Raw genomic sequence first — 144,179 nt, forward strand, 5'->3', positions numbered from 1 at the left:
TCGGTGAATCGTGATTTTTGATCCGTTTTGGGTTGTGTTTTTTGTGTTCAGGTTGGGGTGAATTTTGATAATGAGTGTAATTGTACTGTAGAAATAAAATAACAATTTGAGAGTAACACATAGCAGTTTGGGAATAACATATAGCCGTTTAAAAATCACGGTGGGAATATAGCATTTCAGTTTTGGCAGAATAACACAGTTATCAGTATCATCTGTAATTTTTTGTTAATTGACAATGCTTCATTTCACCTGTTGATCTCAAATGTGTTTTTTCAATTTTAAAGCAATTGATAAAGACATGGAATGGAGAATCTGTTAAATCTCGCATTGCAAATGGAATTTTGTGAATGTCACAGTTGAAAATATTGTCTAGATGCTCACCTTTCGACACTTTAATTGCATTGGTGACTTGATTACAGCTTCAGGTAATTGGAATTTTGTCAAATGACAAAAATCTGTTTCGAAAACGCTCAGAGAGAGAAAATTTTTCTGCAAGTAAAATATCGGTAGTTTCATCATGATACAAGAGAAAATTGAAGTTTAAATGAATGAAATGTTATGCAGATAATTGGATAAGCTAGTTAATTAAGTGTTAAATAAATTTGGAAAGGTCTCATTAAGTAAACTATTAGTATGTTCTGAAGAAGAAAATGCCTATCTACTTGATTATGGTTGAATAAATAGGTGAAAATTCGACATTTAATAACTGGTTATGGAAATGGTTATTTTCAAATACCTAGTTCAAGAATTTTTGTGGATAAAAAAAGAAGGAAACTGAAAGAATGTATTTTTCTCATATAAACCTCATTTCTTTATATCAATGAAAATATCCTGAAAACTTGATATCTGTTATGAATATTATCATTTTTCAATTCCAGGAGAACGCTAGTTGTATCTGGGCCCATAACATATGATTATTTTCGAACAATAAATAACTTACGTTTTATTTAATTGTAAAGAGTTTTCCAATGAGAAATTTCATTTTATATTGAAAAAAAGGAGTACCTATATTTCAAGAGAAAATCATTGGATGTTTATTTTCTGTAAAGAGGAAGGTATAACATTAACGATAGCAAACGATATCAGTCGAATGACCGCCAAGGCTACATGTGCACTATAACATTTTCCATGATCTTCGCATATTTACGGATGTATGTCCTCGATAACTTCACGTATTCCATCTTCAAGGTCCTGAATTGATTGTGGAGCATTGGTATAAAGCTTATCTTTCACGTGGACCCCAAGAAAAAAGTCTAAAGATGTCGGTTGTCAATTGTGATCACCTCTTCGAGAAGTAACACTTCCAAGAAAGTTTTCTTGCACAATATTGCTATTGTTTCGTTACTTTTAATACGTAGCGCCGTCTGGTTGACAAAAAACCTTATCCATCTCAATATCTTCCAATTTCGATCATGAAAATCATTGAAGCATTCAACATAACAGTTGCACCAGCCCCATTTTTGAATAAGGAAGGTCCAATCACACCACCAGCCCTATATTTTGAATTACTTTTGGGCGATACACTTGCTTCCGATTCTTCACATCACTAACTTATCCCAACAGCTCAAATTTTTCCACCAGTTTCACTATTGCCTAGAAGGTGTTTCACGACGATCGAAAAGTTTCGAACTGTTGCTGGGAAATTTTCACTATTTTTGTACAATTTCTATGCATTGTCGAAGTGTCTGTCGTTCTATTTTGAATGATGGCGTAGTTTTTACTTGTCGAATGTCAAAAGATAATAATTTCAATTGTCACAGCTGCCAAGATAGCCAAGCAATTCAAAATGAAATTTTTTATTTGGGAAACTTTTATATTTGACAATTGGATATTTCAACAAACATGATCACATTTCTTTATGGTTATGAATTCTCTTTGGGACAAATAAGTAGTGCATAAGACCACAAATCTATATCATCCTAAAACATTTCTACTCTAGCTTACACAAATTTGTTCATATTTTCCTGGAATGTATATATTTCGAATAACTGGAATGTTTCACTCTAACATTTCTTCTGATGAACACTTGAACTAAAGATAGTCTTCACTTCAAATATGGCACAGTTTCTTCAAACTACTCAAGAAAAAATCACGAAAATTTATGAAACAACCTTCATTCTTCAACAGATTCCAGCACCCGTCGATTATTTCACATACAAAAGAGACGAGGGTCTTTAATTAACTTTTCCTATCTTTTTAATATACGGAACCCCAACCAGAACACTGCGACATCCCGCACCTCCATCCCCCCCTTCCATTCAGATTCTTTGATCTCCAACGTTAGGCGAGGTCCCCACGAACGGTTTCAGCCTCATACTCGATTTTTTCAATTTAATCCTTCCTAAGTACTTCACGCATTTCCTTGATGATGCAGGAAGCAGGAAAGATAGGAAAGAGGGGGGCGGGGGCTGGAACACAAATGCCAAGATAATGGACTGGCAGCGCCTCATTAACCTAATAACGTTCATTGTTTCCATCGTTCAATCTTGCAGAGAAATCACTGCTGGGGTCACACGCTACTCGTTGTCAAAGAAGAAACGTCCATATGGGAGTAGTGTGATGTGTGGGAAAGGAGATGAGAGGATGATTTATGGGAGGTGATAGCGTTTACCGAATCTCTTGCTTGGTCCGCGATAGTGGCCGAAAAATGTTTTGTGGGAAAAAAAATTGGGAAGTTGGAGAAAGAATTGATTTTGCGATGATAAGACAGACGGATTGTTGCGATAACGTATGTCTCGAAAGTTTTGGTACAAATTCGAACTGTATGCAAGAATTGTGAAAATTCATTAATTCGAGTTGGTTTTGAATAGAACTGTCATTCAATGGTTTGTCATTTTAATGACAGCTCAGTTCACGAATTCGATTAAAAATTGAAGCTTAAAAAACGTGTTTATAATTTAGTTGCATAGATGCCTAAAGATCGAATAATTCGACTTTCTGAAAATCGAAACAATTTGCGGAAATTTTTTTGACCGTTTTAACAACCTATAATTTTGTGTCTTATGAAACAATTTTACCTAATCAAGAGTTTGACAAGTTCATTCCGAATAAATATCAAAACGTCACGTTTTTCAATGCTTATTAGACCAATTGAAAAGTTTTCGGTCTGAGGCACAGATGGCGGTGCTAGTATTTACTTCATATGCTTTTTAGTTAGTACCAACATTCAAACCACCAACCAGTGGACGCCCAAAAGAGGCTCTCACTGACGAAAAATCAAAAAAATTGACGAAATAATTTTGAATGACCGTGAAGTGAAGTTGTTCGAGATAGCAGACATTGTGAAGATATCATCTGAACGTGAACATCATATCATTCAAGAATATTTGTACTTGAGAAAGCTGTGTGCAAAAGAGGTGCCGCGCGAGCCCACAATCGATCAACGAGTTGATGATTCTGAGCAGTGTTTGAAGCTGTTTAAGTGCAATAAACCTGAATTTTTGCGTCGATATGTGACAATGGATGAAACATGGCTCCATCATTTCACTCCGGAGTCCAATCGATAGTCAGCTTAGTGGATTGCACACGATGAACCGAATCCAAAGCGGGAAAAACACAACAGTCAGCTGGCAAGGTTATGGCATCGGTATTCTGGGATTCGAAAGGTATAATATTTATTGATTACCTCCAAAACGGCCAGACCATCAACAGCGAATATTATGTAGCGTTATTGGATCTTTTAAAGAATGAAATAGCTGAAAAATAGCCACATTTGAAGAAAAAAGGTGCTGTTTTATCAAAACAATGCGCCGTGTCACAAATCGATAAAAGCAATGACAAAATTGCATGAATTGGGCTTCGAATTGCTTCTGCATCCACCATATTCGCCAGATCTGACCCCCAGCCACTTTTTCCTCTTCTCAGATCTCTAAAGAATGCTCGCTGGAAAGAAATTTAGCGCCAATGAACAAGTAATCGCTGAAACTGAGGCCCATTTTGAAGTGAAAGATAAATCGTTCTACAAAAATGGTATCGAAATGTTGCTATAATCGCTGTATCGCCCTCGGAGGCAACTATGTATATGAATAATAAAATCGAATTTTGCCAAAAAAATGTGTTTTACTATGGGAGATGGGGGACCCAAAAGCTAATATTTCAAATATCCATCATCAAAAAAAAATAAACGTGCGTCCGTATATTAATGCCACCTAGTATTATATACAAAGGTATATTCTATAGACCGTTCCACGTCCCCTCAGAGATACAACCGAAGCTTTCCGCGATAATAATTCATAGAGCATTTCACCTGATAATAACCATAGTTCAACCAGATCAAACAAGCTAATAAATTATTCATATACATCAATTCGCGACGTCCGGAAAGAAGGCACAAAATGTGCTCAACATTTACGTAATAAACGAACGTACGAGAAAACGTACGACGTCCCGCGATCTACGTACATTTTACCAGTCGGATTTTTACCAATCCCTAATTATACCCTTCAATCTGAATTATTCAAACAAGACTCTATTGGATAATTGTGAATAATTTCTCTAGGTAATAAATGCGTGGTATGAATCATAATTGAAGTAGAGCATGGGGCTTTTTTTTCAGGTTGTCCAGGAGTATCGGAATCACCTGGAGAAATTGCGCGGGTAATTCATAGAGTACTCCACTATCCGGCAGGTCTGTGAACGGTTAAATGGCCTGCCGAGAGGGCTATCAGCGGCGTGCGGGAGGTTTGGGAATCATAAGGAAAAAACCTACCTAACTACATGTAAGAAGCTTGAAAGCATTGCAAAGAGATGTTTCTAGAAGATTATCAATGAGAAGAACTTTTTCCTTGAGACTACATAAGAGTTGGAAACCTGGTGGCAGTGGAAGAGAGAAGGTTTTCGAAGATGCAGAATTAGAGGCATTACTTGATCAAGACTCATGTGAAACGCAACAAGAATAGGCAGAATCATTGGGAGTGACTCAACAAGCCATTTCAAAACGCCTGAAAGTCACGGGAATTATTCAAAAACAAGGAAATTGGGTTCCGTACGAGATGAAGCTGAGAGATGTTGAACGGCGTTTGTTTGCTTGCGAACATCTTCTTGCAAGGCAAAGACGGAGGGGATTTCTGCATCACTTTGTAACTGGAGACGAAAAATGGGTTTATTACAAAAGTCTCAAGCGCAGAGTATCATGGTGATATCCCGGACATTCTTCCACGTCGACGACCAAACCGAATATTCACTGTTTTAAGGTCATTCTCAGTATTTGGTGGGACCAGCTTGGCGTAGTTTATTATAAGTAGTTAAAACCGACTGAAAAAATCACAGGTGATCGTTGTCGAACACAATTAATGCGTTTGAACCGAGCATTGAGAGATAAACGGCCGCAATACAACGAGAGACATGATAAAGTGATTTTACAGCATCACAATGTTCGACCCCATGTTGCGAAAGTGGTCAAGACATACTTGGAAACGTTTTACCCCACCTGCCGTATTCTCAGATGTTGCTAGCTCGGACTATCACTCTTTTCGATCAATGACACATGGCCAGGCTGACCAGCACTTCCGGTCTTATGAAAAAGTAAAAATTGAATCGATTCGTGCATCGTTCAGTTTTTTCAATGCGGGATTCGTAAGTTACCCGGAAGATAGAAGAAGTAGTGTTCAGTGAAAAATACTTGAATCGTAAGTTTTTCACAATAAAGCCTCCAATTTCGGAAAAAAATGGCGGAAGCATGTAATTCAGTATCTAAACATTCTTCAACCTCCGATTCAAAATTGTCAAAACCAAAATCGGAAGTATAATTTTAATAGGAAGTTCCGACTTCTCGGAATCGAAATTAAAGTTCCGTAACATCTTTAAAAAGATATAAGTTATTTTATAGTCAAATGGTCAGAGTAATAAACATAGATAGAGGGAGCATATGTCATTTTCAGTAACCAAATTTTGTCCCCAACATGAATTATCAAATTTGACATGAAGCGCGCAAAAATGAAAACATATCAGTGATACGATATTTCACACAATTCGCAAGTTTCTCTACAAAGAACGCACTTCTTATGTCCCTTAGTGGATCAACGTTCCATATCAGCTTACAATATATTGAAATAAATACCTAAATATATAAGAAATTCAGAAAACAAACTTCAAGCGCGCCAAACGACGTGAAATAACCAATGACAATAGGAGAGCATAAGTTGCGAAACCTTGGATTTCAACAAGTAGATACAGAAAATAATAAATATTCTACTTATAATAAATTCGACAATTAGGACAATATCGGATTCCAAATATTCAAATTTGGATAGTAAATCGGGAATCACTCAAATAAATATATTTCATTCAATATAATATACATTCATAACGATATAGTAAAATTATGGATTTGAAAATATATCACAATCCGACAACGTAATCAAACAATGTTGGGGACATGTAAAAATTACGTAAACTCCCTCTATCTATGTTAATTACCCTAAGGATTTTACTGACACTTCGAAAACCTTAATTTTTGACCATATAATTCTATGGTCCCTTCAATTATACAATCAAAAATGCCGCTCATTCCGAGTGATTTCATACCACTGTTTACTGCTCTACAAGCTGACAATAACGAATATCCTCGACACGACCCATAACCACCCAAACCAACCAAGATAAACTAATCGACATCAGAATCAATTCCCAATAAACCAACCACGCCACTGCCTCAACTACAATGCTCAGGGGGTCCGTCCAGCGCTAAGGCTGCCACCATCCTTCATTTCACATGTCAATGATCGGCTATCACATGTGCAAATACGAGAGCGAGCCGGTTAATTGCAAGAATACCGCATACCTAATTAATGCCCTTGTAAATTTGTCCGACCCACAAACTGAACCTTGCGGCATATCGGGGGTCTTAATTTCGTTTACTGTTCGGCATAAAAAGAAAATTTACGCGAGCCGTTCTCCGACTCCGATGTCATTGTTTATTCGATATGGGTCGGGTACGAAATCGAAAGGAATGATGAACACATCAAGGGAAATAATTCGAGAGAAGGCCGTAAAGTTGAGCGTGGATCGAAGGAGTGACAGGTATGAAGATTGGACGGTGGGCAAAAATGAGAGTGGACGTGGAGAGATTATATTGCCTCGGATATAATGAATGTTTAATTCTTGTTAATTTGAAGGATTGAAGTGTGTGGTGGGATTGGTTAGATTATTATTGGTATGGAATGTAACCCTGTAGTTTGCGTATGGTGTGTTTGAATTGCTCTGAACTCACTTTTTGATTATATTTTGATATGAATTAGTGAAAAAGGGCACTGCCATCAGGTTAGGTTAGGTCTTCTCCCGAGGTCAGCTCCTTGCCCTGGCGGAAGGGGTTGCAGTAACTGCCTGTTGTTAAGTAGACAGTGACACTAGGACTGACCAGAAAATGTGGCGTGGCAAATCCCAGCCTACTACATTCCCCATATCTCAACAATCCCATGTTCCCCCAAACAACATATTCCTGTCAATACCTCGCCCACTCCTAAAAACCTCTTCGATCTCTACTCCTTCAAGCGACAGATTCTAGCAGAACGAGCAACAGGAGAAGAGCAGCCAACCAGCCAGCTGGCTGCATCAACTAAGGAGCTAGACGAGGAGCAGAACCGACCAGATAGAGACAACAAAGATGGATGGAAATCATTGACAGGTCTAGCAGAATGAGGCGCAAGAGACCGAGAAGGACTCAAGAAGATGCCAACATTTGGCTTTGAGTATGTGGTAGAATAGGGGCTACCTATATTTCCGCGGGCGTTAAAGATCTAGAGTTTAATTCTCGGTATACTATTCGAGGAGAAACTATGGCTTTTATGCCCTCGAATCTTAGGAAACGAGGATAACAAAAGGTATGTTAGCAATGCTCAACCCCACTGCTCACAGTCAAAACTACTGAACTTCCTTCAAAAAACCCTCATCCTCTTAACTTTCCTGCACAAACTAAGGTTGATCCTATGCTGTGATGACTTAGGGTTTGCGTTAGTTGTGCCAGTTCGCGAAGGTCGCAAGACCAGGATCAAGAGGCGTCTCCTCGAAGGTGATAAGTTCTAAGGGAGGAAGCTTGCCGACCAGGCTTGAGTTCCGTAATCAGAACTATGGGAGAAACCAGAACTATCTGAGAAACCACAGAACGAAGGAGATCATTGATGGGTAGTTGCTTCATGCTTTTTAGGCTACCTGTTGAATGACTCTACCACCTTCAACAAATTGTTCCTGCCCTATTCCACACTCCAGTGGGCAGGACAAGGTGTAACAAAAAGGACATTCCACTGCGTAAGAGGAAGTTTGGCTTCCCTCGTACCTTTCTCTACGGGTTGGGCGGAGGTGTAATGGAGGTTTTTAGTGAGTATTCTCTTGAAGTGAGGTTAGGTTAGGTTCATTCCCTAAGTAAGCACCTTGACGAGGTGAGAGGGCATGTAATAACTACCTACTGTAAAGTAAACAGTGTCCCCATAACTCGACAGTCCTATGTTCTCCTGAACACCACTTTCTTGCCAATAATTCGCTCACCAATAAAAACATTCTCGAATCTTTACCCCTCCAAGTGACAGGTTCCGGCAGAACAAGCTACACGAAGGGAGAAGCAGACCAGCCAGGCTGGCTGCTTCCACCTAAGTGAAATATAATATAATAAGAAGCAAATGATAACACAAAAAAATTCTACTGAAAATAGTTCCTTCAAAATGTTTTGTCTCCCGTTTATTACATCAGTAATGTAGAATTCACGAGAACTTTCCATTTCACGCTATTTTCCAATTTATAGCTTTCATAGTTTGAAAACAGTTGAATTCATGAGCTTGCGGTTGTCACCAATTTAATTCTCTCAAAAAACGAGCTCGAAAATGTGCCATTCATCTTCTTCTACCTCAAAGGAATTCTGAGACCTCCTCACTAGATAACGAATTTGAGATATCACATACATGACACTTATAGTTGGGAAAACAAGCATAAATGTTTATTTCAGTTCTCCCAGAAGAGAGTGAGTTTTTCAATATAGAAGCTTCTGTTCCTCAAAATGAAGATTCCCTTAGAAACTGATATTTTGACGTATTCAGCCAGTAAAAGGTGTTTTCTACTCATCCACACTTGGCACTTATGGTTGGAACATTCGAATTTATCGGAAAAGATCCAACAGTTAGACGCGACATCCAATAACATCTAACGTAAAACACCCCGTCATTGCTGAAACAGAAATCTTCATAGTACATACTTCCACCAAAGATTAATACAGGATATTCCCCATTTTCGGCACAAATCTGACCCCCGCAGAACTCCACTCGGAACCCACTAATTCAAAGACGTTTCCATCTTACAATATACGCCCATAAATTATAATCCTGCTCGAACAGTGTCGAATAGACCCTGACTTGCACTAATCCCAACCGTATCGAGCCAAATAATGTATTCTCCATTCACCGAATACACTCATCCTACACCACGTCGTCCGATATGTAAAATTCAGGCATCAGTAAAAGATATCAAAAGCGATAAGCAAATACGAAATTGTGTGTATGTTACCATTAGCGCGAAGGGGGTTCTCACGCATGTCAAAATTACAACGGAGAGATAGAGAGAAGTTTAAAGAGATCCTCCCGGTGTTGAGATTGATAAAGAGGAAGCAAATAATAACCGCAGAGACAATCTAATACGTCGTGCATTGTTCGAAACTGTGTAATTATTTGGAGGGACTGACATTCTGGGGCATTAGCAGAGAATATTCGGGCATATACGTGGAATAATAACGTTTTAAGAGATTCGTTCTTGAGTGCCGTTGTTATCGACGAGTGTGTGGTAAGGTGGAATGGTCCCGTGAGATGTTTCGATCAGATACGACGTTTTACGATGGTTTGTAATGATTGAAGACGGTTGGGATGGAACGGATTCGCTTTGAGAACGTTTAGTCGTGTTACTCTATGGCTTATTTCGATGGTATTTCAGTTTTTTGAGCAGTAGTCTCCGAACCGATCGCTCTATCATTTCGTCAGAATGTCCTTCTCAAACGATAAGATTTTACTCACTGATTAAGAATCAGTCCTCAAATTCGACTCTATAAGTCGATATTTGTAGATCGAAAAGACTTGAAAGCTTGGGATTTGCAGGATAGGTTAGGTTAGGTTACAATTTGCAGGATCGGAGGAAATTGATAAATTCGAATAATGTGATTCGCCATTAGGACCTAGATCCTTACCCTGTAAATTGATCTTCAACATGTTGGCTCTTCTTCTTTTTCCTCTTTTCAATAGGACTGTATCCGGCTTTTTTCTGTCTTTTTCCTGTCATTGTTATTTGTTATGTCTCTTGTGATATCGAGCTCCAGCTTTCTTTCCATCTTTTCGGTGGGCGCCCCAACGGTCTAGGTGTATTTGGGATCTATTTCCGCCAGTCTATCTGCTGGCATCCTCTCTACATAGTCTCTCCAGAACCTCCTGCGTGTTCTGATCCATCTGACCAAATCCTGCGTCTATAGGTCCTTATGTCCACCCACCTCATATGATCTCTGAGTGTTACTCCTTTGATGTATTCTCATTTCTGTTCCTCATGCCATTCTCTTGGTTGTAGATATTTCTGACCACGTTTCGGCGGCGTATGTCAGCACTGGTCTCAGAAATGCTTCATATATTTGAGTTTTCATTTTTTGGCTCATGGTTTTATTGGTCCAGATTACGTCTATCAGACAGCCTCCGACCTTTGCGGCTTGTGCTCGTACCTCTTCTACAACGCATCGTTCACTGGACACTGTTACTCCTAGATAGTTGAATCTTGACACTTTTTTCACATCGGATAGGCTTTTTAGCGATGACTTTGGCCTTAAATTTGTCACAGCTGATACTCATGTTCAATTCTTCTGAGTCCATTTTGAACTCATACACGAGGAGTTGTAGGTCGTCTTCGTCCTCTGCTACCAGGATGGCTTCATATGCAATCTTTAGAGATTTCCCATCTTATAGTCTGCTCTGATCCTTCTGACTCTCTCAATTCATTTGACCCATTACGAGATTAAACACCAATTGACTCAGGCTATCTTCCTCTAGTATGCCGGTGGAAATGCGAACCTCCTCAGATAACCCACAGTTTGTTTTTACCGTTGGGATGCTATCAGTGTAATATTTTTATTATTTTCAATTTTTTTTTACCTATATGCTTACATTGAAGGGAAGCTAGGAATCGCAGAGTCTTATTTGTTTGAAAGCCTTCGGTAAGTCGAGGAAGCAAGTGAACATGGGTTTAGTGAATTCAATATAAATATTTCTTCCTCAATTGCCACAGGATGAAAATTGTGTCCACTGTAGACCTATGACCCTTGAAACCCTGTTAAATGTTAACTTGATTGGAGATTTTAATAGCAAGTATCTTAGTGAATAATTTGCGAGTGGAATTCAGTAGTGTTATATTTCTATAGTTATCAGGGTCATGGACGTGAAAACACCGAATCTATTGACCACTTAATGCTGGTTAGGAGCATCAGATCCTATTTGACAAAAAATATTCAGTATTTAATTAGTATTTGATAATTTTACAGGTAGAAAAATGGAATCACTTTTTTGGTAGTCTCATATTTCATAACTAACATAAGGGGTTAGACTGTGTAGTCGATAGGTACCTACAAGCAAAGCAGCTTGAACCTACAAATTGCTCTCTTCCTCATTCAAATAATGAAGTCACGGTTACGTTCTTTAATTTAGATATCAATCTATAGCTTTCATCAAGATACAAAAAATTAATCACCAAATAGAAGAGAACCTCTTCAATTCACCTGTCAACACAGTGGAACCACTCAATACAACTTACTCAACCTCACCCATCATCGGATAACGTACAAATCACCGTATCTCATCCTCCTTTTATTTGGTTACGATACCGTAACGAAAATATTAATAGATACTCCCAAAAATATGTTCAATCTATCAACTTTCAGACTTAGGAATCGAAATTTCTATCGAGATTAGCGATCTATACGGAATAACCTATTACAATTTTGGTAATTAGAGATAGAACAATGGTGGAACACATCTGAAATTTCCACATCTTCACGTTAAAAGGAAATAGTAACAAAGGGTTCATTTTTCATAGTTATGGCAACGAGAATTCATCTGCGGTAATTTGATTGTAATAGCTTCATAATGTTTTTATTTTGACCCAGATGTGAAATGAGGTTAGGTGCTGATGAAAATAATTTTCGTGATATAATTATTTTCCTTTTATTGTAGCGGCCTTTACCTCGAAATATTTTGTACACTTGGAGAATGAGATGCATGACTCTTCAAAAACGTTATGTCATCGAGTTGAAACATATAACATCGAGTTAATCTCGCATGAAGAAGATGAGTTTTAACTTCAAACGAATTTCTGTGGTCGATTGAATTTGTGATATTAGCGCCATAGCGGCAAATAGGGGAATTATGATCATATGATTCCATTATAGGTATTTGATTTTGGATTATTTACGATTTCCAAGACTGTGGGTTTTGTTTACGTAGGTGAGTGATTTCATCGACATATGAATTATTCATTGACGTCCCAATACTCCCAATACTAAAGCACCCGACTTCAAAAAATTAATAACCAGAAAATATCCGATGTATTTATCCAAAGAATCACTAGGAAAAATTAAAGATAAATCCATAATGTTAACATTTTATTCAATAAGACCCTGAGCTAACCGATACAAACACAATTCTTCTCAAAAATTCATCTTCATATTCTTCATTCGTTAACATGAAATATGTATTAAAACACTTACTCCAACTTTTCAATAATTCATAATTCAAGTTTTTCATGTTATATCAACTTTTGACTTTTCAGTAATTAGGTGATAATATATTTATTTAATTAGAGGAAAAAATGCAATCAGCATTACAAACGTTTGGGACTATTGATTTCAGACAATCATTAAATAATTAGGTAGTGTGTAGTTAATCAATAAGTTCCTCAAGACTGATATTATTTCCTTCAAAATATTTCGAAACAATTATATTTACATCCATTGAAAAATTCTCTTCGATATATACAATATATGCTCACCTTTTTCACTACTCAATATCCTATTGAATCTAATTTTGCTTCGTCAGTTTCATTTATTACCGATTTTTGTAAATCACACAAATTTTAGGAGAAATATTTCCAGTAAACGAAAAAAAACGTTCAGATCTCGATTCTGGATTACTTCCAAATTCAACAATATGAATCTTTAAGATTTACACACTACTGATAAATATAGAGAATTTTTAGGGTGGGGAATTGTTTTTAGAGAGAACGGCGACAAGTAAGGAACATGAATAGCAACACAAATATCATAATCAGATCAAAAAAATTTCCAATAAACGGATTATAGTTCAACAATATGAATATTTAAGACTCACACACTATTGAAGAAAATAAAAAAATATTTAAAGTGGAGAATTGCTACTACAGATGAGAACGGTGACAAATCAGGAACAGAGAGAACGTCTTGTTCTTCTAATCTTTGCAGGAATGAATAGAAACACGAATATCGTAATCAGATTAAGAAAATTTCCGGGTTGCTGTATCGATTCTACATCAGCAAAAAATGTGAATTAAATAGTACCTTACAAATAAACAATATGTCGATTGTTTTATTAGGAAATCTATGAATGTGTTTATACACGAAAATATTGAACGTTACCTGATAACATCCATTATACAGCGATTCAATTACTCAACAATATGTATCTGATAAGCCAAACGCATGGATTATTTTTTTATCATCGGGTTTTTCGTATTGTATTGTTAGTAATATGTACGTAAGTTAATCTATGTCATAACACGCGTTTTTTAACACCTAATTCAATGGATTCTATTGAGTCAATCGATAATAATTATTCACCATGTAGAGAAAGGCGTCGAGAAAATGAGAGTAGGTATTTTATACTTCGAACATACTGATGAAATAATTATTTCAAGAAAATTGTTATTTGTTTTACTTGGCAGCAAAGTAGTAGATTGACTGCCACAGCAGATAGTTCATAGCCGAGCGTAGCGAGGCTAGGAATTCAGCCAAGGCAGTCAATCTACTTTGCCGCCGAGTTAAACATATAATTTTTTTTTATTTTTTATAATGATATACGTAGGATATTGTATATTTGCAAGTTATTACAATGCCTACAATCTTTTCATTTTTCCTGTAGTGATAAATTACAATGAAATTTAATAGAAATCGCAATTTCCATAAAATTATAGTTTGACAACTTATGAAATATCTGACACTTTCTTGGAAAAATATCGGATAAATTCATATTATGGAGAGTGATAGCGACTAAGGAGTACTTATTCCACCAGAGAAATAAGGGAAGTGGCAAAGTTTTATTCTAATTAGAAATAATTATTTTGCTACGTAGGCAGGAAAGTCGTTACTTTGCTTCCTAGTCAGGAAAAGTAATACTTTGCTGATTGATACGATTTTTTGAATATTGGAATTTTTTCTTCCTTTCGTTAAGTATGAGTTCCATCTGACACCCAGTTCATTTAGTGTGCTTCATATTGTAACTCTGTCTCAAGAGTTCATTTTATAACTTTTGCAATAAGAAAAAAAATTAAAGAAATATCGATGAAGTACAATAAAGAATTGTTGGCCAAGAACACTTAAATTCATGCTCTTGTTTTCATCAAATGATGAAAGATATTCAAAAAGAAAATGTTGTATGATTAGCAAAAAGGAGTGTTCTCAAATAAGGAAGTCCCCATAAGGAGCCCTGGGGGACGCCAATATCTCCTGTCCGATTTATTTTTGTTTTTCAACATGTTTTTTTTAACACAAATAGCAGTTTCTTCTTGGTTTTGGTTCTTTGACACTCAGAAACTGATACAACACACAAAAAACGTATTGCTTCTTTTTGTATGAAAATTTTCGTTTTGCCTGAGGAAACCGCTACTTCAGAATGATTGGATGACACAGAAAAACTGACTTAACTTTCCAAATTTATAAAATTCACATAAATTCCTTTGAAATTTAAGCACTAAGTTTGCTATAACAACAAAGAAATATTTAATTTTATTTGGAGTTCATATATTTCCAGAACAAAGGGGAAGCAGTATCAAGAGTAAATCCCCAAAAGAGAGAGGGAGAGAGGAATAACAACAAGCTAGAGCTCTTCAGCTAAAAGAACGAGTACATTTTGGAAGAAAAGGTTCCAATAGTTTTTCTAGAATTCTGACCATTGATAAAAAGCTGTAGCTTAGACTTTTGAAAAGTGAAGGAAAAATATACTCAATTTGAATGTTGAGACTAGTTGTTAGCATTCTACACATTCCCCTCCATTCAGTTTATGAATAAAGAAGGGATACTTAATATCAAAATGAATGTTTTTGAAAATTCTGATATGTTGCACTGCACTTTATCTTCAGATGAAATGACCTGGGACTTTTTACACGAAATTTTTGCAAATTTCCACTTTGGACTCGCCAAATGTAATACGCTACATGAAAAACATTCAAAATAGAAATGTGAGGAATGAAAAGTCCACAAAAAGCCGCAAAGTGGTTAAAAGCAACATGCAAGAGACTCTATCATTGCTCAACCCATAGTTCTGTCCAAGGTTTTCACTTTACATATTTGACAAAATGCGAAGTGAAATGGTGCAGAGTAGGTTGGTGTCCTATTTTTTTTTGTAAATTTAAGTCTTTAAGATCAACACCTCGTTCAAGATTGACAATGAAGCTTGACATCAACATGTTGAACTGATATTAAGTGATCACGATGACTAAAAAGTTATCATGTAAATGTCCTAAACCATGTCAGAGGAAATATGGACAAAATCCTGTTCCCAGAACCGCAGTTCCTAAGTTGAGTTATTACAGACTGCAGTCTGCAGCCAGTCATGCTGTACACGGAGGAAATGAAAACCTGATTATGCAGAAAATGAATAGATAGTTCGCCACAAATGGAACGAAACCCATCTCAGCCATGATGGGTTAAATGTATAATGTGCTAATGCATGTTCACTACACGTGAAATCTTTTTATGGGTGAGAGATATGTAATTATCAGAGAATACATAATTACACGATGCATCTTCACACTTGCCTTTATTTTCCAACCAAGCGACCAACAAAGGGAACCTTCGAGAGAAATAATAATTAGTACCTATTAGGAATTACAACGATTTGTTATGCCTCAAAAGTCATTTCCTGCTAGAGTAAATTCTGTAGTTTCATAATTTTGTATAACCGCGATTTTGTATGAGTACGTGGTATGTGGAGTACGTGGTTGCCACGTTGGTCAAGTTGGGCAGAACATCAAGGAAATTGTCAGTAGAAATATTCCTAGGACATTTATAATAGACGATATAACTTTATGACAAATTTCTCAAGCTCGTTACTTGGTAACAGCCCGAAACCGTAGGCTGAGGATACGAGCTGGAGAAATTTGTCATGAAATTATGATTCATTTGACCAAGGCGGAAATTTTCTTGACGAAAAAATTTATGGATTTATTAAAATTTAAATGAACATTAGATTCGTTGCTGTTCTCTACTATAAATGATGTATTACAATTGCATCGTGGCATCTCAATAGGTACTATATTTTGAAACGAGTCGATCATAATGTTATAGTCATTATAGTACATTTTTGCAAGAGTTTGCACAAAACGTTCCACATTGCCTTCACGTTGCTTCTTTATAATCGGTCTCGTCTTTCTCTCTCATATTGACTGTCCAATCTTTCAGCATCAACGTCAATTTTTCTAATCTGCTGTGTTCATTCAATTCATATTCTCATTCGCAGCAAAAATCCATATTCCCTAAATATATTTGAGTATTTCTGGGAATTTTTCATTTGATAAGCGCATTTATACTTTGTAACACTTTGAACATACGTATTGCCAAAACGTGACGTTTTGAAATTTATTTGGAATGAAGTTGTCAAACTCAATCGTGTTGTCATAGTGTTTGATAATTGCACTGAATGCAATTATCAGTGTCATGTTGACCTGATTGGGTGAAATTGTTTCATATGACACAAAACTTGATTAGTTGTTAGAACTGTCAAAAAATTTTCATCAAGAATGAAAGCTCAATATCGACATTAGTAGATATGAATGAAGGTTTTCTAAAATAATGGAATGAGCTGCTTCAGCATCACTAGGTGAGTTAGATTTATAACAATATACATTATTTCAAGAACTGATTACTTTGGAGATTGACATATGTTGAGAGGAGATATAAAATCAGAACGAATCATGTCACTATCAAGTATAACATCTAGACATAAGTAATATAGGTATAATAATATAATTTTTGTATTTATTCATTTGTTCTCCCGTAGCTAGAGGTTTAGAGGTTGAAAATCAACATCCAGTATATTTTGTTGTCTTTGTTGACTTATTTCATACATCTTAGACAGAAGAAGTTATGGGAAGGTTCACTTGATCATTACACTATTACACCCATTAAAGTTATCGCCCTAGATGACTAGATCCAAATAAGATATCAAAAAGTGCCATAAAACTTGAGTTTATTACTCAAATAAGGATTTTTTTAGGATATTATAGACGTATTCTTTACATTACAAATCTGTTATCAAACTTTTGCTCAAATATTCAGCTATTCAAGGAAAAATGGGTACTGAAGTATTACTTCAAAGTTATATTTCATAGATTAGTAAATGACCATCTACCTCTGAGCTTGAGACACAAAAGAAAATTAATATTGATGCACCTTTTTTGAAGTTTCTTCATTGCTTAGATATATGTTGTGTTAAATAATCTCGAAAACAAGAGAATAGTTCAATTCTGATGATGATTCGAGCTCAGATCAGAAATCATAAGAGAGTGATATCAGGTTTGTGATTCTATCATAAAATTAAAAATGACACAGCATAAGATCAGTCACTTCTTATTCACCTTATAGGTGCCTATTCTTCTTTGTGGGGAAAACACTGCAACTCTTTCAGATTTCTCGGCAACGTCTTCAAAATAGCTTTCGTCAAGGTTATCAATCTGCAAATCCGTTTCTGCTTCGAAGACCAGAGGAAGTTGCTTTTAACCATCGTTAAACATTAACTTTACTGATCAACACGCCGAATAATGATTACTGAACGAATTGATGAAAGTTTCTGTCGTATAAGTGGTAGTTAGGCGTTAAGAAGCTGACCTTTGACATGGTATTTGTGGTTTGAAGAGTGGGTATTTAATTTATTTTTTATGGCATGAAGAGACTCAGGTTAGGTTAGGTTAGCGAATTCGAATTTCGAGATACCAGGAGAGCAGGAAATAACGTGTGATGCCTAATATCCACATTGTTATTGAGTAATCCAGAAATTAGTTGAAACCACATATTGAAATTCTGTCAATTTTTATTTAGGGATTCACGGCTTGGCTTAATATTCAAGCTTCTTGGCTCAAGCTCAAACTCAAGTAGCTCGAGCTCGACTTGAAATCAACTTAAGTTCAAGTGAAATAGTAGTTTATGTCAAGTATTTATTACTTAAATTTAAGTACTTGACTTAACATTGAAAAACTATCACTTGACTTGAACTTTGAGTCGAATTCAAACTTGAGCTTGAGCCAAGTAGCTTGAATATCAAGACAAGTAGTGAATCCCTATTCTTATTATGTGGAATCTTTTTTCATATAGCTGTGAAAGCTTTTAGAATGGTGAAAGAGGTACGAAAACGTTTTTCTAAACTTAGCTAAAATGGCCAAAGATTTTTTATCAACGTCAGCATCTTCAGCTCCTAATGAACGTCAATTTTTTTAGAATGGTCTGTGGATGTTGGTGGATGTTGATCTTGAAACCATCGTTCTTCTGAAGGGTGTTTTTTTTAGAGCTATAGAACTTTAAATTGCAATAAAACAACGATGGATCATTCGATTAACATGAATTTTATATATCTGGAAGATAATTTTGTGGCAATACATTTTATTGATTTCTGCCATATGACCGCCCTGCTGACTCGGATGTAGTCCAATCTGGACGTCCAATTTTCGATGACTTTTTCCAACATTTGTGGCCGTATATCGGCAATAACACGGCGAATGTTGTCTACCAAATGCTCAAGAGTTTGTGGCTTATCCGCATAGACCAATGACTTTACATAGCCTCACAGAAAGTAGTCTAGCGGTGTTAAATCACAAGATCTTGGAGGCCAATTCACAGGTCCAAACTTTAAATTAGGCGGTCACCAAACGTGTCTTTCAATAAATCGATTGTGGCACGAGCTGTGTGACATGTTGCGCCGTCTTGTTGAAACCACAGCTCCGGGACATCATGGTTGTTCAATTCAGGAATGAAAAAGTTAGTAATCATGGCTCTATACCGATCACCATTGACTGTAACGTTCTGGCCATCATCATTTTTGAAGAAGTACGGACCAATGATTCCACCAGCCCATAAAGCGCACCAAACAGTCAGTTTTTCTGGATGTAACGGTGTTTCGACATACACTTAAGGATTAGCTTCACTCCAAATGCGGCAGTTTTGTTTGTTGACGTAGCCATTCAACCAGAAGTGCGCTTCATCGCTAAACAAAATTCGCTTATGAAAATCGGGAACAACGGCATTCTCATTTTGGACCCATTCGACCAATCTACGCCTTACTTACTACGTGAGTTTATTCATGATGAATTGCCAAACCAAACTGAGAATAAATCACTTGACAGCTGTTAAATCGGTAGTTATCTTGAACAGTAATGCCAACTTAAAGTTATATACCTCGAAAAAAGCACCCTTCATCTTACAGCAGCTAATTCGACTGTTTTTGTAAGGTAAGACAGAAGAGATAAGAGCTATTGCTGCTCTTAGTGAAGTACCTTAACTTCCTAACTTCATCAAAATTGCATGGACCAGACACAACCACAAGTCGAAAACATGCACCACATCCTCATCATCTCGAAAGTACCGATAATCCCCCTCTGATGCCAAACCAATTGGTACCCAACGAAAGGTCAGCTCTTTACAAGTATATTAAAATGATACAGCACCTGGTCCGGCCGGGTTTTTATTTAATTCCTTGCCTCTATTGATATATCGCGCGGAGAGCGCCCTCTTTGATAGAGGACCGGTTTTTTTCTCCCATCGGCTTATCTAGATCTTGTAAACAGTTCGTAATAACGTTACAATGGTCTCAACGGGTCAGAAATTAAATCGAGGTGTTGGATCAGCGTTGGCCGGCTTTGTTGCCGGTGATTGATTTGGGCGATGTGTGTGCTTGATGCTAATTGTGTATCACTTGATAGTGTCAATTCTGGGATTGACTAGGCCTCGGGTCGTTTCTGGATCCCGTTGCTAGGGTTCGTAGGAGTCATGGTGAAGATGGTAATTTCTGGCGAGAGTGAAGGTTTGGAGTTCTTCGGTTGAGTCATTCGGAATTTTGGTTATGTTTATTGTCTACCGAAGGTAGCGGAAGCGTTGTGGTCGCTTTTGCGATGAAATATTAGATACAAAAAGAAAGAGTTTTTTTTGAGGTTTATATCCTTTTTTTGCAAGACCTGACTTCATAAGCGATTCAAATTAAAAAATATAAGAAGAAATAAACCAATTGCCTAATGATATTTCAATATACGAACTAAAAATCTGGATGGCATACAAATTTAATTACCATGCTGACTGATGAATAAGGGTAGCCATATTTTTCAGTGAAAATCGAGTATGCTTGAATTTACTTAACAGTTTTTTCGAATTAATAATGCAAAAATGTTAAACAACTCTGCTGCAAAATAGTGTTGGAATTATTAGCACAAAATTCAAGAAGAGTCCTTACATAGGAAAGTGTGTTATAAGTATATTGTGCAGAGAAAGCGAACCATTTCGATGATTCCACACATTATTCCATCATGAAAGCTACCCTTGCGGTAAAAATTATGTTGACATCAGAAATTATTCAAAATTATAAGCATGTTCTCGAGGACAAAAGGTTAGATACTAGCTAAAAAGCTCCAGATGAAAAGTTCCTTATAGTTAAGGTAGTTGAGAAAAAAAGTGATTTAGATTGAAAAATTAATCCTTACTTTTTCAGGAAGCAACCATTATAGCCATGCTGGGACGTCAAGGTCGAATGAACTGATAATGCAAACTATGTAGGTATGATGCACAAGATTTGGGATCAACCATTTCAGTGCCCGAAGATAATACAAAAAATTACGTGAAAAATTAGTATTTATCATAGACTCCAATGGAAGATGTTAGATTGATTTTGTTGTCATTTGTAAAAAGTACATGCTTCTGTGTGAAAAAAAAACTCGAAGAAAAGATGCGGTTTGGCCGTCGACGTGGAAGCATGGCTGGGAAATCCCCATGATTTTCTGCGCTTGGGATTATCGTTATGAACCCATTTTTCATCTCCAGTCACAATGCGATGCAGAAATCCCTTCTGACTTTGTCTTGCAAGCAGCAATTCACTAGCAAACAAACGCCGTTCAACATATCTCGGCTTCAAATCCATTTCCCCCAATTTCCATGTTATTGAATAATTCCCATGACTTTCAGGGGTTTTGAAATGGCTTTTTGCATCACTCCCAATGATCCTGCCAATTGTTGATGCGTTTGATATTCCTGATCAAGTAATGCCTCCAATTCTGCATCTTCGAAAACCTTTTCTCTTCAATCGCCATGCTGATTTTCGACGTCAAAATCACTGTTCTTAAAGTGTGAAAACCACTCTCGGCACGTTCTTCCACTCATAGCGGCTTCATTATATGTATTTGAGAGTATACGATGAGCCACAGCCGAAGATTTCTTTATATTAGAGGAGATAATTAAAACCTCTCACAAATGACGAGAAGTTGGCTGGTAAGCTGACATTTTTAATCGAGAATAACTTTATGAGGCAGACACAAATCAACTTATATGTCGATTTGACATCTACGATCTATTTATTTCGACTACCACTTACCGCTACAGTCATCTATTGCAAAAACGGCGGAAGCAAAGTTGTACACCTAATAAAAGACTCACTTCACTACCGTTTATAAGGGAGTAAAGTAATTTTTTATATATGGGTGGTGAAAAAAATTTAGGTTTCCAATTTTGAAAGTTTTACTCACAAAACGACTTTCAATTTCTGTCACATCTGCTATTTAATATCTTCAACCGGCTTTGGTGGAACGTATGAAGAAAGAATAGTCGTCCTCAAAAAAAAACTGTGACATGACTGCGTCTATAAAAAATGGTCAAAAATCAGGAATTTTTTCAATATCTTGGAATTCAACAAAATTAATTTTTTCATTGAATATATTTTGAACATTGTTATTTCTCCTGCTTGTAACCACTGCTTCATAGGTAACTCCAAGTGCGAATCCACTCTTCTCCCTCTTCAAACTAAAATGGATACTGCAAAATACAATATATGGATAGGTCAATCAGATGCCATAGGTCAAACCCGCCCTACGGCTGATTTCATTCCGTATCGAGATCAATCCTAGCTAGAGCTCGGCCGATCATAAGACTGACACATCAGAAAGGCAACGAAAGCCAAACAACATCAAACAGAGTTCCATCCATTACTGCCAAATCGCTCATCCCTCCATATACCTGCACCTGAAAACGACAGTTCGCAAATTCAATCACATGAGAAAGGGAACCCCCCGACTCCCGAACTATCAGGAGCCAGTGGCGGCTCGTTGATATTTAGCAGGGGTTTATGGATACTTTCTAAAAGAGATTTTCAGTGCACTCTGTTGGGAAAATATTCGCCATGATGCAAATGATGATGTTGGTTTATTCTAATTTAGACCATCTTCGATATTTACCATCCTATTATATAAAGTCATAACTCTTCACACGATAAGTCTATCTAGTGAAACCAGATTTTTTCTTAAAAATTCGATTTTTTTCGTGAACGAAGTGACCTCTTTATGAACGATAGATTGACACCCACGTTTTCTAACTTTTCTGTTGAAAGATTCGTTTTTGCTTCCGAAATCGGCAATAACTTCTTTGTTAGAGCCAGATTTCTTTTCCTGTAGAATTTTTTTGAGGTCCGCAATGAGCCAGTGAATCCCAGGAGGACACATTTGGATGATAAGCTGGATAGTCAAACAGTTGGAAGCACAATTTCTTCAATTTGATCTTGATTTCTATTGATATGCGACAAGGAGCATTGTCTTGATGAAAGAAATTTTTTCTTTCACATTTGAAGATATTTTTTCTTAATTTCTTCACGCAAACGATCCAATGACGTAATGTAATATTCACTGTTGATGTTTTTACCTTTGCCAAAATAGCCAATGAACTGAACAATATACAACGCACGTCTCGAAACACGGATCCATAAACTTGCCAGCTGATGTTTGAGATTTTGTTCGCTTTGGACGAACCGAATACATTGTATTCAGCTGACACCCTTTTTGACTCAGGAGTGAGGATTCCATGTTTCTTCTATATTCTTCTATATTCTGAATCATGAGTGGTTCTTCGACCTCTTTCAAAGTCAGCTGTGGTAAAGGTAAAGGTGGTATCTTCAATCCGTTGTTTTTGATGGAGCAGAGTCTGAATAACCTTCATCAAGCCTCTGACTTGCTTGCCCAGTATTTTGTCCCATGGAAAACCGTATTTTATCAATACGCGAAACTTGGTCCAATCATTTCGAATAGATAGTATAACCAGAACTATATTGAATTTAGGATGAATTTCAAAAACAATTACCCAATATTCTCGTGACCATCGAATCGAACAGTTGAGACTTTTGGAGTATTCGATTAGGTTTAAGATTTTGCGTCTATTGATAGAATAATATTGGTGTACAACTTTGCTTCCGCCGTTTTGCAATAGATAGCTGTAGCAGAAAGTGGTAGTCGGAGAAAAAAGATCATAGATGTCATACAATAAACATAGATATTTGCAAATCCTCGTCATTTGCGGAAGGTTTTAATTTTCTGCTTTAATATGAAGGAATCTGCAGCTGAGGCTCATCGAATGCTCTCAAATACCTATGGTGAGGTCGCTATTAGTCAAAGAACGCGCCGAGAGTGGTTTCAACGCTTCAAAAACGGTGATTCTGAAGTCGAAGATCAGCATGGCTGTGAAAGAGAGAAGGTTTTCGAAAATGCAGAATTGGAGGCATTACTTGATCCAGACTCGTGTCAAACGCAACAAAAATTGACGGGATCATTGGGGGTGATGAACCAAGCCATTTCAAAACGTCTGAAAGTAATAGGAATGATTCCGAAACAAGGAAATTGGGTGCCGTACGAGTTGAAGCCGAGAGATGTTGAACGGCGTCTGTTCGCTTGTGAATAGCTGCTTGCAAGGCAAAGACGGAATGGATTTCTACCCCGAATTTCGGAAAAAGCGGCGAAATCAAAGTTGTACGCCTATGTAATTTCAAGCTAAGTGCGAAATTTTCAATTTATATGTCGTGACGTCTAAAAAAATTGAAGGAGAATAAATGAAAAAATTATATGTTGTTGCTTCAGCTTCATGCAAAATTTCTTGTTGATCACGTCATCGGAATCATAGAAAATTCGAACAGAATTGAGCACTCGTTCATTCAGGCACCAATAGCACCCTAGGAGTCCACACATGTACTACATGTAGTCATTCATGTATTCTCCAAGGGTGGAATCGGCGCATCAATAAAAAAGTGCTTAAAGTTCCCGATGTCAAGTCAGTATTTTCGTAATTTTTCGGAATCTACATTATTCAAAAAGTGGCTATAATTCACCACTAAATCATTACAAAAATAAAAAACACCGGAACATGTGACCAATTTATAACAAAATATGCTAAAAGCCGACCAGAATCGACGAACAATCGCGTAAACCAAAAAGGCCGAAAACGTATAAATCCACCTGCTGGCGCATTTGCGCGACTCTCTCTGTGCCCGTACAATACCTGGCGGTCGGCGAGGCGTTCCGTGGCGCGCTGCGATATTACAAATGTGAATTACGCCAGATTTCCGGCTTTTGCGTTTGACATTCGTTATTAAATGCCCACATGTGGTCAGATAGTTGTTTTAGATTGCGCGACTAAATGTAAATTCTCGACGCCGACGATCCCGAAGCCGACTCGCCGAGTTATTGCGGATAGGTATCCGGCTTTCGGAAAGCCCGCCGTTATTGCCTTCGAATAGGCCCATTGATTCGGCCGAACGTGTGCTCGAGTCGGGATCCCTACGGGGCTATGGTCGTCAGGGTCGGCGCTGCGGACAAACGGGTAGAGGTTGACGCGCATTTTGCCGATTTTAGCCCATTAGGATTATCACCACGTGGTTTTTCGCGTAGCAGTCAAACTTTGGTACCCATTCGTTTCCCTTATGGTGGTCCTGCGATGACCAAACTTTGTACGGTGTTGGAAGTTGTACATTCACATTATCTTCTTTATTTTTTCGAAGCAAATAAGTAGAGGGCAGCAATGTACGACGTCATCTACGAAATTATAGTTTTACCTCTTTTGTCATGTTTTTGTAATGGCTTTTTTCACGAATATTTTAAAATTATATCAGTATACTTTGTACAAAGTACATGTCATCAATTTTGTTTGCGAAAAACGAAAAGTTATTAAGAGTACAACTTTGATTTCGCCGTTTTGTAATAGATGGCTGTAGCGGTAAATGGTAGTCGATATAAATTGATCGTAGATGTCATAAAATAAGGTTAGGTATTTGTAAAGATAACGCCATCGAAATATTAGTCGATTTGTCTCTGAATCATAAAGATATTCTCGATTGAACATGTCAGCTTAAGCGCCAAATTCTCGTCATTTGCGGGAGGTTTCAATTTTCTGCCTTAATATGAAGAGATCTGCGGCTCAGGCTCATCGAATGCTCTCAAATACCTATAGTGAGGCCGCTATCAGTGAAAGAACGTGCCGAGAGTGGTTTCAACACTCGACAAGAGGTATTACTTGATCAAGACTCGTGTCATTTCATAAGTCCTGAAAGTTATGGGAATGATTCAGAAACAAGAAAATTGGGTGTCGTAGGAGTTGAAGCTGAGAGATATTGAACGGCGTTGTTTGCTTGTGAACAGCTGCTTGCAAGGCAAAAACGGAAGGGATTCATGCATCGCATTGTGACTGGAGGCGATAAATGGATTCATTACGATAATCCCAAGCGCAGAAAATCATGGGGATATCCCGATCAAACCGAATATCCATGGTTCCAAGATCATGCTCAGAATTTGGTGGGACCTGCTCGGCGTAGTGTATTATGAGTTGTTGTAAGGTTTTCTTATTGAAAGCAAATTTTCATTACTTTGGCAATATAATAAATTTGCTTCAGAAGGAACTATTTTAATTTAACTATCGGCATCGTTTTTCAAAGTTTGTTGACTAATAAATTCAGAAATGCAGAATGTTCAAAGGGATTTGAGTCCTGATTCAGAACCAATGAACTAGAGGATAAGTTTATGCATTGTCCGTGAAGAATGAACAGTGGTTCTTATCAAGAAACAAAATTATCAATACAATTAAACCTTCAGTTCTTCGTAAAAGTCTAAGGTATATATAAGGTATATTATATGTATTCAATTTCTCAACTTAGTCTATTTTGTAGTCATAGAAATATCGGGTATGATTTTTAGATATTCTTTTTGAATAATCTTCTCTTCTCGTAACGCGATCAGCATTAAATTCAACTCGGCCGTTCAAATTACTATTTCTCATCTTAATAGTTTTCATCTCGATCGTCCTGGCCAAATTATGCGAGGCATTTTAAATCCGAACCTTCCTTGGAAATGTCATGTTTCTAGATCCTTACATTTGAGTGAGTCATCAGTCAACCGAACATTATCGTTTGAAAATTATCTTGACTCAACATTCGAAAATTACATACATTGTGAAGGAACGATAGAGCGACATGTTAAGGGAACGAGCGCTCCGAAACGATACACCTCGTCGATAAAATTCTGAAAACACATCCACATGGGCCGCACGAACCGATTCCAACTCGAAGGACCAATTACCGAATTATCCGGCTCGAAACGGATTCACAAAGGGACAAAAACCCATCGCGATACACACGAACACGACACGGGAGATCCGCAACGTTTTCCTCTCCTCTTGCTGCTGTACGTGTCAGGGCACCGGATCCTCCGAAGCAGGAAGCAGAAAGCTGAAAGTTGAATGTGTGTGTGTGTGTGTTCTGAATGAAGTTTGAACGCGCTATCAACAGGTTGTCGGGCGACACAGGGGCGTGTCGTCGCTCACAAAAGGACGCTTTGTGTCATTCAGTCATCAAATTAATCCGCAAAGTGTGTAGTAGAAGCTGCGGTATTCCGTAGACACCTCGTTGATAAGCGAGGTGCAAGAAGAGGTTTCAGCGTCTGTTGCGTTGCTCATATGAGCGCTGATAGAGTGGCTGGCGCGATTGTTGTGGAATTGGCATGGTTGAGGGATAATGCGGAGTTTGTTGTTAAATCGCGGTTTGTTTTTAGTCATAAAAATTAAGAGGCTAACTATATAAATGAGAAAATTTTCAGTCACCAAAATCAGGAGACGAACTGTATTAAAGGAAGAATTTTCAGTGACCTGAATTGAGGGACAAACTGTATCAATGAAAGTAACTTCAGTCACCAAAATTAAGAAACGAACTAGATTAAAAGAATAATTTTTAGTTACCTGAATTGGGAGACAAACTCTATGAATGGAGAAATTTTCAGTCACAAAATGGAGGAAACAAAAATTAAGAGACAAATTCTAAATGAAAGAATTTTCAGTTACAAAAAGAAAGAGGAAGAAATAAAGAGACAAACTCTAATAATGGGAGGATTTTCGGTCACAAAAAGGAAGAGACAAAATTTAAAACACAAATTCTAAATGGAAGAATTTGCTGTTACTGACAGAATGAAAAAGAAATTATGAGACAAACTCTATTATTGAGAGAATTTGTTGCCGCAAAAAGAAAGGGACAAAAATTAAGAGGCTAGCTCTGTCAATGGAAGAATTATTGCGCATTCGTCCTAATATGCCTATCGTTTGTTGCGTTGCTCATATGAGCGCTAATAGACTGCCTGACACGATTATTGTTGAATCGCAGTTTGTTTTTAGTCACAAAAATTAAAAGACTAACTATATCAATCAGAAAATTTTCAGTCACCAAAATTAAGAGACGAACTCTATTAAAAGGATAATTTTCAGTGAACTGAAATGAATGACAAACCCTATTAGTGGAAGAATTTTCAGTCACAAAAAAGAAGAAAAATAAATTAAGAGATAAACTCTTTTAATATAAACATTTCATGTCGTGAAAGGAAGAGACAAGAATTAAGAGACAAATTCTAAATGGAAGAATTTTCAGTTAAGAAAAGGAAGAAAGAGAAATTAAGAGATAAATTCTTTTAATATAAAAATTTTATGTCGTAAAAGGAAGAGACAAAATTGAGAGACATACTCTGTTAAAGAAGAATTATTGTGCGTTCTTCCTAATACGCCATCATTTGTTGCGTTGCTCATATAAGCGCTAATAGACCGGCTGACACGATTGTTGTGGTACATTGTGGAATTGTTATGGTTGGGGAATAATGTAGAGTTTGATGTTGAATCGCGGTTTGTCTTTAGTCACAAAAAAAATAAGAGAATCATTGAAAGAATCGCCAATTCAGTCACCAAAATTAAGGGATGAATTATATCTAAAGGACAATTTTCAGTGACCTGCGTTGAAAGACAAACTCTAATCATAGGAGAATATTCAGTCACAAAAAAGAGACAAAAATTTAGGGACGAATTCTAAATAGAAGAATTTTCAGTTACCAAATGGAAGAGAAAGAAATTAAGAGACATACTCAATTATTAAGATAATCTTCTGTCGCAAAAAGAAGGGAAAAGGTATTCTTCTTGACAATGATATTAGTCTTCAACACCGAAATTCCCACCCATTTTAAAGATATACACAAAAAATTTCAACCTGATCCAATCTGTAATGACTGAGATGGGTATTCGGTGTTTCTTCTTCTTGAGATTTTCAAAGTTCTGATGATGTGATCACCTTGAAATTTCACATAGAGCTCGGAATTGTTAATTATTACAAGCATCCAAAATCTCGACCCTGTCGGTTTTGTTATGAAGAAAATATTGGGTAATTTTTTTATATTCTTGAAATTTCCAAGTCTCTGTTAACGCGATAACATAAAATTTTGCACAAGGCTTGCAATCTCCATTTTACATCCAATGTGCAGTCTTGAAATCAACAGAAATATAAAGATTTCGAATGGCTATATTCACGAACCCCTATTTGGATTTTAACCATTAAAGCCCTCAAACTGGCCATTTGAGATCTGAACCTACAATTCTAGGTCCTTCCTTTGGCTATCTATTTTGTATAAGGCCTGACAGAAACAAATTTTGAGGACGGATTCGTTATCAACTAGTCATCCTTATCATTTCAGACCATCCCCGGCCAAAAATTCCAAAACCACACCAATTTCTACGCAATAACGTGCGCTCAAAAATCCCTCGAATACGAAACTAAAAACCTCAAACGCGATACACACATCCAGATTTTTGACCCCGTCTCTTCCGTGACTACCGACACATCAATATTTATCCAACATTCCCCGGCCGCAGGAACTACCTGCCCATAACGCAGGTGAACCGACCATAGTAATGTGATAATTATAGCAAGTCTCACTCCGCACACCTAACACCCTTTATAATTACGTATGATTTAATGCCCACAAACATAGCAGGTACGCCTAATCAACGGTAATAAAGCACATTATCGCTTAATAGGAGATAATGTGATAGTTTCTTAGCGGTTTTTTTCTCGTTCGAACGAGCTCTCGGATACGAGGGACAGCCCGCGATACATTTTCGATACGGTACCGCTAGGATGTTGGCTGAGACACGCTGTGGCCGATCGGCTTGATGCACGCTAGATGAGGTGCACGTCGACACGGCGATGGCTAGTCGCAAATTGGGACACGATGCAGCGACACGACAGGGGGCGATAGCGTCGTCGTTTGATCCGGCTCGATGGACCACTTGTGGTACCCTTTGCGTGTAGGATTGGGTGGTTCGAGTTGAGTGTTTGATGTTGAGATATCTTTTTCAAGAAACGGAAGGAATGTACAATCGTATGTTGATTCTTCCTTTCATTTTCAAAAATTGGAGATTCTATTCGATATAGAGGGTGTTTCTTGTAGTACCATTTTTTGTGATGATTAAACCACTTTATCGAATCTTCATTAATATTTTGTATATATTGAGTAAATAACTATCAAAGCCAAAAATTGATAGGGATGTTGCGTCATATGATAAAATCAAATGAATTTAGGTCGTTTTTGAAATACTAAAATAGCATTTTCATTATCTTATTTCTCGAATTCGATTCAATAAAATTGATTCAAAATGTGTTAATTCTTATCGACTAGCACGTGACTGCAAACGCGAATCAGGGAAATTTGACGTCATAGCACTGAAACTTTTAGAACATAGACAAACTAATCTTATCTAGAACAAGTTTATCTATGGTTTAGAACGTCAGATGATATAATCAAACCGACTTGACAGTTGGAATGACCGTTAGCACGTGGTGACCATATATAAACTAGTTTGTCTATGATGGTGACTCTATTATGCAGTGACGTCACCATAATACCGTGACAGAATGGAGCGTTTCAGCAGGTACTATCTATATTTGTCCATGAAATTTTTTTTTTCGGTTTTTATATAGGGCTTATTCACAAATTAAAAGCAATTCCAAAATATAGGCAACATCCCTATTCATTCATTCATCATAGCTTGCTAACTGGATCTTTATAACAATTTGAATTTATCCTGAGGATTACTAGAGGATTGTTTGAAATTTTTTCTGAAAATTGGTAGCAGATACGACAATATTACAACAAAATAAAAGTGTTGTACTTGCCAAAGATCATTCTTACATTTTCCAAAACTACCAGTGGTCCATTAATAAATATGAGAAGAAATGTACTCAAAACCAGACTGAAGGAATTACTCCAAAGGAAGGCCTACTATAGCATAGATGAATATCTTCAAGAGAGGTGGTGATTTTTGAATAACTATTTAATGTGGAACTGTTTGTTATAAGTGTATTTCTTATTGTGTTTTATTTCATCTTATCATATGACACCCCATGTAATTTTGATGGGAAATAATAATCCCCAAATTTTATTTCTTGGTGGATAAATAAATAAATTTATTAGCATTGATGTTGACAAAGTACCAACGCCAATTAAAAGATTCCTCACATCTTTCGAGTATGTCATAATTCAATATCACCATAGAGTAATAAACATAGATCGAGGAGGTATAAGGTATTTTTACATGTCCTCAACATGGTTAGATTACGTTGTCGGATTGTGATATATTTTCAAATCCACAATTTCACCGTGTTGTTATGAATATATATTATATTGAATGAAATATATTTATTTGAGTGATTCCCGATTAAATATGCAAATTTGAATCTTTGGAATCCGATATTTTTCCTAATTGTCGAATTCATAATAAACAGAATATTTATTATCTTCTGTATCTACCTGCTGAAATCCAAGGTTTCGCAACTTTTGCTCCCCTAGTGTCATCGGTCGTTTCACGTCGTTTGGTGCGCTTGAAGTTTGTTTTCTGAATTTCTTATATATTTAGGTATTTATTTCAATAGATCTTGAGTTGATATAAAACGTTGATTCACTATGGGACATATGAAGTGCTTTCTTTGTGGAGAAACTCGCGAATTGAGTGAAATATCGTATCATTTATATGTTTTCATTTCTGCGCGCTTCATGTCAAATTTGATAGTTCATGTTGGGAACAAAATTTGCTCACTGAAAATGACATATGCTTCCTCTATTTATGTTTATTACTCTGAGGAAAAATCAGAATATTGGCTACCATATTGCTGCAATATTTCCAAGGTTAAACCAAAAAAAAAAAGAGACAAAAAGCGAAAACGACGGGTCGAAGGCGATAATCACATTCAGCATAACATAAATACATGCAGACGACACTAAATCTTCGAACAAAACACAACCCATTTGACAAAATAACGAATAGCATGCATAGCCGGAACGGTCTAATTGATACCGTCGAAAATCAATGAAATATTTCAGTAGGAAACGTAGGAAAACACTATCATCCCGCGACAAGTGTAATAAATCCACCCTATGATTAAAGCTACGGAAAACGGAACCCCCCGTGCAATTGTTCGCATGTTGCGAAGAGTCGGGACATGAATTAAAAAGAATACGGCAACAGAAGAACGACACAGACAGTTTAATATAATGGATTATGGGAAAGTAACATATGTGCGAAACCTCTGTGAAATTATAAGAGGTGAATAATGAATATGTACAGGTTTTATACTGGTGGAAAATGCGCGCCAATATTATGAGGATTTTATCGACCACCCTTTAGAAAGGGTAGAGAAAGTTCATTCATTGAAATTTTTTGCATTGCCGTTCGAATTTTTCAGCATGGTGTATTCAAAGTCACTTGGAGGAAACCAGAATATTTTGATCACACATGGATTTCCAAGTTTCCAGAAATTCATTTTCAAATAAACCCCGGTATTTAGCGAATCGTCACTAGAATCTCAATGTGTCGATTTGGTTATTTCTATTGGCTAAAATACTCCACGTTCAGTCCGGGTGCCGATTTGGTTACTTTCATTGAGTGCAGCTACGGACATCTATCACTTGTAAATTATCTATCTTATGATTCGTATAAATCCGTAGGTGGATTTAATACATTGAGCATTTTTTCTCGGTTTCATTTAGTTGGGTGACTGATTTTTCTCTTTATTTGGATGACGTATATTCAGTTACTTGGAGTATGCCAAAATATTTCTGATCATAGGCGTACAACTTTGCTTCCGCCGTTTTTTCTCGAAATTCGAGGCTTTATTGTCAAAAACTGGTTAAACATTTATGATTCAAAGTGTTGTCCATCGCTGGCCACTACTTTTTTTCATCTTTCGGGCAGTGTACAAATCCCGCGTTGAAAAAACTGGTCATCTTTTGAAGCGATCTACTAATCGATTGAAGTTTTTACTTCTTTATAAGACCAGAAGTGCTGGTCAGCCAGGCCGACTGCCATTGAGCGAAACAAGTGATAGTCCGAGGGAGCAACATCTGGAGAATACGGCGGGTGGAGTAGGACTTCTAATTTTAACGATTCCAAGTATATTTGACCACTATCGCAACATGGGGTTGAGCATTGTCATGCTGTAAAATCACTTCATCATGTCTCTCTTTGTATTGCGGCCATTTGTCTTTCAATGCTCGGCTCGAACGCATCAATTGCGTTCGATAACGATCGCCTGTGATTATTTCAGTCGCTTTTAACAACTCATAATACACTACGCCGATCTGGTTCCACTAAAAACTGAGCATGACCTTGAATCCGTGAATATTCGGTTTGGCCGTCGACGTGGAAGCATGGCCAGGATATCCTTATGATTTTAAGCGCTTGGGATTATCTCCAGTCACAATGCGATGTAGAAATCTCTTCCGTCTTTGCCTTGCAAACAGCTGTTCACAAGCAAACAAACGCCGTTCAATATCTCTCTGCTTCAACTCGCATGGCACCCTTAATCCTTGTTTCTGATTCATTCCCATGACTTTCAGGCATTTTGAAATGGCTTGTTGCATCACACCTGATAATTCTACCAATTATTGTTGCGTTTGACACGAGTATTGATAAAGTAATGCCTCTAATTCTGCATCTTCGAGAACCTTCTCTCTTCCACCGCCATTCTGGTCTTCGAAGTCAAAATCACCGTTCTTGAAGCACTGAATTTACTAATAGCGGCCTCATCATAAGTATTTGATAGCATTCGATGAGGCACATCAGCAGAATTCTTCATATTGAAGCAGACAATTAAAACCTCCCGCAAATGACGAGAATTTGGCTCGTAAGCTGACACGTTTAATCGAAAATAACTTTATTATGCAGACACGAATCGACTTATATTTCAATGTTTACAAATACCTTAACCTATCGTATGACATCTACGATCTGTGTATTTCGTCTACCACTTAACGCTACAGCCATCTATTGCAAAACGGCGGAAGCAAAGTTGTACAGCTTATATGTTACAGTTCGATAATGTAAAATAATCAAATTATAACACAGTAGAATATAGAGTAACATTAATGATGTGACAACAACAGCTATTGACGTTGTGTTCGCTACAATAACATAAATATTGTTTTCAACTCTTGGGTTCAAAAAGCGTGCACCCATGGTTGTAGTATTTTATTTGGATGTAATAAACAAGTGATTCTGAGGCTGAAACCTTTTTCGGAAGCGAAGAGGAATATTTCTACAGAAAAGGTATTAGAAAAGTCGTTGGAGTAGATATATCATTCTTGGAGTTGACTGTGTTGACGAATGAAGTCAAATTTCTAAGAAAAAATGAATTTTTACAGGCTAGGCCCGGGACTCATCTAGTGTTAGTGTTAAATGAGAAGAAACACTAAATACTGAGTACCTAACCCTTTATATAACCAATGCGAACATCGGAGAAATCCATTGCCCACAATCTAAAACCAGAAATGATGGCCAGGAGAAATAGAAACTCAGTTTTATCAATTAGCACGGCCATGCCATTATTTACGATCTCTCAATTGATTTCCAACAAGTGAAAAATGAACGCATAGACAATAGAGCTATGTGTCTTTGTGGGCTTCAAATAATATCATCACTTAACGGAAGGAGTGGTCAAACATATGTAGCCGTTGCCATAATAACACAGATAAAGCAACATAATAATAATGTATCGATATTTTATTGAAGTAGGCGTGATTTGCATGTATTGATTGTTCATTTGTTTTCTCGTTGCCATCGCTTTATCTATATGTATTGGAGAAACAATACTTCCTAGATAGGTATACTATATGGCCTTTCAACTTATACTTAAGTGCCTCGTAGATGTAAAAAATTAGCTGAAGGAAATCGGTTCATGTAAAGTCGATTAGTCTGGATATATATTGTCTTGTAGTTGTTGTTTAGAACCATTCATCAGTATGGCTGAGAGCGGACAATAATTCATGTAGACATATTCTGGGATATCAGATGAAAAGCTTAGAGCGGATAGAATAAAAAAAAAGATTTGCATAATAGGTCTCCACCATTATTTACATTTGAAATTCTTTAGGTTTATTGGCGCTTGTTCATTCATATGACTATTTCGAATTTGAATACCATATAAACCTAAAAATCCTGTGATTCAAAAGCTCCTGATACTAATCTTATAACTTTTTAACTTTATTTATTCACTTTTGACATATTAATACGCACAGTACAAAAGAATTATATCAAAACATTGAAAATACGTCAGGGCTTTTCCATTTTTTGTTTGTTTATTATTTTCTTTATCTTAGTAGAATGTTTCTCATACTACCCTCCGGCGAATTTTAGAACGGATTCACCATCAGTGATCGGACCTTATCGTTTGAGACCATTCCTGACTGAAGTTAAAAATTACAGATATTGTGACAAACTGATTGAGCGATCGGTTCAGGCAAAGAACGCTTAAAAAAGGTAAGACACAATTTCGATAACGTTCTATTATAGTGAAAGTTTTATGTGTATCGAAATGTTGATGGATATATCGGCAATCTCTATAAACCTAGATTACTGATGAATCAAATATTATCGTTGTGATTCCCATAATTGACAGAGATGTGCAAATAGAAGAATTGTATTTCGAATAAACCTTCAGTTATTGAAGCAACTGCGACCAATTTGGTTATTAAATTTGAATATGGAATCAACGCTATTAAAATTTCAGTATTTTGAAAAATCGAAGTTATGGAATTCGCTAGAATATGCATTGGCAATTAGAGAATTTTAATATAGTTATAAAGAAACTATAGAGATTTTTTTGAGGTTACTTTATTGTTAGGATTTTTAGTATGACAATTTGAAAACGCGGTATAATTGAATAATTCTTAATTTCAATATTTCTTTTAACCACAATTCGGTTTTCAACTTCAAATATAAGCACCACAAGGCTGAATTCTTCATAACATTTTTTTCTCGAAAATACACTAGCTGAACTTCAAGAGACATTTCTTGTTAGTAAAACTCAGTTGAATTCAGAAATGGAGTAATTTTCTCGAAAAAAAAAAGAGTGGGTTAGATTTTCAATAGGAAAAAAATCATCGCATTCCTGTATCTATACACCACTGGATACTTTGGGCAGCAGTTTTTTATTACCTTACTCGATACACTTCATTATCTAGACTCCAATAACTAAAAATTAAAACTATGCATGTAATAATACTAGAGTTATAAGTAAAAAAACTGATATTTTTTCAAAATTTAACAATCTGTATCTCGAAAACGAAACATATTAGGATAAAAGTTTGTATGAACTTTGTTTCATGAAAGATGTTGTTCTTTCTGACGTCAAAGTGTTTGAACTAAAATCTGAACCATCCTGTATTGATATATTTTATTGTATAGTTTTTTTCAATGTCAAGATATTCAGTTGCGAAAGAGAATAAAATGAAAAATTTTAATTGAACCATTGATATTTCCAGTGTATTCAATTTAAAATTGGCTGCCGAGGGTATCACAGAAAAAAATTAAATAATATCACAGTCACAAAGTAGCTTGAAATTTTAATCAACTATTTCACTTGAAAATCAAGCTCGTGAAAAGTTATAACTTGAGCTTGACTTGATTTCAGATATTTATTGCTTGACTTGATAGCAAGCTATTTGATTTTACTTGAGCTTGATATGCACGCGTCGCACGGCATATTTATACACTCTCGTGTGCGCTTGAACTACAGAAGGGGGTTCCTCGAGCACCGAGAGACTGAAGCATACGCCAGTTTGACTTTATTAGTATTTTTCTCACATTTCTATGGAATCTATTGGTAGAGTTTGATAGTTTCAGAAATATCTTTTCAAACTTGGCCAGCCAAAATGGTCTAGGATTTTTCATTACGCCAGCATCTTCAGCTCCTGTTGAGAGACAACTTTCCAGAGCTTCTCTTAAAGTTAAAAAAACCCGCAATAGGTTAGGCGACAAATCTATGAAATGCATCATGTGTCTTGAATCCTGGATGGAAAATTATGAAATCAAAGAAGAAATCCTGAGATTTCTCATTATTGAGAAACTTTATTCTTTTATTATTTTTCATTTTGTTATGATTAATAGTGATAAAATTTATGTTTTTATTTCAAAAAAGTTGATATTTTCGGTTCTTCTAAACAATAAGTTTAAATAAATAAAAGTAGCTTGAGAATCAAGCAAAGCCGTGAATCCCTAAGTGTGGCCCGCGTTTCCGTTCACACTTCCCGAACAGAACCTCAAACAGAAGTTGTCGGTTACCTCAAAAGCTTCGCCAACTCGACACCCAATCTAAATAATTAGAAAATAATTAAATTACACCTATCCCCGACATTAGAAGCGCTAATTAATCGATGTTAATTCGTTACGAGAAATTAAATTTACAATTGTATTACCCACCTTATCTGCGATCTTATACGTGGATATGATGATTCTTTGATTTTGTGGCCGTTACGGGCACCGTGTGAGTCCTTCCTCGAGGCATTTATTCAACGCACTGACATATATAATTTTTCATTTCGATGCTAATAAATCTAATTTTAGTGGGAAAGCTGTCGGTATTATGATTGTGGGTGAGCGAATTGGTAATGATAACTCATTCACAACTTCATACTGCTCCTTGTTCTGTTTGTTCACAAGTTTTGTTCTCTATTAATGATTAAACTAGGAGCTATAATTATTACGGTTTTAGTTATGTGATAGCTGGTTGATATCCGAGTATTCTTTCTACAAGAGTGCTGTGTAGAGCGTAGAGCAGTTAATTAAATGACATTGATTTCTACTTAAGTTATCATATAGTTCTTTTTAACACTTCATTTAGTAATTAAAGCTTTAATAGTTATATGAGATAATATGATAGCTACCCATTACAAGATGCTAGTGAGTCCACACATCATTAGGTAATTGTCAAATTGTATAAGGAAGACATCTTCAACATTCAAATTTGAATAAGTTTTCTGGCTCACAGGACTCTATGAGACCTCCCAGAAACTTAAAGATTGTACGACTTGTGATAGGAAGTTTTGCATCGCTTAGTGATATTCTTTCTTCAACTTCTACATCTTCTTTTCAATCTTCTAGATATTATTATGGCGTTCACTGTGTTTTCTTTTAAAATAATTCTCAATTTTTTGAGCCATATTGTTATAATCAAATCAATTAGAGTTCAAGTTCTGATAAGGTCGAAAAAATGGTAGTATCACTTGAGAACGTTACTCTGGTTGTATGTTTTAGAATACGATGCATAAGGTGGAACTCTAAGGCTTCCAAGAAGGCTACCTTTTGGAACTCTTGTAATTATTGAATCATTAAAGGATATTTAACCATTTCGATGGTGTTAAATCTACTCGATTTTATTTTTAAAGCTATCATTAAAGTCGAGCAAATTGGTATAGGCAACTCAATCACAACTTCATGCTCCTCCTTGTTGTGTTTGTTCACATGTTATGTTTCGTTTTAACGCTTCCACGATATGCGATGAGCTGTAATTATAAAAGTTGATGATGGTTTTGTTGGTTGATATCCAAGTTCCCTTTCATTCAGGTATACAAGGTTAACGTCAAATATGATAAAGAGGTTACAATGATGATGAAGTCAGCATTTGGTTTTTCTTCATATTTTATGTAATAATAAAATCTAGAGCTTTAACTAAATGAGCAGTTATGACAAGGTACTTCATCGAAAAATTGGCCAAATTGCAAGTGAAAAAACATATACAAAATTCAAATCTGAATAAGTTAAACTTTTTAGTATGATTTGAATATGTTAATTTTAAAGGATATTGCGTCGTTTTCTGTTCTTGTTTTTACTTTCACATATTCTTGTCTTTATTCAAACCATAATCCAATTAGAGTATAAGGTTGAGAATAAGAAATGGTTGTATTATCTGGCAACGTTCCTCTGGTTTTATATTTTTTCAATACATTAAATTCCCACTATTTTATTTTATACTACACTGATTTTGAGCTGGCATCTAGTCTATTCACAAGTAATGGTTTTACATCTAATTATTTTTTCTTGAGATGGAAGTCACCATGAAACTTCCATTTGTTTTTTATCGTTGACGAATTGTCATCAAGCTTGAAAAACGATTATATGGCTAATTCAATCTTGTCTAAATCACACAAAATATCACATATACATAAAGGATTGAAGAATATTCGCCGATGAAAAGATTTCAATAAATGAAAATCATGGATAATCTACTAGGTACACAAATTTATGGTCAAAAGCTCAAAAATCTAATTGAATATCCAACAAAATCTACAGATTTTCTTCCTGAACTAAAATTAATACGTTGACACAACCGTCTTAAGTCTGAAAAATACATAAGAAAAAATATGGTAGTGTGTCCTGAAACTGCGTTGACAACATTGACGATTGGAATATTCTCTGGTGTTAGTACATATTATTATTCCAGAAGGGACTCGCCTTGAAGGATATGCAAAAAAAAATTCCATTTACCAATTATCGGTATTTTTTAAACTCTCTTCATGAACTGAGATTCTCTTCATTCAAACTGAATTCAGCTTTTCAAGGATATACATACATGCATTGCTTGCATGAGAATATACGAAAAAAAATGAAACAAATTAACACGAAACAAAAAGTGCTTTCAAGAGAATAATTGAAATATTGTCAAGATGAAATGAATGTATGTATAAGTAAAACTAAATAAATCAAAATGAACAACAATGAAAGCGGATACAATCCTAAAATACCTCAAGAATATTCCATTCTTGATAAAATTGATATCTGATGAATATTTTTCATCAAAGAAAAAATATTCACGATTTTTAAAGTAACTTTCGTAGTAAAAATGAGCATATCTAGAATGAAGTGCGATAACGATAAATACAGAACAAACATAACTTTTTGTGTATCAAAAATTTTAAACATCATTTCAGAAAAACTGGATGGAATTTAAAAATTTCAATTCGATTCTATAATAATTATTCAGTTTCTCAAGAGATATTCATACATTGAGAATTATATACCTACAGCAGTCAGAACAAATGTTAAATTGAGGTTTGAATAATCAACATGTTATGAATCATGATAGCTTTCAGCCAGTGTCTTCAAGTTTTCATACTTCCTACTTTCAAGCCATGGAGGTTTTTTCCTGATTGAATTATTAATGATGGAAAAAATAGTAAACATTCAATTTCACTACTTCTATCCTTATATTGGACGAATTCATCTTCGCAAATTACATAATATTCTACTCACTTTAATCCAGTCCTTAAATTTCCAAAAAACAAGAAAGTAATCTATCTTCTTAAAGATGTGAACCTCACAGGTTTTCTAGCTAGTCCACCACTGGAAAAGTTTTTCCGACCGATTAGAATAAATAGTTCTGAAACACTCAAAATCCTCCCTTGAATATCTTGTCCCTTTTAATACACCTGTCAAAATCGAGTTCCGAACTCCGAACCATAGACCACTAAGCACAAGATTCTCTGACGTTTCCGCAAATCACCTGCGAGAGTCGCGCACTGAATCGGATTAAGTCAATGATTGTTTAAGTCATCGATGCGCCAAAGTGACTGAACCGCGTAGAGAGTAGTGGGCTTAGCACACACTTGAGAAACACGCCTCAAAACATTCTTCTTAACAGTATTGGTTAACGAGTTTCTACTTCCACCGTCTAGAGTTCTATGTCCCTATACTCTCATGCTTGTATTATCCTAATATTCACTGCCTACTTTGACGGTGTTCTCGTCTTACGTCGCGTTGACACTTTCGTGAAGGGGTTCTGTCACATATGTGACGGAAATGGGAGGAGCTTACGATCTTGGGATTTTTATTGGGAAATGGTGCTCTTGCTTTGGGTGGATGTCATAGAATTCTCTTCGAAAATGATTTTTGGTCTTGATCTTTGAAAATGAGAATTATTATTTTAAGATAGTCAAAGAAGAGTATGTAGTACCTACTTGTGGAGTTATATGTATAACCCAATTTAGTGAAGTGAATAAAAATTGTTGATAAACAGTAGAAACCTAGGTAACTAATTATTTTTCAGAGGAATCTACAACCTAACCCAATATAAAAATATTCAAGAGATCTATCTCTGGCTTATTGAGTGATCATCTGTTTCCTATTTTTATATAATCCGCATCAATTTCTTTCCTCATCTCAATAATTTTGAGTGCATGAACATTTTTTGACTATCTTTTGAACGGTGTTATTTGAAGAATTGACATTGACATACTAGCTGTCACGATTAAATCGGTTAAACGTTTCAGTTTTTATAGAAAAATATCGGTCTCGACCTCAGAGTAATAAACATAGATACCGGGAGCATGTCATTTTCAGTAAGCAAATTTTGTCCCCAACATGAACTATCAAATTAGACATGAAGCGCGCGAAAATGGAAATATTTACGATATTTAACTCAATTCGCGAGTTTCTCCACAAAGAACGCACTTCTCATGCCCCATTGTGAATCAATGTTTGATATTAACTCAAAATATATTGAAATAAATACCTTAATATATCAGAAATTCAGAAAACAAACTTCAAGCGCGCCAAACGACGTGAAACAACCAAAGACACTAGGAGAGCAAAAGTTGCCAAAACTTGGATTTCAGCAGGTAGATATAACACATAATAAATATTCAAAACCCCACCACAAACACTAGATCAATTCTTTCGAGAGTCAATGTGTTTACGGGTGGAAAACCAAAAGTATTTTGAGTTTTTTCACAGTAACCGATTATGCATCATATTGAATCATGGAAAACTTGGATATTACAAGTAAAAATCAATTCACTAGCCATATCATAGTAATTTTTCTGAAAAACATTGAAATATGTCACCAAAGGTTGCCTGTTTCCCTGTTGTCTAAACGAAAAAGGAAATGTTCGGCTAAACCACGACATGTATTATTAGCACAAAAAACAACTGGGAACAACCACAGACAAGGTAAATAACACAGATCGTTCGTTGGACATTATTTAGCAAACCCTCTTCACCGAACCCATGTTTGGATAGACGTTGCAAGCCACACACGTTGGCAGTGGCGTTGACTTTAGCAGTCACTTCAATATTGGTTCACGTAGTTTCAAAAATTATTCCCTTGCTGAAGTCCTTACTGGAAAATTTGGAATATATTCAAATTTTGTTTTGTGAGTTTGAAAGAATAAAAAGTTTTCAATAAAAATTTTTTTTTCAAGGGTTTCAAGTTCGACTGCCTATTAGACGTTTCTGAAGGTCGGTGCCTATTTGAAATCTAAAAATTCAGAATATGACAATGTTCCTATTCTGCTAAAATATTTTTGAAGCTCCAGCACTTCCGATTATACAAGAAATGAAGAAAAAATTATCAAAAAAAAAACATCTGACTGTGGAAGGCCGAATAATATGTTAGTTTTGCAGTTTTCACACTTGAAATCTGTTTTATTCTTCTTATCATAAATATCACCGTCGAGAGCCGTCCACATAATTCTTCAATATATTTGTTTCAGACGAATGAATACTGAAAAGTTATCCCTACCTACCTATAGCAGCAGATTTTGTCAGCTTCTACGTTCACATAAAAATCATTTGTGAATAAAATTAACAAAATAGGTCCTAATATAGAACCTTGTGGTACTCCGGTATACCTGTCCTAAAACATCTGCATTGACCGTTACCACAACGTGTTGTGCTTAGTGATTGTAATATGAAGTCGCATAGAACTGCTTGACCACCTAATTTATTCTCCAGATATAACCACCAGTGATAACTGGCTTTTTGACGACTTCAAAGAAATGTTTCAGGGAATGAAATTCAATGAAGAAGTGATTGCCGAGGTTGAAGCCTATTTCGAAAGCAAAGATGAATCTTGAAAATGTTAATTCAACGAGTCGCCTATGGTTTTCCCTCATCCGCCAATTCTCCTCTCGTTAACCCCTATCTTTGTTCATCCCTGTGATGTGGGGTACGAACGGACGAAGAGAAAAATACGTAACTGATCGGACATGTGAAATTCCTACTGCTTAAGGGAGCAAACAACCCTGAAAGTTCCGATGTATACGTAGCAGGAAATGTGGTTAACCGTTAATTACAACTGTGTCAAGACAGAGCTATAGGTTAATGTTTTGTCGGATTGGTTGAACGAAGAATAGACATGGGCAAGGGTGAAAACAGAAAACATCCCGAATTCCTCGATAACATGAGTTTATAGAACTTTTTCTTCTTAGAATGATTTCTATGCTAAAAGAATACCGGCTGACTCCAAAACGACTAGGTACTTTTGATTTTGAATTTTTTGAGTATAAAATGAAGCAAATTTTAGTACAGTATTTATTACTCTGGATATGTGAAATATTATGACGGCAAGATATAACATATTCTAGAGAAATTTACACTGTTACTCCTGTAATGAATCAAAACATTGAACTTCTTTGTAAGTTATCACAGGACCACAGGTATTCTGATACCCGCGATTCTTCCTAGTTATTATTTAGATGTAGAATCCAAAATAGTCCTTAATTTATGAGATATTTAGCATATTTCATTTTCAACTTGTGTATTTTTGAAGTTGTTATTACTATTGCCAGTTCGAAAAGAAAAACACATGGCTTCAAGGATTACTAAAAAAAATAACATCCATTAGTCGAGTAAAACTTAAGAATTTGCTTTTATATAACGACCCATAGAGTCGTTTTTCTGAGGCTCCAACGTATGAAAAAATGAAAAAAATATAATGAAATGTGGTATGAAGTGAAAAACTTCTTATATTTCTTAAGAAGGATAAGTTGAAAATGATGAAATGGAATCGTTTCTCGTATATTTTGAATTTCATTCAGTAGACTCAACATTCAGATTGGACAATTGAAAAGAAAAATAATCCAGAAGCCAGTCCAAGTGACAATAAAATTCGGGAACGTTTATCAAAGCGAACGCCGACAAGCCAAGCCTGATGAGTGCATGTGTTTTTTAGCAACGATAACTTGTAAACAGCACCATGAGGGGATCACGTGACATCTGGTATTTATGACTATAATGCATAATGCGGCACCTTTGATGTATTTTGATGTTAATCAAATTTGTGTTCCTTCCTGTTATTGCTGACAGAATTAAATCTTATTCGGTAATTTAAATTTTTGCACATGTGAATTTTGTTGCTCAAGGTTGAAATGCAGCTTTTGAATTTTGGCGCCCTAGGCGGCCACCTACCCTGCCTCCCCCTAGCGACGGCCCTGGTTACGACCTCAGAGAAATTAATATAGATAGAGGGAGCATATGTCATTGTCAGTTAGCAAATTTTATCCCCAACATGAACTATCAAATTTGACATAAAGCGCGCGGAAATGAAAATATATCAGTGATACGGTAATTCACTCAATTCGTGTTTCTCCAAAGAGAACGCACTTTTTATATCCCATAGTGAATCAACATTTCATATTAACTCAAAATATATTGAAAATAACTAAATATATCAGAAATTCAGACAAACTTCAAGCGCGCCAAACGTCGTGAAACAACCGATGACACTAGGAGAGCAAAAGTTGCCAAACCTTGGATTTAAGCAGGTAGATACAGAAAATAATAAATATTCTGTCTATTATAAATTCGACAATTAGAAAAAATATGGGATTACAAATATTCAACTTTGCATATTTAATCGGGAATTACTGAAATAAATATATTTCATTCAATATAATATACATTCATAATGATATAGTCAAATTGTGGATTTGAAAACATATCACAATCCGACAACGTAATATAATCATGTTGGGGACATGTGAAAATTGCGTATACTTCCTCCATCTATGTTTATTACTCTACGATACGACCCATATAAAAAAGGAATACATATTAGAAATACGAAATTTTCCGGTTACAATGAATAATACATCCAAGGTTGAAACCGAGACCTTACCCAACCGAAAAAACCCAAAACATCCATGATCGATCAAATAACCCATTCCGTTATCTCCCATCCCATCGGACAAACTCTCCCGCTCACAAAAAAAACAAGCCGAAGAAGTTCCCGCAACGTTACGAACACGCCATAAAAATGTCGGCCTCAACCCGGTAGTCCAGGAAAGTGAGATATGTTCGGGACTGATAGTAAATTCGGGCGTTTATCAGAGACCTGGTTCGCGTGAATAGAAATTGTTAAACATGCAAATACCGGCCGGGCAAACCGCCTGGTCCTTCTCTCCACGCTAGACAGTAGTCCCGACTTGCACTCGCAGATTTATTGCACTGCACCAGTTCTGTCGCACGGTATAGAAGGCCACAGTATGTTATATTGTGGAATATTGCCCTTAATGACGCGGTGAAGACGTTTGGAATGTGTGTTAAGGATTGGTGTGGATGTGGAAAGACATTGGTATGGAGGTAGATAAAATACAGAGGATATAGGTTGAAGAATCTTCTTATGGAAGACATATTTCAAGAGACGAATCAGAAAAACTGCTCAGACAGTGCCAACCTACCCGCATAGGATCATCATTGACGCCAAAGACCAAGACGGTGAAAAGCAGAAGACGAGAATCGTCGAAAATGACTACTCTTCCTGCAAAATATTTCAAGTCGCACAAAATGATTCTCCAAAGAGTGTAAAACGTGGGCCTCGCCGAGTACATGAAAAAGTCGGCTAAAACTCAAACGTTATACAAAATCTGAAGATCGTCTTATCGATAGAATTATCAAAGAAACAAAGGAATCAGACTAGAGAAGAGGACTCAAAAGTGTAGTGGTAGACTATAAGAAAACTTATCTCACTTTCCTATGTACTGATAAAATTTCTATCAATAATTTCTCTTTAAAATTTTATGCTTTGGGCTGGGTTCATAGTCACAAATTGTATATTTCGAAATTCAAAATGAATAACTATACAATTTGTGACTATGAACCAGACCAAATCATAAAAAAAAAAAAATATATTGATAGAAATCATATCAATTGGCGCCCAACGAGGGGCACCAACTGATATGATTTTTTTATATCACAAATTTTACGCGAAGGAATCGAACGGTATCTGTAACACCCCTTCGAAGGCATTTTTTGAAAACCTATAAAAAAAATATATTGATAGAAATCATATCAATTGGCGCCCAACGAGGGGCACCAACTGATATGATTTTTTTATATCACAAATTTTACGCGAAGGAATCGAACGGCATCTGTAACACCCCTTCGAAGGCATTTTTTGAAAACCTATAAAAAAATACATTGATAGAAATCATATCAATTGGCGCCCAACGAGGGGCACCAACTGATATGATTTTTTTATATCACAAATTTTACGCGAAGGAATCGAACGGTATCTGTAACACCCCTTCGAAGGCATTTTTTGAAAACCTATAAAAAAAATATATTGATAGAAATCATATCAATTGGCGCCCAACCAGGGGCACCAACTGATATGATTTTTTTATATCACAAATTTTACGCGAAGGAATCGAACGGTATCTGTAACACCCCTTCGAAGGCATTTTTTGAAAACCTATAGACCTATAGTAGTCGTAATCGTTACCCTAAGGAGACGGTTGCATTCCTCAAATTTAAGGGCCAGAAGAACTTTAAGAGTACCTCGCCTATCATCTGGACATAGAGCTACCCGTCGGCAATGAGCAGAACATCACCAAGACTGGCTTTTACCACAATGGTGCAACGTCCTTATTTCCGGACGAGTCACGATTAGGTTTACAAAGTTATAGTCGACGAGAAAGGGTTTTGAGAGGTCCAGGCAGACTAGAGTGACTCAATTTCGTCCGGGAAGTTATTTTCTTTCAAGGCGGATAAATAATGTGGTATAATGTTCGGTGGCCGTACCCCTCTTATTATCGTTGAAAGAACAATGACTGGTGCCATCTATGTAGAAAACATTATTGTTCCGCTGCAAAACGAATTTGGGGATATTTTTTCAGGAATTGAGTTTAGCCCTTCAGGAAGAACGATATGCCATCAAATTTCATTATTGACTTGATTCGTGGGATGCCTATGCTTATTGGGCCGTTGATTGAAAGAAGAGGTGATAATGAGGACTATCAAATATTGCAGTTGCAATAGAGGAAAATATTCATGTCATTTTCAGAACATAGATTGTTCATTTCTTGAGAAACCTAGAAGGGCCAAGACTTTTGACGATGTCTGTATATGCTAAAACATTTGTTACTTGGAGACTTCTCATGTGGAGGAAATTTTTGCATTCCACCACATGATAATTCTTAGAAATGAAAGAAAACCTTTCCAGCCAACAGTTATTGATCTAATCAAGCACACTGCTGGCAGAAATGATTGAGAAAAAGAACATGTTGTCAGAAACACTCCGATATTTAATGGGAACCTCGATTTAAAATTACGAGTGATTTGAGTGATAATGAAAATTATACAAGGGAGGGGAACGAAGTATTCCCAAGATGCAGGAAACAGACCAACACACCAACCGTTCTCATTCTGAAAGTATGAAACGGAATTCCAAGTCGATGGACTCAAAACGCGGAAAAAATAAAAATAACCCCTGTTTTTTTTGTGGCGCTATATGGAAGTTCATATATTATGCAAATATAAATAGGGACGTGAATTATATCCACGTTCAAAACTGTTTGGAGTTTTAGCCGGGGGCAAGAAGGCAATTATTTTTGCCCGTTTCGAGGTGCATTCTCATTTTCGAAATGTACAGCCGATTTGTTACCATTCGACTATGAAATGTTGCCGTTCTTAACGATAATGTCTCAATGAACGTGTGTGAGACGAAGCAATTTCTTCTTCGTGGTAGATCATCAGTTTGAACGGTGTATTCTACCTTGGTAAATTGACTGGTTTCGATAATTTTCTGTGAATAAACTTACTTAATTTCAAGCAATTAACTATTAAAAGTTCATAGTTCGTTGATATAAGTAGAAGTTGCTGACATGAACTTTTCTTGTTTTAAAATTTGATCTAAATGATCTAGAGTACAGATAACACTACACCCAATAAATCCCTGGCTAACCAGTAAAAACACATTTTTTCTTGAGAATTTTTGGTAACCTTCAAGAGTTATACATGTACTCCAACGCTCTTCAAAGTTTTCAATAACTTTTCTGTAGAAAAATCCATCTTTGCTCTCGAAAAAGGCTAAAACCTTTAAGACCAATTTCCTGGAGCATTCTTTTGAGGTCTGCAAAAAGCCAGTAATAACTAGGGCCAAATCTGAAGATGAAGTTTGGTGGTCGAACTGTTAGAAGCTCAGTTCGTTAAATTTGAGCATGGTTTTCAAAGAAACAAGGAGCATTATATTTGTGATAGAGATTTCTTTTCTAATTTTCCCTTATTTTTCTTCACTATATCGATCACATCACGTTAGGTATTATTGATAGTGATTCAGGACTTGCCTTGATATTCAAGCTACTTGGCTCAAGCTCAAGATCAAGTAGCTTGAGCTTGATATGAAATCTACTCAAGTTCAAGTCAAGTAGTAGTTTTTCAATATTAAGTCAAGTACTTAATAAATACATACTTGGCTTCACATTGAAAAACTATTACTTGCCTTGAACTTGAGTAGATTTCAAATCAAGCTCAAGCTACTTGAGCTTGAGTCAAGTAGCTTGAATTTCAAGCCAAGCCGTGAACCCCCCAATTATACACTTTGATGGTTTAACTTTATCAAGACAGTAAATGAACAATACGGATGTCATAACCATTCCAACTGATGTTTGAGATTTAGTGGGCTTTGGACGTCTTCCACCAACTGTTTTCCACTCAGCTGAAGCTTTATTTGATTCGAAAATGATGTTGCATCCGCTTTAACATATCGACGTAAAAAATCTTATTTAGTTCGCTCAAACAGCTTTTGATTTCAAATAACTAGTAAAAATTTATTTTTTCCTTGAAGAATTGACTTCATTCGTCAACAATATCGCTTTCAAGAGTTACAGATGTATTGCAATACTCCCCTATCTTCTCGATTTCTCTTCTGTAGGAAGATTCGTCTCTTTCTCGGAATAGGCTCTAACCTCTGCAACAACTTGTTTGTTACAGCTGAATTTCTTTTGCTTCAATTCGTAGTTTTGAAATTATAAAGGAGACAATATTTTGAACTTCCATATTTACAGAACCTCGAGTCAGATTTCGTTCATTGTACTGGCATTTGAGATATTTCAAGTTTCTAGTTCTCATGAAGTATTAATTGAAAAAAAATGTCAATTTAATTCGAAGTAGACAAATTTGAATACAGAAGGTTTTTTTTCATTATTTGGTGCTGATCTAGAATGACAGAGAAGTTTTGTCTTCATAGTAATGTGAATAATTAATCCAAAATAAAGTAGTTCTGAAATCCTATTATCACAAGCGAAACTAAGTATGATCAAATCAGTTGCAAAACCTTAACTGAGATATGAACCAGCAGCATTGGCTATGCAGATAAAAGCCATATGAAGAAGATGAAAGTGAAAGAAAATAAACTGGTAAGAGCTGAAATGTTCTAGATAAAACAACAAATTCACAGAGACTTAGAATGGGAAACTGTCAAAGAATCCTTGAAGAGAAAGTTTGAGAAAAGCAAGTCAGCAGCCAAATGATGAGCTGAAAACTCGAATTGACTAAAACTACTACAAACCTGTCGAAGGAGTGCTAAGGATGCCAACCTATCACTAAAAATCAACTACGAAAGAACAGAAATTGAATACAACCCAATTTCAAATATCAAAAAGAAAAGACTCTCCTTGGAAGACATAGATATACAGAAAATCCACAAGACAGAGATCTTTAAAGAGTTACGAAAAGGAATTAAAAGGTTAATAGACAAATAGTTGCCAAGAACCAAAAGCAGCAGGTTAGGTCAAGTGGGTAGGCATTAATTGAATACAAGGTCTCAGACTGTTCGACGCTGTATAAGGGCATTTCTTTTTTGAGCATTCCCCAAAGAAAAAAGAATAGTCAATCATCATAATCATTTCAATGTTTAAATGTTGTACATAGTACAACAAAACGAAACTGTGAATGATCAAGTCGATGTGAGATCTCAACTAGGGTAATAGATCGGCATAACCATATCAAGAAGATATAAGTTACAGATAATAGACTTTCATGAGATGCAATGATTATGCCGTGGTTCGTAAAAAAACAAAAATCTACAGAGACTTAGAATAGTAAACTGTAACAGATTTCCTGAAGAAAAATAGGCCAACAAGGTTCTCAATATAGCAAGTCAACATGCAAAGAAATCGTGAAAGAGTTACAAACAAAAAAGAGTAAAATGTTAATAGCCAAATATGTAGAAACCCGGATCGTTAAAAACAGCAGTTTATGTTTAGTGACCTTTTGCAAAGATCCGCTGCTTAGCTAAAAAATGAGAGCATAGGTAAATGAGAATAATTATTCCGCAACTCCTGTCAAACATGTAGTACTCTCTACGATAAATCTAGTCTAGCCGATACCTCATCAACAACAATATACCCAACGACTTAAAACCCCGATCATCCTATCAGCGAAAAAACAACCGTTAAAAAAACTTCTCCTTTGAACTCTTTATAATAAGTTCATTAACTCAATGATACCGAACGCCTGATAGAATCTAGGCAGCACCTCTCAATTAATCCAAAATAAATATCTTCGAGAGCAGCGATCTGGCTCCGATAAGACCCAAGCAACGTACAACACTCTGTATTACTCGATCTTCGCATCTGGATAACTATTCGGGCAGTGCTCCAAGTATTGGCGAAATTACAGTGCTTAGTGAACCGTTTCTATATAAAGGTGGTCCAATTGAAGGTTGGATTTCGCGTACGTAATTATGCGAGTGGCCGCCATCAAGTTGTAGTGTTTTATTACAAGAAAGGCAGATAGCTGGAAACGAATGGCTTCATTTACCTTTCTCCTCGTTTGGCAGTCGGAAAAGTATGGGAATGTAGATGAGAATGGAGATTTTGTAAAAATTGTCTGGTTAGATAGTTGGCCGTTGTTGATTTACGATTGATTATACATGGAGCGATGTGGGATATATAAGTTACAATCGGATTGATAGGATGGGTGCCCTAGAAATTAGTTTAGTTTTATTAGAGTCGACGTGGTTATTGCTTCCTTCTTCCCACTGATCGCTTGTTTTAAAGGGACCAATTTAATTTTTACCCTAGAAAAAGTAACTGAATATTAAGTTGAAATAAATTAAAACTGGGCCGTTGAAAATTGTAATTCTCATATTGTTAATATCCAATGTTATTGCTAGTGAGAGAATAAAAAGTATAAAACTTGATTCAATCTAGAAAAAGTATTTTCTCTATTTCAGTATCGTGATGAGTTCATTACAGTTCTAAAAAACAGTGCTGTCTGTAATGAACTCATTACAGCATTGTTTTCAGTCATATTTTTCGTTTTGTGGTTGTCTGCACAGACGTCAGACTTCCAATCCTATCAAAATTCAACACACGTCAATTATTGTCAATGAAATATAATTTGGATTTAGTGAAATGATTTGCGACATTATTCGCAGTTTCTCTTGATTCTGTTGGTGTTAAATCGATTTCGTCACACATAATTCACGAATTAAATGCGTACTTATAAATTATTTCAAAATTCAAAACAAACTTAACAGGCCAATCGAAAAGTCTCCGGTCTACCATAGTGAGACACATTTTTTTGGCAAAATTCGATTTTATCATTCAACATAGTTGCCTTCGAGGGCAACTATAGCGATTTTCCAACTTTTCGATATCTACCGTTTTTGTCGTACGATTTGTCTTTCGCTCAAAAATGGGCCTCAGTTTCGGCGATTACTTCTTCATTGGCGCTAAATTTCTTTCCAGGGAGCATTCTTTTGAGGTCTGAGAACAGGAAAAAGTCGCTGGGGGCCAGATATGGCGAATACGGTGGATGCAGAAGCAATTCGAAGCCCCAATCCACTGTGTTCGCCGTCTTCGGTGCTCATTCACCACGTTTAAGCTTAACATACCAAGCCATGATGATTGATTTTCCTGGTGCAGACCCCGGAAACTCTACATCGAGCCAAGATTTTGCTTCAACTGTATTTTTCCCCTTCAGAAAGCAGTATTTTATCAGCACACGAAATTCTTTTTTCAAATAACAAAAGAAGCTACACTCACAATGCAATATCTCACAAACTGATGGTCAGACTGCAGTCAAATTTTGACACGTATCAGCGCCAGTGCTATACCACCTTTTTCTCGTTAGTACCAAGATTCAAAAGATTCATATCAAAATTTCGAAATATTGAGTATGAATGGCGACATAAGATAGGTCGAAATGGAGGAGTTTGAAGGAAGCCTACGTCCAGGATTGGATTAATTTTGCTGAGAAAGAGAAAGGAGAGTGTGAAACGAGATATAAAATGGTAAGTGACGCTACATTTGTAGTTGTTCGAAGGATAAAATTTAAAAATGAGTTTGGTATATTGATAAAACACTGCTTTGATGGGAAAAAAATCTATGGAACCAAAGCGATGATGGCATGATGAGTATTATTCATTGTCAATTTGGCTCTAATGAAGAAGTTGAAGCCCAAACGTACAGAAAAGTTATGAAAAAGTTGTAGGAGCGTTGGAGTACTTGTAGCACTCAAAGATTTTTCAAGGAGAAATGTATTTTTTGGTTGGGCCCATAACTAATTGTCTTTATAGTTCTAAATACAAATCTAACGATTTGAATTTCAAATCAATATTTATAGCGTCTATATTTAAAGCAAATAAACCCAAGCGTATCATTCTTTTTCTCCAGCTATCTCCGTATTACGCGCTCCTGCTCGTACGGAAAAAACGTACGAGATCAACAGTTGCGAATACCCTTCTTTTTATTTTCGATGCCCCATCGTCGTCCGGTCCTCGGCCTGTGATCCGATGGCCTACCTGTCCTACCCCAAGGGTTGACGACTTGCGAGCGGTCAGCGGAAATCAGATCGTAAAAAACGAAAGTTAACCTGGTTCCGAAAGGCCAGAGGCGCTTTTTACGGCTGCCTTGTCGGGTCGATCACGGTCAAGGGACCGCCACTTGGAGCCGAAAGACGGGGTGGACGGGGAAAAAACCGTATGCCGAAAGATCGGAGGAATTCCGTTCCGTAATCTAGTTTGTTATTTTTGGTTGGAATATTGACGATTTTGGGACGTACGGCACTGGTTTGGCGCTTTTGATAGAAGGAAAATTTATGTTGTCTATATATGCTTGAATTTTATACTAAAATACAAAAATTATGATAGGGATTTATGTAGGCATCAATCTACGATCCAACTTAAAAATTAGGATAAATGCATTTCCGTTGAAACAGTTAAATTTTTTTTTCCTACAACAGCTATGAAAAGAAGCGTATTCTTTATAGCTTACTCAATTTCAAAACTATGTATTGCTCATACTGTGGGAAATATTATTTCTCACGGCACTTTGCCCACACCTCGCTTGGTAGACCAATGAAATTGGGCTGTCAACGAAGGCCATTTTGATTTGAATCAAGTCCATTTCTTGAATTATTGAAATGTGTGCAGTTGAAGGAAAAGTATAGTGTGCAACATGTGGAGAATAGTATATTGTGCAACAAGTGGGGAAAGTCCAACTTTTCGCGCGAGTATGGAAATTTGTGGCACGGGCCTGAAAGGCGAGTGCCGCAAACACACGAGCGAGAAAAGGACTTTCACCATTCACATGTTGCACACTATACTTTTCCTACAACTGCAAAGATTTCAATAATTCAAGTAATGGACTTGAATCGAACTAAAATAGCCTTCGTTGACAGTATGTACTAATTTATTGTGTTTCCATAGAAACGACTCAAAAGCCTAATTTCATTGGTCTACCAAGCGAGGTGTGGGCAAAGTGCAGTGAGAAATAATATTTCCCACAGTATGAGCAATACATAGTTTTGAAATTGAGTAAGCTATGACGAATACGCTACTTTTCATAGCAGTTATAGGAAAAGTTCTCTTCTCCCTCATGTGTTTGCGGCACTCGCCTTTCAGGCTCGTGCCAGAAACTTCCACACTCGCTAGAAAAGTTGGACTTTCCCCACTTGTTGCACAATATACTATTATCATTCGACTCTACTCCAAAGCTCCTATAACTTTTCTGTAGAAATATTCGTCTTTGCTTTCGAAATAGGATTCAACCTCAACAATCACTTCTTCATAAGAGCCAAATTTCTTTCCCTGGTGCACCTTGAAGCTATTCAGTCAGGAGAGTGATGAAAATTTCGGTCATTCAATAATATTGCATAACGAGATTGTACAAATTACTGTTTTTGCTGAGTTGAGACAACTGTCCTCCAACTCGATGATTTTTTCTTGAATATTTGACTTTATTTGCCAATCTAGGCACATTCTAGAGTGATAATAGGATTCATCTCCGGCAATCACTTCTTTATTAGAGAGACATTTGTTTCTCTGGTGCACCTTGAAGAGTCAAGAGAATGATGACAATTGATCACTTAATGATATTGCGTACCGAGATTTTGCAAATTAATGTTGTTGCTTAGTTGACACAACTGATCTACAACAATTCATTCTTTTTCTCGAAAATTTGACTTTATTTGTCAACTTAGGCACATTATAAAGTGTAGTTACTCCAAAGTTCCTCTAACTTCTTAATACCATTTCTGTAGAAAGACTTCATTGTTCTGATGCTCTTATTGGGTAAATTAATACAAAAATACAAATGTAATGAGGTTCAAATGTAGTTATTTTTGTGATGATAACATTATCTTCCTATTTTCGTATTTCACCATGACGTCAACAATATAGGTACTCACCAAATTTTCAACGAATCATACACGTAAGATTCTGGTGCATAATCCACCATTATTGATTACGCAACTAGAAAATGAGTTCATCAAGAATCATAGAAACAACTGCATTGTCCTCCTATCATTATTTCTCTCCACTTGGACCATTGTTCTTGCAACTGTCAGCGCAATCATGTTTATCAGCTATACGTATCTAAAAATAGAACATTTAACACCAGAAAATCACGGGGTTTTCTGGGAACTAGAATAGGGGTGGGTGTTTCGGGGTTTTGTTAGTCGTTCTGAACCAGCCGAGCAATTAGAGCGATGCAGCAAAACATGCACGCCACGCTATAGTTTATGTGCATGCAAATGCCAGTTTCAGCAATTCGTATAGATGGGTGCGTATATTGGTGGTTTTCACAAAATCAAACCTGGAATAGGTAGGTTATTCCAAAGGTGGAAGGACAGTGGTGTCGAGTGGTGAAATCGTTTGAAGTTACCCTTGAAAAGTTTCAGTTCGACTTCTGTTGTATGTTGCCTTTTTTTCTAAAAGGTTTTCCAATAGTAATGAAACATTGTGAAACGGTTATAATAATAACAAGATCGTGTATTGTTTGTTGACATATCTTATGTTATCTGTGGTTTTCACAAAATCAAACCAGGAATAGGTAGACTATTATGAAGTTGGAAGCACAGTGGCGTCGAGTGGTGAAATCGTGTGAAGTTACCCTTGAAAAGCTTCATTTCGACTTGTCTTCAAAGTTGTCTTTTTTCTATAGGGTTTTCCAATAGGAATGAAACATTGTGAAACGGTTATAATGACTGCAACATCAGATGTGACTTTTTGACATATCTTATGTCATTTGTGTACAAGGTGTCCCAAATACGATGCTCACTGAAAGCATATCGATAACTACGATCTTCAAAGACCCCCCCAAAGATATCAGAAAGGTGACCATAAATATCCTTATTCGTTCTCGAGTAACAGGGCTTTTCTGAAAAATGACTGATTGAAATATTTCGCTCTATCTTGGTTTCTGTTCGAGATATTCAAAAAATTCTATAACGTTTTTTTTCACTGATTTTTATGGAGAAAGTTCCAGGTTTTGATCTACCAAGGAAAGTTTAGTGTACTTTGAATTAACTTAGGCGTGGTCATAGGAATTTATCACTCTTTTCTATTTCTTTTTTTTTTGTTTCCAGATTTTATTGAAAAATACGAGTCGTCTACTTTTGATGAAAAGGAAGCATGGCAAAGATTATGTTTGGATAAAGAAGAAGGCCAATATAGATATGTCAGTTCATTCTATAAATTAAAACATAAACTAATCACTACAACTATACGGGGAGAAAGAGATTTTACTGAGGTTTTTATCTGTGCTCTTGTATCAAACGTTGAAATGTATGATGCTCCATTCACATTTCCTCTGCTAATACGGAAATTCATCTAAACATGCGTTATTATTTAAGTTTTCATACTGCTCATCCTCAAGAGAATATATGTACCTATATATTAGAAGATGCGGAATAGGAGGCATAACTTGATCAAAACAGGTGTCAAACGCAACAAGAATTGACAGGATCATTGGAAGTGACGCAACAAATCATTTCAAAACGCCTGAAAATTATAGGAATGTTGCAGAAACAAGAAAATTGGGTGACGTAAGAGTTGAAGCTGAGATATGTTGAACGGAGTTTGTTTGCTTGTGAATAGCTGCATCGCATTGTGACTGGAGACGAAAAATAGATTCATTACGATAATCCCAAGCGAAGATATTAATAGGGATATCCCGGCCATGCTCCCACCTCGACGGCTAAACCGAATATTCATGGTTCCAAGGTCCTGCTCAGTATTTGGTGGGACCAGCTCGGCTTACTATATTATGGGTTGTTAAAGCCATCTGAACCAATATCCGGCAATCATTTTCGACTGCCATTGATGCATTTGAGCCGAGCATTGAAAGTCAAACGGCCGCAATATATCGAGAGACATGATAAAGTGATTTTATAGCATGACAAAACTCGACCCCATGTTGCGAAAGTTGTCAAGACATACTTGGAAACGTTGAAATGGGAAGTACTACCCCACCCTCCGTATTTGAATCATAAATGTAAAACCAGTTTTTCACAATAGAGCCTCGAATTCCGGAAAGAAACGGCGTTGACTAGTTGAACACCTATGTATCATCTAGGTAGAGCAGTTCCTTTCTAGTAGTGTACTTCAACAACGTTTCAAAAAGATACTTTCCACATGAACAAGACGAACTAATAGACTGAATCGAAGACGAAGCACACAAGTCGAGCAAAAATGCGAAGAAGTTATCAAATGATAGACTTTAAACGACTGCAATTTTTTAACCAGTTCTCATTGAAAAACTGCTAAAATGATCACATAACTGATTAAATCGATCACAAAGCTTCCTCAGGAAAAGACTGAGAAAGACTCACTACAAACCCATCTCGTCTCTCATCAAATTGTAAATCCGAAGTAAAATAAATATGAAAACCTATCGAAGTGCAGTCTACGCCAATGTTCGTCCAGTCTACTACACAATTCGCTATTTGGGAAGGTAGGTATCCATTCGAGGCGATTAGAGAAATTAGCGTGTAGTTAGAGAAACGGCGGCTAGCACAAGAGGTGTTACTGTCGAAGCATGCATGCGAATCGTTCTTCGATAGATCATAATTTCGATTTAACTACGAATTGGTTTTGTCCGGACACGAATGCACAGTTTGTCTGGAACGGAACCCACCGGGACGTTTTCTTTGTTTGTCATGTTTGGATTTCTGGAAAATCGGAATGGATTATTGGCTCTCTGCACTCTTTGAACCTCATCGGAGTGATGTCAGTTTATGGAGTTTCCGGTTCTTCTCTGGTTTTGGACGAGAGGTGTCTTTTTGGGTAGGTTGTGGTGAAGGGATGCAGAGCTAGGTTCAGTTAGGTGTTGAAATTGTTGTGTTATGATGGTCGTTGGTGTTTCCGTTTCTGTGAACGCTACAATAAACAGTCTCCTAGAATGCATATCTGCCTCTATTTCATCGATTTATTTGTAGAACTTGTACTGGAAATTGTGCTCTTTTCTTTTCTGCAATTGCAACGGAAAAATGTGTGCGTTGGGAGTCAATTTTATTGAAGTTTAACTACATAGGCGTACAACTTCGCTTCTGCCGTGTTATTTCGGAATTCGAGACTTTATTTTGAAAAACTGGTTATACATTTATGATTCAAAGTATTGTCCATCGCTGGCCACTACATTCTCACATATTTTAGGCAGCGTACGAATCCCGCGTTGAAAAAACTGGTCATCTTTCGAAAATATTAAATTTTTACTTCTTCATAAGACCGGAAGTGTTGGTCAGCCAGGCCGTGTGCCATTAATCGAAAGAAGTGATAGTCCGAAGTGGATAATAAGGCGAGTCGGGCAGGACTTCCCATTTCAACGCTTCCAAGTATGTGTTGACCACTTTCGCAACATAGGGTCGAGCATTGTCATGCTGTAAAGTCACCTTATCATGTCTCTCGTTATCTTGCGGTCGTTGTTCTTTCAATGCTCGGCCCAAACGCATTTATTGCATTCGATAACGATCGCCTGTGCTTTTTCAGTCGGTTTTAACAACTCATAATACACTACGCCGTAGACGTGGAAGCATTATCATTATCGTAATGAACCGATTTTTCGTCTCCAGTCACAATTCGATGCAGAAATCCCTTTCGTCTTTGCCATGCAAGGAGCTGTTCACAAACAAACAAACGCCGTTCAACATCTCTCGGCTTCAACTCGTACGGCACCAAATTTCCTCGTTTCTGCAACATTCCCATGACTTTCAGTCGTTTTGAAATAGCTTTTTCCTTCACTACCAATGATCTTGCCAATTCTTATTGCGTTTGACACGAGTCTTGATCAAGTAATGCGTCCAATTCTATATCTTCGAAATTCTTCTTTCTTTCACCGCCATGCTGGTCTTCGACGTCGAAATCACCGTTTTGAAGCGTCGAAACCACTCTCGGCACGTTCTTTCACTAATAGCGGCCTCGCCATAGGTATTTGAGAGCATTCGATGAGCTCCAGCCGCAGATTTCTTCATATTAAAGTAGAAAATTGAAACCTCCCACAAATGACGAGAATTTGGATCGTAAGCTGATATGTTCAATCCAGATTAACTTCATGATGCAGCAACAAATCGACTAATATTTCGATAGCGTTTTGTTCACAAATACCTAAGCTTCTTGTATGACATCTTTGGTCTATTTTTTTTTCATTACCATTTACCGCTGCAGTTATCTATTGCAAAACGGCGGAAACAAAGTAGTACACTTATAATTGTACCAAATTTGCAAAATACGGAAAAGAAATATCTCGATAAAATTATCTGAATTTGAATTATCCCTCTTCTCATTCTTGATGTTTTAATTAGAAGAGACTCATTTTTTTTAATTCTTCTAACATATATTATGCTCTAAGATCATTAATAATTTATTTCTTCAATAGTGTCATCTAACCTATTCACTTCGATCGGTAAAACATAATTGCCGTTCTTGGTACTTAATATAATCCACCTACAAAAGATCGATGGCGAATGGTTTTATACAGGGTGTTTCCTAAACATGCGGCAAAAATTCAGGGGGTTGTTCCTTGGACTATTTTAAGCATGTTTTGTCCTTGGATGATTTTTGAAAAACCTCTTTGTTTCGAAGATACAGGGCGAACAACATTTTTCATATTTTTAAAATTAATAATAGTTTAAATAAAAATGCGTACCGCACTGTGTTTACTAAGTAGGTACAATTTATTTTTAAATTTGTTTAACAACATTCCAATTACTAAAAACGGCCAGTTTTTTGACTAAAAATTAATAAGTGCAGATGGTAAAGGAATAAAGATTAAACACGGTTTTCATTTGAATTCGTTTTGTGATGTATTAGCAATTTTTAGTCAAAAAACTGGCCGTTTTTAGTAATTGGAATGTTGTTAAACAAATTTAAAAATAAATTGTACCTACTTAGTAAACACAGTGCGGTACGCATTTTTATTAAAACTATTATTAATTTTAAAAATATGAAAAATGTTGTTCGCCCTGTATCTTCGAAACAAAGAGGTTTTTCAAAAATCATCAAATGACAAAATATTCTTAGAATAGTCCAAGGAACAACCCCCCGAATTTTTGCCGCATGTTTAGGAAACACCCTGTAGAGTACCAATAATTTAAATGTCGAAATCATTCTTAATCTTCATCCTAACGCCTCCTTTGCATTCTTCACCGCATTGAGCCATCAACTTAATTTCACCGAAATAAAAAAAGTGATAGTTCAGTTTGCTCCAGAGCGAGGAAGTCATGGAACATTGACTCATGATGTGGTCTTGCGGAGTTCCGTTCAGGTACTCACACATACCTATATATAAGTGATTTACTTGATTATTGGATCGGATCCAAGAGAGCCTCGGTATTGTTTGTTAAATGCACTTCCCACGGTCATTTGTTTTGCATGTCGTGCTAATACGATCGAGAGCCGAGAGAGGTGAGTGCAGCGTTGCCAAGCTCAAAAAAATATTTTTTAGAGAATGTTTTTTAAACGTTGCCAAATTTGAAGTAAACCAGGCTAGATAACAACGTTAAACATCCCAAGAACTATAGTCTTACAGAATACTATATGTATATTTAAAAAATTCTTAAAATTACTCCATTCAAATTCAAACATTGAGATTGATAAGAAATGAGATTTCTAATTAAAACAAAGTATGGAATACTAAACAAAACAATCAGCTATGTTATCTGAAACACATAAGAGACAATGAAGTCATATTTTAGTTTAACCCATACATACATGTAGTGTAATGCCCATGAGACTCTAAGACTGATTTCTAGGGGTGGTTTGACTTATTTGGCAACAAAACTCCTACCCAGGTTTTTACAAATTTAATAAAATTAAACAAATAATCTAGAAATAAAAACTCAAATCGGTTTTTAATGAAGTACTGTGCTATTAGGATGGCACCTCTTCTGCAGATTATTTTCTGTCTTCTCAGTTTCGTTAACTAAAGTGGTTTAACGTACGTAGGTACTATTCCAACTTCTGTATCTCAAGGAAGTACTTCTTGATATTTTTCAATTCCAAGAGAGGTTTCTGTTGTTCCAATCCCATGGGAGGTAATTTAGGAAAATGAACAACGATATTAGAATATGTTAACCTGAATTTACAAGTTTTTTTCGGATTTCTAACCAAAAAATTATAAAAAACTGATTACATTTTTAATAAAATAAACCTGAGAAGGAGTTTCGCTGAAATTGTTTGACACAAAAAGAATTCAACCAAACCTGAAATACGTTTCCACAAGATGGATGACTCTAAATAAACTACTGTTTAAATTCAATCAATTCGTCCTGGTGAGATCAATATTTGTTGAATGCTAATATTCATGTCAACACTAACCAAGAATCCTGACACAATTTAATTTTTAATCTCCAATTGAACTAATAATCTCTCCTAAAATTTCGATAATTATGGAAAATCTTCCAGAATATTCTCTCTGTTTCCTTCTCTAGATACGCGCATCCGCATCCCGACCAATTGCATTACGATGAATTGACAAATTACCGCATCTTTGAAAATTCCAGTAGAGTAACATAAATTGAAGCGTGCAAAATCGGTGCAAAGTTAGTCTCCAAATGGCATTTCCCAAGTTCTAAGACAAATAACCACACTTGGCACCGCTGGATGAGCGTGGTCAATCGTACGGACTGGATTACTACAGGTATACTGGTGTAGTACTGTTCTTGTTTGAACTGGAGGATAATTAGACGTCTTCCACTTTTGGTCGTAATGTTCGACGAGGATGGAGTGGTCTGTTCAAGGGTGTTTTGACAGTATGACACGAGGTATTAGGTTGAATTGGAGTAATTGATCACTTGTAATTAGTGCAGGGGCGTAGCAGTCCGTTCAGAAGGCTTAGTTCCGGTTATTCTGAAGATATTTAGATGATACTCGTAAATGGTACTAGCGATGTATCGAATTATAATCGAAGTTGTATTGTTAACATAATCAGACAATAGGTACAATTTTTAGTGGATAAAATGAAATAAGAGATGTGGAGATGAGAAAGGATACATTCCCTTGATTTGCTGGAACATACTTTGAATCAAAGAGAGCTGTTAGGTAAGCTTGAATATCTCCGTTTCTCGTTGACTTCTATGATGGTATTTTGTATCCAAATCACCTAAATGCATACTTTATCTCATAACTTAGGTCGATCATATGTTTTTTTTTCAGTTCAGTTCGTCATCAATCTACTCGACTAAGAATCTGCTGCTCTTTGATGTTCTATATTTGCAACAATTCAGAGTTATACACACATCGTCAAAAGTCTTGGCTTCCCTCCCTATCAACTCTCAACTTGTTGAATGATAATTTTTAGTGTGTGGAATCTTCATTATCTTATCAATTAAGTGAAAACAATAAATCAGCAAAAATGTATCTTGTTCAGGAGAATACAGGTGTATTCGAAGTTCATCAGTTTTCAGAGAGTTGTTATATTGAGAATAGCAGCACTACATCTACTTCAGTAAGGCGCATAGTCGCCCTTTTTCTTGAAACCTGCAGCGTTGTCCGGAGACCGGTACCGTGTCGACCCAGAGTAACATGTGTAAGGGGAAGACCATTATACCGCAAATTTTACTCAAAGGAATCTATCGGTATCTGTAACAGCCCTTCGAAGTCATTTTGTTGTGGACCTATAGACGGGTGGTCTCAACCAGTACCATAAGGAGTATATTTTGAAATTCAGAATTCAGAACCATACACTTTGTGACCCAGCCCAAATTGAACAATTGAAATAAAAAAAAAATTACCCCACGTTGGGCGCCAATTGATGTGATGTCAACCAATAATTTTTTATATCGCAAATTCTACTTGAAGGAATCGAATGGTATCTGTAACACCTCTTTGAAGTCATTTTTTGAAAAGCTATAAAAAGGTTGTCTCCACCAGTACCACAAGAAGATGGTTGCATTCCTCAAATTTAAGGGCAAGAATGAAGAGTACCTCGGCTAACACCTGGAAATAGAGGTACCCGTCGGTATTGGGCAGAACACCACCAAAACTGGCTTCTATCACAATGGCGCAATGTATTTTTTTCAAACGAGTCACGATTCGGTTTACAAAGTTATAGCCGACGAGAAAAGGTTTGGAGAGGTCCAGACAGACTAGAGCGACTCAATTTCCCAGGAAGTTGTGCCCTTTCAAGGCGGATCAATAATGTGCTAGGGGTTAAATGTTCAGTCGCCTACCCATCTTACTATAGTTGAACGAACAATGACTGGTGCCATCTACGTAGAGCACATTATTGAACCAATCATCGTTCCTTTGCGCAACGAATTTGGGGATAATTTCATTTATGACTGCGCACATAAAGGGTGCAAAACATTCTCCAAGAGGACAATATCCTGAGGATGAACTGGCCAGCAAACTAACCAGACATAAATCCAATTGAGCAGGTATGAGATTACTTAGGGAGAGCAATATCGAATCGCCAAACTCTTTAGGATTTGAGTTTAGACCTTCAGGCAGAAAGGAAAGGTATGCCTGAAAATTTCATGAATGACTTGATTCGTGGCATGCCTAGGTGTATTGGGTAGTTGATTGAAAGAGGAGGTGGTACTATGGACTATTGAATTTGGATTCAGTTGTGGAACTATAAATAATCGATAAATTCAGACTTTTTCTCATCTTTCCTATTTTGTCCCATCCTGCATAAAGCAGAGAGTAACAAACAGAAATTTTTTATCAAATATATTGCAGATGAAATAGAGGAAAATATTCATCTCATTTCCAGAACATATATTGTTTATTTCTTGAGAAACCTAGGGGGGCAAGACTTTTGACGTTATGTGTATATTCCGGACTTTGAACGGTGAAATACGATTGAGTTGATTTTGTTATTATTCTGAATCATGTTATTTTCAGCAATGCCAAGCTTCGGTATATTGGAGAACTTCTCCAACCAATATATTGAGATCCGACTACAAGGATTCTACAAACAAAAGATACTTGCCTTCAGCATAATCCTCAACATCCACTCTATCCTCACTCCAATGAAAACTCAAACCGTAGTAATTTATGTATATACACTATGAAAAATAGGGGTCCGCTTAGTCTCCCTTGTGGCACTCAATTTTTTCAATTCTTCTGTAGCTGATCTTTTTTAACATCCATTTGAATATATCTCTTCTAGCTGAGTACATTTTCTGAAGTATGATCTTATCAAATCGTGTGCAGTTCCTATGATTGCATAATATATGCTCTATGCAGTAACTTCTTTAGATCGAGACAATCACCATACAGTTCGAATTGGTCAAATAAAGTTTATTTTTGTTAACTTATATTGTGCACTTGTGAATTATATTCTATTCTAATATAGCAAAACACGGAAACTCCCGCATGAGAATTCCAGCCAGGCCTACTACAACCCAGATGCTGTATCTGGATTCCATCAGTGTCCCTCGTTCGGTACCTACATCATCTCCCATATCACCGAGATATGCAATTAGCCGAATAGATTAATTTTACAAGGACAGAGGATGGCCAAATTCTCCTTGTTTCTAATCAATACTGGATATCGTGAGGGCCCACTATCTCACATCCACACACGTATCATACATTACGATATTCCAGAACCGCCAAAAGGGATCACCGGACCCTTTCCCATCCAGAGACCCAGAAACTGGGGTCAGAAGGGAAGGGGTAGATTTATTGTACGGACCCTTTGTTCTATTCTAATCATTAAGACATTGTGTTTGGGTTAGTTTCAAGGAGTAGAATGGCTCACATGATTCGATATGTAGTAGGGCATCTTGGAGAAAGTGGAATTGGTGTGTTCATCTATTGAATTTAATTGGTTTGGGATGTGTAGAGATTGAAAGGCGTATATCTAAAATTTGAGAGAAGTCTACACCTTTGAGGTGGCTTTTCAACTCCCAATCCACATTTAACACAAACACTTACTTGAAAGAGATACATATGCACCTGTGAATAATAAAACTATCACCTATACTATAATACCGACCAGTTCAAAGCTGAATTTTAAAGATATGGAAAGTGGTTTATCATGCTAAAAAAAAACAACACTAGGCTCTACTATATCTTTTTTCCGTAAACGTCGGAAATTATTCTTTTTCGGAAAAAGATCCAGAATGCTGACGGTTTGGAGAAAATTCATATCATAAAATACAGTGCAGTATTCTGATCAATTTTTATGCAATGAGCTTTTTTGGACTGTTTTCCACGCGGAAAAGTTTCTTTTCATTCCTTCAGGTTTTTGAAATCTTGGTTTGTTCATTATAGTATTGGGTATTTGGATCACTCACATTCATTTAAGATAATTGCTCACTGTAGCATATTTCGGCAACATCAAATATTGAGGCAGTCTTAAAAGAGGAAACACTATATAAATATCAAGGTGACTCTGAAATTCTCATATTCAAAACATATTTTTCCTACAACTGCTATGAAAAGTAGCGTATTCTCCACAGCTTACTCAATTCCAAAACTATGTATTGCTCATACTGTGGGAAATATTATTCCCCACGGCACTTAGCCCACACCTCGCTTGGTAGACTAATGAAATTGGGCATTTGAGTCGTTTCTATAGAAACGCAATAAATTAGCACATAATGTCATTTTGATTTGAATCAAGTCCATTACTTGAATTATTGAAATTTGTGCAGTTGTAGGAAAAGTATAGTGTGCAACATGTGGAGAAAGTCCTTTTCTCGCTCGTGTGTTTGCGGCTCTCGCCTTTCAGGCTCGTGCCACAAACTTCCACACTCGCGAGAAAAGTTGGAATTTCCCCACTTGTTGCACCATATACTATTATTCATTAAGTATATGTGATAGGGTGCTTGCACAATAAATAGATAGATTTCTCTATTTGTTGTTTTTTTTATATCTACATATTTATCATTTCAGCTTATCAAAAAAGCACTCCTATTAAAACCCACTATACTTCAGTTTAGCATGATTATTTGAAATTTAAATCTAAATAGGTTGATGTATTTATTCTTGCGCTATAGAGCAATACAAAAAATCATTAATTTCGATCAACAAAGCATGTGTAGATGTAATCTCAGTATTAGCAGAGGAAATGTAAACGAGGCATCCTACATTTCAACGTAAGATACAAAAGTCTAAGAATATGAGGCGGAAGTATATGTGATAGCAATGGTAACCAAAGTAAAGGTGGTTGATAATGTGACCAAAACACAAGGTTTTGCTCTATCCTTTAACAAGTTACTGTAGCTAATATTTTTCATTAGATTTCTTCCATCACCGTATTCAAATTTGATTAATTTTATTCCCGAGCAAGTTTGAAGAAGGAAATTTAACAGTAGGCATCATTGAAAAACTGCAATTCATAACTTCAGCACCACTTAAACTTCCTATCGAATACAGTAATAGAAATAAGTCTGTATGTGAAACACACCGTGAAATTATATCGTATTGATCAATATATGCGGGTACATTCATCCTAAACAAACAATAACTCGAATTTTCGCGAAACATAACGAACATTCAGACCCGGAATAATTTAATTGTACGGTGGAAAGAAATGCCAAATCAGACGATCTCAGAGGAGCTAGAAGGAGCATTTCGTTTTGCCCTTTCGCTCGTGAAAATAAATGGTCAGCATACATTCCTTAAAATACGAAAAACAAATAGCAAACTGGCAATCAAACAGATTCGGGTTATCCAAATATCTCTTTGCAGATCCCCATCCTCAGGGTGCTCCCATATAATAAATAATGAACAGTATTGGACCCAAAACCGTTCCCTGAGGTCCGCCTTGAATAACTTTTCCATCCTGAATTATCGCTCCATTAAAATTGACAACTGTGCAGAATTTTGCATGTGTAGAAGGCGACAAATTAGGATATTCATTTGAAAACCTTTCGTTTCGAAAGAATTTCCCAATTTGAAGCTATCATTCTTTTATTAGAACAACTCGAACGTATTTGAATTTCTTGAATGGCTTTAATCTACTCATTTCAAAAAGTAAGGACCATTTTTCTATCTGAAAGGTTAACTACATACATAGGCGTACAACTTTGCTTCAGCCGTTTTTTTCCGAAATTCGAGGCTTTATTGTGAAAAACCGGTACATTTATGATTCAAATTAGCGTCCATCTCTCCAGTACTTTTTCCCATCTTTCGAGCAGCGTACGAATCAGGCGTTGAAAAAAGAGGTCATCTTTTGAATGAATTCTATTTTTTACCTCTTCATAAGACCGGAAGTGCTGGTCAGCCAGGCTGTGTGCCATTGATCGAAACAAGTGGTAGTTCAAGGGAGCAACACCTGGAGAATACGTCGGGTGGGGAAGGACTTTCCATTTCAATGTTTCCAAGTATGTCTTGACTACTTCCGCAACATGGGGTCGAGCATTGTCAAGCTGTAAATCACTTATCATGTCCTTAGTTGCATTGCGGCCATTTGCCTTTCAATTCTGGGCTCAAACGCATTAATTACGTTCGATAACGATAACTTTTAATTGTTTCAATTGGTGTTAATAACTCATAATACATTACGCCGAGCTGGTCCCACCAAATACTAAGCATGACTTTGGAACCGTGAATATTCGGTCAGGCCGTCGACGTGGAAGCAAGACCGTGATATCCCCATGATTTTCTGCTTGGGAATATCGTAATGAACCCCTTTTTCGTCTCCAGTCACAATGCGATGCAGAAATCCCTTCCGTCTTTGCCTTGCAAGCAGATGGTCACAAGCAAACAACGCCGTTCAACATCTCTCGGCTTCAACTCGTACGGCACCCAATTTCCTTGTTTCTGAATCATTCCCATGACTTTCAGGCGTTTTTGAAATGGCTTTTTCCGTCACTACCGATGATCTTGGCCGTTCTTATTTGACCGTCGACGTGGAAACATGGCAGGGATATCTCCATGAATTTCTGCGCTTGGGATAATCGTAATGAACCCATTTTTCGTATCCATCCACAATGCGATGCAGAAATCCCTTCCGTTTTTGCCTTGCAAGCAGCTGTTCACAAGCAAACAACGCCGTTAAACATCTCTCGGCTTCAACTCGTACGGCACCCAATTTCCTTGTTTCTGAATCATTCCTCCCTGACTTTCAGGCTTTTTGAAAAGGCTTGTTGTGTCACTCCCAATGATCCTGCCAATTCTTGATGCGTTTGACACTAGTCTTGATCAAGTAATGCCTCCAATTCTGCATCTTCGAAAACCTTCTCTCTTCCACGTCTTCGACGTCAAAATCACCGTTCTTGTTTAGGTTTGTTTCGGTCACTGATAAAGAATTCCTACTGAAGTTCAAATTCGTCTGTGTTACTGGTTGTAGAGAACCATATGAAATGCAATGAGGATGATATTCCTAGATCTAATATACTGAATTGTTGACTGATGGCATTATCGATACCATAATAGAAATTGTTGAGAGTGTGTCTGACTGTCAGTATGTGCTGTGACATCTGTTTGTGAAATCCTAAAATTTGTTTTATTAGCTTATATATGTGAATTAGTAGTGAGTGTACTGTGTCTAAATTGCTATACGACAAATAAATAAAATAGAAATCGTTTAGAGAAACTCAAAACTTCAACACACAAAAACTAGTCGCTTCATTTACGAAATAATATTAACACAACCAAAAGTATATAACGCCAAAACAAAATCACTATTGAGTTAAAACAGTTTGTTTGCCTTATGTCTAAGATTACTGCTGGGATTATCTATTATATATAAATGAATAAATAATAAACTTTATTTAGCACTCGGCTATTGAAAACAATACAAATGTAATCCACTAACTTAATTAAATTCTTCATAAATATAACTCATTAAACATTTTTTGAATTCTCTATAATTATTACAATATTTGATCTTTTCAGGTAGTTTATTGAAGATAACTAATCCCCTGCTAAATGTGGATTTATTCATTAATGTAGTATTAATTTTTTCTATGTAAAAATCATCTCGACGTCGTGTATTATAATTATGTATCTCATTAGCAAATTTTAGGTTTTCACTCAAATATTCAGGTAACATTTCATTCCTTGCTTTGAATAATGAATCTAATGTTCTATAAATAATCCTTTGATTGACACTCATCAATTTAAAACAATTTAACATATTTCTTATGGGAGTTCTTTTATTACATTTCAAAATAATTCTCATACCTCTATTTTGTACTTTTTGTAACTTATCTATGCTACCTTTATTTAAATTGAACATAACTGACGAGCAATAATCCACATGAGGAAGTACCAATGATCTAAACAACATCAGTGACGTATTCATATCAATTTTATTGACTAACAGCGAATACTTATTTTCGCACCTAATAAAATATTTCTCGGGAATAATAGCTATATTGGCACTTGATATAATCTACTACTATTTTGATATATTATTAAGCAGGTCTTATAATCGTAAATGAATAAAGAAATACAAATAAAACATCACAACTACAAATTACAACATCAAACAAGATAACAATTCAGAACAGCGCAACTTTCACATAATGATAATAATACAAAAGCGACTCCAGCTGCAGTTGAAATCCTTCTTCAACTACCCGCTAATCGTACGACTACAAACAAAGAATCCCAAAAAAATTAATGAACGTTCTTCAACTGGATCTGCTCTAGCAAGATATGCCAGATATCATCAATCAATGGTCTCGTTTAACATATTCAAGTACCTTACTCTCGACCGCTTATGCATGCTCATAATCAAAGGAATAGTTAAACAATTAACAGGTTTTAAGCGCCAAAACAAAATCACTTAATATGTTTTAAAACAGTTTGTTTACCTTATGTCTGAGCTTACTGCTGGAAACATCTATTGACAAAGAGCGGGCACTTAATTGTGAACCTAAATAATTTTCTGGGGAATAATAGCTATATTGGCACCTGCTTTAATCTATTATTATTTCAATATATTGTTAAGCACGTCTTATAATCGTAAATGAATAAAGATATACAAATAAAACATCACAAGTACAAATTACAACATCAAACAAGATAACAATTCAGAACAGCACAACTTTCACATAATAATAATAATACAAGCGACTACAGCTGCAGTTGAAATCCTTCTTCAACTACCCGCTAATCGTACGACTACAAACAAAGAATCCCAAAAAAATTAATGAACGTTCTTCAACTGAATCTCCTCCAGCAAGATATGCCAGATATCATTAATCGATGGTCTCGTTTAACATATTCAAGTACCATACTCTCGACCGCTTATGCATGCTTATAATCAAAAGAATAGTTAACCAATTAACAGATCTTAAGCGCCAAAACAAAACCATTTATGTTTTAAAACAGTTTGTTTACCTTATGTCTGAGCTTACTGCTGGAAACATCTATTGACAAAGAGCAGGCACTTAACAGCGAACCTAAATAATTTTTCTCGGGAATAATAGCCATATTGGCACCTGATTTAATCTATTATTATTTCAATATATTGTTGAGCACGTCTTATAATCGTAAATGAATAAAGAAATACAAATAAAACATAACAACTACAAATTACAACATCAAACAAGATTACAATTCAGAACAGCACAACTTTCACATAATGATAATAATACAAAAGCGACTCCAGCTGCAGTTGAAATCCTTCTTCAACTACCCGCTAATCTTACGACTACAAACAAAGAATCCCAAAAAAAATTAATGAACGTTCTTCAACTGGATCTGCTCCAGCAAGATATGCCAGATATCATTAATCAATGGTCTCGTTTAACATATTCAAGTACCATACTCTCGACCGCTTATGCATGCTAATAATCAAAGGAATAGTTAAACAATTAACAGGTCTTAAGCTCGCTAAACTATTAGCACGTGTATAACAGAGTCTAATCTATTTAATAAGCACTGTTCGTAGTGTTCTATGCATCAGAGAGAGCGGTGCAAGGCGCCGTTAAAAGCCACTCTCGGTGTGATCTTTAACAGTTTTCAACTAGGGAAAATTACATACTGGATGGGCAGAGATGGCTGAGGTTGGATGAAATTCGCGAATATAGCGTTTGCGATTTTATTTGGGAAAGTGAATTTGTATAATCGTTTTGTTTCAAGTGAGATTTGAATTGGGGGAATTAAATGCGTTCTGTGTTCTATGTACACGTCAATTGTTTTTTTTCGCCTCAATTTTTCTTTAGAAATTTTGAAATAGTCAACTTCTTTAAATAAATAGCAAATAACAGTTATCAAATGACAATTGTCAAATAGCAATAACACTTATCGAATAACAATTATCGAATAGCAATAACAATAAATAAATAACAAATAACAGTTATGAAATAGCAAATAACAAGTATTTGTTGAATGGCCTGTAGGGAATCTATCGATTTCCTCGAAAATATTCGGAAAGTTGTATTACGAACGGAAATCCTATCAACGGAAAAATTCGGCGTACAAACTTAGAATGATCTAAACCACACCCCTAAAGGATCTTTAGGAAGGCTTTGCTAACGGTCGAATGGAAAACGGCCTGAATGCCGATAAAAATCGGTATTTCAAGGCGAAGAATTCAATTGAATTCATTACAGTCCACAACTACAACATATGTGCAACACTTGCACCGACAACGAGAAGAGTAAAGATTTTCACATCTGTTCCCGAGACTGACGAAAAAGTACCAACGGGCAACGACCCAAGTGTCCAGCGACCCTTAAAAAACGATTAGATCTAAAAATCATCTTCTTCACACATTTTTAGTGGGTTGGAAATAAATTGAATTCCCCTAATTTGTCCTTGGCCGTGGACTACTTTAGTCACAGTATAAGGACCACAACCCACAGACCCATTTTTCAATGGCAGTATTTATGCAACCAAACAAAAAATGGAGCTATCCAACCTTCAGCGTTAACGCTATTTTCTCATTATGTTGTAAGAGCATAACACCTCTCAGTGATGAAACATAACCGAACTTCTCTCGAAATCGTTCACGAATATTCACTACAGTATATCATTAATTTGAAGAAGTAATTTGTTTTTATGAATGGAGTATTTGTATGATTTTGAAGAGAAACTTGGTGTTACTATCCTCGTGAAACCTATTCGTTAATTCTCTAATTTTTTTAATAAAATATGAATATCATAGAATTGACATGAAACTGAATATCGCAATAGCGTTATTCCTTTCTTTAGTCTGAATAAAACTTAGTGTTTTCGTTACTTGTTACCTGATAAGTGTTATTCGGTATCTGTTATTGTTATAAATTGTTTGCTATTATTTATTCGTTATATGATATTTGGTATTCATATTTTATTCTCATTTCCTTAACATATGGACCTAATTACTGTTTTGTCTGCATAAAAGTTGATATTTTGCGCATTTGTTACATGATAATTGGGAGACGATATAGGTTATTTGATTCTGCGTAAATGCACACTGAGATTTTATTCTCTGAATTCAAGATATAAAAAATATCCATAATTTTCCTTTTCAAAAGTGGTATATGAGAAGTAATATTCCGTGAGAAGAAAAAAAAATTGGGATGTCTTAGATCAGGAAAATTCTCTCTTAATTCTGAAGCTCATATATTTCACTTATAAATTGTTTTTGAGAAATTTCTCAAAAACAATTACTAATTAATAATTATTAATTATAACAAGAAAAAACCTAATAAGGATATTGGAGAAAAACCTGATACATAAACTGTTACCCAAATTTCTTTGAAACCCAATTTTGAGATGATTTTTAATTTTTTTTTCTAAAGTTCCTTCAGGAGAATGAAACTAAATTTTTTGCAGAAAAAAATTGTTCCGGTCCACCTGTTGGCCTCAGTTCCTCCCTGGATTCTCACATACTTGTGCCAGATTAACTATAGGGGCATTATGGAGGTAGATACTTGATTATTTTCGATTTACCTCTTTTCTAACGAAAAGTATAATAATACAACAGTTGAGTGGCTTGATAATGTGCCAATAGTTTTCAGCGATTTTTGCTTTTGTGGTCGAAGCCTGTATTCATTCTATCACCTCTATTAAAGTGTAAGGGGTATTCATTAAAATAAATGAAGTTTCGCTGTTGTCGAACAATAAGGAAGGTTAGAATAGCGTTCACTGTGCTAAGTATATGGTTGTTTACATTGTATATGTGTGGGAACTTGAATTAGATGTTTGTGTCGTGATTATAACATGTTCGTTTTATCGATAAGATCATTTACAGTTCTTTTTGGGATTATGGAGGCAACATTATGTCTGTTCATATTTAGTTTCGGTGGAATTCAGGGACTAGTGAATGAGGTAAGAAGTAGATGAGTCACAAATTGTTTTATGAAATGAAACCTTCATTTGATGCTATCGCATAAGTGAACTTTACACGTTCTAGATCAATCGTTTCAGGTTGAAATAAAAATATTGTACCAAACAACAATACATACATCAGTGTAGACATCTATAGTGTTTTCTATAATAGGTTTGTTACTTAAATATTGTAGCTGTTCGAGGAGATCCAAAGTCGATGTTTAGTTGATGTTAAAATGCCTAGAGCACGTGTACGCGGAATTTATCGCCAGCTAAGTAAATTTGAAAAAGGTCGAATTATTGGTCTACTGGTGGCGGGGTTGTCATTTCGAGAAATTGCTAACCGTCCGAAGAGAACTCCGACTACTGTTTTTAGATGTTGTCACGCGTGGTTTGATAATGCCCAAAATGAAGTGCAAGATCAATGCCTAAGACTTATGGCCATTAGGAACCGATTTGCGACGACTCGATATTTGGCTGATGAGTGGTTAAGAGAACAAGGCCATCCTGTAACTGTTCCAACGGTTTACCATCGGATAAAGTCTTTTGGACTGCAGCATTATCGACCCCATAGACCTCGGACGGTTGAGCATCGCCGGCAACGGAGTATGCAATATTGGAATATGGAATGGCATCAGGTTATCTTTTCTGATTAATCTCGATTCTCTTTGGGTGCACATGATGGCCGAAGAAGGGTTAGACGACGTCGGGGAAAAAGACGTGAACCTCAGTTTGATGTTGAGCGTCATGTACACCGGACAGTAGGCGTTATGGTATGAGGTGCTATTGCACATGCAAGTAGTCTTTATCCGAGCTAACATGGCAGCGCTGCGTTATTTTCAAGAAATAGTGGAGTCATATGATCATCCTTACCCAAACCGGCTCGAGAATCCAATACTTCGTCAAGATAATGCCTAACCTCATGTTGCCAGAGTTAGTTTAAACTTTTTCAAAGCGACCCATGTGAATATTTTGCCATGGTCGCCCAGATCCCCCGATCTTTTGCTAAAAGAACATCATGGTTAGGAGGCTTGGAAATTTACCCCAGCCCCCACGGACCTTGGCAGCTCTGAGACAAGTACAGGTCCTTTGGGAGAGTATCCCTCAAGAAGATATAGACCATCTTAATGCATTAATGCCGAGATGTGTTGGGGAGTTTATAGATAATCGAGGTGGAAAAACACATTATTAACCATTTCATTAAAAAAATTGTAAACCCTTCGTTTTTATTCTAAATTTCAATCATTTACTTCTTGCTATACTATCAATGTTTCAGCAAAAAAAATCAATTCAAACAGCTCCTTCTGGGTGTTTTAGTTTCTTCGTCAGTTGCTATATAACAGAGCTAACAAACAATATAGGCAGGTTACATAAATCTTCAATCGGCCGATCAGCTCATTGATTTAAGTTTAGATTCTATTCTGGATGCAAAAAAGAACTGTAATCAAACATAGAACGTACGAAACATTGCAATATATTGGCCTTTACATCCTAAAAAATCAACAAGAGATCTAATCGAGACAACAAGAACGAATACATTTCCTTATCCTATCGAACTTCATAAACCCACTTCAAGTTATCAAGATATCACCTCCCCAAACTATTTGCACCATATCGGAGAGAGTATATAAATCGAGTATTCATCGGTATCGATCTGTATGGACCAGAGAAACCGGCACATATCGTCCGTAAAAGACCCTAGGGACTGGGGTGTGTTTGGAGAGGGGGCTAAGGCAGAATGAACGGACATATAGACAAAGCGTATGCCTTGTGCATATTCAAGAGAAGTCGACTTGGCATACAATCAGCTCCTTCGAACGCCTACGACTGCAGGGTCGAATCTTAGGGGCAGTCCGATGAATTTGGAGGAGGTAGATTTTGATATGATAAGAGTTTTGAGCAATGAAATATTCTCGTTTTGGACGGGGAGGCAGAAAAAAGTTGCAGCTAAAGTAAAGGCTTATTTATAGATGCAGGGTTTTTATAAACGATATCGTGTTGGCCTTTGACAATGTCTTTACAGCTTTTTACTAATATTTGTTATTATTCGATATAATAACATTTTGAAGTTGACTATTATAAATTGCATATTGTCAATACTTATTCAAATTTGGAACTAATTCATGAACCAATACATTTCTTGCTATAGGAATTCATATTTTATCGAAGCTTGAATTCTAGCACAGTTGTCAACACTTGACAGTAGGATATGTGGCGACAAAAATGAATTAGACATAATGTCTGGGTCTAGCCGAAATTGTCCACACAATACTCAATATAAATTTACCTGCATTAGTGTAACAATTGTCTTTCGTGGTACTTATGCATACAACTTTCTCATTCATAGGGTTCAACAATAGAGAATATCTTTCCACTACCCTAATTAGTGTGCAGGCACCATAATACCATTGCGCAGGTATGCAACTCAGAGAATAAGAAAAAGAAGAAGAAATTCACGGTGTACAATATGATTTTATGATTGTAAACCTGGTATTAAACTGGAAAAAGAAGAGTTCAGGGTGTAAGTTACGAGGTGCTATACCACAATAAAGTTCTCGTCTGTCGTCCATCAGTGTTTTAATAAACCCGATACCCCAAAGATGCTTTGAAGTTCGATAGCCCATTTAAAAACTTTTCCGGTTTAAGTCCTAGTGTTAACTTGTAAATGAAGCATGCTACTTAAATTAGCTCTGGGTCCAATTTCAGTAGACCTCAGCAATAGAAATCAAACCCATTCTCAAGAACTCATAATTGACACTTACGGCTGTTGTCCATTCAAAATGAAGCGTTTTCCACTAAGAGGCTTCTTTTTTAATGACCTGCCCTTTGGGCAGCTGTCGCTTATGAAGCTGTCATCCTTTGACAGTTGACAAGTAAAAACTACGCCATTGCAGAAAATGAATACTTGATTCAACAACGTAATAAAATTGTTAAAAATCACTACACTACACTGGAAAAAATGTCATGAATAGCAAAACCAAAGCACTTTCTTGGCAGGCAGTAGGGAAACTAGAGGTGTTGGGACAAGTTAATAATGTGAAGAATAAAAATCTTGTACGTTGCTTAAGATCAACTGAGAATATTGCTGCTTTAACTAGTAGTTCTCACGAAAACCGAGGATTGTCGATTGACAGCTTTCTTGGGAATTAATCATCACAAACAACATTACACCATATTATGCATAAACATGTATGCTTTGAAAGTTCAGTTAACTTGAGCAATGTCATATCTTTGCTCATTGGGTCTTTGAAATGCATCAAAATGATCCGGATTTTCATCGAAAAATCATATTCAGTGATGAGACTCATATTCACCTCGGAGGCTATATTGATGAGCATAATTGTCGCATTTGGGGCTCGGAAAATCAAAGAATGATTGAAGGAAAACCTCTACATCTTCAACTTGTCACTGTTCTGTGCGATTTTTGGGCTAGTGATATAATTGGACCTTTCTTATTCGCAATAAGGCTAGTGCAACTGTTAGGGTGCTACCGGTTGTCAATTTTATTGAGGTCGTTGACGACCTCCCTGGGTTTCTATAAATGAGTAGGGTAGTAAACAAAAGATCTGCATGGTCGCAGTTCCCGGAAGGCTTACCGAACCAAAACGACCCCAGTCAAATAATAATAATAATAGGGTGCTACCGAACAAAGATTAATTAATTTTTTATGACTGAAATTGAAAGATATCGATTTGGAAGACTTTTATTCTCAACAAGAATAACTGTTACTGTGGGTAATAAGAAACCACAGCTCATTTCATGTTTACTTGAAATTATATAGTAATTGATGTGGGATGAATCTTTTAATTAGGAGAAGATATGAACTGTGTAGATTTGTAGGTAAGATATAATTGTGGCCTAGGTAGATCAGCATGCAAGTTAGATTCGTTGACTTACTACTCTCGAAGGCTATAAAGACTAAAAAAAAATGCAATATACTATCCGAAATTGATCATTTTTCATCCCCCAAGAATTTGAACTATCGATTTTGCAGTTCGAAAAACAGTAACCAATTTCTGCTTTACTTAACATTCATATCTTTTGTCTTGAAATTCCTCCTTATTCCGACTCTGCATTTCCTCGCCAGCTTCTTCCACATCCGGAATCCTTCGGGGTCCAGCCTGGTCCCTCCTTCGGGCTTGGTGTATATGTAGATATCTCCGTATATGTGGGGATTACATAGCTCTGTATGGATCTATTGATTACATCAGCTTCCGGCAAGATGAGTGGCCATCTTCCCTAGCATGTTCAGCTTCGTTAATTGCCTACCCCATGATACGTCAAGACGATGTAAGGGATTCGAACGTAAATATGATATATGTATGTATATTGAACCGGGTTTATAAAGGGTGGTACGATAAGGCTGTAGTATATTCGAGTTTAAATTTTGTTAGTGTTTTGGTTGAAAATTTCTTTCCATGAATTGTGTGCTTTCATGTCCTTAAATCCATATTACTGGGTTAGAACCAATTTGGATCAAGCCAGCATTTCGTATATATATTTATACTTATCAAGACTGCAGAGAAAACAAACGGAATATCTATAAATTGAATTAACAAATATTAGTAGTGTCAATTTCTGCACCGAAAAAATTCATATTTATTCGATTAAATCAACTTGATAAACAAATATTTCAAACTTTGACTGTTCAACCTTTTATTTATTCTTATATTTATATATTTTTCAATTATATTCAATTCATACCTATATTATTTTCTCTGTATCTTTGATAAAGTCCAAATATATTTACGAAGAGTTGCCTCAGTCCAAATTGGTAGTATGATTTCATGGATCCTATGCTATCATTTGAACTACAACAGTAAATATTTTGATTCTTTATGTTTTTACCTCGTCAACCTCTTTGAAACCTTTTAGAGCTTATGGAATCGTTCTATGTACCTACTTGTATATATCTCTTCAATTTCAGGTACATCAGAGGTGTTCCATAAGGATCTGTAATTGGTCCCATACTGCGTAATATTCCATTTGGGTATCCTCGAAACGATGAGCAGGATAGCCTAGTTCAAAGATGTGTACAAACTATTTCGCTAACGCCCAAGCCATGATAAGAGAAATCTAACAAGATATTACCTAGTTTTGAAATTGTGAATTAATTTGATGAAGAATGAATATAGATTCTAAGGAGATTAAAGCAATTTATTTTGGCGTAAACAAAAAGATGAACATGGAAATAATTATACAATTCATAATGAAGAAAAAAAAACTTGATTTCTAGATATAATTCTTGATGAGAACTATTAAAAATAATTGGAGGAAGAAACCATGAATACGAAACAATTGCAGGGTTACCTTTAAAGGTTAAAGGTAATGATAAATCCGACGAGCTGATGATATTCTGAGAACTGTTAAAGACAGTGGTATTTCCGTAAATTTTCCGATAATATTTTCTGATTTTATGATGGCGTGATCAGCTTAAAATTTTCCACGAAGCTACGAAGCTCCAAATTGTTATTTTTTCAGTAGTAGGTTGTGTGTTCACGGAAATATTTACGCTAATTTGTCGATATTCTCCTTGAATTTCTCTGGTTCTGATGATGCTATCATCATCATTCTGATTTGACTAAATAAATATATTTGAAATTATTACAAAAACAATATCCCGAATGCCTATACTTACAGAATCTCTGATCGGATTGTGGGCAGTGGTCATTAACGAAGTCAACCATGGCATTAAGATCCAAACCTATCAGGAATATTTCAAGAGAGATTTATCATATTTACGGACGGACTCACATTTTTATGAAATCTATTGGTAGATTTTGGTAGTTTCAGAAATATCTTTCCAAACTTTGCCAAAATCGCCAAGGATTTTTTATCAACACCAGTATATTCAGCTCTAGTTGAAAGATAACTTTCTAGAGCTGCTCTCACAGTTAAAAAAATCTGCAATAGGTTAGGCGACAAATCTATAATATGTGTCTTAGATCCTGGATGGAAAATTATGAAATCAAACAGTTTTTTCAATATAGAGAAACTTTATTTTATTTTTTTTTCTTTGTTATGATTCATTGATTTATGTTTCTATTTCAAAAGAGTTGATATTTACGGTTCTTTTATACAATAAGTTTAATAAATAAAAGCGTTTTCTGCAAGGTTACTTCTCATTTCATCATTTAGCTTTTATTGATGTGACACTACACAATAAAACTGCTAAAAATCAAGTAGCTTGATATGATTCAAGTACTTGATAAATAAGTACTTGACTTGAGATTGAAACACTACTTGACTTGAGCTTGACTTCAAATCAAGTCAAGCTCAAGCCAAGCCATGAATTTGTTTACATAATAGGCTTCTGTCAGATACAATTATAGTGTTACACGATAGAGAATTATACCAAAACAAAGCAATATTTTCAACCCTGAATCTTATATAGTCCTTTAGTCAATCTCAAATTACGATCTTCTCACGATCTAATCCTTGTACAAATTTGAGCTGCCTAATCCATTTCGCTTCAACACCCATACATCAAATGTGCCTTGATTGACGGATAAAATTGGAAAATCGAGAGCCTACATCAAATGGCCTACTAGATTGCTGACACTTCAGTAGGTTTCAATCTTATACATGGGATGTTAGTTAGAGGATCCTGTAAGAAATATCTTGGCATAGTTAGTAGCATTGACCTCATGCGGATATTACGGTCTAATCTGTAGTGGAGATTCTGGGGTTCGAACATGGGTTGAAAACAGGGGCGGCGACGATAATTTCTGGTAGGACATTATCAGAAAAAACCCTGATGGTCAATACCTGGATTCAGCAATGGAAGTAACTCTGAAGGTGACTCTTTTCTACAAGAATTTCTCTTGAAATGGCTGAACCTCTATCTGTACTCACGCGGTGAGTTAGTGTTAGTATCTGTTGTTTCCTAGTTTGTTTACAAAACTTCGTTGTTAATATATCTAGGGATCTTTTAATCTGTTTTGAATTTTCATTGAGAGTTGATACTGAATTGATGAAAATGTTACTCAAACATCGAATAAATCCAAATTTGTATAGAGAAAACTCATTGATTTTGCACCACAAAGGGATTCATCAAGCCAAGTATGTAGCTTGATATTTTAACCAACTACTTGACTCGAAAATGGAGCTCGTGAAAAATTACATACTTAAGCTTGACTTGATTGATTTGAGATATTTATTGCTTGACTTGATATCAAGCAACTTGATATTACTTGAGCTTGATATGCACGCGACGCACGGCATATATTTCTGATTTTTTAATCAATTACTTGACTTGAAAATCAAGCTCGTGAAAAATTACATACTAAAAATTAACTTGCATTCAGATATTTATTGCTTGACTTGATATCAAGCTACTTGATATTACTTGAGCTTAATATGCACGCGTCGCACGGCATTTATTTCTGCAATCTCGTGCGCGCTTAGACTAAATAAGGAGATTCCTCGAGCGCCGAGAGAGTGAAGCATTCGCCAGTGTGATATTATTAGTAGTTTTCTCACATTTCTATGAAATATATTGGTAGATTTTGGTAGTTTCGGAAATATCTTTCCAACCTTGGCCAAAATAGTCAAGGATTTTTTATCAATGCCAGCATCTTCCGCTCCTGTTTGAAAACTATTTTGCCGAGCTGCTCTAACAGTCACAAATACCCGCAATAGGTTAGGCGACAAATCTACAAGATGCCGCATGGGCCTTAGATCCTGTATGGAAGATTATGAAATCAAACAAAGCCTGGAGGTTTCTCAATATTAAGAAACTTTATTTTTTACTTATTTTTTATTTTGTTATGATTAAAGTAATTAAATTTTTGTTTCTATTTAGAAAAAGTTGATATTTTCGGTCCCTTTGTAAAATAAGTTTAATAAATAAAAGTGTTTTCTGCAAGATTCTTTCTCATTTCATCATTTTTTCATTGATATGACACTACACAGTAAAACTGCTAAAAATCAAGTAGCTTGATATGATTCAAGTACTTGATGAATAAATACTTGTCTTGCGATTGGAAAACTACTACTTGACTTGGGCTTGACTTGAAATCAAGCCAGGACGTAATCGCTAACCACAATAATGAATTTCTGACCATAAACTGAACAAATTTTTCCAGACAACCACTGCTATTTCTCTGAGATGATCAAGACTTTTTCCTCTATTCATGACTCGAATTACAAGCTTGAGAAAACTTTCTGCAAAAACAATTGACTATCAATGAGAATTCTCAGCAAATATGGAGTAGTTTTCATACTCGATCTCAATACCTTAGGTTCTACTCTCCTCAACAGTCCCTTATTTATATATTTTCCTAACATTGAATTTTTTTATTGATCTTTTCCTCTGATATGCTTGATATGAAAAAAGAAACGAAAAAAACACAATGCTGAAATTCGTTAATCACCATTTTCTTTAAATATACCTCATTTAATAATAGATTTGTAACTGGAATAAGTAATGATAGCTATAATTATCTAGGAATAGTTAAGAACACAGACTCTAACGTGGAAAAAAACCAAACGTTTGCGAGTCCAAGTTTATAACACATTTTTCTTAAATTTATCCAAGAAATCTCTTATTGTCTTTTTTTCTTACCTCCAATTTTGGCAACAATGTTCAAAAACCACAAATGAGATACTTAAATTAAATATTATTCTCAGATGAAAAGCCAAAACTTATATCATCCGTTAATTTCACCGATCGATAAAGCTGAACTCTATGACTCATTCAAAAAGTTGCCCCAAATTCAGACCTCAAATAAAAGTGAGTCCATCATAAACACCCTGATTTTTCTTCACTGCTCCCAAACAGAGATTTTTTCCAATTGCTCATTGAATTCCTCCCTCCGCCATTGTCTTTAAGGGTCGAGCAGCGATATATAATGATTCCGTTCCAACGTTGGTGACATTAGCAAGCTAAGACAGTGGTTGGCAGGCCTGCCTAGTAAGACATCGAGACTGGAAGGGCGGACGCCCCATGGACCATAGACAATTTGCAATCTTACCACCCTACGGATAATTAATCATACGTTGTAATTAGTTCTATGCCAGGCCAGTGTATACATATCGCATCCCTTGACCTGAAAACGCTGCTCAGAAGACGTTTTAATAATGATTGAGGAGTGGATATGCAGCCTAATACTCTTCGTTTTACTAGAGTGACGTTACTGTCATATTGATGATTTACTTTGGAGCACATTTGGGATTTGATTTTCTTTCAAGTTTTTTTATGTAAAGGATTGATTACTGCGAGATCTCATAATTTTTAAATAGAAAAGAAAGTTTTATCCATAGCCTCAGTAATATTGAAAATCTCTATTGAAATAAATTGTACATCTTAATATTGTAGGAGTATGGTGAGATTGAATGTTCTACAAAAAGTATTATCGAATATGTAAGTATTATTCTTCAAATTCAATATACTAATTTTTTTTGTGAACGTTCAAGCAATTACTTGATATGGAGTAAAAATATGGGCGAATGTAAAAGTATACACCGTGATTGCGGAGGAGACCGTCACATTTCAGGAGAAGTTTACACTAGTCGAGGCAGTTTTGAAGCAATGTTTGGTTTATGTTCGAAGGCCTTATTTGGGACTCTATAGGGTGATTGGTCCGATTAGCAGAGCCGTTGCCAGGAGCGGCATACCGGACATTATGCCAGGGCGCCAAATTGTAGGGGCGCAAAGTCAAATTATTTTGCCGAGGCGCAAAAATGTTTGGCGGAGGCCCTGCCGATTAGGAAGATTCTACTCCAACTGATAAATCCGGTATGGCTCGTTCATAGAGTAATAACATAGAAAGAGGGACTATACGCCATTTCTACATGTCCCCAACAAGGTAAGATTACGTTGTCGGATTGTGATATATTTTCAAAACCACAATTTTACTATATACTACTACTACTATAAGTGTATTATATTGAATGAAATATATTTATTTGAGTGATTCCCGATTAAATATGCAAATTTAAATATTTTGAATCCGATATTTTTTCTAATTGTCGAATTTATAATAAGCAAAATATTCAATATTTTCTGTATCTACCTTCTGAAATCCAAGGTTTGGCAACTTTTGCTCTCCTAGTGTCATCGGTTGTTTCACGTCGTTTGGCGCGCTTGAAGTTTGTTTTCTAAATTTCTGATATATTCAGGTATTTATTTCGATATATTTTGAGTTAATACGAAACGTTGATTCACTATGTAACATAAGAAGTTCGTTCTTTTTGGAGAAACTCGCAAATTGAGTGAAATATCGTATCACTGATATGTTTTCATTTCCGCGCGTTTCATGTCAAATTTGATAGTTCATGTTGGGGACAAAATTAACACACTGAAAATGACATATGCTCCCTCTATCTATGTTTATTACTCTGAGATTGATATCAATAAATTATATATCTTGATAACATAGGAGTATGGCGGGATTGAATGTTCCAAGAAAAGTACGTATTATTCTTCAAATTCAATATACTATTTTTTTGGCTAACGTTCAAGTAATAACTTGCTATAAAGAAAAAAATAGCCAAATGGAAAAAAATACAGGGTGATTGCATAGAAGACCGTCAGATTTCAGGAGAAGTATACGCTAGTCCAGACAGTTTCGAAACAATGTTTGGTTTATGGTTGAAGGCCTCAATTGAGACTCTACAGGGTGATTTGTCCGATTAGGCAGATTATACTCCAACTGATAACTTTGGTATGGCCCATTCAAAGAGTAATGAACATAGAGAAAGGGAGTATACGCAATTTTTATATGTCCCCAACATTGTTAGATTACGTTGTCAGATTGTGAAATATTTTCAAACCCACAATTTTACTATATCGTTATGAATGTATATTACATTGAATGAAATATATTTACTAGAATGATTCCCGATTAAATATTCAAATTTGAATATTTGGAATCCGAAATTTTTCCTAATTGTCGAATTTATAACAAACAGAATATTCATTATTTTCTGTATCTACCTGCTGAAATCCGAGGTTTGGCAACTTTTGCTCTCCTAGAGTCATCGGTTGTTTCACGTCGTTTGGCGCGCTTGAAGTTCGTTTTCTGAATTTCTGATATATTTAGGTAATTATTTCAATATATTTTGAGTTAATATGGAACGTCGATTCACTATAGGACATAAGAAGTGTGTCCTTTGTGGAGAAACTCGCGAATTGAGTGAAATATCGTATCACTGATGTGTTTTCATTTCCGCGCGCTTTATGTCAAATTTGATAGTTCATGTTAGGGACAAAATTTGGTTACTGAAAATGACATATGCTCTCTCTATCTTTGTTTATTACTCTGAGATTAAAATGAATTTTAAATCCATATTGTAAAAGTAAACAACCAAATGCAAATTTTCAATTCAATTGTTGGTACACTCCAATAAGTTTCTAGGTTTCAACATATTCCAACTCCCAATCAAGAAATAATTCTTGGCCGAGAATCACCAATTACTCCATCGACAGTTTGGTCCTTATTTCTAATTTCTCCATCTTCAACTCCCACATTTCCATCCCCCCCACCCCTACATTTGCAAGACGTTCCTCAGTCGGTCCTAATGATTAATTATACTTTTTCCTTTTCTCTCCAACACACTCGCGACTTATCTTAATTAAAACACATCGTGAAATGGCGCTCTTAAATATAACTTCAAATTATTCGCGAAACAGAAGGAAAGAACAAGACTGGATTTCTATTTTATTATTTCTCAGTTGTTGTTGAAAATAATCCGAGGCAGAGGATTATTTCCAAGGAGTATTAACGAGTTTTCTCGTTTGTTACAGTTTATTTTTCTTTCAGTCTCTTTTTTTTTTGTTTGAATCGTTAACTTTCAAACGGAACGTTTGTGTAGAAGTTGTATATATTTTCCAGTTCAGGTGGATGTTCGAATCTGGATGAGAATTAAAAGATTAAACAAGTCAATTCTGCTTTCGAGGAAGGTACAAAAACAGTATTTGTCATTTAACGCCTTTGCAAATACTGCAATACATTTTGAATAGATAACAAAGTTTTTCTGAAACAAATTTATTTTTCTGAAATCGTTCAAGAATGCCTACTTTCTCGGAACAAATTCAAATTACAACATACGCTCATTCAGTATTATGATCCGTTGATATACAACGAACTTTCCTTTCTATCTGGAAAAGTCACTTTTCCGGTCTAGTTTGTCAAAATTTATCCCTACAGGTTTTATATACAGTCTTTTTTATCATAGGAAATTCTTCATAATATATTCAACTTTGGCATAGATATTCTAATTTGAGGTGTTCATCATATGATATGCTAATTTTGTATATAAATTCACAGGGTGATATTTTTTCTGCAGCTGTGACCCCCTCCTTTTCTCCAGAATATTTTTTTTGGTGGACCACTGGTAGTTTAAAAAAAAATGTACAATAAACTTTGGTATAGCACTACACTTTTTGGTTTCCTATTGTTTCGTCGTATCTGCTACTGATTTCGAAAAAAAAAATTCAAATAATCCTCCCGAAATTTCAAATTATTATAAAAATCCAGTTAGTGAGCTGAGAGGAATAAATCAATTATAAGATTTGGTTATTTGCTAAATTTGTAGCGGAGATCAATGAAGATTCGATAACCTGTATAATCATCATCAAAAAATAGGAATACTATATCGAAAACAAAGCGTTTGCGGCACATGTTTATAGAACTTTTATATCTTAAAATTATCCAAGGAATTTCACATTTTTCTTTGTACTTCCAATTTTGGAGACCCCCTGTATAAGTACCCTTCAGCTGTTAGGTAAATTCACACTTTAATGATAAATTAGGAAAATCTTACTAGTAGAATTTAAGCCAGCGGGCACCAGTGTATAGGCTTTGTGATTGTGCTAACAAAGTTAATATTAGTCTATTGTAGTTGTTTATTTCGTATTTTTTTATACTTCTTCATATCTATCATTTTTTTGGAGTACTTGCCATTTCGTTTATTTTTTTTAGGGAATTCACATGTATTTTCTTTGAGTTGATGTAATTTGTTACCCTGTTACTGGGAACTTTCCTGTTGGGTAAATAAAGTTATTATCATTATTATTATTACTAAGCTCAAAGTTTGCGACTTTTGCCGAATGGGAAGAAGAATGTAGGCTGATATCTACATATATGTATTTTGAGTTATCATTGGAGATAAAACTTGAGTGTTTGGACGCCAGGTATCGCATCCACCTAAACCACTTTGAATTCTAATGTTGACTTTCATTCAAAAAGCCTCTGTTAGGCATTGATTTTGGGTTATGCGATATTCATCCATGAGACTAAAGTGAGACAGTCTATAGATTGCAACGATTTTGCTCGCTTCAATTCATGTTACGCTACTGCAATTCGCAAATACTCGGTAAATTTTCAATTCATCGTACGTGATTGGTCGCCGATGAAGCGGTTACGGGTACGCGTATAAAAAAGGAACAGAGGGAATTTTCAGGAAGATTTTCAATAATTGTTGAGACTTGAGAAAAGATACGTACATTGATTCAGATTTCAGCCATTAAACTAGCTGAATTTGAGATTCGAAATTCAATTTTAGGCGAGAATTATGTTGGAATTCTCTCATTTTCCTTGGGATTTGGAACAACAGAAACCAACATTTTCTTGTGAAAAATGTCGAAATTTTCAAAAAACTCTAAACGAAAAGAATGAAGAGGCAAATAAACGATCAATCCAGTTCATTTCGAATTATATGCAATAAAAATGAATATTATATATATATATTTCTTGCAACTGTATCCTGTTGGTAGATCTACCTAGTAGATATAATGAAATTTGTTTGTGAAATCATCAGTTCTCAGCAAAATGGCCATTCAACGACAATGCCAACATTTCCACCCCTAATCTTTCAACACAAACCAACACCTTCCACCTCAAAACTTCTTCCAACCCCTATCAAAATTTCAACGTCCTCCGAACCTCTTATAATCTGGTAGATCAAACAATCCTTCCCTCGAACATGTTAAACGTTCGAAACATTCCATAATTCAGCACATACATCAATTATCATCTCAGCAGTTTCCATTCGGTGCGGGGTTCGTGCGGTTGGCACAGGCGAAGACACCCTGTGTTGGGTCTGGGGAAACAACGTCTTAACCCTGTGCTCTCATGCATGGACTGTCCGTCCAAGACGAGAATCCGTGATGTGTGGACGTGAATATGCAATAGGGAACGGACAGGGGAAGATTAATGGACCTTCCCAGGGATTGCTTAGCCTAAAACAACCCTTAGTTATGCTGTTGACCACATCTAGTTTGCCGGGAGACCAGGGGTGGCTTTTGAGAATTTGGGAGTTTGGGAAGTGGGTTTGCTTCGTTTTATAATTCATGAATGTTTATTTTCTACTATATTCGTATAGGAAGTTTCAAAATGAAAATGAATTTAAGGTGGTACTAAACGTTTAACACAGAAAAGACGACTATAAGTTGATCAAAATGAAAATCTGGAAATCTGAACAACTTTGCTGTAGCGGTGAGTGGTATTCAAAATAAATAGATCGCAGAAGTCGTAACATAAGCTTAAGTATTTGTAAACATAATGCCATTTGAATATTAGTTGATTTGTGTCTACATCATAAACTTATTCTCGATTAAACATGTCAGCTTACGAGCCAAATTCTCGTCATTTGCGGGAGGTTTCAATTTTCTGCTTGAATATGAAGATATCTGCGGCTGAGGCTCATCGAATGCTCTCAAATACCTTTGGTGAGGCCGCCATTAGTGAAAAAACGTGCCGAGAGTGGTTTTAATGCTTCAAGACTCGTGTCAAACGCAAAAAGAGTTGAGAGGATCATTAGGAGTGACTCAACAAGCCAATTGAAAACGCCTGAAAGTCATATGAATGATTCAGAAACAAAGTTCCGTACGAGTTGAAACCGAGAGATGTTGAACGGCGTTTGTTTGCTTGTGAACAGCTGCTTGCAAGGCAAAGACGGAAGGGATTTCTGCATCGCATTGTGATTGGAGAAAAAAAAATGAGTTCATTAAAATAATCCCAAGCACTGAAAATCATGGCGATATATTGGCTGTGCTTCCACGTCAACGGCAAAACTGAATATTCACGGTTCAGTATTTGGTGGGACCAGCTAGGCGTAGTATATTATGAGTTGTTTAAATCGACTGAAACAATCACAGGCGATCGTTATCGAACGCAATTCCCTTTGAGCCGAGCATTGAGAAAAAACGGCCAAAATACAACGAGATACATGATAAAGTGATTTTACAACATGACAATGCTCGACCTCATGTTGCAAAAGTGGTCAACATATAATCAAAAACGTTGAAATGGAAAGTCCTACCCCACCCGCCTTATTCTCCAGACGTTGCTCCCTCGGACTATCAGTTGTTTCGATCAATGGCACACTGACTGGCTGACCAGCACTTCAGGTCTTATGAAGAGGTAAAAAAATTGGATCGATCCATGGATCGCTCCAAAAGATGACCGGTTTTTTCAACGCGTGATTCGTATAATAACTATGCAGTTACAATAAAGCTTTATCCTTGAAATGTATTCAAATATCCTTATGCCAGTTGGATTCTTCGTTGGATTTAAAATATTATTTTGAGAGGGATGTGATGCTATGCATATCTACTTACAGTTATTTATTAACACACTAATTGAAATCACCTGAAATATGTGAGGTACCTTCAGTCCAAAATACAAATAATCTGGATCATCGAAAATACTTTTCAATTGTTCCTCATTATTATTTTCCCTTTTTCGTTGCCTTTTTCCAAGGAAGCATTTCATGTTTACCACAAATTGAAGACTTTATCATGGAATAATACGACCTTATAGTCAATGATTATCATTTTCTCTCTGTAATAATTGTTTTAGAATATGTTCAGAGCTGATTTTTGTCAAATACTTTCACACTTTTTGAAATGCACTTCCTCGTAAAATGATCATATGTTGTCTTATATTTCTTGCTTGAGTGTGTAGGTTCAAGTAAGGACAGTGTCTTCGGTCGAAGTCTCAATACCTATCGACATGCTCAGTTGCACGAAAAATGTTGCCAATCTAATATAATAAAATATAAGCTCAAAATAGTGCACAGAAATCTTCAATCTCAGAAAATCCCAATTCCCAAATTATCCCTACAAACAAACACCAAACCCCAGTTGTTCCTGTCCAACACCACCCTCCAGCTAACTTCCGTTTCCTCAATTTCCGTTTGACCACTAGTCCGTCACAGGATTTGGGCCTGTGTTGCCTTCCTTACCCCACCGCCCGTCCTTCCTACCAGTAGGGCAGTTTTTACTCCTTATGCAGATGAGGACACGAAAGACGACTTCCTTGTCTTGTATGCTGAAGATCCCTGTATTTACATAGGAGTTCCGCAACGTGCATTGTTGAACAGTTACCCTTTAACGTCTTGGAATGTACCATGGTTTGATATACGCACTTTAGGGTAAAAAGGGGTGGCCGTCCCAAAAATTGGGGACGTCAGATTTGCCGTTTCTTGATGTGCAAGAAATATTGGGGGTTGTAGCTGATTCGATTTGCGTATACTGGGTGTTTGAGAAAGAGAAAGTAGAAACTGTGGGATTAGGGATTCACGACTTGGCTTGATTTTCAAGCTACTTGGCTTGAGCTTGACTTGATTTCAAATAGTTTTTCAATCTCAAATCAAGTATTTATTTATCAAGCTACTTGATTTTTAGCAGTTGTATTGTGTAGTGTCACATCAATAAAAAAAATGATGAAATGAGAAGGAACCTTGCAGTAAACACTTTTATTGTATAAAAGAACCGAAAATATCAACTTTCTTGAAATAGAAACATGAATTAAATCAGTATAAATCATAACAAAATAAAGAATAATAATTCACCCAGGATCTAAGCATCCAGCATCTTATTGATTTGTCGCCTAACCTATTGCGGGTTTTCGTAACTGTAAGAGCATCTCTGGAAAATTGTCTTCAAACAGGAGCCGAAGATGTTGGCGTTGATGAAAATCCTTGGCCAATTTGGCCAAGTTTGGAAAGATACTTCTGAAACTACCAAAAACTACCCAAATCTACCATTAGATTTCATAGAAATGTCAGAAAACTACTAATAAAGTCACACTGGCGATATCTTCAGTCTCTCGGCGCTCGAGGAATCCCCTCAGGATGCTACACTGAGAGTAGTGTGACTTAAGTCTATATCTTTGTATATATGAAAATAATTTTAAATTGTGCTTCTGTCTACGCCATACACATAGTAAAAAAGATTTTCAAATTATTTATATTTTTACCCTCAAAATGAGTACAGCGTCTGTGCCGGGCCACCCGGTATATATGTAGAACAATGCATCTATAAAATCTACTCTATCTATAAAAAAATCTACTGACAACACTCAAAGCTAGTCAAATAATCTTTGCATCAATATCTTCAATCAGCATCAGCTCTCTCCCGTATTGCAAACCACCTCGACCACCAATAGCAGCCTATCATGTCAGTGAGACGTCGGCAGTTTAACCTATGATTCCTCAGCTGACACTTTATGGATTCCGCAGGTGCACAAGCACAGTCTTCCCGCTACAGTAATTATTTTCTCGGCGGCCATTTCCATCGAAGAAAATGCTACAGTTCCTGGTTCAGAGGTTAACAATCCACGAGGAAAAAAAGTCAGTTATCAGTACCATGCATCAGCAGGCAACGTAAGCCTGCTCATAAACGTATTAAATTAACAATTGATGATTTGTGATCGATAAGCATGTATAAAATAATGGCGTTAAAGTTGTTAAATATGTTGTGAAGTATAGTTTATGAACAGGGACTGACTCCGTGATGGGTTTCTCGCGCAAGAACAAATAATAGGTTAGTTCCTACAAAGTCGAGTGAGGTTCACATCAGAAAAGATTTTATGAAGTTGGTAACTGAATTCGTCGAAATTTTTAGAGAGGAGATAGCTTCGTTAATTGGAGTTGAACAGAAAATTATTATTAATCGAAATAATTTGAATGGAATTGCATAGAATTGGATAGAATAAAATGTGAGAATAGAACTGAAGTTCGGAGATTTTGAACACTTGCTCATTCACGTCTCTACTTCAGTGCTTTCCTCATTTTCTTCGATGCTCTGCTAGAATCTTCCAAGGTTTTAGTGAAGCTATTAGTAAGTCTGTTCAAGGAGTTTTCATGCAAATATGGAATGACGTTCACCTTACCCATGAAAAATTTTTATTGAAAATAAAATAATATATAAGAGTACATAAGCGTTCAACTGAGCTATCGCCTTTTTTTCCGAAATTCGAGTTTTTATTGTGAAAAACTGGTTATATTTTTATGATTCGAAGTATTGTCCATCGCTTACCTTCACTTTCTCCCATCTTTCGGGCAGCGTACTAATCTCGCCTTGAAAAAACTGGTCATCTTTTGAAGCGATCCAAGAATCGATACAATTTTTTACTTCTTCATAAGACCGGAAGTGCTGGTCAACCAAGCCGTGTACCAATGATCGAAACAAGTGATATTTCAAGGGAGCAAGGTCTGGAGAATACGACGGTTGAGGTAGGACTTCACATTTCAACGTTTCCAAGGATGTTTTGATCACTTTCGCAACATGAGCATTGTCATGCTGTAAAATCACTTAATCATGTCTCTCGTTGTATTGCGGCTGCTTGTCTTGCAATGCTCGGCACAAACGCATTAATTGCCTTCGATAACGATCACCTGTGATTGTTTCAGTTAATTTTAACACCGTACAGCTACGTCGATTTTACAAAAATAAAGTTTTTTCATCTTTCGCTTGAACCTTTCGTTATGCAATTCATTTATGAATTTCAGTTCGCTAGAATAGAGAAAAATTAATTTCATATGGGTATAACTCTGTAACGATCTAACTGATTTAACAAACTGAACAGAGTTAATCGCTACATGAACGTGTCCTGAAAATTTCAAGTCTTCAGCAAATTCAATTTGAGAGTTTTCAGGCAAATGCTTGCAGGACGGTTAGAATTGAATTCAACCTCGAATTCTTCATCAATAAGTCGAACCAAATCACTCAAGATCACTCTCGGCTCAAAATTATTTACATTTGCCGCACCGTCTTCGCCCAAAAATTACAAATGGCTTACTTGGAAGAAAATGCAAAGAATTGAAATGAAACTTTTTTAATTCACCAATTTTCGATATTTCTCAACAAATCTCATAGTAATAACTTAACTGTAATCAATTCTACATAACACTAAAAAAATATCGTTTTCTTCCAATTCAGCCATAATTTCTAATTGTTAAATGTATGCCATAAAGTCACCTGCAATTATAATTTTAATAACAACTCTCAAAACTTCCAGAATGATGTTGAAAAAATATCCCTTCACTAATTTCCACTGATAACCTTCCTGAATATTTCAGAAGATCCCTGATGTTGCACCTACCCAACTTCTTTACCTACATTGTTATGCTTGAGCTAATCATAGCATAACTCAGAAATTTTAAACGACAGTTATCGAAGCAGTTCTGTATATCATCAGGGATGTAATATTTAGTTTGGAAAATCAGTAGGAGTGTAACAAATTTAGATTTCTCTGAATAAAACTTGGAAGTTCTCTTGATGAGATCGATATCTACTGGCGAACCAGTAAATAACAACATATTGGAGAGTGGTGTTCAGTGGCGTACCATGAAAATGGACCCTATTTATCAGTAGTTATCATCATGATCTTGAATGGGGTTAGTGTACAAGAGTGGGGATTGTATTTGGCTGAAAAATTAGGTGTACAATTTTGCTACTGCCGTTATGCAATAGATGGCTGTAGCGTGTATGATAGTCCAAATAAATAAATCATAGATGTCGTACAATAAGCTTCGTTATTTTTTAACATAACGCCATCGAAATATTAATCGATTTGTGACTGCATCATAAAGTAATTCGCGATTAAAAATGTCAGCTTACGAGCCAATTTCTCGTCATTTGGGGGAGGTTTTAATTTTCTGCTTCAATATGAAGAAATCTGCGGCTGAGGCTCGTCGAATGCTCCCAAGTACATATGATGAGGTCGCTAAGAGTGAAATAACGTACCGAGAGTGCTTTCAAGGCTTCAAGAACGGTGATTTTGACGTCGAAGTTCAGCATGTCGGTGGAAAAGAAAATGTTTTCGAATATGCAGAATTTGAGGCATCACTTGATCAGGACTTATGTCAAACGCAACAATAATTGGCAGGATCATTGGGAGTGACACAACAAGCCATTTCAAAACGCCTGGAACTCATAGCAAGGATTCAGAAACAAGGAAATTGGGTGCCGTACGAGTTGAAGCCGAGAGATGTTGACAGTGTTTGTTTGCTTGTGAACAGCTGCTTGCAAGGCAAAGACGGAAAAGATTTATGAATCACATTTTGGATACGAAAAATGGATTCATTACGATAATCCCAAGCGCAGAAAATTATGGGAATATCGCTTCATGCTTTCACGTCAACGGCCAAACCGAATATTTACTGTTGCAAGGTCATGTTCAGTATTTGGTAGGACCAGCTCAGCGAAGTGTGTTATGAGTTGTTAAAATCGACTGAAACAATTACAGGCGATCGTCATCGAACTCATTTAATGCGTTTGAGCCGAGCATTGAAAGACAAAATGCCACAATAAAAAGAGAGACCAGATGGGAGAAAGTAGTGGCCAGCGGTATGTTACTTAGATGTCTCTTCATTCACTCAATTATTGATCTAGCATATTCTAGCATACAATTACTAGATTTTATTCACCCCTTTCAAGCACTGGCACTCTGGAATCAATGGAGAAATCAAAGACTTCAAGAAAACATCAAAGAGATCTACAATTTCACATCAATGCTACTGTATTATTCATCTGTCAGAAATGTCAAATCCCATACCAAAATAGTGCGAATCAACCGTCACCTCCGCCACTGATCCGGCTAACAGACCGACAAATTCAACATGTCATTAATTCTCAACTGTTGAATATTTTATATGTGTAGAAGATATATAAAGTGTTGCTTTGTTAATTCAAACAGAGGTAATTTCTATAAGTATACCCTACGTGGAATACCGAGCTTCTTCGCCGTCTGGCATTAATAATTCTCTGACAATATGTGCTCTAGGTCGGTCGCATGATAACCTTCAATTAGCGAGTCCTCAAAATCGGAAAATCCACGGCTTCTTTCATTTCGTTTAATGATTCACAGAGAATGAAGATATAGTTTATTCATTTATTGGTTCGCTTGTTCGCTGGGGTTCAAAATTAGTCGGCGAATTAATGGAAAAATGGCGGACATTGTAAACTATTTTACTTAAAATTTTATTGTCGAGTTTTTGATATGAGTACTAATGAACATGAAAACTGTGAAACTTAGATGGCGTAAATTATCAAAACTGATGTATTCTTCCAACACATTCAATTTAGTAAAATGATGTTTTCCTAACAAGAGCAGAACAACGATCTCCATATCAGATAAAAACAAAAATGATAAATTATCAAGATCTACAGTTTGAGTAGTAACAAAATCTTGTGTGGCATAACTCTGAAATTATTGAACATTTTCATCAACAAAATTAATCACAAACAATGCAGGTATTCCATCATTTTTGAATTTCTTCTTCACCTTTTCTGAATTAATCACCCAAAAATACTTCAATATGACCAATAATCGTAACTTCAAAGGTTATACATAACTGACCACGTTCGATAGAATATTGCTCAGAAATGACTTCGCATACGAGATATATGTAATGAGGCAAAAATTATTCTCCTGGTGTCATTTACACGACTATATATTTGTCCAGAAACAGATTCTTTTTCCTCTTTTCAAAAGGGGTGTGTCCTATTTTATTCTGTCTTCTTCCTGTCATTGTTATATTCATTTTGATATAGAACTCTCCAGCTTTCTTTCCATCTCTTCGGTGGGTGCCTCAATAATCTACGTGTATTTGGGATTTGTGTTTCTACCCATTTGGACAGTTTTTCTGCTAACATCCTCTCTACATGGTAACTCCAGAACCTCCTGCGTGCTCTGATTCATCTGATCACATCCTTCGTCTCCAGTTCCTCCCTTATGTCCGCACTTCTACTGTCTCAGTGTTTCTCCTTTGAAGAATCTCAAAATCCCCATTTCTGTTATTCTTGCCATTCTCTTGGTTTTAGATGTTTCTGACCTCTTTCTGACTTCTTCAGACAACCCACAGTGTGTTTTTACTGTTGTAGTGTTATCGGTGTTGATATTTTTTATTATTTTCATTTTTTTCTTCTGTTCTCACATTGAAGGAAGCAAGGACATCGCGAAGTCTTATTCGGTCGAAAGCCTTCGTCAAGTCGAGGCAGCACGTGAACATGGGTCAATTGATTCTCGAGAGAACATGTCAGCTTACGAGCCAAATTCTCGTCATTTGCGGGAGGTTTTAATTTTCTGCTTTAATTTAGGAAATCTGCGGCTAAGGCTCATTGAAAGCTCTCAAATACCTTTGATGAGGCCGCTATTACTGAAAGAACGTACCGAGAGTGGTTTCAAGATCGGCAATTTTGACGTCAAAGACCAGCAGCTGTGGAACAGAGGAGATTTTCGAAGATGCAGAATTGAAGGCATTACTCGATCAAGACTCGTGTCAAATGCAACAAGAATTGGCAAGATCATTGGGAGTGACGCAACAAACCATTTCAAAACGCCTGAAATTCATGGGAATGATTCAGAAACAAGGAAATTGGGTGCCGTACGAGTTGAAGCCGAGAGATGTTGGACCGCTATTGTTTGCTTGTAAACAGCTACTTGCGAGGCAAAGACGGAAGGGATTTCTGCATCGTATTGTATCTGGAGACGAAAAATGGGCTCATTACGATAATCCCAAGCGCAGAAAAATATGGGAATATCCCGACCATGCTTCCAAGTCGATAGCCAAGCCAAGTTCACGGTTCCAAGTTCATACTCAGTATTTGGTGGGATCAGCTCGGCGTAGTGTATAATGTGTTGTTGAAACCGAGTGAAATAATCATAGGCGATCGTCATCGAACGCAAATACTGCGTTTGAGCCAATCATCGAAAGACAAATAGCTGCAATACAAGGAGAGATATAATGAAGTGATTTTACAGCATGACAGTGCTCGAACCTATGCAAAAGTGGTCAAACATACTTGGAAACGTTGAAATGGGAAGTCCTACCCCACCTACGCCTTATTTTCCAGACGTTGCCCCTTCTGACTATCACTTGTTTCGATCAATGACACATGACCTGGCTGACCAGCACTTCCGGTCTTGGATCGCTTCAAAAGATGACCAGTTTGTTCAACGCGGGATTTGTACGCTACCTGAAAGATGGGAAAAAGTAGTGGCCAGCGATGGAGAATACTTTGAATCATAAATGTTCAACCAATTTTTTACAATAAAGCTTCGAATTTCGGAAAAAAAAACGACGAAATCAAAGTTGTACGCTTATGTATATTGTGGAAAAGCTTCGTTATATCATGTTGGAATTCTCTAACACATAGTATAATATTAAAATATAACTATGAAATATGTGTGAAACTTAGATATTCCCGCACGATATTATTCTATAAGAAACGGCTAAATGAACGGATTTGCCACAGAATTGAAGGAAAAACAAATCGCTCATCCATCCATTATTCAACAAACTTGTTGCTCCTCCATGACAACGAAACCGATCAGAACCACTCTCTTCCCCGTTTCTTGACGTTTGAAGTTAGGCCATTCCCACCTAACCTAACCTAATCTTGACGAATTCTTCCGCCGTCACGAAGACCACGTCTCTGCTTATCGAATGCATGCCCCACTTGGGAGAAACACCCCCGAGAATGCTCCATAGCAGCTCCGGGCGTTTACACGATACATTTACGCCGCGAAAGTGACGAAATCTGCGGGATCGGGCGTAAAAGTCCGGGTAATAAGTAGTCGGCTTGTGCCGGAGCTCGCTCTCGGTCCTCCGCAACTATTATAGTTCAGTTTTTCGCAGTGGCGTCGCTAATAGTTGAGGAGAAGGAAACTGCTCCACCTATCATTTTATTAAGTACTTATTATTGACGTATTCAGCTTCTTCTATGACAGAAGCAGCTGGCCTCTTGCCTCTTCTACAGATTTTCAATTTTCATCTTCAAATTGAATAGTATTGGTGCTTGTGAAATGGTCGTCGCAGCAACATGTCTCTCACACTGTGATTTACACTTCATCGAAGTTTCAGATGAAACATATCATTCGAAAGAAATTTCTCAGGATCGCCTTCTACCCGGCTTGGTTTTTTTTTACAATGCCAAACTTCAATCTGAGGCGAAGCTACCAGCTTTAAAGCAATTTCTTCATGGAGCCGGTCTGAACACTATTAGGGAAGCGGAAAACACCTCAATCGATTAGTCGAGAATTCTCCGACTATGAGTAATCTTCCACCAGATACATGCGTCCAAATCTTGTACTACAAATCAAATCTTTCGAAGATCGTCTATTTTGATCAATCCCCCCAAAATGTCAGTTCAGTCACTTTATACTTTCTGAAATCTCTGAAAAGGTGACAGGCATTCCATTTACCGTCTCCAACCCCTTTCAGATCTGTATGAAGGACTCGTATACGGAGTATTGCTAAATTGAAGGTACAAATGAATATGAACATACTCCTCATATTAATTTTAAGAAAGAAATTCCTATAAACATGGATTTGTTTTCGAAGTAAAGGGTTTTCTAGTTTGATTTTTTTTTTGTTTTTTTCTCATAGCGCCTTTCCTCAACAAACTATTCAACTTAAATTTGGCATAAATATTTCAATTTGAAATTTTCATCATGTGCAGGGTAGTATTTTTTCTGGAACAGTGCCCACTTCTTTAGTCCAGAACTTTTTTTTTTGGTAGACCACTGGTAGTTTAGGAAAAGGATCTGTTGGTTCCTTGTAGTTTTTCGTATCTGTTACTGATTTAGAGGAAATGAATTCAAACAATTCTCTAGTAATCCTCAGAATATTAAAATCATTATAAAGAACCAGTTAGTATAAGCTGTGATGAATCAATATATCATAAATTATGGTACTCATCCACCCAATATGTAGGAAAGATTAAAAAAGATTCGATAAACTCACAAAAAAAGTAGGACTATAAGACACACCCTGTATCTCGAAAATTCGTTTATAGAACTTTTTTCATAAAATTTTCCCAAGAAATCTCGGTTCTCACATGCTACAAGGTAGTTCGTCCATGAGGATTCTTTTTGCTCTTCCAAAAAAAAAAGGTTGAAATCTATTTTTTGACTGAATCGATGAAAAATTTGTATCAACTCAATTTGTAACTGTCAAAGTTGCGTTATTCTAGGATGTCTAAAAACCTTGGTATGTGCCATGATTTTGTTTCGTAGTTTTTGGGATAGTTCACCTGTTGCTTTGGCTAAAACCAGAATTCTTTGAGGTGAGCTCTTCAGAATTGTTCGAATTTTCTGTCGAATTCCAAAAATGGAATAATGATTTCATAAATTGCAAAATTTCACTGGAAATTACAATTCATTTCATATCAATTTACAATTATTGATATATAATGGCTATTGGTCTATTCAGAGTAAAGAAAAATAAATCTCAAATATAAACGATGTATGCACCAACTGAAAATCTAGTTTTTTCTCAAAATCAACTAGGCATTAATTTCCAATTTCGTCTGAAACTTTTCCAGGTATGAGTAGACACACCAGGTTTCCTAGGCATCTCACGTTATTCGCAAACGCCATAGCAGACACATACCATTTCTTTGGTGACAATAATATAATAACCATCTATCAGTTGGCAGAGTTGACATTTTCAAAATAGAATACGAGAAAACTGTCTTTCATTATTTTCTCGATTATTTTATTGCTGGTTCTTCGAGATCTAAAATCTTATTCATTTAAAATGCAGGACATCTTTTCTCTCCTCTAGGATCTCTTTTCAATCCTCCAGCGAACCGGTTTGATTGTCCCAAAACAGGATTCCGATCAGCATGAAATGCTGCTAGAACAGCTGACTATACCCCAAGGTATAATATATTGTGCCGGGAAAAAGAAACAATGTTGTCAATTTTTTATATTATTTATATTGAATTACCTTCAACAAGTAGAATCAATTGGCTTTCATAATTTAAAGTGATCATTTATTGATTAAAAGTCAACATCATTCCAAGGATAAATTTAAATTCTCTAAAATTGTACTTCAAGAAAAGAACAAGAATGAAATCTATGAGTACCTGTTGTAATTGATTCCTCTATGAATGCTTCTAGCGAAACCTATTACATACATTTTTTGTTAAGTTTGTTAGAGAAGCTGTACCTCCCTATAGCTTCCTAGTTAGACACGCCACTGATTTGTCGACTTGTGGAAATTCTATGGATGTGATAACAGCGGGATCATGACAGCGGGGTAACGAGCTGTCGTGGATCTGATGGGGTCGAAAAGACCTTTCGGCAGGCTAATTGTTGGTGCATGTGCATGTTACAGTTTGGTGTACGATTTTCTGACCAGATATATTACAAAGCGGTGCATGATCTGACGGGGTCTTTAACCCTCTTGGTCTTGATGGACGTGTTGACTGATGTTGGAAGACGTTGAACCATAAGGTGTTGACGATTAACATTGAAATATTTGATTCAGTGCCTACCTGTGGTGCTTTGCTACAACTTCACTTATGAAGGGTTTTCCAATAAGAGGGTTCATTTTGATCTTAATGAAGAAGAAGTTTATTTCAAGTGAAATCAATGAATGTTAATAAAATTGTTAGGAAGATTGAAGAAGCTATGCCATTATCAATGAAAAACGATATCAGCCAAATGGTCTCTACGGCTTCGGTTGCAGTACCATATTCAGGGATTCATCAAGCCAAGTAGCTTGACATAACTGTGACAATTACTTTCACCCTTTTTGTATTTATATTTGAGCCTTACATACCGTGCTTGAAATGAGCTTGCGTTCAGGCCTAGTTCTAATGCTCAAGTCATCCAAGAAATTCAACTGCAATTTTTTCCTTGAAATTTCAAAATACAGGTCAAAAAATAGTGGATTACGTACCTCCGGAAAAGAAGCAATCCTGAAGGATATGCCTCAACCGAATGGACAAAATCCACTATTTGATTTTTTCCATGGTATCATTCTTCTAGAAATTTTGGATTAGAGATGAAAAGAGAATATACTTACTAGTAATCCCTCCAGAATGCTTCAGGATAATATTGGATTACCTTTAATTACATAACACCAACTCAAACTATTTGAAATGATGTGATAAGTTTCCTTCATGTATTGGCAAGCTCGAACAGAATCAGTGGACAGCCTGTACATTCCTCGAAATCTATCTTCCACCATTATGCCCATTTCTCATTCATCTCAGTTTCACCGATATCTATTATGCATCCGTCTGTACTTCAGATACAAGATCGTTTCGTAATAGGAGAACCCAAAACTTTTGATCTGCCGTGCACAATAACAACACAAGATGCATACATATTCAGGGAACTACATGTCCAAGTGGAGCAAATGACTCGATGTCTATAGGACGAATATCGGATATTGGAAGGTAACATCAGTGGCGTTGAATACCTGCACTGGTAAATTAGAGTGGAACTTTGGAAATTTCAAAGAGGGAGATTTCTTGAGAAAAATGTATCAACTCGAAACTCTCTTTGTGTTTGTCATGTATAGAGTATTCCGCTGGTAAGAGGAAAACCAAGAGTAAGAAAACTTTCATAATCGTGTTTTTCAGTAGCTTTCCTACTATTTTTCTACAAGCATGCGCTTATATCTCTCTTATATGTCTTGGTATTGCATTGTACAATTTAACTTCACGAATTCCATCTTTAAAGAGTTGAATCCATTGTGGAGCATTGGCATAGACCATGACCATCTTTCCATGATCCCAAAGAAAAATTCTAAAGGTATTATATCACAAGATCTCGGTATCCAATTGTGATCACCTCTTGCTTGTGTGGTAGATATAGCGCTATCTTGTTGAAAAAAAGTTATTCACATCAATATCTTCCAATTCCGGCCATAAAGAAATCATAGCTCGGTAGGACAATCCATTCATCCTAGCAGTTGCATCAGCCTCATTTTCGAATAAGTAAGGTCCGATCTCAAAATGAAAGTTCCTTCATGGGAAGTTCATAGCATTCTTTCAATTGATATGGTGACGTAGATAAAAATGCAGGTATTTTTATCTACGTCACCATATCAATTGAATCCAATGACGTAGATAAAAATACCTGCAGTTGGGCGATAAGTCTATTACCTCAGAAATTATTGTTATAAACTGAAATTAAAAAAAAAAAATTGATGATATTTTCGAGGCAGCTGCTTCTCCTGGACGCAAGATATGGACTTGAAACCTCATCATGTTTCAATAAGAGTTTGATCTTTTAAAAACTTTTTTACCTGAGGGGTCTGTGATAGATATTTTAGGAGATATACCGGTTTTTGTATAGAAATTCAATTTTTATGGTTTTTTCCTCAAATTTTGAACTCAGGGTTTTCCTAAACTATGACGTTTACATAAATTGGTGAACAGTGTTAGAATTGGTGAACAGTGTTAGAATTGGCGATCCCTAGATAGAGAAATTTCGTACGTAAAATTTTCATATCGAAAAATGTCAAAAGAAACCTCTTATTGGAAAACCTTGTTTGAGTCGTAGGAAAAATCCAACCCTTCTAAAATGCAGAAAATATGTGACTTTTTCTTCGAATTATAATTCAGAATATTTAATTGTTACCTCAAATTGGATCATATCGTATAATATCCAATATTTGTATTCAATGAGAGAGAAATTATTCAATTGAAGATGTAAACTTAATTGGAAGCAGTAACCTGAAAGAAACAACCAATAAAGACATCAAACAAATGAATTTATTCATTACGAACATCCTCTACAACTACCCCTAATTTTTTCGTCATAATCTCAAAACTAGACGAATCCATGTTTATGATAATTTATACTTCTGGTCGGACCAAAATAAACTTCGAAAAAGTGAGTGAATTCTGTGCTGAATCCCAGCAAATAGCTCCACTCACGTTCTAAACCGATGCTTGGGGCTGATATGATGATGTGGTGCTCCCCCAACCAACTGTTGATTCAACATTTTTATCGTTCCCTTCGATATATCTTCATGTAATTTGTCACGGAATATTTGCTGGATGGAACGCATAACTCCGGATTTTGGTGGATCTGTTGAAATATCATTTTTCCGATGGGAAAATTCTAGGGTGAGTGGCCAATTGAGTGTTTATGGTTGTTGATAGAAACACCATTTTTTTTTAAGTCGGTTCCAACCGTTCTCCAGAAAATACTCAAAAAATGCAACGAATTAACGTCAGGAGCTTTTGAGCTTTACTGAAGACCGAAGAAGTGTACAGGGTTTTTCTGAATTGGATATAAACACAAAACTGAGAGATTCCTGGGATTATTTCAAGAAAAAAAGGCCTATAAACATGCGTGCTTTTATCTCGAAATACAGGGTGGCCAAGTTTGATTTTTTTCCCATAGCATCTGCATTCCACAAGAAATTCGATTGAAATTCAGCATAGATATTTCAATTAAGGGCTCATATCACTTGATATGCCAATTTAAGTTGGAGAGTTACAGGGTGATATTTTTTCGAAACAGTACCTGCTATTTCCCTCCAGAATTTTCTTTTGGTGGACTACTGGTAGTGTTGAAGAATATAAAGAGGAATTTGATCTAGTACTGATCTTATTGATTTCTTGTAGTTTTTTCGTACCTACTACTGATTTCAAGCTAAAAATTTCCAACAATTCGGTCGAAAACTTCAGGAAAATTGAATTATCATAGAAATCTAGTTATCAAGCTATAATGAATAAATTGATTATCAATTTTGGTGCTCATTGCTATGATCTATAGCAAAGATTCAACAAGAAACACCCTGTATCTCGAAGAAGAAGCGTTTGCGTGCCTATGTTTATAGGACTTTTTCTTTCAAAATATATTTAAAATCAACCAAGGAATCTCTTATTTTCCCTGTATATCTAACTATACAGGGTTTTAGTGAATAAGTACGACCAAATTCAGGGGGAGATTCCGTATGAAAAGTAATGATCATTTTCCATAATATGACTTTTTTTCGTAAATTCTTCTCACAAAAAAAAATGTTGCAAGTTTTTTCTTTTTTAATTCTATAGGTATAGAGTTTGCTTGAGTAACCTCCCTCTTTTCATTGGTATAATTGACCGAAATAATAAAAAATATAGATTCTAATTTGAAAATCTTGAGTTTTGATGAATTTGAGTTGTCCAAGTTATTAATCTTCTGATAAAAACCCTGTACATTTCTGTACACAGTTTCATAAAACTAGGTATTTGCGGATCAAAATTCGAAAAGGTTTTGTCGAGAAACACACTGTAGAAATATTCGAAAAAAAGTGAGTCCTCGTCGCCACTATTTTTTCCATAAGAATCCCATTGACTCATGAACCGTTGAGTTTTTTTCCAAAGCATGGCATACTGCTGAAATTGTCATCGAAAAAAAGCTATCTTATAATGCAATAATATACTGGGTGTGCCATTTGAAATAAGAAAGTAGTAGTCCGGTTAAACCGGAAGTTTTAAAGATCTGAAAATATTTTAGGGTAAAAGATCATTGTTTCAAACACCAACATGCAAATTTTCAGCACAAAATTATAGTTAAAATTAGTTTTCCATAAACATTGTATAGGCCATCGCGGTGAATCACCCTGTATTTAGACACACATAAACAAAATTTCTTTCTAGTCGGATCTATTGTTACAGACATATTACGTAATTTTTTTTCGATATTCTGCTTTCATTTTCTGTTGTTCTGATGACGTTATCAACATAAAATTTTGAATGATGTTTGAAAGTGTCATTATTTATGTATACAATACGCACAAAAACTCAACAGGTTATTGAAGTACCTATATTGGGTAATTATTTTCGTTGTTCTAAATCAATTTTGAACAAACCTTGGATTGATGATTTCTCATGTACCCACATCTTCAAAAGTCTTGGCGAATTGTTCCAATTGGAAACTAAGAACAAAATTGTTTGTTAAATTTATAAAATTTGGCAACATAGCATTCTTCCTCTGGTTGCGGAAATAACTTGAAGAGTGGATATAACAATACAATAGAAGGGAGTTGGGTCGTATTACAGGTATAGAACCCTAAAAGTATCCATTGAAAAGGAACTTGAAATCCAGAGGCCGTTGTTTTTCTTTCTATAACACTGCTAATATTTTAATCATCAGAAACCAACTGATAGGTACAGTTACTTTATATTAATTTGAACGAATAATAATAATAGTGATTTGAAGACGATGTGATATTGAAAAACACAAATGATTTTATGACTATAAAAATATAAGATCAAGAAGTTTGAAACTGGAGAAAGGTTAAAATAGATATGTATGAGATTTTATATCAAAATACTTTATATTTTCCTATTTAACCAAATTAAGGCTGATATGATTATGAATATGCCATCTCACATTAACAACAGGTATTCCATAGATAGGTTCAATAAGTTTATTTCACACTTACATAATTAGAGATCACAGAAAAAAACAATGAATAATTACTTGAAACATGAAAATAATTTGCAAATTTATAATAATAAACAGAATTTACAACAAATGATGATATCACTTCGGCACCTTTGGCGTATCACAAGAAAATATAAATAATATTAATTTTTACATAAAAATCTTTTTGAGCAAGATATACATTTCTTGATTCAACTCAAAATTATGGAGATTGTTGGCATCTCCTTGCAGTCTCATCAGCAGTCCTCCAAAAGACAGATAGGCTGCCAGTCTTCTAGATTGATCACTCAAATCATCGTCACCATCCAGCCTATAAACTTTCCCATACATGACGTAATCAAAACTGTCGGCCCTCGAACCTACAGCGTCTACCTCGGAGGGATCCCAATACTGACTGTCGGGATAACCGTCTTCTCTTAGCGTTGTTGCCAGAACGAGTCGAAATTTATCACCTAATTCCATGGGATAAATTAAACTGTTGATGTCCAATATGAGATCCATCTTGAAAGATTCGCTGTCGCAGTGCAAACGTACCACTCTATCGAATTTCTTGCCTTCTCTGTCGATGTCCTTGACATTGAATATGTCCTCGAAAACAACACCTGCCATTTTTGGTTTCACTGTCTAAAGTTCACCCCGAGAGACACAACTGACAACTGTCGAATGCAGCGATTTTGGGAAGAGGGTAACAATTTGTACCTTACTGAAACACAACTGCGCAAGGTCAATATAAGTGACTCTAAATGGATGCTAATTACTTAAGTTTCTTAAATTAATTTTAATAACGTGCTTGGTGACTTACACTCGAGAGTCGTTCATAAATTTTGTTATGATGATTTTAAATATCGGTGAATTACTTTTAATGATTGTTCATTTTATTGTTATCTATTTATTTTCAATTTGTCACGATAACTAAATTTTTCGAGTTTAGTGCCAGAGATAACCGCAAAGAATGCGATTCTTTATAAACTCTGTTTATTACTTTGAATCAGTAAAACATTGCAAATTTCACACAATGACACATTCTTTTCTACTATAATCAGTAGTAATATCCCTAGGACATTGATAATAGACGAGATAATTTTATGACAATCGAAAGCTCGTTCCTCAGCCTTCGGCTTCGAGCTGTTACCAAGATAAGAGAAATTTGTCATAAAATTATGATATATTTGTCAATGCCCGAAAAATAAACAGCTGAAAATTTGTCAACAAAAAATTTATGACTATATTAAAATTTAGATTCGTTGCTTTTCTCTATTATAGATGATCTATTACCATTGCATCTCGGACTGATTTAAATACTATATTGTTAAATGGGTAAATCATATTGTTAGGGTCATTATAGTATTTTTTTGCAAGAGTTTGCACAAAACGTTTCACATTGTCTTCATCATTGCTTCTTTATATTCGGTCCCGTCTTTCTTTCTCATATCGACCGCCCAATATTTTAGTATCAACGTCAATTCTTTTAAGCTCCTGTGTTCATTCAATTCATATTTTCTTTCGCAGCAAAAATTCATAAATATTCCCCAAATATATCAGTGACTGTATGTTGTATTTCTGGCAATTTTTCTTCGATAAGCGCATTTATACTTTGTTATACTTTGAATATACGCATTGCAAAAATGTGACGTTTTGAAATTTATTTGGAATGAAGTTGTCAAACTCAATCGTGTTGTCATAGTGAAAATTGCACTGAATGCAACTATCAGTGTAATGTTGGCATGATTAGGTGAAATTGTTTCATATGACACAAAATCACAAAATTTGATTGCTTGTTAGAACTTTCAAAAAATTTTCAATATAATGTTTAAAACTGAAAGTCAAATCAAATTTCAGAAAGATAAATAACAATAAAAGTCAACATCCTTCAATTTAATTTCTCCATTTGAATTTCAATGACTATGAACGAAATGAAAAAATAAAAAAAATATATGTGGTCTCACTATTGCAGCCTTTAAATTCTTTGACTTCAAATTCAATGACTAGCTGTCATTGAATATAATTAATATCAGAGATAATGTAAAATTTTCAAATAAAAAATTTTTAAATCAATCTCAAGTTATTAAGCATTTTTTTCCTTCATTCATTTCTGCATACGTTGTTTGATAATAATATCATATAACTCGGAGATCCAAGACTTTCAAGTCCCTATAACGTTCCGAAGCGACATGATTTTTGCATGATATCACGTAGACGGAAAGCAATTTTATAAATTTGACACACTTGTATAGATAATGCAGGAGAAACAATCATATATGACTGGTATTCTTTGGATTGTTCTTGTATTATCCCTTCTCTCGATTTCATCCTTGATTATTGTAATGCCATTTTCTAAACGATTTCGTTCTGTTTGAATAGAATTGCTAATATTTCTCACTCAGATTTTCCGCTGAAATATATTGATGACTATATTTTCAAGTTATTTATTTATTTTTTATTTCTTTGATAACTGAACATGAGAGTTCGTATTGTATGCAATATTAAATTCGATATGATTAATTCACTATACATGAAAAGAGTAGTATATTAAGTAGTTATTTTTATTTGATCAGGTACAATTTTATTTACTTCATTTCACAATATTATATGATGGTTGTTTTATAAAAATTCAATTTATGGAATCGTTTAGAAATAATTTGTTATCTATGACAATTGATTGTGAATATTTCAATTAAAATCGAAATGATCTTTAACGATAATTGTTCATGACTAGACAGAAGATAAACATAATTTTGGGAATGTTTAATGACTCAGCTGACACTTGAAATTTTCAATAATTACATCAACTTATTGAAAAAAAAAATCGTTTTGGAATAATTGATAGATAGTCATCGATATATCAATTATATACTCGAAATGTAATTTCTCTTTGACTATTTTACTTTCTTAAATTTTTTTCAATCAATTTCAAACATTATTGTTGTGTTTTGATAACCTTCGGCTTATAAAAATATCAATATCCTGGTTTCTTTTCTCTATGTTATATAGGTACGTTTTTAGGTATTTCTTCTTCTATTTTTTTTTCCTTACTTTGTCTTTTCATTTGTATTCGAAATATTTTCCGGTTTTTTCTTGTGTTTCCACTAATTTTTTGAGATAAATTTGTATCTCATCTTATTTGTGTGTTACTATAATTTTTTTGAATTGTCGTGGTAACTAATAGTGGACAAATTATGAACAATATTCTTACTTTCAGTATATATTTTTTCTGATAAATATGTAAAGATTTGAAAATTTTTCATTGATTAGAAAATTCGGATCAGAGCTGAATGAAATTCACTTGTTGATTGCTGAATAACAAGAAGAATTTTCATGTAGAATTCCTATCCCCAACTAGCATAAAAATTTTGATTTTTGTTGAATTCGTTATCTGATGAAAAATTGATCAAACTGAAAATAAATTAATATTTCATTATTTTGAAGTTGATTTTTATAAGTTTCAATAAACTGATGAATAAGCACGCAGAGCTTTAGATCCTACTTATATGATTTCTGAAATGTTCACACTATCCTCTTCGATCCCCTACAATCAGACGCCACTGGATACTTAATAGACAACAACTTGGAAATAGTTCCTCCAACAACGAGTCCTTCAAGTCGGCAACTTGGGAAGCTGTCGCCAATGTACATATGAATACATTATCATTTCATATTTATTGTCCTTCAAAAATTACGAGAATTGTCAGTATAAAGTGTAAAAGTAATATATCATCGTAATTTCAAACACGAGAGTTAGCATATTCGAAATATATATATATCACATCAGGAAGAAATTTTAAGACAAAGTAAAAATGAGATATGTTGACGTCTATTCGAACTTATACTTCAATTGAAATCGAATTCTTTAAATGACCTAGCAATAAAAAAATTTCCATTTGAAGCTTCGATCAGAAATTAAACAATTTTGATTTTTGGTCTGTATCCACTATTTTGTTTTTCAAATATGCTATTAATTTTGAATACTTGTTAGTGTCAACATTGTTTTTAGCGGACTATCTTTCATATTAGCATAATATGACCAAAGTGTTGAAATATCAAAATAGTTGGCCTTTTCGGCAGATAATAGTAATATACAATTAGATCTACTTTTTTTGATAGTCGTCAACCACAAAATACTCTTCCTTACAATAGATTTTTCTATGCTATCCAGATTTCGTGAATTTGAAATGACATTTAGACAGTTGATTTATTTCTTTTAAGGCTTTTTCAATTAACATATTTGGTACGTAAACAGTGTAGTCGTGCAAAAGAATAATATGCACTAGAAAATTATTTTTACCCTCATTGCTATGTAATGCCATCTAGCTTCTTTCTGGGGCTAAAAACGCACCTCAGCAAAAATCATTCATTTATTCTCTTGGTGTATAATTTTTCAACTTGGCTAGTTCACTAACGCATTCACCAGTTGACGCCATGTTTCCATGATTATAATTCGTGTACAGATGTGGCTGAAATAACATTGTTTGCCCCTAATGTAGATTATTGATTATGTTCCCAAATCTCCAGTTGGTGCGTGTGTGGAACAACTTAAGGGACCAGAGTGTATGGTCACCGCCAATCTGTTCCCTTATCTTACTTGAACGGGCAAGGGATGGAGAAGATTCCACCAAGGTTGATACAAGGAAATTTACAATAAGAGAAAATTACGACAAAATTTGGTATAGAGGCTAATTATTATTTTTTTTTATGTGGAAGAAGCTTAATAATCAGATATGCATATAAAGGATCAGGCCCTGAATGTATGAAAAATGGTTACCGGTCCATTTCAAATGTTAGTACGTATTGTTTTTTGTAGACTTCCTTATCCTTGATAAGAAAAGCTGATCAGGAGACTCTAGTCAACGCTGGTTCTCAAGTCGAAGGTGTTTAAAGTAGAGTAGACATAGCAATAAAAGCTACAAATATAATATTATCATAACTTTTGAACCAAAAAACATATTTGAATAGTTTTTTCGATACTTTGCAGCTAGAAGGGCTATTCTTCAATGATTGCTAAGGTTTTTAAATTTTTAGGAGTATCTATTTTTTGTCTTTACTTTTAATTTCATGACTATGCGAAAAACGTATCTCTTTATTTGTTCTGCTCATACATTGTTTTATGTTTATTATTCGTTTAGTTCGTTGTTTTCATTGGCAATATCGGTGAAGAAATTCTACCGAAGTACTGTTTTTTTTATCGACGCCAGCATCTTCAGCCCCTGTTGAAAGACAATTTTCCAGAGGTGCACTGACTGTTACAAAATAGCGTAATAGATTAGGCGAAAATTCCATAATATGTCTCATGTGTCTAAATTCTAAACTCTGGATGAAAAATTATGTAATCAAATAGTTCTTGGTGGTTTCTCAATATTAGGAAACTAAACATTTATATTTTGTTTTGTTTTATAGTGATTTTATTTGTTCTTCCATTTTAATATTTATTTTTGGTTCTCCTAAACAAAAAGTTTTATGAATAGAACTGTTTTTGGAAGGTTCCTTCTCATTTCATCATGTATTTATTCATTTATGTCCACACTAAATGATGAAACTGCTTAAAATCAAGTAGATAGATAGAATATACTTCAATTTCCATGTGTTCGATAAATGAATACTTGACTTGACATCGAATTTTACTTGAACTTGACTTGGTTTCAAGTCAAGTATTTATTTAACGAGAACATGAAAAATCAAGTAGCTACTTGATTTTAAGCAGTTTTATTGTTTATTGTGGACATCAATACTCGTTAAATAAATACTTGACAGCGAACTTGACTTGAGTTCAAGTCAAGCCAAGTCAAGTCAAGTATTTATTTATCAAGTACTTGAAAAATCAAGTATATTCTATCAAGCTCTTCGATCTTTAGCAACTTTATTGTGTATTGTGCACATCAATAAAAAAAATGATGAAATGAGAAGAAACCTTGAAAAAACACTTTTACTTATGAAACTTATTGTAGGTAAAACATAAAAATATCAACTATTTGAAAATGGAAACACAAAAAAAAACATTATTGAACATACAAAAATTTAAAAAAATATAGTTTGTCAATATTGACTTCTTGACTTGATATTCAAGTTAGTTGACATCGAACTTGACTTGAACTTGACTTGATTTCCAGCACTTGATTTATTGAACGAGTACATGAAAAATCAAGTATATTCTATCTAGCTACTTGATTTTAAGCAGTTTAATTGTTTATTGTGGACATCAATACTCGATAAATAAATACTTGAGATCGAACTTGACTTGATTTCAAGTCAAGCCAAGTCAAGTCAAGTATTTATTTATCCAGTACTTGAAAAATCAAGTATATTCTATCAAGCTCTTTGATTTTTAGCAATTTTATTGTGTATTGTGCACATCAATGAAAAAAAAATATGAAATGAGAAGGAACCTTGCGAAACACTTTTACTTATGAAACTTATTGTAGATAAAATATAAAAATATCAACTATTTCTGAATGGAAACACAAAAAAAACATTATAAAACGTGAAAAATTTTTAAAAAATATAGTTTCTTAATATTGACTTCTTGACTTGATATTCAAGCTACTTGACTTGACATCGAGCTTGACTTGAATTTGACTTGATTGCAAGTTAAGTAGCTTGAAACTCTTATTGAGTGAAATATCGCTGAACCAGCGCTCAAAACCTCTCGAATCAATTTTTTTGCGAAACTTGATTCTGCTCCACAGCATCCTTTTCCCGAACAACCAGTATATGTTCCTTCTTCCTGACGTCAAGGCCAAGTCATTAACCCCAACCGTGTAGGGCTGAACTAAGAAAGACCGAAGGGACATCCGGCGCCCAAATGCTGGATGTAGTAGTTGTGTTGTTTCCTTAGAAGGGTTGCGTGGGTGGGACGTTAGAATGCGGTTTACACGCACGTGCTACCGCTGGATGGACCGGGCCACCCCCCCCGATGCCACCCCATCAGACCGCACAGACCCCCGAAAGGCCTCTCTTCGATTTAATGTAATATGTATATGCCTGCGTACCGACAGTGTGCTGCCCGGCTCTATCGTATGCAAATTTACATCCAGAACCTCAGTGACGCCCTAAGTGCGGAATCCAAGGTGTTTGGGTAATTCATTGGGGGTGGGGGAGGGTGGTTTGGGAAGGGGTGGTTTTTGCTGAAATTTTTTATTTTCAGTAATAATGATGAATGTTTTTTTAAGAGCTTGGGAACTTCAAATAGTTAATACGAGAAGGTTTGAATGAATATTTTATAATAATTAAATATCAATTTCAACCTTCTTGTATTATTATTTTATTATATTATACAGAGTGTTTCATTGAGAAACGGAAATACTTCACAGGTGCATAGGTGGCACCAAGGCGGTTCTGGAAATACCTCATTTATTGGGTCTTACTGTCTTCGTAGCCGAGATACAGGGTGTTTTATGAATTTTGTCCGTTTCTTTCTGAGGCCATATCAAACGAACCATTCGGTATATTTGCTTCATATTTGGCAAATATGTTCCTAATTGAGAGTCTAAACGTATCATGCAATAACCGCCTTGAAAATCCAGGTCCGGGTTAACAAAAAATTATGAATCGTTTGAATCCTCGAAACAACACCCTGATGTACATCGGAATTTTGAAAATCTGTTTTGATATTCGGAAACACCACTAAAAACTGAACTGAGACGTGTACTTCAAATTTTCGCGCAGACAGTTTTACTGCACAAATTTTCAACGTCAATGTGAGAACTTTGAGAATTTGGATACCTGAAAGTGGTTTGAAGTGACTTTTAACAATGAATTATCAAAAATATTGAATCCATAATTATTTCAAGATTATTATTTGTAATTCATTTTTACATTGGTTTTCCTTTTTATAGCTGTATACTAGTCGTATTGAGAAGTAGTTTCTATGGAAACGCAAGAAATGAACAGATACTGTCAACGAAGAACGGTCTTACTTTTCTCACGAGTGTGGAAGTTTGTGGCACGAGCCTGAAAGGCGAGTGCCACAAACACACGAATGAGAAAAGGGCTTTCGCTACATGTAGCACAATTTACAATTCTTCACATGTTGCGCACTTCACTTTTCCTACAACTGCACAAATTTAAATAATTCCAGTATTGTTGACAGTATCTGTTCATTTATTGCTTCCTAAAACTGCACAAATTTAAATAATCCAAATAAATTTGGCATTATCTTTTCATTTATTGCGTTTCCATAGAAACAACTTCTCAAAAGCCCAATTTCTTTGGTCTACCAAGTGAGGTGTGGGCAAAGTGCCATGAGAAATAATATTTCTCACTGTATGAGCAATACATAGTTTTAAAATTGAGTAAGCTATCAAGAATACGCTACTTTCCATAGCAGTTGTAGGAAATAGTATATTGTGCAACAAGTGGGGAAAGTCCAACTTTTCTCACGGTTGTGAAAGTTTGTGGAACGAGCCTGAAAGACGAGTGCCGCAACACACGAACGAGAAAATGACTTTCTCCACATGTTGCACACTATACTTTTTCTGCAACCGCACAAATTTCAATTTCAAGTAATGGACTTGATTCAAATGGCCTTCGTTAACAGTATATGCTAATTTATTGCGTGTCCATAGAAATGACTCAAAAGTCCAATGTCATTGGTCTACCAAGCGAAGTGTGGGCAAAGTGCCGTGAGAAATAATATTTCCCACAGTATGAGAAATACATAGTTTTGAAATTGAGTAAGCTATGAAGAATAAGCTACTTTTTATAGCAGTTGTAGAAAAAATCCGTTTCTCACTCGTGTGTTTGGTCCCACACTCGTGAGAAATGTTGGACTTTTCTCACTTGTTGCACAATATACTATTTTCAAATTCCCGTAATATCTAAATGAAAACGAATCCTAGGTTCATAGGAAAAAATGTTCAAAATGAGCATAATTATCATCTATCTAAGTTTGTCATAGAGCTTGTAGAACACCGACACTCTTCTAAATGTTCCTTGACGATTGTAATCGATGAAAAAAATTATTGGAAATAATGAACAGATATAATATATATGTTACCTACTCGTACTATCTGAAAAGAAAGGAACAATTGCTTCCAACGAAGAAACTCCATTCTCCTCTCGATCCTTATAGTAGAGAGCCATGCCCCGAAAGAGACTGTTATTTAGTTAATATTTCAATTTGAATCTCTATTAAAATATAGCAATTGGAGAAAGATACACCCATAATTACCTAACCTTTTAGACTATTCAATCAAAACACGTATATCTTTTTCATGATCCAGAGGCACATGGAGAAATATTGGGCACTGAATTACAATAATTGATTTTAATGGGTGCCTCTGGGCCCGACGGTCCATTGTTCTTGGGTGCCTTATTGTTTGTTAGTGTAAAAATTTTCGATTTTATTTATTGCGTCCGATGGGTCGGATAGAGATGTTTCGATACAATTACTGTTAGAATTCAGGACGTTGCGCGATGTTGTGAACATCCAAGGTTTTTGGAGAGAACGAGAGAACGCTTATCGATGTTTGATCATTTGGTTTATTATTTCCAATGATCAACCTTTAGGAGATTATGAGGAACGTTTTAACCTACATGCAATTTTTTTAGTTGGAAATTCTTTAATGAAAGTAACAATGTAATACTTAACTCAATAAATACCGGGCTGACCAGTAAAAAATCAACTTTATTCTTCTACATAGTTAAGAGTGATACATAGAACGGGTGTTTTTTTTCGAGGTATATAACTTTAAGTTGGCATTACTGTTCAAGATGGCCACCGATTTAACAGCTGTCGAGTGATTTATTCTCAGTTTGGTTTGGCAATTCATCATGAATAGACTCACGCCTGAACAATGCTTGCAAATAGTGCAATTTCATTTCGAAAATAATGGTTCTGTGCGCAATACGTAGCGATGAAGCGCACTTCTGGTTGAATGGCTACGTCAACAAACAAAACTGCCGCATTTGGAGTTAAGCTAATCCTCAAGTGTATGTCGATACACCGTTACATCCAGAAAAACTGACTGTTTGGTGCGCTTTATGGGCTGGTGGAATCATTGGTCCGTACTTCTTCAAAAACGATGATGGCAAGAACGTTACAGTCAATGGTGATCGGTATATGATTACTAACTTTTTCATTCCTGCATTGAACAACCATGATGTCCAGGAGCTGTGGTTCCAACAAGACGGCGCAACATGTCACACAGCTCGTGCCACAATCGATTTATTGAAAGACACGTTTAGTGACCGCCTAATTTCACGTTTTGGATCTGTGAATTGACCTCAAAGATCTTGTGATTTAACACCGCTAGACTACTTTCTGTGGGGCTATGTAGAGTCATTGGTCTATGCGGATAAGCCACAAACCCTTGACTATTTGGAGGACAACATTCGCCGTGTTATTGCCGATATACGGCCACAAATGTTGGAAAAAGTCATCGAAAATTGGACGTCCAGATTGGACTACATCCGAGCCAGCCGTGGCAGTCATATGCCAGAAATCATATTTAAAATGTAATGCCACAAGATTATCTTGCGGATAAATAAAATTCATGTCAATCGAATAATCCATCGTTGTTTTATTGCAATTTAAAGTTCTATAGCTCTGAAAAAAAACACCCTTTACGACAATGAGGCTTCGGCTTTTTAATACCTTCTCTGTCCAAAGAACTTGGACTTGTATTGTAGGTATTGGTAATTGGCATTAGGTACTTTCAAATTTGCCTACACTACGACGAATGGTATGTCGATTAACCAAGGGCGTAGATATTTTTTTTCTTTGCGGGGTAATCGAAAAGAATTTTTTCGAAATAATTTTTTTTATCACTAATTCGATTGCCTTATCTTATACTGGGTGTTCCTGAATTGGAAACACGAAGGAAAATGAGAGATTCCTCGGATAATTTTAAAAATAAAATGGCCCATAAGCATGAGCCCGCCAACGCTTTCTTTTCGAGATACAGGGGAACTGGATCTGGATTTTATATGTGCTCTTGTATCATACGTTGAAATGTATGATGCCTTATTCACATTTTCTCTGCTGAAACCGAGATTCATCTACACATGCTTTATTGTTCGAAGTCAATAAATTGTTTGTATTGCTCTCATAAGGAGGGCGCAAAAACAAAGGTATCGCAAAAGAGCTCTTTGAGAAACAATTGGCTGTTTCAAAATTATTAGGATGGTTCTCAATTATCACAATGAGTTTTCCAAAAAATCAGAGTCACTCAAAGCTGATATTCTAAATGGTGTAAAAACATAGATATTCCGATATTCTAAATCTAATCTAAAGATGAATCATCAAAATTCCGCAACATTCCCACGAATTCCATTTCCATTCAAAGATCTTTCCGAATATCCTGAGTCCTGAATGACGAAAATTTGCCGAGGGTAACATTTAAACGTGAACATGATTTTTTTCTATTGAAGGAGGTGGAATATTGATAAAAGTAATTGTTTGATAATGGTTGCTGATGCAAAGGTTCGTGATACAACATCATAATTTGCGGTTAGCGCAATGCAACAACTATAGAGAACGGTCAATCTTTCAATCTTCTTCACTACAAAGAGTAACCTCAACTTGGCCCTCGTGGATTAATCTTTTGGTATTTCATCTAGGAGTTCAATGTTTGAAATGTGTTTCGATAAAGCGAGAATAAATTACATTGTAATAAATGAGGAATATGTGTTTTTTGATTCTGTTATTTAGTTATAGTTGTAGTATCCGTGCAAAGAGTGTGACAATGCAAGAAGACTTTTATTTCTTCTCGACAACATCTGTAATTTTCAAATTTTAAGCAGAAAATAGAATTGAAAGAGTTGGACTCATTCTCAAAATCAATTTTTACTACAACTGCTATGAAAAGTAGAGTATCTTCATAGCTGACTGAATATGAAAACTATGTATTGCTAATACTGTGAGAAATATTATTCCTCACGGAACTTGGCTCACATCTCTTGATAGACTAATGAAATTGGGCTTTTGAAAGGTATTTTTCCTACAACTGCTATGAAAAGTAGCGTATTTTTCATAGCTTACTCAATTTCAAAACTATATATAGCTCATACTGTGGGAAATATCATTTCTCACGGCACTTTGCCCACACCTCGCTTGGTAGACCTATGAAATTCGGCTTTTGAGTCGTTTCTAAGGAAACGCAATAAATTAGCACATACTGTCAACGAAGGCCATTTTGATTTGAATCAAGTCCATTACTTGAATTATTGAAATTTGAGCAGTTGTAGGAGAAGTATAGTGTGCAAGATGTGGAAAAAGTCCTCTTCTCGCACGTGTGTTTGCGAGAAAAGTTGGACTTTCCCCACTTGTTGCACGATATACTATTCTATGGAAACCCTATAAATGCATAGATAATGGCAACGCAGGCCATTTTGAATGGAAACAGGTACCTACATTACATTGTCTTATTTGAATTTGTGCAGTTGTAGGAATTAGTATATTGTGCAACAAGTGGGTAAAGTTCCACTTTTTTCACGAGTGTGTTTGCGACACTCGCCTTTCAGACTCGTGAAATAATATGTCAAATTTCGTTATCCAAACATCGAATTTAAGTTTGTTTCTGTGTCACATACTACTCCACTCTATGGAAAATTGGAGTTTTTCCTCATTTAAATTGTTCCTCGATAACTCTTAAGTAAATCATCTTAGGTATAGGGTTTGCTTAAGTTACACCTCTCTTTTTAACCGTTAAATTAACTGAAATAATAAAAAATATAGGTTCTAATTTGAAAATTTTGAGTTTTGATGAATTTGAGTTGTCCAAGTTCATGATCTTCTGATAAACACCCTGAACATTTTTGGTCCGAACCGCAAACAGTTTCACAATACTACGTAATTGCAGAATCTAAAATGGAAAAGGTTTCTCACAAAAAAAAAAAATTCTGCAGAATTATTCAAAGAAATGCGAGTCCTCATCACCACCCTTTTTTTTTCATAACAATCCCATCAACTCATGAACCTTTGGGTTTTTATCTAAAGTATTACTGAATACTGACATAATAAGCTATCTAATGATATCTAAGGATGCAATAATATACTAGGTGTGTCATTTGAAATAAGCACAGTAGTAGTTTGTTTCCGGTATAAACGGAAGTTGTAGAGATCTGAATATATATTTGAGAGAAAGATCCTGTTCTCATTCCCAACATGAAAATTTTCAGCACAAAATTGTGATTAGTTTTCCATAAACGTCTAATAGGCCATCGCGGTGAATCAACCTGTATACTTCTTCGTTTTCTAATGAAAAGATTTTCAAACAAAGGATAATGAATCTGAAGTAAAAAAGTAACGATTTGGGACATATTAGAAACCAAGAAGCATGAATATCTACGAATTGAAATATATCGCAAAATCTCTCGATTTTCTTCATTCTCATCATAACTAATGTTTTGTTCATTTCTTGGAACATTTGTGCTCAACAAGAATAGTAAACCATCCCTGCAAACTACGATTCCAGAAACATATCACCTCTAATCCCCATATACATATTCGTAACAGAAATAGCCGTTTTCCAATATCTAGTAGGCTTTGGGAGTATGGCGGAAGGGATACCCATGTAAGTACGTCTATACATATCATTAATACCCTTTGGGGTGTGCAAGTATTATGGGGTCTTTAATAACCCCTAATTCCGCGATTAAGAGTCGTCACTGGGGGTTGCAGGAATCTGCATAGTAGACGGAATACATACACCGTCAATACTCGATAGGGTTATGTGAAGATGTGGGATTTATAGGGTGGACCTTCTAAGATACGTTCGGACTTAATGAACATTGAGAATGGGAAATATTCCCATTAAATTTTGGAAGCCTCTCGATGAGGAATACACTGAAATGGCGAGATGCGATTTAATGATATTCCGCATATACAGTTTGAAAAATTACAGCAGAACAAGTATATTTTGAAATATTTTAGTTATAAAATCTTGAACCCAAAATATGAATATTCAACCCAGTAGATATTATATATAATTTGAGTGGAATAAGTGACGTTCTGTTCAATAACTTTTGCACTCTCATAGTGGCCCTTTGTGGCATGGGGACTAGCCAAAGTAGATACAACCATGGACTACACCCAAAAAGAGATTTAATAAAGTTGAGCTCCAACATCTTATCAATTTACATGTTCAAAACTTTCTGCAATGCTGGAGGAAGTGGATTATGTCTTTGTCTAATCGGCTTGGCATCTTCTGTATTGATATGATGCTGTGCTGATATAAATAAGTCCTACCAATCTATCAGAGGGCAAAGTTTGTTCAAAGAGGTCTATAACAAAATCCAATTCATACCTTTGAAAATCTGTCAAGGAATCAAATCCGATTATAGCTTGAACCACAGCTACAGAGTTATCCAGAGATAAACAAAAGGAATCATAGGTAAAATCCCTGAAATCTAGAATCAGATTAAATACATTTTTTCATTATTGCTACAGTGAAGAATTTGCAATATAGCATACTACACGTTGTAACTATTGGCAAAAAACACTGAAAGACAATTTTCGCAGCCCAAATTTGTACCCCTAACCGCATTTACCATAGACAGAAACATATGGTAGTCACTAAGTGGCTGGTAAATACCTCCTGGACATCCTTGTCTAGAAGATATTGGACAGGTTTGAATGCATAAGCATTTTCCTTCTTCCATCCGAGCTTCTGGAGCATCATCAAAGATTTGTGTGGCTTGGCGTTATCATTTGTTCGTAGTAGTAGCCTTTGAGATGTCCATTTTTCTCGCAACATACTCAACGACTGAACCGATTAAGCACAATATCAACTGCCAAAAAAAAAACCGTATCCTATGATCTGGTGCTCGATTTGATGTGAGCAGTAACAAATGAGATATACTAAGCTGGAAAAAAGGAGCAAAATAGGAAATTACTCTTTCCTAAACCTCATACAAGATGTATGTACATGTGTAGTAAATTCACAATTGCCCTCAGGCCCCACGATCATCATATACAGGGTGTTCCTAAATTGGAGGTTCTATAAACATGGGCCAGCAAATGCTTTGTTTTCGAGATACAGTGGGTGTTGAAGCTTGATTTTTTCCAAAGCACTTTCTTTCACAATATATTCAACTCAAATTTGGCATAGATATTCAAAATCGTAGTTTTCATCATGTGATATGTTAATTTTGAATGCAAATCTACAGGGAGATATTTTTTCTGGAAGAGTTTTCAACTCCAGAACTTTTTTTTAGGGACCACTAGTTGTCCAGTACTACTTTTAGTATCTTTTAGTTTTGTCATATCTGCGACCAATTTCGAGTGAAAAAATTTAAAAAATCCTCTAGTAATTCTCAGGAAAATCCAATTCATTATAAAGATCCAGTTAGTAATCTGTGATGAGTTAATTAATCACAAGTTTTGGTACTTATAGATCCAATCTGTAGCGAAGATCAATAAAGACTCGATAAAATGGTATAATCATCACAAACTACAAAAAACTCCCTGTAACTCGAATATAGCGTTTGAGGTCCCATGTTTAAAGAAAAATTTTTTTGAATTATCCAATTTTATCTTTCATTTTCGTTCATTCTTCCTATTTTAGGAACATCCTGTTTGAGACTCGATAGTACGATTCTCAAATGCATCATATAAAATCCATAGTTTTGCAACTAAATATGATCGGTAGATGAGAAGCTGTTCAATTTTCTTCCTGCACGTCAATTTTAGCAATATTACAACACAAAATCCGGATAATCTTCATGCAGAACCCTCAATTTCAAGCCAAACCACAAATTACGTTCCTCATACAGGTATTCATATACTGCACCATGGAAATTCCATTATATTTTCCTATCGATCTTCATCTTTTCCGAGATAACAGACAGAATCTCCGAAAGATTAGAAGTTTCTTCCGCCCCTAGCATCGCACGTCGGAGATCGGAGCATTTTCAACGATAATCTGCAGAAATCTCACAATAACTCGCCTCAAAGATAATATGCAAATGAATTTATATTTGTTAAGAAGCCATGTCCGAGCCCACGCTCATAGAAATCCCGCGAGAAAGAAGAAGTGATGCTAGATTATTGTCTGTGGTAAGTTATTAGTTCCGTCATTGGTCGTTACTCGGTGTTGCGTCGCCACCGTCGCCTTAGGGACACTCGCGCCTCCCTACAACTGCGGATCCGATTATTGTTATTATACGCCAATTTACCTCTGCTTGTCTTCCTTCACTTCACATGTACGATTATAAGACGTTTTGGTTTAGTTGTTTCTTTCTTTCGATGAAGAAGCTTTGGGATTGTTCGACGAAAATATTTTTCTTTCCAGCTGGTCTTCAACTGAAGAAATGTAGGAAAGGAAGATATTATACACAAAATCATTGTGTTGGAAACGTTTTTCGAATATCCCTACATAAACTTTGGTTAAAGTAAATGAACCAGTTTTTACAAAACAATTTTTTCCTAATAAATTAGGTAACTGCTGAAAAAAATCAGTGGGTGCCGTATCAGGGATATAAGGCGGATTACTCTTCATTTCAGATTCGTTTAGGTCCTCAAAATTCTACAGGAGAGTCAACAAAAATGTTCCTAAAGTTACTGTAACAAATTACATCTGACAAATATACATAGGCGTACAACTTTGCCTCCTCCTTTTTCCGAAATTCGAGACTTCATTGTGAAAAACTGGTTATACGTTTATGATTCAAAGTATTGTCCATCGCTGGCCACTACTTTTTTCCATATTTCTGGCAGCGTACGGATCCCGCGTTGAAAAAACTGGTCATCTTAGATCATTTCAGTCGGTTTTAACAACCCATTATACACTACGTCGAGCTGGTCCCACCAAATACTGAGGATGGCCTTACAACCTTGAATATTCGGTTTGGCCGTCGACGTGAAAGCATGGCTGGGATATCCCATGATTTTCTGCACTTGGAAATATCGTAATGAACCCATTTTTTGTCTCTAGTCATAATGCGATGAAGCAATCATTTCCGTCTTTGCCTTGTTCACAAACATACAACATCTCTCGCTTCAACTCGTACGATACCCAATTTCCTTGTTTCTGAATCATTCCTATGACTTTCGGGCGTTTTGAAATGGCTTGTTGCGCCACTCCCAATGATCCTGTCAATTCTTGTTGCGTTTGACACGAGTCTTGATTGAGTAATGCCCTCAATTCTGCATCTTCGAAAACCTTCTCTCTTCCACCGCCATGCTGGTCTTTGACGTCAAAATGAACGTTCTTGAAGCGTTGATACCATTTTCGGCACGTTCTTTCACTAGTAGCGGCCTTACCATAGGTATTTGAGAGCATTCGATGTGCCTCAGCAGCAGATTTTTTCATATTAAAGCAGAAAATTAAATCCTCACGCAAATGACGAGAATTTGGCTAGTAAAGTGACAAGTTTAATCAAGAATAACTTTATGATTCAGACACAAATTGACTAATATTTCGATGGCGTTATGTTTACATATACCCAATTTAATTATATGACATCTACGAACTATTTATTTCGACTACCACTTAACGCTAGAGCCATCTAGTACAAAGCGGCGGAAGCAAAGTTCTACTTCACTATATTTTTAACGGAGTCAATCATAATGTTATAGTCATTATAGTACTTTTTTGCAAGAGTTTGCACAAAACGTTTTTCTATGAAAGGTTCCTGAAATCGGCATAAAATAATAATAATAATAATAAGTCCCTTACAACAGGCCAGATATATTGCTAGTTGATAAACATCAAAAGGCTGCAATACTCATCGACGTAGCAATACCTAATAATAACAACAACATGCGTCAAAAAGAGGTCGAAAAAATTTCAAAATATAGGGACCTCGAATTTCAGATAAAGCGCCAGTGGGGAATGATATCAACGAGAACTATTCCAATTATCATGTCAACAACAGGAATAGTACCCAAAAATCCCAAGAGAAATATCAAGCAACTAGGACTCAGTGAGTATATATGTACTTTTAGGTACTGCAAGGAGGGTGAGAAAATTCCTAGTAAGCGAAGGACAGGTCCAACGATCGCCTGTAAGAGGACCAGAAGTTCGACGAGAACCAGGGGGACCACAAGGACCGGACACGACCGAGCTCTACCCTTCTGATATTTTAAATATCTGGGATTGAGTGAATGTTCCTCTTAGCGAGGAGTGAGAAGCCGACGGCGAGGAGAAATCCTACGCGTATTGGCAAAAGTCGGGGGATAAATAATAATAAAAGGCCCAAAAGACTTCACGTCGGTATTCTTCTCGTTTTCTTTACTTTCATTCAAACATATCTGATCTTGTATTGTTTTAGAGATTGATGCTAATTGCATTGTCAATCTCTTTTCATAACATAACATAACATACTCTATTGATCCTGTAAGACACTTCAAAAGTATAGAATAGGCCAAAGAAAAGAAAAAATCAAATTATAATTGAAGTTAATGCTAACAATCGTTGCTGTAGCATGTCGCTCAGCATTCCATCCAAATATCAAAAATTCCCCTCATAAAACCCACAAGAATATACAACATACAACAGCCCAACACGGAAATCTCCTTGGAAATCATAAAATCAATTGTTCCAACATACTCCTCGCCAAGAGATGCATTCTTTCAATCCCCGATAATCTCATAATCATAATACGCCATTTAATTATACGCACAAGAGGATCGACGAACAATACCAAACCAGAAGAGATCTCATCCGCAGCATCTCTCGCCACGGACCTTGCAAGAGGTCTGGAGGAACAGTCGACGACGGGCTGAATGCTGAATCGCAGCAGGCCCGGGGCAGAGCCACCTACGACAAACATTGTTGATGTGTTTCGAGGAACATCGCGCGCTGCGGACAAAAGACAGGCGAGGCAAAACAAAAACCGATCGTGATCCGTTCACGCGTGCATATAAACGTAATGGGATGTGCTCTTTCCTTTGGATTGGTTTGGAATTGGTCCGATAATCGATGTGAAAGTCGGGTTCACGAGAGATAATTGCCCGAGAGATCTGTTTCCGGGGTCCAGGGATCTACTGGGAAGAAGACTCGGGATGAAGGTGTCGAATGGATCATGTATCACATAATAGTGACAGGTGACCAAAAAGGTTTTATCGATTTTTGATTGCAAAACATACTTTTTTTCATCAGGTTATGTCTTCTCTATGAAGGTTAGCAGGAAGAATAATGAGAGGCATCTTCATATTTGGTACCTGAAAATCAAAATAACAACACTGAAATGTGCTGACCATTTACATAGGCGTACAACTTTGCTTCCGCCGTTTTTTTCCGAAATTCGAGGCTTTATCATAAAAAACTGGTTATACATTTTTGATTCAAAGTATTGTACATTGCTGGCCACTTCTTTCTCCCATCTTTCGGGCAGCGTATGAAGCCCAAGTTGAAAAAACTGAAGCTGTGGCGACAAAAAGCAATTAGACATAATGTCTGTGTCTAGCCGGAATTGACGTCACAATACTTGATATAAAAGTAACTGCATTAGTGTAACAATAGTGTTTCGTGGTACTAGTGCATCCAACTTTCTCATTCATTGGGTTTTCAGAAAGATACAATAGAGAATATCTTCCCCCTACCCTAATTAATGTGCAGGTACCATGATACCATTGCGTAGGCATACAACTTAGAGAATAAGAAAAAGAAGAAGAAATTCACGGTATACAATATGATTTTATGTTCATAACCCAGGTATAAAACTGGGAAGAGGAGAGTTCAGTGGACCAAGTTACGAGGTGATGACCAATTAAGTTGTTAGAGTGTTGAAGGATGTTTCCAAGTGCTGTACCCCAATAAAGTTCTCGTCTGTCGTCCATCAGTGTTTTAATGACCCCCACGAAAACGCGATACTCTGGATATTGTTCACTTGAAGAATTTTTTGAACCCTTCGTGTTCGGTGTGGTGGGACGTTATCATCCTGTTAAATGAAATCATCCCCAAATTCGTTGCGCAGAAGAATAATTTGGTTGAATGATGTTTTCTACGGAGATGGCCCCAGTTATTGTTTGGTCAACGCTGATAGGAGGAGTACATTATTGATCCGCCTTGAAAGGGCACAACTTCCTGGGTGAAATTGAGTAGCTCTAGTCTGCCTGGACCTCTCCAAACCCTTTCTTGTCGACTATCACTTTGTAAACCAAATCGTGACTCGTCCAATAAAAGTACGTTGCGTCCTTTTGGTAAAAGCCAGTCTTGGTGGAATTCTGCCCATTACCGACTGGTAGCTCTATGTCCAGGTGATAGCCTAGGTACTCTTGAAGGTAGTTCTTCTTACCCTTCAGTTTGAGGAATGCAACCGTCTCCTTATGGTACTGGTTGAGACTTCCCGTCTATAGGTCCTCAAAAAATGACTTCGAAGGGTTGTTACAGATACTGTTCGATTCCTTCGAGTAAAATTTGCGATATAATGGTATTCTCTTAGAGATATTACTCTGGGTCTACCAGGCATCGGTCTCCGGGCAACGTTGCCTGTTATCAGGAAAGGTCCGTGGAATATTCAAACGTTGTGCAATCTGGTGATTCGACAAAGCTTCTTGATCTTCATCTTGTCCTGGTATTTTCCATGGAATATTCTCCATTTAACAACTCTCGTTATTCGCTGGAAACTTATTTAAATACAATTGTATTCTCCCGAACAAGAAAAACACACAAAAAATTGTTACATTCAACAAGTTGAGACTTGATTCGGGGCCAAGACTTTTGACGATGTGTGTATTTGGAAACTTCAGAAAACTAGTCCTGCACTTCAAGCTCCATCAAACCTAAGGAGACCAATTCATCTTATATATTTTGGCTGACTGAAACATTCGATTTGTCTTGAATGATAAATTTTTTCGTTTTTTTCCCTACCCTCATTTGTTCCCATATCACAACCACCCCCAGGCTGCTACATAACCGCCCTAATGGTAACCAAAGCAGAACACCACTACATGCAAAACGCTCGCGACGAAAATACATGATCCATGTCTTTGTCGAACAAAACGTCCTTCGTTAACCCACGAACACTTCAGCCCTTATCGCTCGAACACAGTCGTTCGAGCCCCATTAAGTATGTTGCACTTGATACGAATCTCGCCCTGTGGTTGCATGTGGAGACCGCCCTGACGGGGGCGAAAAACACAGCCCTCACATATTTAGCATATGTTCTGATATTCCAGCACCGTCTGGAACGTTGAACCTTGATTTTTCGACATTTACGTGTGGTATTCAGAGTCATTCATTTTCGGCCGAGATTTATTTCGGGCTATTAACATAAACGTAACGTGACTCGGCTTCTTACAACATATTTTCTGCATATAAACTGCTTGTTGATAATGTCTGGCGAGGTGAAGGGTGACGATGTTTTTTGGATGCGTGACATCAGGGTATTCCGGACGATATCCAGGTTTGGAAAGGCCATGTCTTCAGTTTGTTTTATCAATATTTAGTGGGACAACTGTCCTCTGGCCCATTGGTCAAAAAAAGCTTCATTAGTTATGTGCTTCAAACAGCATATGCCCTCTGCATTTTACAATTCAACACGTATTAATTTATTGAACAGGATAAGCCTTTACATATTATCTTCAGTTCATTTATTGTTATTCCCAATTTTCCATATTAGTTTCTCAATATCTTCTTCTTTTTTCACTTTTTCTTAAGACTATTGTCTTCTTATTTTCTCTTTATCCAGCCTCCTGTGACGTAAATGTCCAGATCTCATGCCGTCTTTTTGGTAGTCGGCCAGGAGGGCGTCGAGTGTTGAGTCTTTCGTTCTTTGCCCACTTTGCCAATCGATCAATTCCCATTCTGTCTATGTGGTCCCTCCAGTTTCTTAATATCAATTCACAATAAGGTTTAATTGGGGGTATTCCTTGATCAAGACTCGTGTCAAACGCAACAAGAATCGGTAGGAAAAGTCATGGGAATTTTTCAGAAACAACGAACTTGGGTGCCGTACGAGTTGAAGCCGAGATATGTTCAACGGCGTTTGTTTTCTTGTGACCAGCTGCTTGCAAGGCAAAGACGGAAGGGATTTCTGCATCGCACTGAAACACAGCAAACTCACCAGGCATGAATCGAATTTAGCACGTATGGGATTACTTAGGGAGAGCAATATCCAATCGCCAAATGCCAACTCCAACTTTTTAGGAATAGAGTTCAGCCCTTTAGGAAGAATGGAACGATATGCATTAAAATTTCATTAATGACTTGATTCGTGGGATGCCCAGACGTATTAGGCAGTCGATTGAAAGAAAAGGTGGTAACACGGACTATTGAATTTGGATTCAATGGTGGAAAAACTATAATTTAACAAAATATATAATCAAAAATTTCGATTTTCTCTCATTTTTCCTATTTTGTCTCATAACATTGATCTCTATAAAAAAAGAGGTGTAGGTGGCGCCCCCTAAAAATGAGAGCAATAATAACATCAGGTGCAAATTCTACAGCTCAAAATACCTCTCAATACCGATTTTCGTTTCATTAAGGTCAGTATTTCGAAAGTTATTCAAAAAAACTAAAATAAAAATGAAACCTTAACACCTTGTATCTTAGAAACGAAGCGTTTCCGAACATATAATTTTTTGGACAATTCCTATTAGACTATCGTAGGGAATCACCTCCTCAAGTTTGTCGAAGTACTTTTGAATTATATTGTATTGCATACACGTGAAATAATATGCATTACCCATTACAGTTCATCTCACGAGTTGATGAGTGATGAGTAATGAACTTCTTCGCTTTTTTTTAGCTGAGTAATAAATATAAACTCAAGCAGCTCTCATCACCAACTAGAATAATATATCTTCCATAATTCCATAAGAATCCCCTTTTCATCAAACCACAGAATATTTCACCACCACAATGTCCTAATTGAGACCTTTCTCAACAAAATCTAGTCTTCTTCTTTTTCTCCATTTCTAATTTAATCACATTCAGTGTTCTGTACTGGGTAATTACACCTCCATTATTATGGGGGTACACTCTGTGATACCTACACGTCCAAGTGGCTGGCTAGGTCGGCATCTTCTTAAATTACACGGTCATGTATGATTATTATTGCAGAATAGCTGACAGATCCCGGCACATTAATATTATCAGTAATGCCGTTTGCTGATGCTTTCAGTACTTCTTGCATTTTTGCGTGCGTTCTGTGGAAGACTATATCGTTGGTTTACTGCCAAAATAAGTACATTTTTTTTATCATTTTTGCGTTAAGTGCATTTTCGTATCCAAAATAGGTCTATAAGTGAAGGTACTGCATAAAGCAGATAACTGTTGGACAACGGAAAAGTAGTGAACTATATTGGCTTGTTTTGGAAATTATTCTTTTGCTTTCAAGAGGAACATCGGAAAAAAAGTCGCGATATTCCAGTAACATTAAATCCAAAATCCAACCTAGTAGAAAGCAGATTTAAAATACTGATTTGAAGCTTTGCGGGATATACTAACTGCAGAGAAACTAGCGAGGAGAGGGAATGATTGAAATTTGGAGAAAAAAAGGGTTTGAAGGATACTATCTCATGTCTCAGAGCCGCCAAATGATCTATGAGCAAAAGATCGGGGGATCTGGGCGGCCATGGCAAAGGATTCAGATGGATCGCTCCGAAAAAGTTCAAACTAACTCAGGCACCAAGGGGTCAGGCATTATCTTGCTGAAATATTGGATTCTCGAGCCGGTTAAGGTAAGGGAGAATATATGGCTTCACTATTTCTTGAAGGTAACGCAGCGCTGTCATCTTACCTCGAATACAGACTAAAGGTGACCTACTTGCATGTGCAATAGCACCCCATACCATAACGCCTACTGTCCGGTGTACATGACGCTCAACATCAAACTGAAGTTCACGGCTTTCTCCCTTCATCGGCAATCATATGCACCCAAGGAGAATCGAGATTCATCAGAAAAAACGACTTGATGCCCTTCCACATTCCAATCTTGACGTTCTCTGCACCACTGTAATCGTTGCCGGCGATGCTCAACCGTCAGAGGTAACACAAGATGGGGTTGATGATTTCTCGAAATGACAACCTCGTCTCCCGTAGACCAATAATTCGACCTCTTTCAAATTCACTTAGCTGGCGATAAATTCCGCATACACGTGCATTTTAACAACAACTAAACATCGACTTTGGATCTCCACGAACAGCTGGTTTGTTAAAAAATTCAAAAAAATTGCAAAACTACAATATTCAAGTTACAAAAATTGTTCACATGAAAAAACCTTCACGATTTTTTTCTTCAAATTATTTGATTCTTGCTATACTATCTATATTTTACCAAAAAAATTCAATATTCAAACAGCTCCTTCTGGGTGTAGCAGTTTCTTTGTAAGTTTTATATAATAATTATATACCTATATATAGTCTCGTGACTGCCATAGACGCATGAATGAACGAACGCACAAAAGCTTCTGAAACCAGTTTTTTCATTAACTTTCATTTATAGCAGTACCAATTTATGGGATTTATTACTACCTATTTTTAATATAAAAGATGATGTTTTCGGTTTCTATCTTTTCATGCATTCTATCCACTTTCCCCCAAATTCTCTCATTGTGCTATGTAATTTGGTTATTCGATCATGATTATGAATACAAAAAGTAATGAGTGAAGAGGCTTTTATCTTCAATCTGGAACTACAGGCGCATAACAAAACCACAGCTGCGTCTTGATTTAATACACGTAGATATGTATCTGCTAATTGTTTCGACATATTGTTGAATATGCATATTTGCATAATTAACTGTTAACATTTGATACATCTGCACCTTCTCTTAATGATATTCATCGTTTACATGAGTTACAACGTGCAGGAGGAGTATGGAATGACAACTGTTGTGCTATTTATGATTAGGTTTCGACAGATATATCGATTTGTTTTGAGAGCTTTGTTTTATTATTTACTGGCAGCAAAATGAGAAATATGGAAAAATCGCTTGAACTGTTCCAACTCATAGAAACAAGTAACCGAAGAATTATAAGAGACGTTCAATATGACCTCAGAATAATAAACATAGATAGAGGGAGCATATGTCATTTTCAGTAAGCATATTTTGTCCCCAACATGAACTATCAAATTTGACATGAAGCGCGCAGAAATGAAAATATATCAGTGTTTATTATTTCTCCACAAAGAATGCACTTCTTATGTCCCATAGTGAAGCAACGTTTCATATTAACTCAAAATATATGGAAATAAATACTGATTATCAGAAATTTAGAAAACAAACTTCAAGCTCTCCAAACGACGTGAAACAACCGATGGCACTAGGAGAGCAAAAAATGCCAAACTTTGGTTTTCAGCAGGTAGATTCAGAAAATAATGAATATTCTGCTTATTATAAATTCGACAATTAGGAAAAATAGCGGATTCCAAATATTCAAATCTGCATATTTAATCAGGAATCACTGAAATAATTATATTTCATTCAATATAATATACATTTATAATGATAAAGTAAAATTGTAGATTTGAAAATATATCACAATCCAACAACGTAATCTAACCAAGTTGGGGGACATGAAAAAACTGCGTATACTTACTTCCTCTATCTATGTTTATTACTCTATGAATGTGAAAATATCAATGTGAGCTTATTCAAGTTTCGTAGAGCTCATGATTTGAAAAAATAGTTATTTATGCAACAAGTGCAATAAACAATTTTTGCACGAGTTGCATACAACATTTTTCTACGTTTATGCAAAAAGCAAAAAATGATTTATTGAGGTGCGGCACTAGGTGTAGGAAAATGAAAAGCGCAACTTGAATACTTTATTATTAATATCGGATCAGTTTTGATTAAGGAGTTATTCTCGGGAAGACATTGTTTGTTTATCTCTGGCTGCTAACATTAATATAAAATATGTAACTGTTTAAAACGTTTTGCCAATCTCACAGCATATCTGATAAATATGTAGTGGGTTTGAACATTTATGTTTGTCATGATGACAGCACGTTGAAGTAGAATGACAGATGAGTGCAATAAAATCTTTATTGCACTAGTGCAATAAAGAACTTTTTTTTCCACTAATATTGTTCAATAAAGTTTTGCTTTTTGCATGAATGTAGAAAAATATGTTTATTCACTCCGTCTTCTTTGCTTGTTCTGAACCTTACATATACGTTTAAACTTTTTTGAGTACCTACCGAGAAGGATCGTTCATCTGATGCATTTGGAATAGGTATGGTAAAATTAATTCATAATAGAGTTGAAATAATTGAAAAAAATGCTTTGGCTTTCTGGACGAACTCAAATTTTTACCTAATTCTTGACAATGAATAATTTCATTTTGTATCTAAATAATCTTTCAATTCGTCCTTCTATGGGCCTCAGGTCTCCTGGGCGCCCCCAAGCGGATTAACTCGCACTGCTCAAAATGGGCAAATTACATTCAAAGAATTTCCACAATTGATTTTTCGTTGTTATTCCATATTTCATATAAGTTAACACATCCTGAAGTTGCTAAATTCTGCTCTTATTTTTACAGAAACCTCAGAAACACACATCAGCACCTGCCAAGATACTGACGAGATGTACATCTCACTCAGTTGATCTCTGGTCCAGCAGAACACGAGGAAATCGGCAATTATCAACAGTTGAGCGACGTCACAATTGCCAGTTCGTGATATCGCGTCACATCTAGTCGACCTGGCGCGACACCCGAAGTGACAATCAGCTGTCAAATGACGTGTGTTCCGTTCGGCGCGTTACCATCCAGTCACCATTGTTCGTCTCGGATCTGATTTATTCACACACTTTTAACGTCGATCGAGATCGCACTTTGGCTCTCTTATCTTTGACGCATCGTGATTATAATCGAGGTGTGTGGCTTTGATAATGGGGATTTGTTATTTACTGCGATCGGTCTGGTGACGAGGTGGACTTTCGTCATGACGTGTGAGGTGTCTCACGAAGATGCTGGGGAGATAATAGGGTGGTATGTGCCGGTTGAGATGGACTTAAATGACATGCCGAAACGGTGATATGCTAGGGTCAAAGGTGGAACCCGAATGGATGATTTTAGTGGATACGAGTGGGGCTCCCTCTGGTGTCGATTTCGGAACTGCGTATATGAGTACTCGACTTTTGGGATTTACAACGTTTTAACTTTGAATATGTTTAATATTTTGATGTGAAAAGCACTGACTTAGCGTCAGGCATTGTTGAGTCCTCGTTCGTTCATAAGCATACCTTCGGAGACCACAGATCTGTATATATAAAATAAATAATTCATTATGATGTCGTTGTTATCATTTAGTTCGAAGTTTTCGGATTTCCTTTGTATTTTTGTAACATTTTTTTGAATGAAATACAATCAGTATGAATCTTTGAGCGGTGATTCCCCAATATAAGGGCCCTATAACGTTCATGATGGCCTACCTGAGGAATCGAAAAATCATCGTTTGGATAATTGGCCTTGATTGAAGAAACCCTCCCGATTTCGGAGCAGATTTTGTATTATTTACCTAATTACTGAAGGGATTTCTAAGGAGAGGAATAATATATTTTGTCGGCCATAAATAGTGACGTGGTGATCCTTCTTCATGAAACTAGCATGGCAACTGAAGAACAATTCCGTGAAAGAAGATTTTTAGTAGGTTATGTTATTGCCTATTAGTTCTGTTTGTGCTCTGGCTTATTATGTTGGAAAATCATTAGTTAATGGTGTTGAATTGGTCCTGAAAGGTGATGTTGACGGATAGTTTTTTTATTATTTCGAAATTTTGTGATATTTTCATTATTGATATGTACAAACCCTTTAATAGTCTTTGACCTATAAATTTCAATATGATTCTTCTTTTATTCTTCAATTTGTTGTGGTGATTTCAATTGTCATCATTTAATGTAATATACAGGGTGGCCATTTGAAAACGAAACAGACGAGATTACAGACGAAATAAAGTTTTTCGATAGAAATGCTCGGACAGGTCGATTTCTGTTTCGAGGGGGACAACTTAAGATGTAGGTTACGGACGCATAGCGCTTCAACCCTTGCTGCTACAACCCCCACCCCCAATTTTTGAATAGGGAAGATGGGGTGAGTGATACCTCAATTTAAAGGTATTTTTATACTGATTTCAGCACAATAATTGTTTTTTCATTTTATACATCATGTTTCTGAAGAAGAGGTATTAAAAAGTTAGATGTGCTTTGAGATACAATTATCAATATTGAAGGTGAATTTTCAAGAAAACAGTTGTTTTACTTATTAGGCCTGGGATTCAAGATACATACTACATACAGAGAATTCTAGTATACGTATTAATAAAAAAGATTTCAATGAAAGAAAATATCCACAAAAACTTGTTGAAGAACTGAAAAAAATCATGTCAAACGAACTGATCATCTACTAATCGACCCTACTCATCAAATCGAACAATTACCATCGGCATAACAAAACCATTCACCGAAACGGATGATCCTACGATGATTCTTCAAATCGATAAGCCAGAGTCCGGTGTGTACCGCTACGAAAAATAGCAAATCTGAACAGACCACACATACTGATCTCGGACAATACCAGCTTTCCCATGCCACATCCTCGGATATCTTCCTCAGCAGGAAGCGGCACGCACTCATTAGCCACGTCAAACTATAAGTACATGGAAACAAATGATATATGCCTATACAGTGTGTCTTCGATATACGCCCATATATTATTCGCGCGGAGCAAGGCTCGAGTCATATTTAAATGACATCGTTTCGGTCGAGTTTCCTGTATTCTTTCATTGTTAGATATTTAGTGCATATTTGTCTTGTTACGGTTTAGATTGTCGCTTTGATAGCCGACGTTATTAGTTGTGGTAGTGTATTAGATGCTTGAATGTTGGTGTTGATCTACTTTAGTTGAGATAAATGGGGTATACTTCTTCATACATTACCCAATATGTCTCGGGTCCAAAGCTGTGAATAGTTATTTGTTTTACTAGGCAGCAAAATGGTAAATTGACTACTGCGGCTGATAGTTCATAGCTGAGCGTAGCGAGTCTATGAACTATAAAACTTCAATCTATTGTAATCATTTGAAGAACTGTTGGGTATACTTCAATTCTGTAAGATATACGCCAAACACTTTAGGTATGAAACGATGGCATAATAGTTATTGGTTTTACTAGGCAACAAAGTAGTTGACTGCCGATGCTGATAGTTCATAGCTGAGCGTATCGTGGCTAGGAATTCAGTGAAGGCAGTCAGTCTCCTTTGCTGCCGAGTTGAACATATAATTTTTTCTTTGATTTTTTACAATGATATATGTAGGCTTTTGTATTTGCAAATTATTACAATTCCCACAATCTTTTTATTTTTCCTGTAGTGATAAATTGAAACGAAATTTGACAGAAATCGCAATTGGAATGGTTGGTTGCAATGGAAATATATATGTCCATGATAATTATAATTTGACAACTTATGAAATATCTGACCAGTTTTTAGAAAAATATCGGATATATTCGTATTATGGACAACGATAGCGACTTAGAAGTACTTACTGCTCTAGAAATAAGTGAGTTGACAAAAAATATTGATTGTCAGAAAATGTCGAATGTTTTATTCGCATTGAGAATAACCACTTTGATGCCTAGGTAGGAAAGTAGTTACTTTACTTCCTAGGCAGGAAAAGTAATACTTTGCTGATTGATATGTGTCTGCAATAGTATATTGTGCAACAAGTGTTGAAAGCCAATATTTTTCACGAGTAGCGAAGTTTATGGCACGGGACTGGAAAGCGAGTGCCGCAAACACACGAGTGAGAAAAAGAATTTCTCCATATGTTGCACACTATACTTTTCCTACAACTGCACAAATCCAAATTATTTATGTAAGGATCCTAATTCAATTCAAAATGGCCTTCGTTGACAGTATCTGTTCATTTCTTGCGTTTTCATAGATACGACCTCTAAAAAGCCCAATTTCATTGGTCTACCAATAGAGGTGTGGGTAAAGGACAGTGTGGAATAATATTGAGTGAGCTATGAAGAATAGTACGGTACTTTCCATAGCAGTTGTAGGAAAAATCAATATTTGCTGTCAATCGGAGAAAGAATATATTTTTTATTGAAAATAGGCTTCAACCTCCGCAATCACTTCTCCACTAGAGCTAGAGCCATATTTTTTTCCTGGAACACCTTTTTACCGTTGATGTCGATGAAGCAGAGACTGATTAACACTCTGCGAATTTTTCATCAGCAAAATTTCTTGCTATGGACAGGAAGTCCGGAGTCTAAGGTGGATGCATAAGAACCTCTCAACCAAGCTCTTAGAGCTTCTGGCGTGTCACTGTTGATGTATGTGTCCTAGCGTTGTCCAGATGGAACGCAATTACTCTCCTATTGGCCAACGATGGCCGCATCTGGGCCATTGCTTCCTTCAGATGGTCCAATTGTTGGAAAGTACAGTTTCGAGTTAACAGTTGTGCCGTAAGGGAGCACGTAATACTAGATAATTCCCTGCTAATCTCACCAAACACACAGCAAAACCTTCCTGGTCGTCAATACTAGCTTGGTCACCATTTCCACCGGCTGTCCGCGTTTCGACCACGACCGTTTTTGCTTGATGTTGTCGTAAGTGATCCATTCTTCATCACCAGTCACAAATCGCTTCAAAAATCGGTTAATTTTATTGCTATTCAGCAACGATTTGCTGATGGAATTTCGATCTATAAGGTATTTTACGTCAACTCGTGTGGACCCATACATCGAGCTTCTTCTTGAGACCAGCCTTATGCAAATGGTTCTAAACAGTTTTTGTGTAATATGTAGCTCTTCAACAATCAAAACAGTGGTTACATGTCGGCCGAACTCGGCAAAATCTATGATTTTATTGACATTTTCGACAATTGGCCTTCCTTTGAATGGTGCATCTTTAACATCAAAGTTGCTGAAACAGAATAAACGAAACCTAAATGGCGAGTGATTGGCTGTAATATTATCAGGACCATAAACACTATTTACATTTTTAGCATCCTGGTTTACACTAAACCGAATCGACTCATTACAAAACTATCATGAAAGTTTTTGTAGAACGAAATCTCATCTTTCTAACGTCATCCAGTAGAACCTGATCGGACTTATACAACGCGAGATACATATAACTAAAGCCATCTTTAAGAATTTCTTATAACTACACCTAATACAAGTTTCTAGCTGTTAACTACTACTAAGTTGACTTGACTATAAACATATGATACTTCTGACGAGTGACAGTTCCGTTTGACATACGTCATTGAAACAAGGCAGTCAAATCCGCACCACGACATGTATAACCCATCGATATATTCAAATTCCAACGTTACAAGTCACCGGTCTTCGCAAGAACCCACGACGTCGCGCACTTTCGTTTTCTTCACGAACCATCACCTCCAGTTATTATGCAATTACAATCAATAAGCGATATCTTCGCAGAGGCCGGGTAGATCGAAAAACGCGGCCGTCCAATATCGAATCCCGAGTAATTGTTCGAGTCCGAAAGAATGAGTTAATAAAGTACGTCGAGCAAAGAAAACCGGGATAGTTCTTAGCCCGGGGGTCAGTTTGGGTGCAGTTGAAGAGAGAGAGAGAACTTGGTCGATGCACAATGCCGTGTGGGTGCACGGGGCCCAGTGCGCGCAAAAAAAAATTTCTGGGTATGTCGACTGGCGACCTTTACTGCCGCAATGATAACTCACTCGGAGATTTCTGGAATGTGGGGAATCGGTGAAGGTTTCGACTTATTGAATTGTGTTGTTGGCAGTTGTTGATATTTGTCGCTGGTGCGTCGGTGGAATGTTTGGTGGGGTCGCTGTTTTTTGGCGTTTAAGGAAGGTTTTGATGGATGGATTGTGTAACCAGGTTGTAGACGTGTCTACAACATTTTGTTCATGGGAAAATCTGCTATTCCTGATGTTTCAGATAAGGATGCTGATCTTGAAGGGTATGGATCCTTTAGTCAGTACTTCATTCTGAAACACTTTTGATACAGTGTGTCACAAAATGGAAGTAACAAACTGAAAGATACAAAGAACTGATGAAAAAAAAAATGCAATTCCTGTAAACATTTAGGTGTACAACTTTGCTTCCGACATTTTGCAAAAGATGTCTGTAGCGATAAGTGGTAGTCGAAATAAGAAAATCGTAGATGTCACACAATAAGCTTAGGTTAAACATGTCAGCTTACCAACCAAATTATTGTCATTTGCGGAAGGTTTTAATTTTCTGATTTAATATGAAGAAATCTACGGCTGAGGCTCCCTATTAGTGAAAGAACGTGCTAAGAGTGGTTTCGACGCTTCAAGAATGGTAATTTTTACGTCGAAGACCAGCACAGCGGTGGAAAAGAGAAGGTTATCTAAGATGCAGAATTGGAAGCACTTCTTGATCAAGACTCGTGTCAAACGCAACAGGAATTTGAAAAATCATTGGGAGTGACGCAACAAGCCATTTCAAAACGACTGAAAGTCATGGTAATGATTCAGAAACAAGGAAATTGGGTTCCGTACAAGTTGAAGCCGAGAGATTTCGAACGGCGTTTGTTTGCTCGTGAACAGCTGCTTGCAAGGCAAATATGGAAGGGATTTCTGCATCGCGTTGTGACTGGAGACGAAAAATGGGTTCATTACGATAATCCCAAGCGCAGAAAATTATGGAGATATCCCGGCCATGCTTCAACATCGACAGTCAAACCGAATATTTACGATTCCAAAATCATGGTTAATATTTGGTGGGACCAGCTCGACGTAGTATATTATAAGTTGTTAAAACCGACTGAAACAATCACAGGCGATCGTTATCGAGACATGATAAAGTGATTTTACAGCATGGCAATGCTCGACCCCATATTGCGAAAGTGGTCAAGACATAATTGGAAACGTTGAAATGGGAAGTCCTACCCTACCCGCCGTATTCTTCAGACGGTTTTATGAAGAACTGAAAAATTGACCAGTTGACCAGTTTTTTCAATGCGAATTATGTACGCTGCCCTAAAGATGGGAGAAAGTAGTAGCCAGCGATGGACAATACTTTGAATCATAAATGTATAACCAGTTTTTTACAATAAAGCCTCGAACTCCGGAAAAAATAGCGGGAGCAAAGTTGTATGCATATGTAGAATACATTGTTTGAAGATTTTTAAACTATTGCAACGAAACCTGGGCATGAACAGAGATAAGACAGGATGAATAGAATTTTATGTAATGGAAATATGGGTTTGGCGAAGAATGACACTGAAAAACAAACAGAAACACAATTCGATATTGAAAGAAATAAAATACAGAAAATTTTTCTTCAATAAGAAAGAATTCATTGCACTGATTGCAGAACTTCCATATATTAGATACACCCTTAAAAATGTATTAGGTGCCCCAAGTCTGCCACTTCCTTTTTTTCCCAATTTTTTTTTCTTTGTTCCTGATGAGGTATGATAATGATGATGAGGATGGATTCTTGAAACATAATTAAAAACATATACTGTAAAACATCACTGCTGAAAAAAAAGGTATTGAGTTGAAGCTGATTATTATAAACTTCCAAAAGACTATTCAAATATAATGGCGGGTTCCCAAAAATTTTGAACTCAATTCTGCATTTGATTTAAGTACATAAAATCAGTTAAACGATTCATCAGCCAATCAAACTTTTATCATATCTCAGATGGTCCCAAAATCACTTCCAACAAATCCCCTAACCGGCCTATTCATCCATATAGCGAAAAAATCGCAATTCACCCTAAACACCCCAATTCTTCTCCTCCCTATCACACCCGTCCCGTTCTTCGACACACCCACGCAATCGAAAAACAATCCCATGAACGTATATCGCGATCATATCAATAAGGCGCTATCCTTTTCCGTTTCCGACATTTATCCAGGCGTTTTCATGCAGTTGACCGCAGTCAGAAGGGGAGAATCGGATTCTTGACATAATCTACTCCCTGCATCGCCCTCAGGGCTTCCCATCCCCAAATCCGATATTTATTCAATAAGTGTTGATGTGGCTGATCGGCACTTTTATTGGGTGTTTTATTCGGATCATTTGAGAGATGTTAGAGGGTGTTTTATGGGGTCGATTTGTCCGATTATTTGCGTGATTGGTTAAACGCGTGGTTGATATTGTGGTTACTCGGTTTTCAGACCAGAGAAAAATAGTTTATCAAGAGGGATTACCAACACGTGGTATTCATTTCTCCTCTGGTGCTTCTGCGGTGACCAAACTTTGTACGGTGTTCGAAAAAGGATTCATCAAGCCAAGTAGCTTGACATTTTAACCAACTACTGGGTTACTGAAACGCATTTTAATTTTTCTTTTCAATTCAAAAGCTCCAGATAGCATAGATCAATTAATTTCGCACTGTACAACATTTCAGAAACCCAAATGGATTTGATATCGCTGTTACGTTGAATGTTGAATTAGTTGAACAAAGATTTGATCGGTCTTTCAGAAAACAGGGATGATGTTCGAGACAGATTGCGAAAAAAGTAAGTATTTTCAGTTCATGTTTTGTAGTTGAAGTCACAATGGAGCATAGTGGGGAACATTAAAAGGGGCAAAGTAGGGTATCGTTTGCCCCACTTTTCCCCTTTTAAAACAACTAAAATATTATTTTCCTTCATTAACTAAAGTGATTTTTTTCAGTCAATATGGTTCGAACTTATAAGAAGACTACAGAATATCAATCATGGTCTATGAAAGCAATGAAAAAAGCGGTTCAAAATGTTCTGTCGAAAGAAACGGGCTACAAAAAAGCTGTCAACTTAGACAAGTTTCCCCAAAGTACACTGGAACGGTATGTTTCCAAATACCGGTCCAATCCGGACGATATTATTTTCCAAAAAAAAAAATGGGCCATTTCAAATATGTGTTTTCACCTGATCAGAAAAAAGAATTGGTTGATTATATCAAATTAATAATATTCTATAAATATATATTTTCACAAGAAGATTCTAGTAATGAGGGGTTTTCTCTTATGCCAAAGATTTGTTGTTTATTTTATTGTAATAAAAAAGACTTTTAATTTTGAAATTTATATATATTTTTTTTTTATTGGAACTACTATCTATGGTTGAACCTTGGTTTTGAGTGAAAATTTTATGTTTAATCATGAGTTTTTTTCTTGTAGGTACACTTTAGTGTTAAGTACCCTAATATGCCCTGTTCTCCCCTATGAAGAAAAAAATAGTAAATTTCTAATATGAATTTGTCTGCAATTTTCGAATTCCACATTCATGAATGCTGAACTTATTTTAAAAAGAAATTATGGGTTTTTCAAATTGATGAGCCAAGCAGTGTTGGCTGTTTACGCATCCCAATGAGTGACCAATAATCCCTATCAAAGCCACAACGCAAAACCTTCAACAAGACCTTCTCATTACTCACGGCCCCAACACACTTTACTAATTCTTTTCGAAACACTTCCGGATTAAATCTTTTTTTACCAAAGACCGTCCTAAAGCACACGCAATTAACCAGCCTTAATCGTTATTTCTACTCCAGTTGAATATATTGTATACCTTCCAAAATAAATACCAGCAACCACCCTCACCCTTCACACGCGTCTCTAACATCCCGGACCAATTTTGCGCGAATCGGCGATTGGAATGGGGCCCAGAGTTCTTGTTGTTTTCTAATTAAAATAGGGGGGGCCACTCACCCTTTGGGCCTCCATTAATCGGCTAATCCCGTTTTTTCGAATGTAAGGATTTGGCCTGTGGAAATCCCCGCGATCAGGTATGTCGAAGAACCCTCGAATAAAGTTAAATTGGTCGGGATCCTTATATGTTTTTGATTGGGGGCTGAGATTAAGAATGTGGAACCCAGAACGACGAGGTGTGGTCATCAGAGGCAGAAGGGTTTGGTAATGAGCTGAGGTAGTGAGGTAGAAGGGAGATTAGCTCTTGTGAGGTTTTGTGTAGGGGTTTTTCTACATGCGAGCTGGTGGAATTGATTTTTACTGATTTTGCAATGATAGCATCTTGGCTAAGGCAAAAAGATCACCACTATAATGTTTCGGACGTTATTTCTACAATCAATAGTTTTTAACCAAATTTCTACATTTTTGAGAAGGTCAGAAGATCTATGTACATCTACCTAAACAAGAAAGTTATAGATAGGACTTCCTATTTCAAGTATGTCTTGACCTCTTTCGCAACATGGGGTCGAGCATTGCCATGCTGTAAAATCACTTTATCATGTCTCTCGTTGTATTGCGGGCGTTTGTCTTTAAATGCTAGGTTCAAACGTATTACTTACGTTCGATAATGATCGCCTGTGGTTGTTTCAGTCGGTTTTAGCAACTCATAATACGATCTGGTCCCACCAAATACTGAGCATGACCTTGGAACCGTGAATATTCGGTTTGGCCGTCGACGTAGAAGCTTGGCAGGGATATCCCTATGATTTTCTGCGCTTGGGATTATAATGAAAGCATTTTTCGTCTCCAGTCCTAATGCGATGCAGAAATCATTTCCGTCTTTGCCTTGCAAGCAGCTGTTCAAAAGCAAACAAACGCCGTACAACATATCACGGCTTCAACTCGTACGGTACCCAATTTCCTTGTTTCTGAATGATTTCAATGACTGTCAGGCATTCTGAAACGGCTCCTAGTGTCACTCCTAATGATCCTGCAAATTTTTGCTGAGTTTAACACAAGTCTCGGTCAAGTGATGCCTCCAATTCTGCATCTTCGAAAACCTTCTCTCTTCCACCGCCATGCTGGTCTTCGATGTCAAAATCACCTTTCTTGAAGCGTTGAAACCACTCTGCAAAAAAGCGAAAACAAAGTTGTAAAAACTCATACTTAAAGACGATAAATACCTCTACAAAATTAAAAATCTATTGTGTTCAATGAAGAATAGCCCTTTTCACTGAAAAGTAACAAAAAGTTATCAATATATGTTTTCTGGTTCAGAAGTTATGATAATATATTTGTAGCTTTCAACTACTTCGAACACCCTTTAACTTGGGAATCAGCGTTGGCGAGAGTCATCTGATAAGCTTTTCTTATTGAGGGCATAAAAGTCTACGCAGAAAATACTAGCATTCTTAATCAACCAGTAACTATTTTTCATACATTCATGTGCCTATTCCTTCTTGTATTCTACCAATTCAGAATTGAAACTTCTCCGAGTGTAACGTCGGTATATTCGATATAAACGAGACAGTATTTTCCGAGTCGGACTGCAATAAAGGAGCTTCGAAACTTCGCCGTGTTCGTCCACGTAGAGACATTGGACATGTTCATATGGACGACGAAGAAACACGTACTGATTAAGTACGTGACAGATCCCTCTTTATATTAGATTACACGTCAGAGATATGGTCACAATCCCCTAATTGGCATTAATATTCAGACATGGGTAATAATATGCAAACTTCATGTTCCTACAGTGATTCCCAATGTACACCTTCACCCCCACAATTTGCATTTCTCACAAAATATAAACTCTATTCGATAAACAATGGGATATATCTCTGTTCTAAATGGAACTTCTGGACCACCGCTCGATGATGAGGAGCAAAATTCTCATATTGAAATTGAAATAGGACTAAGGAAGTTGGTTTTATGAGAATAATAGTTTCACTATCCAATTGAAATGTAGGTATGAGATCTGATTGGGATAAGTATTTTCGAAAACAATTAAATTGAATTTTTTCTTCATGAAATAGATTTCACAAAGTTTTCCTCTAAGAATCAAAATCCCACTATCGAATCGAATTTATCTCCTTGATTATGAGATAACTATAGTCGTCAATCATTTTCACATTTTCATCAAAATTTAACGATATGTTATTCCTCTTTTCCAAGGAACATTAAATGGGCGGATGTGAAAATCTTGGTAAGATATTATGCAATGTTTATAAATTTTTGTATTATTTATTTGTTGCTATTAGGTAGGTACCTACGTTTTGTTTTTCATGTTAGTGATGAGTGTATTATCTTTGTTTGCTTACTCTTCTATGAATAAAAATCACAAATGAAAATTATCCAATTGATCCTTTTTTTCATATGGAAAATCCATTGCTCATTAACAAAAAATCATCATTATTTGATGTTTTAGTGTTTTTTTAACATTTCTGAACATCCTACCTACATAGTATCATACATCATTTTGAAGGGAAAAAAATAACGAATTCAACGAAGTAATGATATATGTGTTCCATTAAAAAAAATATAGGTTTGTGTGGATTCTTCAAAACCATAACCCGAAAAAAAAATTTGAGTACGCCACTGGATTCTACGTAGAATTCTGATTCAGACGTAGTTTTTACCTCAACATTATTTCTAATAACTTCGGAGATAAAGGAGGTGTCCGAAAAGTATCAATTTCCAAAATCACCCTGTATTTCTTGAACGGAAACAGTTATGAAAAATCTGATTAGATCAACTTGAGTTTCACGAAAAAGTAGGACAGGAACGTGAAAACCGCAAGGCTCTATCTCAAATAACAAGCGAGAAACCTGGCTGTCTCACCCAAAATGGGATGCACTGTACACCAAAATCACGATATGATTCGAAATTAATGAAATCTAAGAAACGATTAGAACCGCTTTTCTGAATATGAGACGGCTATAGTCATCGACGATATTCCATCGAATCCAAACATTCAACATTTTCGACAAAAACTCAATTCTCTCCAATTCCAACACCCACCACAACAGAATCGTAACAGTCAATCCCAGAATATCAAAATCCAGCAATCGAATCGAATTCACCTCCCTGAATATGAGATCACTATCGCCGTCGTTATCCTAGACAAGCAGCCAATTGATGAACTGCCGACTCTCTCGCGGTCATAACTAATGAAAAGCCCATTACACTGGCACCTCTCGTTCCCCAGAATGCCTTCATGCTTTCGCCATGCTTTATATGAGCACAATGAGACCGGGTTTCCTTTATTTTCTCTAATAACCAGTACCAAGATCACGTATGAGATACGGCATCGGACATATACAACGTTATTGTGCAGAGATGCAGAAGAATGTGCACGCAGAATATTAGTATTGGACTGACGGCTTCTTGAGTGGATGCTGCAGTTGAATTATGGTCTGAGGAATCGGGGTTGTTGGATTGAAGGTTCTGCAAGAAAGTGTCTCCGCGTTCGTGGAGATTTGAAAGTTTTCTTGGAAATTGGGTTGTAGTTGGACCTGATCTCTGGCACTTCAATAGAAATTAGGAAGAGATTGAGGACTAGGAAGAGATTGACGACTATATTTTGAATTCAATAAGCTATACCTACGTATTTTTACCTACGTCAAATGATAAGTATTGACAATGTAAGTCGTAAATATACAGAAATTTTGACAATATTCGAGGTAATTTTATGAACAAGAGTTGTTACTAAACTGAATAATCAAAACTTGGGGACAATATTCAGCAATATCTTCAATAACATAAATTCCGTTTTTCCTTCTAGCTTCCATATTACTGTTAAATCTATCCCAAAATAATTTAGCTTATCTAAAACTACCTTCTAATTGAGCGAAGAAGAATTCGAACTAACGATTTTTTTTTAATTTCTTTAGTTCCCTTATGAATACTTTTGCCTTTTATAGTGGTATAGTCTTCAATTGACCATTTGATTAGTTTCTTTTAATAAAACCATACTTCATATACAGGCTGATGCACGAATAAAGGGACATAAGAAAACGGAGATTAGAAGACATCCAGCTGATTCAAAAATACCCCATGTAGGTATTCTGAGTCACCTAGTTTCCAATAAGTTGGAATTCTCTAGGAATCCTGAGGAAAATCAAAATTTTTATAAATTTTTCGTTAATGAGCCTTGATGAATAGATTCATCATGAGTTTTGGTACTTACATAGGCGTACAACTTGCTTTCGCCGTTTTTTCGAAAATTCGCGGATTGTGAGAAACTGGTAATACATTTATAATTCATAGTGTTGTCCACCGCTGGTCACTACTTTGTCCCATCTTTCGGCAGCGTACGAATCCCGCGTTGAAAAAACTGGTCATCTTTTGAAGCGGTCCACGAATCGATCTATTTTTTTACTTCTTCATAAGACCGGAAGTGCTGGTCAGCCAGGTCGTGTGCCATTGAGCGAAGAAAAATGATAGTCCGAG

General features: G+C 36.1%; 1 protein-coding gene across 1 annotated transcript; it reads right to left on the minus strand.

Annotated features, from left to right (window-relative positions):
- Positions 1-104,398: 104,398 nt before the first annotated feature.
- Positions 104,399-105,018, minus strand: LOC123682545 (DNA-directed RNA polymerases I, II, and III subunit RPABC3-like). The gene has a single exon (XM_045621194.1). It carries the CDS (start codon positions 104,855-104,857, stop codon positions 104,399-104,401), a length of 459 nt encoding a protein of 152 aa, XP_045477150.1. The 5' UTR covers positions 104,858-105,018.
- Positions 105,019-144,179: the final 39,161 nt, after the last annotated feature.

The sequence above is a fragment of the Harmonia axyridis genome, chromosome 6 (assembly GCF_914767665.1).
Source record: "Harmonia axyridis chromosome 6, icHarAxyr1.1, whole genome shotgun sequence".
In the NCBI taxonomy this organism is placed as follows: domain Eukaryota; kingdom Metazoa; phylum Arthropoda; class Insecta; order Coleoptera; family Coccinellidae; genus Harmonia; species Harmonia axyridis.

What these genes read in the sequence shown, in the direction of transcription:
- LOC123682545 (XM_045621194.1), bottom strand. Translation starts at nt 104,857, where the DNA reads ATGGCAGGTGTTGTTTTCGAGGACATATTCAATGTCAAGGACATCGAC.